Source organism: Podarcis raffonei, chromosome 13, assembly GCF_027172205.1.
Source record: "Podarcis raffonei isolate rPodRaf1 chromosome 13, rPodRaf1.pri, whole genome shotgun sequence".
Lineage (NCBI taxonomy): Eukaryota > Metazoa > Chordata > Lepidosauria > Squamata > Lacertidae > Podarcis > Podarcis raffonei.
In genome coordinates this window covers 47,631,127-47,772,664 of record NC_070614.1, presented here as the reverse complement: position 1 = coordinate 47,772,664, position 141,538 = coordinate 47,631,127, and the positions used below count along the sequence as shown (strand labels likewise).

The window sequence follows — 141,538 nt, the reverse complement described above, 5'->3', positions numbered from 1 at the left end:
GTGAGTTTCCAGATTGTCTCTTCCCAGAAGATCCCCCTGGAGGGATGCTTCCAGCCTTCCCAGCCCCTCAATTTGAAAGTCTTATAAGAAGATTCTGCAGGAGAAGGACTTTGAGGAACATCATGAGACAGGTCTTTCTAGGAGCATGTGAAACTCCTATTTTACTTTGTAAAGTTGTCTGTTGCTCATGAAACCTTGTTGTATTTATTGGACTCAGGTGCAGCTTTTTAGTATGTTTTTATACTTGCCATCATATTGTTTTATTATCCTGTTCTGGTATTATTTTTGTGATGTTTGATTTTAAAATGTGTCCATTTATCCTTTGTTTATGGCAATTTGCCCACCATTATAAAATCATAGCATTGTATGGTTGGAGGAGTCCCTCAGGGTCATCTGTTCCAACCCTTTAAATGATTGAACCTCAATTAAGCATCCATGACAGATGACTATTCGACCTCTGCTTAAAAACCTTCAATGAGGGAGAGTTCACCACCTTCTGCGGAAGTCTATTCCACTGTTGAACAGCACTTATAATCAGAAAATTGATCCTGATGTTTAGTTGGAATCTCTTTTCTAATAACTTGCATCCATTGGTTGGGGCTCTACCCTCTCAATAATGATAACGATGATGATGTTGATGATGATGATGGGTAATGGAAGCCCATGGTGCTCCAGGAGGGGAAGATAGTTTCCATTGAAAGTGATAATAAAATGGGTGCAGGGGGAGGGGAGCTTGGTTTTTGCTAGAGAAATTGCTTCCACCTCACTGATTAAGCCGCTTTGTAACTGTTCATTTAAAAGACCCATTGCCTTCTGAATCCCAGTGACAGACAGGTTGGTTGTCCCATCCACCTATCAAACTTTGTCCATCAAGGACTGGGAGAATGATCAATCTGGCCAAATGTGGGGAAATGTTACTGACTCCTGCTTTAGGACAAGAAACTTAATAATAAAAATGAACTTTTGTGGATAGAAAAGCAGTAGGGAAAGGCATTGAAAAGTGTGGAATTAATAGTAGCTTGATTTACTTTCTATTCACTTATAAAAATGTATTTCTTATATGGGACTGATTTACCTTATATTACTTTGTTCTGTAATACTGAATTATATTTCTTTCAGTAAAGAAACATGTTAACTGAAATTATCTGAGTGTCTTCCTTGAACCTTAAATGCTTTGCTTGGTAATATCGAGCGAGAATAAATACTCTCCTCAATGTGGTGGTGCTGTCTGGGATAATCTAAGATGGTACTGTAATTGCTGAACAATGTGTTCTTAGCACACCAAGGAAAAACCCTTCTGCCACTTTTTTCTTTCATCTAAGCAGCAGGATTGGGAGTAAAAAAAGTAAAAGTCTTACTCAGACTCTAAACTCTGAATAAGTAATTAATATTCCTATTCGGCAATTACTCAAATCACTGTAATTTCCTATCCAGGCCAAATCCCCAGTTGGCTTCCTGGAGGGAAGAAAAAAAAAATCAACAAGCAAGCCTAAAAGTGTTTAAAAAATAAGCTCATATGTTATGGAGAGCTAGTGTAGTGGGAGAGACAGACAGGGCTCTATGACTTCAATTTAGGACAATATAATTTCTGTTACTTCTCAAGGAATGTATTTGCAACCCGTTGATGAAATGTTTATCATAAACTAGGCTGTCAGGATGTTGCTGCTATTGGTGTTGCTGTTTTTAATAACTCCTGTTTCTATTACCTCTAATTCTATCCACTGCCCCGGGAATAATCCTTTTCCTGTTCCACACGAGTGGTACCAGCCAGGTGAAGTCCTCATTGGTGGAGTTCTTTCTCAGAGCTTTTACAATTTCTATGAAATTTTGTATAAGGAACAACCATCAAAGAACGTGTTTGATGTTTCATAGTAAGACTTTTCCATTCCTCTTCTGGATTGCCCTTTCCTTTCTTTAATGTCTTTAAGACAGGAATCCCAAAGAGGGATTCTTTTATTACTGACATTTTCAAGCTGAAATGGGACCCATAATTTGCCTGAATACTGGAATAATAAAAAACATTTTTTCTATTTATTTATTTATAAACCTAGCCAATGTAACAGTTTATTTGAAGGAAATCGTGTATTTACAATTGCTTTGAGTATACTTATTGTCAGGAGTGGGGAAGAGAAGGGTGAAAATGTAAACAAATATACAGTGGTGCCTCAGGTTACAGACGCTTCAGGTTACAGATGCTTCAGGTTACAAAATCTGCTAACCCAGAAATAGTACCTCAGGTTAAGAACTTTGCTTTAGGGTGAGAACAAAAATCGTGCAGCGGTGGCGGTGCAGCAGCAGCAGGAGGCCCCATTAACTAAAGTGGGGCTTCAGGTTAAGAAGAGTTTCAGGTTAAGAACTGACCTCCGGAACGAATTAAGTTCTTAACCCGAGGTACCATTGTACTACCACATATTCACAGTCAAGGTCCTTTAAAGTCTCGGTGTGTGCTGACTTGAATTGATTTCTTGGGTAAATTGTTACATCATGGTGAAAATTATCCTATATGGAGGGATATGGAAATTGATTGAATTGTTTTGAAGCGGACAGGGATTGCGACAGTTCAGGTTAGATACCACAAGGAAACCTGAGATTGTCAGAATGGGGCATTAGCCCAGAGAGGCTGACCTTGGGCTGGAAAACCTAAAGAAACAGGAGAATAATTTTGCCACCAGCTGCGTCTTCCAGTGTGAAGGTACGGTACGTCCATTGCCACCTGACTCCCCTTTCCATCTGATGCACCACAGGATCAATGACTGGCCTTAGCTACAGTAGCCTGCACACCTCAAACCTGTGGTTCTAACGTGCAAGCAACATTCCTACCCCAACCACAGCTGTATACTGAGAAAAAAGCTATCAGAATTCAGTGGGACTTTCATGTAAGTCTGTATAACATTGCAGCTTTCAGTTAAATGAAGTTGTTGTTTACTGAAGGAGAAACAGATTTGTTTTATTTTTTTTCTTGATCAACTGTGAGGGAAATGTACTGCAATAGAAGAACAGCAGGTACATGAAAGTATCATGCAAAACAGTAATGCCCTGATCATTAGACAGTATGGATTTTATTAGCATAGATGTGCAATTACAAATTACAAATGCAATCTTTTCATTTCAGTTTGAAACAGAAGATGTCTAATGTTGTAGTATATTCATATTTGTGATTAATTTGGTTTACTTGCAGTATGGTGCCTAAATTTTATCAGCATGTCCTAACATTGGCATTTGCTGTCAAAGAAGTCAATGAGAATCCCAACATCTTGCCCAATATCACACTTGGCTTCCACATCTATGACAGCTATTATGATGCAAGGATGACCTACCGTACGACTCTAGACCTCCTCTTCAAAATGAGGACATTTGTCCCCAACTACAAATGTGACACCCAGAAAACCCTCATATCCACCATTGGGGGACTTGGCCATGATACCACCTTCCATATGGCAGACACATTAGGTCTCTATAAGATTCCACAGGTAAGAGGTATGAAGGGGTCAAAGAGAATCTTTTCTTCCTGTCTCTATTGGTTGTTTTCATGTTTTTTTCTACATAGCAAACGTATTGGGAAGTATTCTAGTCAGTAATTTTACTCAGAGCAGACAGATCAAATTAATGGATCTACCACGATCAATAATGAAAAAATTAGTTTTATACAAGCCTGCATCTTTATCCCATATTCTTTGTAGATTGCTTTTTCTGTTTTATTTCTAGGGATGTGAGACTGATCTGGTCACAGTTCAAATCAAAATGTGCAATTAGAAAAAAGAAAGCTTAGAATTTGTTGGGGGTGGGGACCCAAAGTTACAGGATGAATGTTTTCCATATGATTTGAGATTATATTCACATTTTCTTTCAGTTTGCATATGGTTCATTTCCCCCAACGGAGAGTGATGCAAGTCAGGTTCCTTCCTTTTACCGCATGGTGCCCAATGAAGCCCACCAGTTTCTTGGGATTATCCGCTTGCTTAAGCATTTTGGATGGACGTGGATCGGACTCATTGCTCTGAACGATAACAGTGGAGAACATTTTTTGCAGACCCTGGAGCCATTGCTTTCTCAAAATGGAATTTGCTCAGCCTTCACACAAATAATTGCAATACAACTCCACTTTGATAATGTGGATGAAATGCATGATATAGCTTTAAATATGTATGTGAAAATAAGAGATAATAAAGTCACTACACTTATTGTTTATGGGGAATCTCTGGCAATTATAGCACTGAGACTTACTATATTTCTACCAGATCCTACAAATAAAGAAAACACATCATTTAAAAAGGTATGGATCTTTACAGCACAGTCTGATTTCATATCTATGGGTCTTCTTAAGGTTTGGAATGTTCTGCTCTTCCAGGGTTCCCTCTCCTTCACAATCCACTCACAAAATCTTCTAGCATTCAAGGAATTTCTTCAGAGCATAAAGCCTTCCCAGAGCCAGGGAGATGGTTTCATCAAAGGCTTCTGGGAGCAAGCATTTGACTGTATTCTCCCCAATTTCAATGCACCACTGGAGGTCTATGGTATGTGTACTGGAGAGGAGAGGTTGCAGAGTCTTCCAAGGTCTCTGTTTGAAATGAGCATGACTGGTCACAGCTACAGCATCTATAATGGTGTCTATGCTGTGGCTCATGCCTTGCATAACATTTACTCCCCTAGATCCAAGCAGAGAGCAATGGGAAAAAGTGAAAGATTAAAACTTCAGGATCTGGAGCCTTGGCAGGTAATGTTCTGAGAATGAATGGAAACAAATCTTACCATTATCTTACCAGAGTCATGTAACAGAAAACTTTATATACAATTGCGACTTAAAACATTATTGCTTGGTTATACAATAAAACTATTGCTATTTAGAAGTCATCTGAGGGCAGCCCTCAGATTTTTTTTTGTTTTTAATGTTTTTAATGTTTTTAATGTTTGATTACATTTTTATAAATGTTAGAAGACTCCCAGGGTGGATGGCACAACCCTGCCAGACGGCTGTGGTATAAATAATATATGATGATTATGATTATGATAATGATAAGATGGTATGCCAGAAAATAATCAAGAAATAATGTTCAACCTCATAACTGCTGCTGAGACTACAAAAGCTAATAATATCTGAATGGTTGGAGAAAATCTGGTGCATAGTAACTTTGATTACACCAACTTATACATATAAACCAGCCTAACAGCTCAATGCAAAAATTCATATTTTTTGTTATGTTTTGGAATAACAAGTTCAATTATAATGTCCAAATGTGTCCTGCTTTCAACCTGTCGTAATAGTATTTATTTTGGCTGTCTTTATTTTACTTATTTTTTAAAATCAGATTTTTTTACAAAAATAGGACTTTATTACATTAGGATCCAGAGGTGCTGTATAAATAGTATGGAAAATTGTATTCACTGAAAAAGACAAATATGTGCATTTTATGTACTTAATTCTGCCAAATATTATTTTGTTATAGTTTTTCATCATACTATAACAACTTCAAAAACTACATACAAAACAGGTAGAAATCGGAGTCCTCTCCCAGAGGCAATTCATAGCTCTCACCTGAGATCCCTACTTTTCCGTCTCTGCCTCTCACTCGGGGGGGGGGGCAAATACTTCCCTCTTTTGCACCTAGGGTCCGCCATGACCAAGCACCACCCCTATGAGTAGTTAATCCATGGACCTTAGCAAGGACCCCACATACAGGACTTCAAAGGAAACAAGAAACAAGAAGAAGAAAAGAGAGAGAAAGAATAACTAAAAGAGAAAATAAAGGGAAAGGAATATTAGAGATTAATAAAAAAGGCTTCCAATGCATAATAAAGACTCCATCTGTTGTGCCAAAATCACTGATATTTTGCACATGTTCTTTGTTAACTGAAGCTACGTTATTATAACTAAATAAGCTTCATGAAGAAATGTTTCTGTAAACCATGGCACTTTATTCAAAATCTCATTTATGCTATTTCCCATTCAACTCCATTTTCTCTTTCTATTAGCTGCACCCTGTTCTTCAGGACATTTCATTTAACAACTCAGCTGGAGAAACCGTGTCCTTTACTGATCAAAGAGAAGTGGGAGGGGGATTTGACATCATGAACATAGTCACGTTCCCAAACAGGTCCTTCCTTCGATTGAAGATTGGATGGGTTGATTCTGATGCACCTGATGGGAAAGAATTCCTCATTAACGAGGACATGATTATATGGCACAATGATTTTAACCAGGTCTGGAATTTAGGCAGGGGTGCCAACTTAAATAAAATACTGGGGCGGGTAACCCCCACACTGAATAATCAATTGCAAGACGTGGCTCATGAACACCTTTTGAATAGCAGTGCCCATCACCTCTGGGAGAGGGCAGGCCCCTTGATTATTTTATTGAGGGTGTATGTGAAGGGAACTTGGCCCCTAGAAATTGGCATGTGTTACTCTAGGGTTTACTTGTGGGCCCCACATTCTCGGATTTATGAGCACACTGATATACTCCTCCACTAAATTCTTGTTTAAAAGACTTGTACAATGGCCCCTTAAGCCTGTGGAGCAGAGTATGGATCACTTTTCAGGTTAACGTGTTTCATCCACTTTGAGTTTCGGGCCTTAAAGGAAGAATAAATAAATAAATAAAATCTTACCAAATACTGACAGGGTTAGGAGAGTGACATAAGTTTTGAATATCTGTCACACGTGGTCTTTCCACTATAAACTTTCTGATTTCTGAAATGGCCCTAGTTTTATCTGTATCTTATATTTTGCCTCTTTCATTCCTGTTTCTTAATACAAAGGGGCTGATGGTTGGACTATATATGAAGAAGCAGTCCTGTGCCAATGTTTATGGGATGAGAGATCACCTTTCTTATTTGAACTTTAGAAGCTGAAATTTTCCTTCAACGATTTCTCCCTTCTGAAATTATTTCCTGTTTATTGATAGGTGATGCCAATTTCTGTGTGCAATGACTACTGCCGCACGGGTAATCAGAAGAAAAGGAAGGAAGGGCAGAAATTTTGCTGCTATGATTGTGTTCCATGTCCAGAAGGGAAGATCTCAAACCAGAATGGTATGTGATAGTTTTCATTGTACAAGATTAGCAAATCTTTGATGAAATGAAGTTAAATTATTATTATTATTATTTTCATTTCTATACCACTTTATATTTTAAAGAAAAATCTCAAAGTGGTTTATAGCATATTAAAATATCAATAAAACAATCCAGAATCAAACATTTCCAAAGAAAGTCAAATACAAAGAATACAGTCAAAGCAACATAATTAACAGGAAATTAAAATATTTTCTTAAAGATTTCAAAATAGAACATTACAAAGGAGGTCAACTACAGAATACATATTTAAATACATACATACATACATACATACTATGCTGTGCACCACACTATCCTGCTTGGTGTGGTGTGAATATTTTATTGCTACTTTCAAGTAACATCTCATCAAAACCTACAAAAACCAAAGAGCCTGGTGAAATCTCATGTATGTGGATCTAAAAGTAATATTTCATTGTACACATAATTTAAGTGAAGCTGCCAAGTCAAGTAGTAAAATGGTACAGAACTTGCAGATTTGCAAATGATGTGTGTAGTCAGAATGAAACATTCTAGACATCATCATTAGGCCAGAACCTTATTCATTATACTTCAAGGAAGAGGAAATATCATGGCACTAATTCCAACCAGCATTTGCTATTTGCATGGCATTCCACTTGATGGTGTAGCTGCATTCAACATCCTTCAGAGCTGAACAAGGTTTGAGCTTTGTATTTGGGAAGGCAAGCAGCCAGGTTCCCAGTAGGGAACAGTATATGTATGGGAGTGGGAATAGACAACACTGGGCCCCATCAGACCTAGTGGCATGCCTTTCTCTTATCACTCTTTAGACCCTTTACAGTCCGCCTTATTGATGTTTCTGCCCATCATTTTGACAAAGGCTTCAGAATGCCTAGCAATGGCTACTGGCACTTACTGAGGGAAAGGCAAAAACATCCTAACCTGGAGACAATTAAATATGGGAGCAAAATAAATTTGGCCCCTCTCAGTTAACTGTCCACCCAAAAAAACCAAGGTTCCACTAACCCTGCCATCTTGGTGCCATTGGTCAAAGACCCCCGCCCTGCTGGGTGCACAGCATGGCTACTTAAAATGATTTAAACAAACCTATGTCAGATTCTGCAGGAAAGCAATGAGTAATTCAAATATACAACCAGCTATCTGCCATAAGGAAGGTTCAAAAGAGATCAGCAGGATCAGTAATGGCTTCGTAGTAGGCAAAAAACACAGATGATTTGCAAATGGAGTTTAACTTTCTTCTATTTGTCAGATATGGCTGACTGCTTCAGATGCCCTGAAGATCAGTATGCAAACAAGAAGAAAAATGGATGCAGCCCTAAAACTATCAACTTTCTTTCTTATGAAGAACCTTTAGGGATCAGCTTGGCCTCACTTGCTCTTTCTTTTTCCCTGATCACAACTTTGGTGCTTACAACATTTTTTCAGCAGAAAGACACTCCTATTGTCAAAGCCAACAACAGGGATCTCACCTACGCTCTCCTAATTGCCCTTCTACTTTGCTTCCTCTCATCTTTTCTGTTTATTGGACACCCTGGCAAAGTAACCTGCCTTCTTCGCCAACCAACTTTTGGCTTTGTCTTCTCTGTGGCTGTTTCCTGTGTGTTGGCCAAAACCATCACTGTAGTTGCAGCTTTCATGGCCACCAAGCCAGGCTCCAGTATGAGGAAGTGGGTAGGGAAAAAAATGACCAACTCCGTTGTCCTTTCCTGCTCCCTTGTTCAAGTGATTATTTGTACTGGGTGGTTGATGACCTCTCCACCATTTCCAGATCAAGACATGTACTCGGTCATGGAAGAAACCATTGTGCAATGTAATGAAGGCTCGGTGACCATGTTTTATTGTGTCTTGGGCTACATGGGCCTCCTGGCTATTGCCAGCTTCATTGTGGCATTTGCAGCTCGCAAATTGCCAGACAGTTTTAATGAAGCCAAGTTCATTACCTTCAGCATGTTGCTGTTCTGCAGTGTTTGGTTGTCTTTTGTCCCAACCTACCTGAGCAACAAAGGAAAATCCATGGTGGTGGTGGAGATCTTCTCCATCTTGTCCTCCAGTGCTGGGTTGTTGGTCTGCATCTTTGCCCCTAAATGCTACATCATTGTGCTGAGGCCTGAGCTGAACAACAGGGAGCAACTGATAAGGAGAAGGATGTAAATTCAACCTTCCTTCTTCTTTCTCTTCTATTGTTATACAGAAGGGATTTTAGTATAAAAATGGTTGCTTTGAGTACCTCCTCTGGTGTGATACTCTTTGGTGGGATCAATTTTGGAAAGTTTAGTGTTGTGAAATTATAGCAGATTAAAATGCTCTGTCACCTTAGCTCAGGAGCGAGGAACAACTTTCCGGGCACGGGGAGGGTGGTAGTTTCCATTAAAGTGGTAATAAAATGGATGCAGGGGGAGGGGAGCTTGGTTTTTGATAGAGAAACTGCTTCCACATCATTGATCAAGCCTCTTTGTAGCTGTCCATTTAAAAGACTCATTGCCTTCTGACACCCAGTGACAGACGGGTTGGTGGCCCCTTTCAAGTATCAAACATTGGCCCTCAAGGCCTGGGAAAATGATCAGTCTGGCCAACTGTGGGGAAATGTTACTGACTCGTGCCTTAAGGCAAGAAACTTATGAATAAAAATGGAGTTTTGTGGGTAGGGAAGCAATAGAGAAATGTATTGGAAAGTGTTGAATGAATGGTGCCTTTGATAACTTTTAATTACTTCCTGTTCTCTTATATGGGACTGATTTACCTTATATTACTCTGTTCTTTAATTCCAAATTATATTTTCTTAAATAAAGAAACATGTTAACTAAAATTAAAGTTCTGAGAGTCTTCCTTGAACCTCAAATACCTTGCTGACTAATATGGAACAGAACAGAACAAATCAACTGTTTGGATGGGCCCACAAAAAGAAAAAAAGTTTTCAGCAGGCATCTAAAAGAGTTAAAGTATTGTGAACACCTAAAGTTAATAGGAGTTCCAAAGGTGCTGCCACATTTATTTATGTATTTTTAAACTCTTTAAACATGCATAACAGACATTGCAGGGCACTGGAAGAAGCTTAAGTTCTTTACATGGAAGTTATTCGACTGGCACGTGTGAGGTAAAGCAATCCCTAAAGTAAACCCAATATATTAATGACTTCCTATATGAATGGATAAGAGTAAGTGCCTGATAAATGGTTTCAATACAATGGGAGAGAGGCGTCAGTTAAAGGCGCTCTATGCCCTCCAGATGTCTCTTCCAGGCCCTCAGAACTCTTCCCAAGTTGTATTCCTCACTGGCTCTGCTTCCAATCCTGAGGTTTTGCCAGCCTGGTATAGGTCCTTGAACTTTGAGAATAAGACTGCTTGGCCTGAATGGGAATAGAGAGGGGTCCATGTGTTTGAGTAGAAAGTAGACACTATACAGTAGTTAAACTTGCATTAGGTGCTCTGTCCAGTTTCACTTTTTGTCCCACCCACCACTGGCATATGGCTTTTGGAAGGTTACTCAGATCCTGGGGCTGAAACAGGTTCCCCACTTGTCCAATATAACTATACTCTCTGTTGGTTCATGCTAGTGAGTGAAGCTACATGTTTTAAAACTAGAGCTTAATTGTATAGAGAGATATTGATTCCCATTCCCTTGAAGGGAAATGGTACTGGAAAGTGGCCTAAAACCCTGATGAAGTAATTCACAACCTCTCAGGTTTAGCTTTGCTTCAGCACTCTGGATACACCAATGATCGTCTGGTTTGGGGGTTCCTGCAGTTATAACAGATCTCCACGCACATAATTTTTTACTCTTAACAGGTTAATTTATGCCACACAAAGATACAGCAAAAGAAATGGAAACAAATGTCCAGGTAACCCCACAAAATAGATAAGTTGTCAGCAAGCATATAAAACAGTACAGTGGTACCTTGGGTTAAGAACTTAATTCGTTCTGGAGGGCCGTTCTTAACCTGAAAACGTTCTTAACCTGAGGTACCATTTTAACTAATGGGGCCTCCCACTGCCACCGCGCCACCACCACATGGTTTCTGTTCTCATCCTGAAGTAAAGTTCTTAACCCGAGGTACTATTTCTGGATTGGCAGAGTCTGCAACTTGAAGCATCTGTAACCTGAAGTGTCTGTAACCCGAGGTACCACTGTACAGTGATCACGAATGCCTAATGTATCCTGTATCATTAGTTCACCAAGGAAAAGTTATTCAGTCAATTTTTCTGCCTATAAGGAGCAGAATGGCAATTTTTTAAAAAGAAAAAATACCACGCAGACACCAAACTCTGGAGAGGTAATTCATAATCCTACCCTGCAGTTACTCAGACCACTGCAATTGTTTCACCAGGTCAAAACTCCAGAGCAGATTTTTCCCCAGAAGCAACTAGAAAACAAGAAGCAAGTCTAAAAGTGGTTATAAGAAAATCTATCTATTCAATTCTTGATGCTGCATTCAAGGAATGCATATGTAACAATTTGATAATGAGCACTCACATTTTACACTGTGGGTGCACTTTACGGGATCGCGTGCAATGCTTCGGACCTCGGAGAACTCAACAGTTTGTATGGGCTGGCCTGCCTCTCAGTGTTAATCTTTGGAGGCTCATGCCCAGCCTCAGTAGTCAAGTTACACTGCTGGGAGGTGGGGCCAATCATATAAATAGGGGGTCGAGCCGGTAGCAGCCAGGCAGTCAGCTAAGGAGCTTCATGCACCCAATCCTCCCTTTGTTTAATGTTTCTTGTTTACAGGTTGACCTTTTTCTTCCTGTTTAGTGAGCATTGCTATGACGTTTTGACTGGTCGCTATTGAAGACCCGGGAAGAAATTTTCCTGCATTGGCAGGTTTTCTACTTCCCGTAGAAATTCATCACCTTTATACCTTTCATTACCTTTATACCTTTCATTACCTTTAACGTATAAAGGTAAAGGTAAAGGGACCCCTGACTGTTAGGTCTACTCTGGGACTTCCACTCTGGGGTTGCTCACCTCGCTTTATTGGCCGAGGGAGCTGGCGTACAGCTTCTGGGTCATGTGGCCAGCATGACTAAGCCGCTTCTTGGTCATGTGGCCAGCATGACTAAGCCACTTCTGGCGAACCAGAGCAGCACACGGAAACACTGTTTACTTTCCCACCGGAGAGGTACCTATTTATCTACTTGCACTTTGAGGTGCTTTCGAACTGCTAGGTTGGCAGGAGCAGGGACTGAGCAACGGGAGCTCACCCCGTCGCGGGGATTCGAACCGCCGACCTTCTGATCGGCAAGTCCTAGGCTCTGTGGTTTAACCCACAGAGCCACCTGCAGCTTGATCTTATTGAGAAGTGCTGAGTCCCATTTCCTTGAAGACAACTGGAGTAGAGAAGTGGTCCTAATCTCAAAATTTAGAACTGCTACTTTATATCCTGATGACAGTGTCTTCACTCAAGAGTTTCCTGTTGTTCTTAGCACACCAAGGAAAAACCCTTCTGCCACTTTTTTCTTTCATCTAAGCAGCAGGATGGGGAGTAAAAAAAGTTAAAGTCTTACTCAGACTCTAAACTCTGAATAAGTAATTAATATTCCTATTCTGCAATTACTCAAATCACTGCAATTTCTTCACCAAGCCAAATTCCCAGTTGGCTTCCTGAAGGGAAGAAAAAAATCAACAAGCAAGCCTAAAAGTGTTTTAAAAATAAGCTCATATGTTATGGAGAGCTAGTTTAGGGGGAGAGACAGACAGGGCTCTATGAGTTCAATTTAGGACAATATAATTTCTGTTACTTCTCAAGGAATGTATTTGCAACCCGTTGATGAAATGTTTATCATAAGCTAGGCTGTCAGGATGTTGCTGCTATTGGTGTGGCTGTTTCTAATAACTCCTGTTCCTATTACCTCTAATTCTATCCGCTGTCCCAGGAATAATCCTTTTCCTGTTCCACACGAGTGGTACCAGCCAGGTGAAGTCCTCATTGGTGGAGTTCTTTCTCAGAACGTTTACAATTTCTATGAAATTTTGTATAAGGAACAACCATCAAAGAATGTGTTTGATGTTTCATAGTAAGACTTTTCCATTCTCCCTTTGCATTGCCGTTTTCTTCCTTTCATGTCTTTCAGACAGGAATCCTAAAGAGGGATTCCTTTATCACTGACATTTTCAAGCTGAAATGGGAGCCATAATTTACCTCAATACTGGAATAAAAAAAAACCTTTCTTTCTATTTTTTTTAAAACCTAGCTACTGTCAGAGTTTATTTGAATCAAATTGTGTATTTACAATTGCTTTACAGTATACTTATTGTGAGGAGTGGGGAGGAGAAGGGTGAAAATGCAAACAAATATACTACCATCTATTCATATTCAAGGTCCTTTAAAGTTTCAGTGTGCTGACTTGAATTGATTTCTTGGGTAAATTGTTACATCATGGTGAAAGTTAACCTATATGTAGGGATATGGAAATTGGTTGAATTGTGTTGAGGCTGACAGGGATTGCGACAGTTCAGCTTAGATAGCACAGGGAAACCTGAGATTGTCAAAATGGGGCAGTAGACCAGAGAGGCTGACATTGGGCTAGAAAACCTAAAGAAATAGGAGACTAATTTTGCCACCAACTATGTCTTCCAGTGTGAAGGTAAGTCCATTGCCATCTGACTCCCCTTTCCATCTGATGCAATGCAGAATCAATGACTGTCCTTAGCTACAGTAGCCTGCACACCTCAAACCTGTGGTTCTAATGTGCAAGCAACATTCCTACCCCAACCACAGCTGTATACTGAGAAACAAAGCTATCTGAATTCAATGGGACTTTCATGTAAGTCTGTATAACTTTGCAGCTTTCGGTTAAATGAAGTTGTCGCCTACTTAAGGAGAAACAGATTTATTTCATTTTTTTTCTTGATCAACTGTTATGCAAATGTCAAGCAATAGAAGAACAGCAGGTGTGTGAAAGTATCATGTAAAGCAGTAATGCCCTGATCACTGGACAGTATCGATTTTATTAGCTGAGATGTGTTAATTACAAATACAATCTTTTCATTTTCATTTGAAACAGAAGATGTCCAATATTGTAGTATGTTCATATCTGTAACTAATTTACTTTATTTGCAGTATGGTGCCAAAATTTTATCAGCACGTCCTAACATTGGCATTTGCTGTGAAAGAAGTCAATGAGAATCCCAATATCTTGCCCAATATCACACTTGGCTTCCACATCTATGATAGCTATTATGATGCAAGGATGACCTACCGTACGACTCTAGACCTCCTCTTCAAAATGAAGACATTTGTTCCCAACTACAAATGTGACACCCAAAAAAGCCTCATATCCACCATTGGGGGACTTGGCCATGATACCACCTTCCATATGGCAGACACATTAGGTCTCTACAAGATTCCACAGGTAAGAGGTTTGAAGGGGCCAATGAGAATCTTTTCTTTCTGCCTCTATTGGTTGCTTCCATGTTTGTTCTCCACAGAGCAAACCTATTGGAAAATATTCTACTCAGCAGTTTTACTCAGAACAGACTCATCAAAATTATTGCCTCTATCTTAGTCATGATCCTTAATTTAAAATCTAGATCTATACAAGCCTGCATCTTTCTCCCATATTCCTTGTAGATTGCCTTTTTCTGTTTTATTTCTAGAGATGTGAGAGCTTAGAATTTGTGGAATAAAAAGCCAAATGGTACAGGATGAATGTTTTCCATATGATTTGAGATTATATTCACATTTTCTTTCAGTTTGCATATGGTTCATTTCCCCCAACGGAGAGTGATGCAAGACAGGTTCCTTCCTTTTACCGCATGGTGCCCAGTGAAGCCCACCAGTTTCTTGGGATTATCCGCTTGCTTAAGCATTTTGGATGGAAGTGGATTGGACTCATTGCTCTGAACGATAACAGTGGAGAACATTTCTTGCAGACCCTGGAGCCATTGCTATCTCAAAATGGAATTTGCTCAGCCTTTACACAAATAATTTCCATACAACCCCACTTTGATAATGTGGATGAAATGCATGATATAGCTTTAAATATGTATGTGAAAATAAGAGACAATAAAGTCACTATACTTATTGTTTATGGAGAATCTCGGGCAATAATATCATTGAGACTTATTATATTTCTACCAGATCCTACAAATAAAGAAAACACATCATATAAAAAGGTATGGATCTTTACAGCACAGACTGATTTCATATCTATGGGTCTTCTTAAGGTTTGGAATGTTCTGCTCTTCCAGGGTTCCCTTTCCTTCACAATTCATTCCCAAAAACTTCCAGCATTCAAGGAATTTCTTCAGAGTATAAAGCCTTCCCAGAGCCAGGGAGATGGTTTCATCAAAGGCTTCTGGGAGCAAGCATTTGACTGTATTCTTCCCAATTTCGATGCACCAATGGAGGTCTATGGTATGTGTACTGGGGAGGAGAGATTGCAGAGTCTTCCAAGGTCTCTGTTTGAAATGAGCATGACTGGTCACAGCTACAGTATCTATAATGGTGTCTATGCTGTGGCTCATGCCTTGCATAACATTCACTCACGTAGATCCAAGCAGAGAGCAATGGGAAAAAGTGAAAGATTAAAACTTCAGGATCTGGAGCCTTGGAAGGTAATGTTCTGAGAATGAAGAGAAAATTTTTTACCATTATTTGCATCACCAGAGTCATGTAACAGAAGGCTTTATATACAACTGGAAATCAAAATATTACTGCTTGGTTATCCAATAAAACTATTGTTATTTAGAAGTCATCTGAAGGCAGCTGTGTATCGTGAAGTTTTTAATGTTTGATTACATTTTTATAAGTGTTGGAAGACTCCCAGGGTGGATGGAGCAACCCTGCCAGATGGCTGTGGTATAAATGATATATGATGATTATGATTAAAAGGCTTCCAATGCATAAAGAAAAAGGGCTGCCAATGCATAATAAAGTCTCCATCTGTTGTGTCAAAATCATTGATATTTTGCACATGTTCTTTGTTAACTGAAACTACGTTACTATACCTAAATAAGCTTCATGAAGAAATGTTTCTGTAAACCATGGCACTTTATTCAAAATCTCATTTATGCTATTTCCCATTCAACTCCATTTTCTCTTTCTATTAGCTGCACCCTGTTCTTCAGGACATTTCATTTAACAACTCAGCTGGAGAAACTGTGTCCTTTACTGATCAAAGAGAAGTGGGAGGGGGATTTGACATCATGAACATAGTCACGTTCCCAAACAGGTCCTTCCTTCGATTGAAGATTGGATGGGTTGATTCTGATGCACCTGATGGAAAAGAATTCCTCATTAACGAGGACATGATTATATGGCACAATGATTTTAACCAGGTCTGGAATTTAGGCAGGGGTGCCAACTTAAATAAAATACTGGGGCGGGTAACCCCCACACTGAATAATCAATTGCAAGACGTGGCTCATGAACACCTTTTGAATAGCAGTGCCCATCACCTCTGGGAGAAGGCAGGCCCCTCGATTATTTTATTGAGGGTGTATGTGAAGGGAACTTGGCCCCTAGAAATTGGCATGTATTACTCTAGGGTTTACTTGTGGGCCCCACATTCTCAGATTTATGAGCATACTGATATATTCCTCCACTAAATTCTTGTTTAAAAGACTTGTACAATGGCCTCTTAAGCCTGTGGGGCAGAGTATGGATCACTTTTCAGGTTAACTTGTTTTATTCACTTTGAATTTGGGGCCTTAAAGGCAGAAATAATAATAATAATAATAATAATAATAATAATAATAATAATAATAATAAATTCTTACCAAATACTGACAGGGTTAGGAGAGTGACATAAGTTTTGAATATCTGTCACATATGGTCTTTCCACTATAAAGTTTCTGATTTCTGAAATGTTTTATCTGTATCTTGTATTTGCCTCTTTCATTCCAATTTCTTAATACAAAGGGGCTGATGGTTGGACTATATATGAAGAAGCGGTCCTGTGCCAATGTTTATGGGATGAGAGATCACCTTTCTTATTTGAACTTTAGAAGCTGAAATTTTCCTTCAAAGATTTCTCCCTTCTGAAATTATTTCCTGTTTATTGATAGGTGATGCCAATTTCTGTGTGCAATGACTACTGTCATGTGGGCTATCAGAAGAAAAGGAAGGAAGGGCAGAAATTTTGCTGCTATGATTGTACTCCATGTCCAGAAGGGAAGATTTCAAACCAGAATGGTATGTGACAGTTTTCATTGTACAAGATTAGCAGATCTCTGTGGAAAAAAGTTAAATTATTATTATTATTATTTTCATTTCTATACAGCTTTATATTTTTAAGAAAAATCTCAAAGTGGTTTACAGCATATTTAATAAAGCAATCCAGAATCAAACATTTCCAAAGAAAGTCAAATACAAAGTATATAGTCAAAACAGCATAATTAACAGGAAATTAAAATATTATCTTAAATATTTCAAAATAGAGCATTACAAAAGAGGTCAACTATAGATTACATATTTAATTACATACATACACACAGTGGTACCTCGGGTTAAGTACTTAATTCGTTCCGGAGGTCCATACTTAACCTGAAACTGTTCTTAACCTAAAGAACCACTTTAGCTAATGGGGCCTCCTGCTGCTGCCGCACTGCCGGATCACAGTTTCTGTTCTCATCCTGAAGCAAAGTTCTTACATGAAGCTCTATTTCTGGGTTAGCGGAGTATGTAACCTGAAGCGTATGTAACCCGAGGTGCCACTGTACATGCATACTGTATATACATACATACTATGCTGTGCACCACACTATCCGGCTTGGAGTGGTGTGAATAATTTATTGCTACTTTCCACTAACATCTCATCAAAGCCTACAAAAACCAAAGAGCCTGGTGAAATCCCATGCAGGTGGATCTAAAATTAAGATTTCATTGTACACATAATTTAAGTGAAGCTGTCAAGTCAAGTAGTAAAATGGTACAAAAGTTGCAGATTTGCAAATGTGTAGTCAGAATGAAACATGCAAGACATCATCATGGGTGAAATTAGGTCAGAACCTTATCCATTATGCTTCAGGGAAGAGGAAATATCATGGCACTAATTACAACCAGCATTTCCTGTTTGAATGGCATTCCACTTGATGATGTACTCAACATCCTTCAGAGTTGAACAAGGTTGAAACTTTGTATTTGGGAAGGCAAGCATCCAGATTCCAAGTAGGGAACTGCATATGTATGGGAGTGGGAATAGGCAACACTGGGTCCCATCAGACCTAGTGGCATGCCTTTCTCTTATCACTCTTTAGACCCTTTACAGTCCGCCTTATTGATGTGAGTTTCTGCCCATCATTTTGACAAAGGCTTCAGAATGCCTAGCAAAGGCTACTGGCACTTACTGAAGGAAAGGCAAAAAAATCCTAACCTGGAGACAATTAAATATGGGAGCAAAATAAATTTGGCCCCTCTCAGTTAACTGTCCACCCAAAAAAACCAAGGTTCCACTAACCCTGCCATCTTGGTGCCATTGGTCAAAGACCCCCGCCCTGCTGGGTGCACAGCATGGCTACTTAAAATGATTTAAACAAACCTATGTCAGATTCTGCAGGAAAGCAATGAGTAATTCAAATATACAACCAGCTATCTGCCATAAGGAAGGTTCAAAAGAGATCAGCAGGATCAATAATGGCTTCGTAGTAGGCAAAAAACACAGATGAATTGCAAATGGAGTTTAACTTTCTTTTATTTGTCAGATATGGCTGACTGCTTCAGATGCCCTGAAGATCAGTATGCAAACAAGAAGAAAAATGGATGCATCCCTAAAACTATCAACTTTCTTTCTTATGAAGAACCTTTAGGGATCAGCTTGGCCTCACTTGCTCTTTCTTTTTCCCTGATCACAACATTGGTGCTTGCAACGTTTATTCAGCACAAAGACACTCCCATTGTCAAAGCCAACAACAGGGGTCTCACCTACAGTCTCCTCATCACCCTCATATTCTGCTTCCTTTCATCTCTTCTATTCATTGGACACCCTGGCAAAATGACCTGCCTTCTTCGCCAAACAACTTTTGGCACCATCTTCTCTGTGGCAGTTTCCTGTGTGTTGGCCAAAACCATCACTGTAGTTGCAGCTTTCATGGCCACCAAGCCTGGGTCCAGTATGAGGAAGTGGATGGGGAAAAGACTGACCAATTCTGTTATCCTTTCCTGCTCCCTCGTTCAAGTGATTATTTGTACTGGGTGGTTGATGACCTCTCCACCATTCCCTGCTCTTGACATGCACTCGGTCATGGAAGAAACCATTGTGCAATGTAATGAAGGCTCGGTGACCATGTTTTACTGTGTCCTGGGCTACATGGGCCTCCTGGCTATTGCCAGCTTCATTGTGGCATTTGCAGCTCGCAAATTGCCAGACAGTTTTAATGAAGCCAAGTTCATTACCTTCAGCATGTTGCTGTTCTGCAGTGTTTGGTTGTCTTTTGTCCCAACCTACCTGAGCAACAAAGGGAAATCCATGGTGGTGGTGGAGATCTTCTCCATCTTGTCCTCCAGTGCTGGGTTGTTGGGCTGCATCTTTGCCCCAAAATGCTACATCATTATTCTGAAGCCAGAGCTGAACAACAGGGAGCAACTGATAAGGAGAAGAATGTAAATTCAATCTTCCTTCTTCTTTCTCTTCTATTGTTACACATAAGGGATTTTAGTATAAAAATGGTTGCTTTGAGTACCTCCTTTGGTGTGATACTCTTTGGTGGGATCAATTTTGGAAAGTTTAGTGTTGTGAAATTATAGCAGATTAAAATGCTCTGTCACCTTAGCTCAGGAGCTCAGGAGCGAGGAACAACTTTCCGGGCGGAGGGAGGGTGGTAGTTTCCATTAAAGTGCTAATAAAATGGATGCAGGGGGAGGGGAGCTTGGTTTTTGATAGAGAAACTGCTTCCACATCATTGATCAAGCCTCTTTGTAGCTGTCTGTTTAAAAGACTCATTGCCTTCTGACACCCAGTGACAGACGGGTTGATGGCCCCTTTCAAGTACCAAACATTGGCCCTCAAGGCATGGGAAAATGATCAGTCTGGCCAACTGTGGGGAAATGTTACTGACTCCTGCCTTAAAGCAAGAAACATATGAATAAAAATGGAGTTTTGTGGGTAGGGAAGCAATAGAGAAATGTATTGGAAAGTGTGGAATGAATGGTGGCTTTGATAACTTTGAATTACTTCCTATTCTCTTATATGGGACTGATTTACCTTATATTACTCTGTTCTTTAATTTCAAATTATATTTCCTTAAATAAAGAAACATGTTAACTAAAATTAAAGTTCTGAGAGTCTTCCTTGAACCTCAAATACCTTGCTGACTAATATGGAACAGAACAGAACAAATCAACTGTTTGGATGGGCCCACAAAAAGAAAAAAAAAAATCATCAGGCATCTAAAAGAGTTAAAGTATTGTGAACGCCTAAAGTTAATAGTAATAATAATAATAATAATAATTTATTATTTGTACCCCGCCCATCTGGCTGGGTTTCCCCAGCCACTCTGGGTGGCTTCCAACAAAGATGAAAAATACACTAAAATGTCACATATTAAAAACTTCCCTGAACAGGGCTGCCTTCAGATGTCTTCTGAATGTCAGGTAGTTGTTTATCGCTTTGACATCTGATGGGAGGGCGTTCCACAGGGCGGACGCCACTACCAAGAAGGCCCTCTGCCTGGTTCCCTGTAACTTGGCCTCTCGCAGTGAGGGAACTGCCAGAAGGCCCTCAGCGCAGGACCTCAGTGTCCGGGCAGAACGATGGGGGAGGAGACGCTCCTTCAGATATACTGGACCGAGGCCGTTTAGGGCTTTAAAGGTCAGCACCAACACTTTGAATTGCGCTCGGAAACGTACTGGGAGCCAATGTAGGTCTTTCAAGACCGGTGTTATATGGTCTCGGCGGCCGCTCCCAGTCACCAGTCTAGCTGCCGCATTCTGGATTAGTTGTAGTTTCCGGGTCACCTTCAAAGGTAGCCCCACGTAGAGCGCATTGCAGTAGTCCAAGCGGAAGATAACCAGAGCATGCACCACTCTGGCGAGACAGTCTGCAGGCAGATACGTACCAGATGGAGCTGGTAAACAGCTGCCCTGGATACAGATTTGACCTGTGCCTCCATGGACAGCTGTGAGTCCAAAATGACTCCCAGGCTGCGCACCTGGTCCTTCAGGGGCACAGTTACCCCATTCAGGACCAGGGAATCCTCCACACCTGCCCGCCTCCTGTCCCCCAAAAACAGTACTTCTGTCTTGTCAGGATTCAACCTCAATCTGTTAGCCGCCATCCATCCTCCAACCGCCTCCAGGCACTCACACAGGACCTTCACCGCCTTCACTGGTTCTGATTTAAAAGAGAGGTAGAGCTGGGTATCATCCGCATACTGATGAACACCCAGCCCAAACCTCCTGATGATCTCTCCCAGTGGCTGCATGTAAATGTTGAAAAGCATGGGGGAGAGGACAGAACCTGGAGGCACCCCACAAGTGAGAGTTCCAAAGGTGCTGCCACATTTATTTATGTATTTTAAAACTTTTTAAACATGCATAACAGACACCGCAGGCACTGGAAGAAGCTTAAGTTCTTTACATGGAAGTTATTGGACTGGCACGTGTGAGTTAAAGCAATCCCTAAAGTAAACCGGTCTCAATATATTAAGGACTTCTTATATGAATGTGTTAGTAGGTGCCTGATAAATGGTTTCAATACAATGGGAGAGAGGGAACTTCAGTCAAAGGGGCTCTATGCCCTCCGAATGTCTCTTCCAGGCCCTCAGAAGTCTTCCCAGGTTGTATTCCTCACTGGCTCTGCTTCATATCCTGAGGTTTTGCCTGCCTGGATTTTGTCCTTGAACTTTGATAATAATACTGCTTGGCCTGAATTAAAAAAAATATTGTGCCAGCTCACAATAAATCATTTAAATAATTGACAATAAATCATGTTTATTCACACCTGAGAGACTCAGTTTCGGTCACCTCCTGAGTCATCTTCTAGTAAGCTTGTAGACAGGAAAAATGGCTTATCTTCTTTATTAAAAATAAAATAAAAATGCTTTCTGTTTTCTAAAAGAGTACAGAAACAAACTTTTTATTTATGGTTTTCTTTGCACAAACTGTATTTGCAATTCCTCTGCATTAGAGAAATTGGGGAGGACAAAAGTGGAAATGAAGATGAATTTATTTTTTTTATCTAAGTAACATGGTGGATACTACCAATGCTGTGCCAAACTTTATCCTCCAATTTTTCCAAGCTTTCTTCTCCTGTGATTCAGTATTATATCTTACTACCTCATTTTCATGCTGCTTTGATGTTTCACTGGGGGTGGTAGACAGTTGAATTTAGCTCTGGGTTGTGAGATTGCTGACATTGGAAAGAGTGTTTTTCTTTTATCAAATATTTCTTCTGTGCCTCCTTATCACAATTTGATGCACCTCCCTGGACTTTAATGTAAGTTCAGGAAGCTTGTGACGCTGGCTCCTCATCGACTTGGATCAGTACACTTGCTAATTTTGTTTTTCAAGGAAGTTCATACTTTTACTTAAACAGATAAGCACATTTATACAGTGGTTAAGTACTTAATTCGATCTGGAGGTCTGTTCTTAACCTGAAACTGTTCTTAACCTGAAGCACCACTTTAGCTAATAGGGCCTCCCGCTGCCGCCGTGCCGCAGCTGTGTGATTTCAGTGCTCATCCTGAAGCACAGATCTTAACCCAAGGTACTATTTCTGGGTTGGCGGAGTCTGTAACCTGAAGCATATGTAACCTGAAGCATATGTAACCAGAGGTACCACTGTATATAAAAAAGAACATATGCCAGTAGTAGAGTTTGCAGCTTCCACTGATTTGCACACCTATAGAAATGTTAGTGGGGAATGTCATGACTCTTCAGGGAACTGGAACATCTGGAAAGGCTGAACATTGCAGATACATTTCCAGATTCACCCTCCATCCTCTATTCTCCATGTAATGGGGGATGGCAAAGAAGTGGACAGCTCAGCTCAAAGAGTAATTCACATAATGCTATACGTCTTGGGACATTTCCATTCTACCTTTAGTTACAGACGTGGGATTGTTACATGTCACATGTCTGTTTACATTCCAGCACTGTTTGCTGGCGTAAGTGGAACTTCCGCTGTGTTGTATTGCTTTTGCTTTTCTCTCTCTCTCGGAAGAGACGGCAAAGAGAGACGACATGTTTCTTTGTCCTGATTTATGTTTAATAAATCTGTAGTTTATAGTATGTCTCCACAAGCCTCAAGCCTCTTTCATTGCACAGTTTGCTTTGCTAAATAAACTGTGCCCATCTCAGCAGACTTGGGTCACTGATTTATGTCGCACCAGAGGTCAAAGGATCTTCTCAGCATGACATCTGGAAGGAGACGATCCAGCTGGGGGCTAGCCAGTTGGCCGTTTGACCCCCAGATGCCGACAACATGACCATATCTTTTTCAAATATGAATGACTGGACTCTTCTGGACAAGCCTTTTTTATTGTGTAGAGAAATATTAACTGCTTGGGTTGGGCTAAAAGTGTTGTATTAGGATTTGGTGCTTTGCTAGCCCAAAGAAAACAACTTCACTCTGATTGGCATTGACTCACATGGGAAAACTGAAAGCCAATTGGGATTGGTTGTGCCACAAAGGAGCAGAGGTAACAAACACCCAAAAGTGGCTCTCTGAGGAAGGGGAGAAAAGAACATCTAAGAAAGTTATTATCTCTCCCTGCAATCATCCAAATCACCATAATTAGTTCACATAATCAAAGCCAGAGAGGTTTTTAGTAGGCACTAACAAAGTCAAAAAGCAACTCTTTTATAAATTATGACATGTTCTATGGATAGCTGTGAATAGGGGCAAGAGACAGGAAACTCTTCATCAGTTTCATTTCTGACTCCCACCCCCATTTTATTGACCAGCCTTGAATTCAGATTGTTGACAATTTTATCTACTATGAAATACATTTGTTTGTAATTTTTGATTCTCAAAACCAGCTCACAGAACTATCTTCTAGAAAAGTGTTGCGAAATACAGGTATCACTCATAGTAGGTAGCTCAAGCCAGGAACCTGATAGTGACAGGCAGGTCTGCATTTCTAGTGAAGCAGGATGTTGTGGGTCTTGGTTTTTATGTTTCTGATGTCCCCTGTTGAGTGCAAAGAAATTACTTTGAGCTGCCCTCCAAGTGATCCTTTTCCTGTTCCACATGAGTGGTATCAGCCTGGTGGCCTCATCATTGGTGGAATTGCTTCTCAGCTGATTTATGTATTCTACGAAGTTTTCTTCAAAGAGCACCCTTCACAAAATCTGTTCCAGGTTCCACAGTAAGAGTATTTCCCTCTCTGCATCCTTTCTCTATGTGCCCTGCCTTTTAGAATTGAAACCTTAGAGAAGGGAGTGTCCCCTTTCTCATTTACTTCATGTATTCTATATTGTGATCCCTAGGTTTTGTTGCAAATATTAAATATTGCACAGTTTGAAGTGTCTGGAAGCATAAAAACTGACTACTGTGGAAATGATAAATTGTCCAGACCTTTGAACATGTTATTTAAACCTTTACTGGCAGAACTTTTTTACAACATATGAAATAATCCAAAGGTGTCTCTCTCTTTCCTCTCTTCTTTCCTGCTGGTTTGCTGTTTCTTGTTTTTAAAAAAGCATAGGCTAACTTTCATCTTAAACATAAAACAAAGCAATTTTCTGGTATCTTTATAGGGAATAAAGCAGAATGTAAATAAATAAATGTTAAGAATTCAATTCTCAGAAGACTTACCTGAGAGTTAAACCCACTGAACATTATAGGACAATATTCTGCATAGAAATGCGTAGGTCTTCCCTGGAAATTAAGTCAAATGAGTTCCCATTAAAATTAGTGGAACTTCTAAAGCCATTGTAATTACTCATCTCCTTGATTCCACTGTGACATAACTTTTAAGAAACTTTAAGGGTAGCCATAAAAATGAACATTAGACGCTGCCTTACACCCAGTCCCCCCAAATGTCCATATAGCTCAACATCATCAGTGTTGAATGCCAGGATTACACAAGGGTCTAAACCTTCCTGGAGATGCCAGGTATGGAAAGTGATCACCTACCTAAGGGGAAATATGTGAGGGATAGATTCACACAATTCTTAAATCAACTGAGATGAAAAGATCAAGGAAGAGTTAAGAGTGGGTGGGTGTGTCAAAATACTATGCAGCATGCAAATGTCCTGATGAATCCTACATTTTCCTGATCTGCATGCTATTTAGCTTGAAACCATTGATTAAGAATAAACAAATAGCATTTAAATCCCAAGCAGATTCAGGGAGAAATGCATAATATTTGGTATGTTGATTTCCTTCATTATAGAATTTTCCTTTGATACTATAAATTAATTAACTCCATTTGCAGTATGATGACAAAATGCTACCAGCACATACTTGCCTTGGCATTTGCTGTGAAAGAGATTAATGAGAACGCCAAGATCTTACCCAACATCACGCTGGGCTTCCACATCCATGACAGCTATCATGATGCAAGGATGACCTATCGAAGCACTATTGACCTACTCTTCAAATCCCATAGATTTGTCCCCAACTATAAATGTGACACCCAGAAAAACCTCATAGCCATCATCGGGGGAATTAGCTATGATACCTCCTTCCATATGAGAGACATCATAGGCCTTTATAAGATTCCACAGGTAGGATCCCCCCCCCCTTTTGCTTCGCTGATGTAGTCCATAGGAAAATAGATTTGGCACCTGCTTAGCTGCAGGCATTGCCAGAAGGAGGCGTACAAGGCAACATCCAACTGACTTACGGACTCTACTCTGGATTTGTGTATGGTTTACGGCTGAAGATTTTCTTCTCCTGAAATATCCCACAAGGTGGCAGAGATTTAGGATCAGAGTTTTTCCTTCTCCTAGATAGACTACCTTTCCAGGTGCTCAAACCCCTCATTTCCCACTACAGCATGTGCAGTAACTGCCTTCTTGACTTTTGGACCCACTCTTTGTCACATCCACTCAATCCACCGCATGCAGGGGAAGCCCATAACTCACCAAGGGTGTGAAATCCATTGACTGCCCTCCTCTGGTTTAGCCAGCTGGTCAAAGCTGTTTCCTAGGGTATGGTTGACAGTTTCTAGGAGCCAAAGGTGATATCTGAGTGCACAGTGGAGACCAAAAGTAGACAGACTTCCAAAAAAGGAGCACAATGTGACCTGCACCTGAGATTCTACCCCTCCACTGACAACCCGAAGATCCCATAGTAGTTCCACTCCTTTTAAGATTGCATATTAAACAGTTGTGTCCTTTCCAGGGACCGTTATGGCTTTGCTATTGCTGCAGTTTTGTTCTTCATCAAAAGTCAAAGGCAACTTCCCAGAAAGGCTGTAATATAATTGTTGGATTTTTAATGTAAAAAATATTTGCATAACTGTAAAGGTAAAGGGACCCCTGAGCATTAAGTCCAGTCACTGACGACTCTGGGGTTGCGGCGCTCAACTCGCTTTACTGGCCGAGGGAGTGGGAGTTTGTCCGCAGACAGTTTTTCTGGGTCATGTGGCCAGCATGGCTACGCCGCTTCTGGCAAAACCAGATCAGTGCACGGAAACGCCGCTTACCTTCCCGCCACAGTGGTACCTATTTATCTACTTGTACTTTGATGTGCTTTCGAACTGCTAGGTTGGCAGGAGCAGGGACCAAGCAATGGGAGCTCACCCTGTTGCAGAGATTCAAACCACCGACCTTCAGATCGGCAAGCCCTAGGCTCAGTGGTTTAGACCACAGTGCCACCCGCGTCCCAACCTGTGGAAATGTTTAATTGAAAAAGTTGTTGAATTGAACTTTAATGGAAATTACAAATTGCTTAAACATTTTGTTGGTGGTGATGTTTTAATGAAAGAGGCACATGTTCAGGAAGAAAGCTTCCAGTGTAGCTCTGTAATATCCTTGTAATTTCTTTCAGCTTGCATATGGTTCATTTTACACTGAGGAGGTAAGAGATACAAGTCGGATCCCTTCATTCTACCGAATGGTGCCAAATGAAGCCCAACAATACATAGGAATTGTCAGATTACTTAAGCATTTTGAATGGACATGGGTTGGTCTATTTACTATGGACGATGACAGTGGACAAAATTTCTTGCAGACCATGGAACCTCTGCTTTCCCAAAATGGAATCTGCTCAGCCTTCACACAAAGAATCCCACATCAAATCCATCTTGATAACCTGGATGAAACACATGACATAGCCTTAAATATGTATGTACTGGTCACAGATAATAAAGTCACTACATTTATCGTCTATGGAGAATCTCTCACAATCATATGGCTTAGAGCCATTCTATTTTTGCAAGATCCAACAAATAAGATAGACACATCATTAAAAAGGGTGTGGATCTTGACAGCACATACTGATTTCATAGCAATAGGACTTTTTAGATTCTGGGATTTTCAGGTCTTCCATGGTGCCATATCCTTCACAATTCATTCACAAAATCTTCTAAAGTTCAGTGAATTTCTTCAGAGGATCAAGCCTTCCTGGAGCCAGGGAGATGGCTTTTTCAAGGACTTCTGGGAGCAAGTATTTGACTGTATATTTCCAAATCCCCATGTGGTAGTGGAGCCCAAAGAACTGTGTACTGGAGAGGAGAGCTTGGACAGTCTTCCAGGGGCTCTGTTTGAAATGGAGATATCTGGCCATAGCTACAGTATCTACAATGCTGTTTACACTGTGGCTCATGCCTTGCATAACACTTACTCACCTAGATCCAAGCAGAGAACAATGGAGAGGAGTGAAAGATTAAAACTTCAGGATGTGCAGCCTTGGCAGGTAATGCTTTGCAAACAAAGAGCAACAAACATATGATTCTTTCACTGAAACACTAAGTACAAAAGTAGTAGTATTTTTTGCCACATACAAACAAAGCTTTATGCTTTCATATTTCCTTCATATATTTGGTGTGTGTGTGTGTGTGCATGCGCATAACAATTTTTGCATCAATTCTGCCAAGACAACTGATTTTTCACACTTGGTCTATGTACTGTAAAGCTACATAATTATAGCTAAATAATGCTGATAAAGAAAGTTGTTGTAAATAATGACATTTTGTTCAATATCTCCATTATGTAGTTTCCCCTTCATCTCTCTTTTCCCTTTCATTTAGTTACACCGTTTTCTTAATGAAATTTCATTCAACAACTCAGCTGGAGAAACAATGTTCTTTAATAATAAGAGAGAAATGGGAGGTGGATTTGACATCATGAACTTGGTCACCTTCCCAAACAAGTCTTTCCTTCGAGTGAAGATTGGATGGGTGGATCCCAACGCTCTCAACAGAAAAGAATTCACCATTCATGAGGACCTGATTATATGGAACAAAGCCTTTAACCAGGTATGGAAACTGGGCATTCCTTTGAGGCAAGGTACTCGCCAGATAAGCACCATTTTTCTCTGTTGTGATTGACTGTTGGGCTAAGTGACCTTTTCCACCTGTTTCATACACCTACCCAGCAGTGCCAAATAGGTGCAATTACACATTACTTGAATTGGCTTTCTGGTCACTTGGCAGGTGGGTGCAGAAAAGGAAAGAGGTTGGCAAAGATGTTGAGTTCCTTGTGAATTCTGATTCTAGAGACTTGTCACTGCGCTCTCTGAAACATGTGGCAGGGTAAGGGTGACTTTTGAAATTAACATGCGTTGCTAACTTAGAGCTGTGTGTCTCAAAGGCTGTGTGAATCAGAAAGACCTCGGTTAATCATGGCAGGTTTAGGAGCCTGATAGAAGATCTAAAGATTTCTTTATGCATGGGCTTTCCCCTTTGCCAGGCATAGGCAAACTCTGCCCTCCAGATGTTTTGGGGCTACAACTCCCACCATCCCTAGCTAACAGGATCAGTGGTCAGGGATGATGGGAATTGTAGTCTCAAAACATCTGGAGGGCAGAGTTTGCCTATGCCTGCCCTTTGCTATTTCTAAATTCTTAAACTTACAACTAATAAAGTGGTCCTAGCTTAGTCCATGTATTTTCTCTTGCCTCTTTTTCTGGTTTACTAACAAAGAATGGGCCAATGGCTGTGATTTATATGAAGCAGCTTCTAAGGCTTTGGGGGGGGGGAGGAGGGGGGTGGTTGGGAGAGGTTTACTTTCTTATTTGAAGTGCAGTGACTGAACATTTTTTAAGAAAGAAGCCTCCCTTATGAAATTATTTCCTGTGTATGGATAGATGACACCCATTTCTGTGTGTAATGACTACTGCCGGCCTGGTAATCAGAAGAACAGGAAGGAAGGGCAGAAATTTTGCTGCTACGATTGTACGCTATGTCCAGAAGGGAAGATGTCAAACCAGAATGGTAAAGGACACTTTATTGTGTCAGATCTATTTAAAATAATTTAATTACTACATTTTTGCATGTATCTGCACTATCCTACTTGGAGTGGTGTGTTCATATTTTTCTGCTGTTTTCCAGCAACCTCTGAAGAAAGCATTTAAAAACCAATAAGTCTGGTGCAATACAATGCACATAGATTTGAAAGTGTTCCCCACTCATTTCAAATGTATTGTTAAATGCATCTCTAGAAGTACAATCATCTGCAAGTTGCAAGTTTGTGACTTGTTAGTATGACTGGAATGTTAGTATGACAACTATGCTAGGTGAAATTTGGTCAGACATTTATTATGCCTCAGGTAAGCAGGTTTGGGAAAGGAGTAGGGTGAAGAGAAGGTTATCATTTCAGTGAGCACCTGCTATTCAAATTCCACTCAGTGGTTGAGATGCACCCATTACCCTTAGGAGTTGACCAGCATTGGAGAGTGGTGTGCCACGGGACAGGTATCACAGATCTCACTAATAATAATAATAATAATATAATACCTTTATTGTCATTGTACAACCTGTGTACAATGAAATTAAACAAGCCTCCCTCCCCACCCCCAAACACTCAGTCTCTTATTGAACGACACACCACCTCGCAAGTCAATTTTCCTTTGTTATTTCCTGCTCAACAGCCTAACAGCCCATGGATAGAAGCTATTTTTTAGCCTGTTGTTACGGCTGATTATACTTCTATATCTCCTGCCCGAGGGTAGAAGATTAAAGAGGTGATGACCGGGGTGTGAGTCATCCCTAAGAATTTTTCTCACTCTCCTAAGGCAATGATCCCTTGGGTTGTCATCTAACAGGCTCAAGGGACAGCCCATGATATCATGTGCTGTATTCACCACCCTCTGTAGAGACTTTCTGTCTGTGGCTGTCAGGCCAGCATACCACACTGTGATACAATATGAAAGCAACCATGGGCTGCTCTTAAGAAAGGGCAGCCTCATCTCAACTAGGGGCATGCTTTCATTCTGTGCTCTGTCATGTGCCTTGTCCCCTGACAGCAACAAAAAGCGCCAACTTGTGCCCAATTCTCTGCCCCACAACTGTATCAGTGGTGTAAGAGAAAGCCCGCCATGCATGGCAAAGCAGCTTAATATTGTTTAAACTCAAACAGGATAAATTCAGCAGATAACTCAAAGAGTAATTCACATTATGCTATATGACCATATGTTTCTCAGATATGGATGACTGCATCAGATGCCCAGCAAATCAGTATCCAAACCAGAAGAAAAATGGGTGCAACCAAAAAAGAATAAGCTTTCTTTCTTATGATGAATCTTTTGGGATCAGCTTGGCCTCCTTTGCTCTTTCTTTTTCCCTGATCACAACTTTGGTGATAGGGACTTTTATTAAATACAATGACACTCCCATTGTCAAAGCTAACAACAGGGATCTCACCTACACTCTCCTCATTGCCCTCCTACTCTGCTTCCTCTCATCATTTCTGTTCATCGGACACCCTGGGAAAGTGACCTGCCTTCTTCGCCAACCAATGTTTGGCATTGTCTTCTCATTGGCTGTTTCATGTGTGTTGGCAAAGACTGTCACTGTAGTTGTAGCTTTCATGGCTACTAAGCCAGGGTCTAGCATGAGGAAGTGGGTAGGAAAGCGGCTGGCCCAAGTTATTGTCCTTTCCTGCTCTCTTACTCAAGCTAGTATTTGTACTGTGTGGTTGATGACTTCTCCCCCATTCCCCCAACTAGACATGCACTCAGTAGCAGAAGAAACCATTGTGCAGTGCAATGAAGGCTCAGTAACCATGTTTTACTGTGTCCTTGGCTACATGGGCCTCCTGGCTATTGCCAGCTTCATTGTGGCATTTGCAGCTCGCAAATTACCAGACAGTTTTAATGAAGCCAAGTTCATTACCTTCAGCATGTTGCTGTTCTGCAGTGTTTGGATGTCCTTTCTTCCAACATATTTGAGCACCAAAGGAAAATCCATCGTGGTGTTGGAGATCTTCTCCATCTTGTCTTCAAGTGCTGGATTGTTGGGGTGCATCATTTCTCCTAAATGTTACATGATTTTTCTGAGGCCTGAGCTGAACAATAGGGATCACATAATGAGAAAGAACTGAGCTATACCTTTGTTTTCCTCTTACTGATTTATTATAAGATATATTTATTATAAATGTCTCCAGCATGCCACTGTTTTGTTGGGAAGGGGGATTTAGTTTAGATTTTTTTAAAAAAACAACTATATTAATATGCTCTGTCACCCTAGAAGAGGGATGGGGAACCTTCCCAATTTTTCCCTAGCAGGGGCCCCAGCTGACAGGCCATTCCAGACACAGCAAATCTACCAACACCACTCCTGACATTCTATGTGCCATCAAGTGTGGGGTGGGTACTGATAATGCTCCAGAAGAAGAATCATGAGCTGAAAGGGAGTTCTCAGTTTTTAGTTTGCTGGAGAAATGTGCTCTCCCAAGGTCAATAATGGAGGAACACCTCGCTCCAGCATCATATACAAAACGCACTATTAGAAAAGTTAACGAACAAACTTAAACTAGCATAGGGACAAGCAAGTGAGGACACGTTCACACTGTTGTGGCTCCCGTTTATCACATATACAGCACAAGACAATTCCTGGTTACACTCCTATCACGCCGATCATCAGGCCATTATTTTTTTCTGCACACCATTGGTCTTCAATTATTATCTAAAAGCCACAACCATTTGCAACTCATAGTGCCTGGCATAACCTGTCGTTCAGCTTCAAGCAAGAGGTCCTACCTCCAGAATGCCACCCCACTATACTCAAAGTGAAATTCAAGCCACATTTGTAAGTCAGTCTGAACATGATTCAACTTTATCCAGTCCCTGACCCTATCATCAGAAAAAGTGGTGCAAAAGTGCCTTTACCAGAGAGTTAAGCAATCACAATATTGATTAGAGTCTGATGCCTTACGTCCAGATTTGCATATGGCTGTGGAGCCTCTCGGACTTGCCCATAAGTCTGAAGTGGTTAAGCTTTTGGATACAGAAGTGGGACTGGGAGTGTGCACCAAGTAGGAAGAGGGTGGCTTGAAGAGATTGTGATGGATTAGAAACTGGAAACATGCTTCAACACAATAAGTTGTTACTGTACTGCTATTGGGTTAAGCATGTGTCTGTGTTTGACAGCAGGAAGGGTGACATAAGCCAAACTCTATTTGAAGGGTTTGGCTTCCCTTTGCAAGGCTTTGGGTGTCCCAAGGAGCAGTAGCTCTGCTCCAGAATGGCGTTGGATCCGGTGTGCTTTATCCCAGCCTTATTTACATTTACACCAGCTTCCAATACAACAATACCTGCATATAATTCATGCAATGAGACAAGTTGCCTGGTTTTAAATCACAGTTTAAAAATGGAGTTGAGAAGTGGCTTTAATCTAAATATATAACACTTCTGCTTTGTATCCAGAAACTAGTGCCTTTGCTCTTGAGTTTCCTGTTGTTGTTAGTTCACCAAGGAAAAGTTCTTCTGCGCCCCCACCCCCCATGTGGAGCAGAACTGGGCGTAAAAAATAGCAAAAGTGTCACTCAGACTCCAAACTCTGAACAAGTGATTAATACTCCTATACTACAATTACTCAAATGACTGCAATCTCTTCACCAGGTAAAGCCCCCAGATGGTTTCATGAGGTAAGTAGAAAACAATCAACAAGGAAGCCAGAAAGTATTTAAAAAATAAGCTCATATGCTATGGAGAGTCAGGCAGGTCGCAATTTATGAGAATATAATCTCTGTTACTGCTACAGAAATGTATTTGATTAAATGTATATCATAAGCTTGGCTGCCAGGATGCTGCTCCTCTTGATGTTGCTGTTTCTAATAATTCCTGTTTCTAATACCTCTGTCTGGTGCCCCAGGAATAATCCTTTTTCTGTTCCACATGAGTGGTACCAGCCAGGTGACCTCATCATTGGTGGGATTGTGTCTCAGAGCTATTACATTTTCTATGAAGTTTTATTCAAGGAACACCCATCACAGAACCTGTTTGATGTTTCATAGTAAGAAACTTCCATTCCCCCTCTAGACTGCCTTTCTCTTTTCTTATGTCTTTCAGAAAGGGATCTTAAGGGGAGGGAATATCTTATCACCAACATTTTCAAGCTGCAACCAGAGCCACATTTTGGCTGAATGGTGTTATTAAAAAGTTGTTTTAATAACAATAATAAAAGCCTATCAGCTCACAAAGAATGTTTAATAAAATAAAAGCAGTGTATTTGCAATTTCTCTGCAGTATATATATTAGGAGTGGGGAAGAGAAGGGTGAAAATGAAAATTAAGATTACATTGCACAGCAATTCAAAAAAATAAAATTAGAGTTCTACCATGCACTATCCTGCAAAATCTCCAAAGTTTCCTTGCCTTTTGAAAGAGCATTATATTTTACTACCTCTTACAGGTATCTAAAGTGATTTAAAGTTTCGGTGTGTGCTGAGTTGAAATGACTTCTTAGGTTAGGTGAGATGCGGCTGACATTTGTGAGGGCATTTGTCTTTCAATTAAACTTTTTTTATGTGGCTCCTGATCTGAAAATAAAGCTCCATGGGAGGAATAACATTGTGGTGAAACTCCCTGGGCTTTAATGTAAGTACTGTAAGTGGGTGTATTTGGAGGGATCCAGAGATTGGATGGGTTGTATTGCTGCAGACAGGGATTGCCAGCACTTCAGGTTGGATGGCACAGGGAGACCTGAGGTTGTCAGGCTGAGGCATTAGGCAAGCAAGAGAGGCAGGTATTGAGCTGGAAAACCAAGAAAAAATCTGAGACAAATTTTACAACTAGCCGTCTCTTCCAGTGAGAAAGTAAATCCATTCCCACTTGATTCCCCCTTCTCTCAGATGCCCCGCAGGCCTAATGACTGTGCTTAGCTACTGTGGACTGCACACCTCAAACCTGTGATTCAGATGTGCCTGACCCTACCCCAGCTGTGTGCTGAGAAACAAGCCCCACTGAATTCAATGCAACTTTCAGATAATGAAGTATAAGATTGTAGCTTTCATGGTCCAGAACATACTTCTTTGGTTAAATGAAGTTGTCACCAACTAAAGGATAAACAGACTTCTTTTATTTTTTTCTTCAGTAGCTAAGATGAAATGCCAAAGAGCAGCAAATGTGTGAAAGTATCATGCAAAACAGATACGACCTGTTCAATCATGGATTTTCTCTGGACAGTATGATTTTTATTCGCTTTGATGTATTAATCACAAATAAAATAATTTCAATTTGAAACAGAATGTGTCCAGTATTGTTATATATAGATATATCTATATATATCTATATATCATCTATATCTATATCTATATCTATATCTATATCTATATCTATATCTATATCTATATATCTATATCTCTATATCTCTATATCTATATCTATATCTATATCTATATCTATATCTATATCCATATATACAACATTTACTTTATTTTCAGTATGGTGACAAAATTCTATCAGCACGTTCTTGCATTGGCATTTGCTGTGAAAGAAGTCAATGAGAATCCCAATATCTTGCCCAATATCACACTTGGCTTCCACATCTATGACAGCTATTATGATGCAAGGATGACTTACCGTACGACTCTAGACCTCCTCTTCAAAATGAGGACATTTGTCCCGAACTACAAATGTGACACCCAGAAAACCCTCATATCCACCATTGGGGGACTTGGCCATGATACCACCTTCCATATGGCAGACACATTAGGTCTCTACAAGATTCCACAGGTAAGAGGTACAAAGGGGAGAATGGGAATATTTTCTTCCTCCTTCTTTGGGTTGCTTCCCTGTTTGTTCTGCACAGAGCAGACCTATTGGGAAGTATTCTACTCAGTAGTTTTACTCAGAACAGACTCATCAAAATTAATGCATCTATCTTAGTCCTGATCATTAATTTAAAATTTAGTTGTACACAAGCCTACATCTTTAACCCATATTCCTTTTCCGTTTTTCTGTTTTATTTCTAGGGATGTGAGACTGATCTGCTCACAGCTCAAATCAAAATGTGCAATTAGAAAAAATGAAAGCTTAGAATTTGTTGAATAAAAAGGAAAATGGTCATGAGCATTACTTTAAAATTTAGTACAATTCTACATCTTTATCCCATTTTCCCTGGACATTTTTCAACAGATAATTCAACAGACACTTGTTGAATAAAAAGCCAAATGGTACAGGATGAATTCTTTCAATATAACCTGAAAATATATGTGCATTTTCTTTTAGTTTGCATATGGTTCATTTCCTGCAGTGGAGAGTGATACAAGTCAGGTTCCTTCTTTTTACCGCATGGTGCCCAATGAAGCCCACCAGTTTCTTGGCATTATCCGCTTGCTTAAGCATTTTGGATGGACGTGGATTGGACTCCTTGCTCTGAATGATAACAGTGGAGAACATTTCTTGCAGACCCTGGAGCCATTGCTTTTTCAAAATGGAATTTGCTCAGCCTTCACACAAAAAATCCCAAAACAACTCCACATTGATAATGTGGATGAAATGCATGGTATAGCTTTAAATATGTACGTACAAATCAGAGATAATAAAGTCACTACATTTATTGTTTATGGAGAATCTCTAGCCATTATAGCCCTGAGAGCTATCATATTTGTGCCAGATCCTACAAATAAGAAAAACACATCATTTAAAAAGGTATGGATTTTTACAGCACAGACTGATTTCATATCTATGGGTCTTCTTAAGGTTTGGAATGTTCTGCTCTTCCAGGGTTCCCTTTCCTTCACAATCCATTCACAAAATCTTCCAGCATTCAAGGAATTTCTTCACAACATAAAGCCTTCCTGGACCCAGGGAGATGGTTTCATCAAAGTCTTCTGGGAGCAAGCATTTGACTGTGTATTTCCAAATCTTGATATGCCAATGGAGTTCAGTGGCATGTGTTCTGGGGAGGAGAGGTTGCAGAGTCTTCCAAGGTCTCTGTTTCAAATGGGCATGACTGGTCACAGCTACAGCATCTATAATGGTGTCTATGCTGTGGCTCATGCCTTGCAGAACATTCACTCCCCTAGATCCAAGCAGAGAGCAGTGGGGAAAAGTGAAAGATTAAAACTTCAGGACCTGGAGCCTTGGCAGGTAAAGTACTGAGAATGAAGAGAAACAAAAGTCATTTTCTGCATGACCAGAGCAGAAAGCTTTATATATCCTTGGATACTAAAACTTTTCTGCTTGGTTGTCCAAGAGAAGTTATTCCGGAAAATAATCCAGAAATAATTTTCAACCTTATAACTCCTACTAAGAATACAATAACTAAGAATATCTGAATGGATTCAGGAAAATTTGGTCCATAGTTACTTTCATTACACTAACATTTAAACCTTTATGGGGGAAAAAATGTATTTTTTGGTATGTTTTGGAATAACAAGTTCAATTATAATGTCCAAACTTGTCCTGCTTTCAGCCTGTTTTATTAGTATTTATTTGGGCTCCTTATTTTGAGTTTATTTTATTTACTAGAAAAAATTTTTTTTTTTAAAAAAAAGACTTTGTTGCATTATGATCCAGAGGTGCTTTTGAAATGCTATTGCAGATCATATACACTGAAAAGGATTGATGTTTTCCACAATACAATATAAAAACTACAAAAACAACAACTAGAATACCAAGAATTCTCAGCCCCCACCGCCTAGAGGATAGCAGTCCTTTCCAGCTCTCAACTGGCAAATCATGGCATTTTTTTTCAAAAACTCCAACAAGTTATTTTCTATTCTACTCTCTTTTCTCTCTTTATTAGCTCCACTCTATTCTTCATGGCATTTCATTTAACAACTCAGCTGGAGAAATTGTGTCCTTTACTGATCAAAGAGAAATGGGAGGTGGCTTTGAAATCATGAATACGTTCACATTCCCAAACAGGTCCTTCCTTCAAGTGAAGGTGGGATGGGTTGATTCTGATGCAGTTGATGGAAAAGAATTCATCATTCATGAGGACAAGATTATGTGGCACGATGATTTTAACCAGGTCTGAAATGTAGGGTTTTCTTGTGGGCTCCACATTCTCCAGATGTGTCATTCACATTCTCCAAATACCCCTCAATGTTTAATTGTATGGGTTCATTGAAACAGCTGAATCCTGATTTAAGAGACTTATACTATGGCCTCAAGCCTGTGGGGCAGAGAATGGATGCATTTCCAGGTTCACTTGTTTCACTCACTTGGAGTCTTATGCCTCAAACAGACCTTACTAAAAACTGACAGATTTAGGAAAGTGATAGAGGAATTGAATATTTGCCACGCATGGGCTTTTCCATATACAGTTTATAATTTCTTAAATATAGAGTTAATAAAATAGCCTTAGTTTAATGCATATATAAAGCAAATGGACCAATAGTTCAACTCGATATGAATCAACTTTCCTGTGAAAATGTTCATGAGAGGTCTACTTTCTTATTTAAAGTTTAGAGGCTGAAAGTTTCTTTCAAATATTCCTCCCTTGTTTCCTGTTCATAGGTGATGCCCGTTTCTGTATGCAATGACTGCTGCCTTCCAGGTAATCAGAAGAAAAGTAAGGAAGGACAGAAATTTTGCTGCTATGATTGTACTCCATGTCCAGATGGGAAGATTTCAAACCAGAATGGTAAATAACATTTTTCATTGTAAAAGATTAGCAAATATGTGTTGAAATGAATTTAAATACTATGTTGTGCAGGTGACCACACTATCTTCCTTGGAGCGGTGTGAATATTTTGATGCTACTTTCTCATCAAAACCTTAAAAAACTCATAAGCCTGGTAAAATCCCATGCATTCAGATCTGAAAATAGGCCCCAGAAAAAGACTTCATGGTACACATAATTTAAGTGAACTTGGCAAGTAGTAAAAGTTGCAGATTTGTGAATCATGTGTGTGGCTGGAATGAAATATCCATCTTGGGTGTTATTAGGTCAGAACTTTATTCATTATGCTTCAAGTCAGGGGGGATGGCATGCGACTATGGTGAATATAGGGTCCTGATTCCAATCAGCACTTGCTGTCTGAATTGCATTCCACTTGATGTTCAACACCCTTCAGAGTTGAACAATGTTGGACTTGTGTGTATGGCAAGACAAGCATCCAGGTTCCAAGCAGGCAACTGTGGGAGGGGTTAAGGCAAGCCTGGGCCTCATCTGACCTAGGGACATGCTTTGCTCCTACTCTTTGCTAGAAGCTTTATGATCCACTCATTTTGTTATGACTCTGCCTATTTGATTTTCTGCTTTAGAATGCCTAACACTGGGTACTACCACGTACAAAAGGAAAGGTGTAAACTTCCTAAACCAGAGAAATTAAATATGGGAGTAAAATACATTTTTGTCCCAATTTACTGTTGGTTCAAGAAATCAAGTTTCCACACATTCTGCCATTCTGGTGCAATCCTGGTGCAGCTTGGTTGCTTAAAATGGTTTAAATAAACCTGTCAGATTGAGCAGAAAACTCAAAGAGTAATTCAACTATACAACCAGCTCCCTAAAAATCAGAAGGTTCAGAACAACAGGAAAAATAATTGATAAATGGCAGGCAAAAAAACACACATGAATTGAAACTGGAGTTTGACCTTGTTCTACTTTTCAGACACGGCTGACTGTTTCAAATGCCCAGAAGATCAGTATCCAAACAAGAAGAAAAATAGATGCATCTCCAAAACAATAAGCTTTCTTTCTTATGAGGAACCTTTAGGGATTGGCTTGGCCTCCGTTGCTCTTCCTTTTTCCCTGATCACAGCTTTGGTGCTAGGAACTTTTATCCAACACAAAGACACTCCCATTGTCAAAGCCAACAACAGAGATCTCACCTACGCTCTCCTAATTGCCCTTCTACTCTGTTTCCTCTCATCTTTTCTGTTTATTGGACACCCTGGGAAAGTGACTTGCCTTCTTCGGCAACCAACTTTTGGCATCGTCTTCTCTGTGGCAGTTTCCTGTGTGTTGGCCAAAACCATCACTGTAGTTGCAGCTTTCATGGCCACCAAGCCAGGCTCCAGTATGAGGAAGTGGGTAGGGAAAAAAATGACCAACTCCGTTGTCCTTTCCTGCTCTCTTTTTCAAATGGTTATTTGTAGTAGCTGGCTGATGACCTCTCCCCCATTCCCTGCTTTAGACATGCACTCGGTAATGGAAGAAACCATTGTACAGTGCAATGAAGGCTCAGTGGCCATGTTTTACTGTGTCTTGGGCTACATGGGCCTCCTGGCCATTGCCAGCTTCATTGTGGCATTTGCAGCTCGCAAATTACCTGACAGTTTCAATGAAGCCAAGTTCATTACATTCAGCATGTTGCTGTTCTGCAGTGTTTGGCTTTCTTTTGTTCCAACCTATTTGAGCACCAAAGGAAAATACATGGTGGTGGTGGAGATCTTCTCCATCTTGTCCTCCAGTGCTGGATTGTTGGGCTGCATCTTTGCCCCTAAATGTTACATCATTGTTCTGAGGCCTGAGCTGAACAAAAAGGAGCAAATGATAAGGAAAAAGATGTAAATTGTTTCTTTTTTCTTTATCGTATTGCATTGCTATATATCAAGGGTTTTAGTATAAAAGTGGTGACTTTGGGTCCCTCCTCAATGGTGATAATCTATTGTGAGATCAATTTTGGAAAGTTTAGCTTTGTGAAATAAAAACAGAGGTGAGGAATGTTTGGCCAGTAGGCCCTATTTTGCCCAGCTGTGGTCCCAATTCCCAGGCCATTTCTGGCAAACCACACATCCCTTCTTCACAGCTGACATCATATATGTCTTCAAAGTAACAATTAGGAGCATAAAGTGAGTTCAGTTTTTCTCTTCTTGGAGGGTCTCCCTGGAGGGCTGCTTCCAGTTATCCCAGCCCCTGCTTTTGAAACTCTTTTAAGAAGGTTCTGCAGGAGAAGGACTGTGAGGAACATCATAAGAGAGGTCTTTCTAGGAGCATTTGAAACTACTATGTTCCTTGTTAAGTTTGCTGTTGCCAGGAGATTTTGAATCATGTAATCTTGTTGTATTTATAATCCTCAGACCTTGCTTTTTGGGATGTTTTTATATTTGCTATTTTGCTGTTTTGTTACTTTATTCTGAAATTATTCTATGACTGATTTTCAAATATATTCCTTTGTTCTTCAGTTGAGCCACTTTGTCCCCTTTTCATAGAACCATAGAATCATAGATTTGTATAGTTGGAAGGGTTCCTGGGGCCTACCACCTTCTGAAGGAGTCCATTCCTCTGTCAAACATCTCTTACCATCATAAAGTTATTTCCTTTTTAAAAAAATAATATTTATTAAAGTTTCAAAGAAATTACAAAAATAGAAAAAAGAAAAGAAAAAAAGAAAAAAGAACAAAAAATACAAAATACAGAAAAATAGAAAACAGTTAAAAACAAATCAGTCTTTCCATATCTTATCTTTCATTTACTTGTTTCCCTGACCTCCTCTCACCTCCCTTTTTTGTATTCTAATTCAATAGTTGTTTCAGCAAATCCTTACCCTTTTGGCTTTTATCTTAATATTTTATCTTAATATAATGTAACTTTACATTTTCACCTGTTAACAATTCCTCTTTACTTAATCCTTTTATCTTTCCTGCTAAAACCACACAGTTTAATTCCAACCTCTTTCTAACATTCCTTAATTTTACAATATTTCTGTAGATAGACTTTAAATTTCTTCCACTCTTCTTCCACCGACTCTTCTCCTTGGTCTCGGATTCTGCCAGTCATCTCAGCCAGTTCCATGTAGTCCATCACCTTCATCTGCCATTCTTCCCGGGTGGGTAGATTTGTGTTTTCCAGTACTTTGCGATAAAGACTCTCCTCCCTGGAAGAGAGGGGAGTGGTTGTGGGCGGGAGCCCGAGCTCCGCCCCTGGCCGGGGGCCTTAGCTGGCTGGCGCCCACGCCCACCTGGCTGGCGCCCACGCCCACCGGAGGCAGCCAACCAGGTGTCTCCGGGGGGCGTGTTTAGCAGCTTAATGCTGCGGCTCCAGCTCCGCCTCCTCCTCAGTCGTCATCATCCCGCAGCGAGTCACCCACCCTCCACTCCCATTTAGCTCAGGGTCTAGGTTTTTTGGCCTTGCTATGGACCTTAGGTTGGTCGCCCCGGTTGTCTGGGGGGCCTGGTAGGAATTTTTCCATTTGGCATTAGGCTTTTTGGTTTTTTCGCCTACCTCGTAGCAATCGTCACAACTTTTGTGGTATTGGTGGGTAGGTTAGGCATTGGATTCATGTGTGTCAAGGGCTAGGTGTGGCCATCGCCTATGCTATCTACCGTTAAAGGAATCTGGCGGTCGTGTATTCCGTCCGATGCCTGCTTGGCGGGAGGCCATGGCACGACCCTCGGTGACATCAGGGGTGAGCCTATAGTTGGATTAGCATCAACAGGCTCCACCTACTGTTGAATAAACCCACCTCCTATAGTCATCCAATGCCTAAGCCAATACCTTTTCACTGCTGTAATCAATAAAGTTGTGGCCTTTTCTTGCCCATTAACCTTATATCACGTGTCCTTGTGTGTTTATTTCACATAGCGGGGGTCGGGCCCTCGATCCACAAGTATTCTTGCTGCTGTTGTAGCATACATAAGGAAAGTTCTATCCTCCTTTAGCACCAACTGGCCGACCATGCCCAAGAGAAAGGCCTCTGGTTTCTTCTGGAAGGTATATTTAAATACCTTTTTCATTTCATTATAAATCATCTCCCAGAAGGTCTTAATCTTTGGGCACGTCCACCAAAGGTGAAAAAAGGTACCTTCACATTCTTTACATTTCCAACATTTATTATCGGGCAGGTGATAATTTTTTGCAAGCTTGACTGGAGTCATGTGCCACCTGTAAATCATTTTCATAATATTCTCTCTTAAGGCATTACATGCCGTAAACTTCATACCTGTGGTCCATAACTGTTCCCAGTCAGCAAACATAATGTTGTGTCCAACGTCCTGTGCCCATTTAATCATAACAGATTTAACCGTTTCATCCTGTGTATTCCATTTCAACAGCAAGTTATACATTCTTGACAGGTTCTTAGTTTTAGGTTCTAACAATTCTGTTTCCAATTTTGATTTTTCCACCTGGAAACCATTTTTTTTGTCCAAATTATATATCTCCCTTATTTGATAATAGTGAAGCCAGTCTCGTACTTTGTTTTTTAATTTATCAAAGCTCTGCAGTTTTAATCTGTCTCCTTCTTGTTCCAAAATTTCCCAATACTTCGGCCAATTTGCCTCCATATTGAGTTTTTTCAGAGCCTTAGCTTCCATTGGTGACAACCACCTTGGGGTTTTGTTTTCAAGCAAATCTTTATATCTTATCCACACATTAAATAGTGCTTTCCTGACAATATGGTTTTTAAACGATTTATGCGCTTTGACCTTGTCATACCACAAGTATGCATGCTACCCAAAAACATTATTAAAACCTTCCAAATCCAAAATGTCCGTGTTCTCAAGAAGCAGCCATTCTCTCAGCCAGCAAAAAGCGGCTGATTCATAGTAAAGCTTCAAGTCTGGCAGGGCAAATCCACCTCTTTCTTTAGCATCAGTTACAATCTTAAATTTTATTCGGGGTTTCTTGCCCTGCCAAACACCTTTGCATTTCCAACAGTTTTTACAATAACACAAATATCTGCATGGGTGAATAGATGTTTCTCTCTCGCTACTCACCTCCTCTCAATCTGAATTGTGATTGCAGAGGAAGCCACAAAGATGCACAAGCTCTCATCTTTCTCTCATTTTCACACCTCTCTCTCCCCTCTTCACGAGGGAAAGGGTCCCTGCGAAATCCACAGGAACTGGTTAAGGGCACACTGCAAACTCAGGGCTGACCTGAAGGGAGCTGGGCTGCAGGCTAAGTAAAAAATGGGCAAATTGGTAATTATGGTAAGTTATGGTGGAGCTCCATGCACCTCCCCAATACATTCCTATACAGTGGAGGCTAATAAACCAAGACAGCTGTGTTTTTATGCAGCTCCCGGCGCAAGTTTCTTTTTGAAGGCATTCCTACAGTTATAACAGACCTCCACACACATACAAACACACCAAGCAAGGTTAACCCCAAATTCTGATTTTTGCCCTGCCATCCTCCCATCCCAACCCGGCAGGCAAGCGTTCAACGAGGGGCAGTGAGGGATGGCAGCCCCCTCAGTAATGGGGAGGGGGTTCATCCCCTTGCCTTGAAATATGGAGGGAACTGAAGCCCCTTCTGCCCGCTATAGCTGGCACCCCTGATAACATTTTACGTAATATTAATGAACCACAACACTTTCTTGAACCCTTTGCTGGCTAATATGGAGGGTAAGTATATACTCCCCTGAATGGGGTGGCTCTTTCTGGGATAATCTAAGATGGCACTTTAATCACTGAACAAAAATTTTGATACATCATCAGCACTTTTAATTTTTTAACCTCAACAGGGTAATTTATGTCACACAAATTGAACAGCAAAAGAAATAGAAGCAAATTTCCAGGTAGGCCCACAAAATAGAAAAGTTTTCAGCAGGATCTAAGACAGTACTGTGGACACTTGGGTTGTGAATGTGATCTGTGTGGGATGCACATTCGCAACCTGCAGCATTCGCAACCCGCTTCTGTGAATCTGCGCACGTGCGGGTTGCATTCGGCACTTCTGTGCATGCGAAACGTGCGATTTAGTGCTTCTGCGCATGTGCGACCGCCGAAACCCGGAAGTAACCGATTCCGGTACTTCTGGGTTTCGGCGGTCCATAACCTGAAAAAACGCAATCTGAAGTGTCTCTAACACGAGTTATGACTGTACAGTGATAATGGATACCTAATGTATCCTGGTATCATTAGCTCAGCATGGAAAATTCATTCGGTCACTTCTTCTGCCTATAAGGAGCAGAATGGCGATTTTTTAAAAAGAAAAACTGCCACTCAGACACCAAACTCTGAAGAAGTAAATCATAATCCTACCCTGTAATTACCCAGATCACTGCAATTTCTTCACCTGCTCAAACCTCCAAATGGTTCCTGGAAGCAACTAGAAAACAATCAACAAGCAAGCCTGAAAGTGGTTATAATGAATCCTGTGTACTGAGAGCTGGGGCCAGAGGCACACAGGGCTATGCCAATTTAATTTCTGAATCTGTGATATCTGTTAGTATTCAAGAAATGCATTGTTTGTAGCACTCGGAGGCAGATCACACTCTATTATAGGGCTGAGAGAACAGAGCCATGCATCTTTCAATGTAGCCTTTTATTAGGAAAATAGCAAGAATGAAGACAGGAGAGTCTGCATTCAGAAAGAAGCTAGACTGCCAGAATGTTGCTGTTATTGGTTTTGCTGTTCCTAATACCTCCTCTTTCTGGTCCCTCTAATACCATGAGGTGCCCTGTGAATGATCCTATTCCTGTTCCACATGACTGGTACCAGCCAGGTGACTTCATCATTGGTGGAATAGCATCTCATATGTATTATTTTTTCTATGAGGTATTCTTCAAGGAACACCCAACACAGAACCTGTTCGATGTTTCATAGTAAGAATCTTCTATACGCCAAACATTCCTCCAAATCACATTTCCCTTTGTCCCATGTCATGTAGAAAAGAATCCTAAGGAAGGGAGGGCCTAATTGCTGACATTTGGAAGCTGAAATGGGAGGCTTTTGGGGGATGAATGGTGGAATATAAAATCTATCCTCAATTTCAATCACCCCCGGAGTCTTTTACAGTCTACTAAGCTGGCTAATAGGAAATATGACTTTTCCTATCTCATAAAAAAGCTTTCGGTTTTCTAAAGGGATACAGAAAGAGACTTTGTATTTTTTGTTTTCTTCACACAAATTTTATTTGCAATTATTCTGCAGTATACATATTGGGGAGGAGAATGGAGAAAATGGAAATAAATAAATTATTTTAAATGTGACATGGAGGAAAAATTCAAAACATACAACTAGAGCTCTGCCAATCCTGCCAATCCTGGTCCTCCAATATGCAATCCAAATGTATTTTCTAGACTGACTGGCATGCTCCCTTTTTAGGAAAATAAATCTAGAAAGCATTAGGACTACACTAGATTTGTTGGAATCATTGTTACTATTGTTTGTATTTGAAGGGATGTAGAGATTAGCTGAATTACAATGAGGCAATCAAGGATCACCAGAGTTCAGGTTGGATGCTGCAGAGACATCTGAGGCTGTCAAAATGGGACATCAGGCAGAAAAGAGAGTCAGGCATTGGGTGCAAAAACCTGAAGAAGGGCAAGACCATTTTGTCTTGCAGCTGTGTTTTCCTGGGAGAAGGTAAAACTAAGGCTAGCAGACTGCTCTTTCTATCAAATGCCAGGCAGGATAACTTTCTCTGCTTAATTAATGTGGAATGGACACATCAAATGGACACATGCGGTTCTTTACAAGCAAATTTCCTTACCTTTCCCAAATTTGTATTGAGAAGAAAGCCCCACAAGGTTCATCAGGACTTTCAGTGAAATGAATATAAGATTGTAGCTAGCAAAAGTGAAATGTTTAAGCAAGAGGTGAATGAATAACACCATTGCCATGAGCAATGATCAGTATTCATTGGACTGCATGGTGCTATTAAATTAAATGATTTAAATACAAATAAAACGATTTCTTTTCAATATTAACGTATTTCAAACAGAATGTTTCCAGTATTGTGGTACATCCATGTTTTGAATTCATTTACTTTGTTTGCAGTGTATTGACAAAATTCTACCAACATGTCCTTGCCTTGGCATTTGCTGTGAAAGAAATAAATGAGAATCCTAACATCTTGCCCAATGTTACACTGGGGTTCCACACCTATGATAGCTATTATGATGCAAGGATGACCTACCGTACTACATTAGACCTCCTCTTCAATATGTCTAGATTTGTCCCCAATTACAAATGTGACACCCAGAAAAACCTCATATCTATCATTGGAGGCCTTGGTTCTTATACGTCCTTCCTTATTGCAGATACATCAGGTCTCTACAAGCTTCCCCAGGTAGGATACATGGGAAATTATTTCTTCCTTCCTCAACTCAATTTTTGTTCTACTCAGAGAAAACCCATCAGGTAATATTAACTCTGTAATTTTACTCAGAGCAGCCTTACTGAAGTTGATTCATTTCAGTCAGACTTCTATCAATAAGATTTGGTTTGATAGAACTCTAAATATTTATCTATTCATCCCTGTAGACTCATTTTTCTATTTTATTTCTAAGGATATGAGACTGATCTGGTCAAATGTCAAATCAAAATGCAATTTTAAAGGAAGCATATAAAAAGCCTCTACTGGAAGAATCATTGGATGCAAACTTTAAATATTGGTAAAAATAAAAAGTTTTAGGATGCAGGATGAATTTTTTGCACATAACTTCATAACAGCTGTACATTTTTTAATTTTAATTTTAGTTTGCATATGGTTCATTTCCTCCAGAGGAGAGTGACAGAACTGAATTCCCATCCTTTTATCGCATGGTACCCAACGAATCCCATCAGTTTGTGGGGATTATCCGCTTGCTTAAGCATTTTGGATGGATGTGGGTTGGACTTTTTGCTCCTAAAGATAACAGTGGAGAATGTTTCATCAAGACCATGGAGCCACTGCTTTCTCAAAATGGAATTTGTTCAGCCTTTACACAAAGAATCCCACATCAAGTCCACTTCGATAACCTGGATGAAATGAATGATGAAGCTTTAAATGTATATATGCTATTCACAGGAAATAAAGTCACTACATTTATTGTCTATGGAGATTCTCTGACAATGCTAGCATTGAAAGGTGTTGTATTTTTGCGAGACCCAACCAATAAGGAAAATACAGGATTTAAAAAGGTATGGATCTTGACAGCCCAGATTGATTTTATATTACCGGGCCTTCTTAGGTTTTGGGATTTTCAGTTCTTCCAAGGTGCTATATCTTTCACAATTCATTCACAAAATCTTCTCGCATTCAAGGAATTTCTTCAGAGCATGAAGCCTTCCTGGACCCAGGGTGATGGTTTCTTCAAAGTCTTCTGGGAGCAAGCATTTGACTGTATATTTCCAAATCTCAGTGCACCAAAGGAGGTCAATGGCATGTGTACTGGGGAGGAGAGGTTGCAGAGTCTTCCAAGGTCTCTGTTTGAAATGGAACTATCTGGCCATAGCTACAGTATCTACAATGCTGTTTATGTTGTGGCTCATACTTTGCATGCCATTTACATGTCTAGATCCAAGCAGAGAGTAATGGGGAGCATTGGAAGATTAAAAATTCAAGATCAGCAGCCTTGGCAGGTAATGCTGTACAAGTGAAGAATATCAAAAGTACAATAATTTCATTGAAATAATAAGAGAAAGTAAGTTTCCATCACAATTTTCTTGCTCATGGCACTAACTGATAATTTTTTATGTTTTCATATTTGCTTCAGTTTTTGTTTTTGTTCACTGAATGCATAAAAACTTCCATCTGTTATGTCAAAAGAGCTGATTTTTACACTTGATCTATGTAAAATGAAACTACATAACTATATCTAAATAATGCTAATAGAAAGGTATTTGCAAACCAATGCATTTTGTTCAATAACCAGTTTATGTTCTTTCCCCCTTCATCCCTCTTTTCTCTTTCAATTAGCTGCATCATTTTCTCCCTGACATTTCCTTTAACAACTCAGCTGGAGAAAGAGTGTCCTTTACTAATAACAGAGAAATGGGAGGCAGTTTTGACATCACAAACATGGTCACCTTCCCAAACAAGTCCTTCCTTCGAGTGAAGGTTGGATGGGTGGATCCCAATGCTCCCGACAGAAAAGAATTCATTATTCATGAAGACATGATTATGTGGAACAAAGGCTTTAAGCAGGTCTGGAATCAGGGTATTCCTTTGAGCTGATTCACTCTCCAGATGGCCACCACTTTTCTATTTGATAGCTTCATGAGAAAGATCTGGAAACCTAGCTGGAGGCAAATATGAAGTTAGAAAATAAAACTATGTTCTTAGTTGAAAAAAAGTTTAATTATATTTGTTTTGCTTTGTTTACTGTATGTATGGCAAAGAATAGAGTTATTAAGATAAAATTTATTCATGGGGAAAATATGGGTATTTTCTGCTTCAGTTGGAAAGGATCCATGACCTATCAGAAGACCCCATATCAAATCATTTCCATGTCTAAATAGCGTTGACTAAACCCCAACTTTTGCTGTATTCCTAGTGAGTTAATGCTGCCTTCCAATCTGAATCCTGTCTGGGATAATAATAATAATAATAATAATAATAATAATAATAATAATAATAATTATTATTTATACCCCGCCCATCTGGCTGGGCCTCCCCAGCCACTCTGGGCGGCTTCCATAAAAACCAAAAATACAGTAAAATATCACACGTTAAAAACTTCCCTGAACAGGGCTGCCTTAAGATGTCTTCTGAATGTCAGGTAGTTGTTTATCTCTTTGGCATCTGCTGGAAGGGCGTTCCACAGGGTGGGCGCCACTACCGAGAAGGCCCTCTGCTTGGTTCCCTGTAGCTTTGCTTCTCGCAATGAGGGAACCGCCAGAAGGCCCTCGGCGCTGGACCTCAGCGTCTGGGCAGAATGATGGGGGTGGAGACGCTCCTTCAGGATGGGTCAAAACCTTTCAATTGGTTTCTTCTGGCTTTCTTTGTGGCTGTGTGATGCTGCCAGTTAGGAGCCAACAGCATACTCTCCAACATTTCATAATTCCAGGACTGTCCCTGGAAAATCTGGACACAGAGGATATACCGTATTTTTCGCACCATAGGACGCACTTTTTCCCCTCCAAAAATGAAGGGGAAATGTGTGTGTGTCCTATGGTGCGAATGCAGGCTTTCGCTGAAGCCTGGAGAGCGAGAGGCATCGGTGCGCACCGACCCCTCTCACTCTCCAGGCTTCAGGAAGCTATCCGCAAGCCTTGCAAGCCCGGCAGGAGTTCCCGTGGGCTCACAAGGCTTGCGGGCAGCAGCCTGCAGCCCCGGCGAGTGTCCTCAAGCCTTGCGCGCCCGGCAGGAGTGCGCGAGGCTTGGCGCGGCAACCTGTCGCCCGAAGCACGGGGAGCCCTCCGGAGGGCTCCCCGTGCTTTGGGCGAGTGTCCGCAAGCCTTGCGCGCCCGGCGGGAGGTCCCGCCGAGCGCGTGAGGCTTGGGGCAGCAGCCTGTCACCCGAAGCACGCGGAGCCCTCCGGAGGGCTCCCCGTGCTTCGGGCGAGTGTCTGCAAGCCTTGTGCGCCCAGTGGGAGGTCCCGACGGGCGCGCAAGGCTTGGGGCGGCAGCCTGCTGCCCGAAGCATGCGGAGCCCTCCGGAGGGCTCTCCGTGCTTCGGGCGAGTGTCTGCAAGCCTTGTGCGCCCGGCGGGAGGTCCCGACGGGCGCGCGAGGCTTGGGGCGGCAGCCTGTCACCCGAAGCACGGGGAGCCCTCCGGAGGGCTCTCCGTGCTTCGGGCGAGTGTCTGCAAGCCTTGCGCGCCCGGCGGGAGCTCCCGCCGGGCGCGCAAGACTTGGGGCGGCAGCCTGCAGCCCGAAGCATGCAGAGCCCTCCGGAGGGTGCCCCGTGCTTCGGGCAGGTGTGCGCAAGGCTTGGGGCGGCAGCTGCGGCTGCGGGGGGAATAATTTTTTTTATTCATTCCCCCCCCCCCAAAAAAAAGGTGCGTCCTATGGGCCGGTGCGCCCTATAGAACGAAAAATACGGTAAAGTGTTGTGAAGACTCCATAAAAGATGTGGCCAGATTGGGTTTAGGCTTGGTGCCACCCAGCGGTCAATAGGCAACATTGCAAGCTTGCAAAAATAATTGTGTTGTCTCCTCCCTGCTTTATATGGCATGCATTTAATTATGTGAACTGGCTTTCTTGCCACTTGGCAAGTGGGTGAACTAAAGGAAACAGGTTGAGGTTTACCTTGGGCGAATTCTGATTCCAGAGACTTGCCACAGGACTTGGTGAAACTTTTTGGGGGAGGGGATGAGCAGTTCATTTTCTGATTTGAAGTGCAGCGACTGATTCACAGGATCTATCCTGTTTACGGATAGATGATGCCCATTTCTGTTTGCAATGACTACTGCCGGCCTGGTAATCAGAAGAAAAGTAAGGAAGGACAGAAATTTTGCTGCTATGATTGTACTCCATGTCCAGAAGGGAAGATTTCCAACCAAAATGGTAAATAACACTTTTCATTGTAAAATATTAGCAAATATCTGTTGAAAAGAATGTAAATATATGTTGTGCACGTAACCAGCCAGTCCAGTTTAACAGTGCACAGGAAATATTAGAAACAAGAATGGTACATGACATTTTTCATCAAACTCAATTAAGCAATGATTATTGAGTCACATTGATTTAAATGAATTTAAATACTATGTTGTGCACGTAACAACACTATCCTTCTTCAAGTAGTATGGGTAATTGCCTTCCTGTAACTTCTGAAGGAAACATTCAAAAACTAATAACCCTGGTGCAATACTATGCACATAGTATGAAAGTGTTCCCCAGTCATTCCAAAGGTCTTTTTCTTGTACAGTGGTACCTCAGGTTAAGTACTTAATTCGTTCCGGAGGTCCATACTTAACCTGAAACTGTTCTTAACCTGAAGCACCACTTTAGCTAATGGGGCCTGCTGCTGCTGCTGCTCCGCCGGAGCCCGATTGCTGTTCTCATCCTGAAGCAAAGCTCTTAACCTGAAGCACTATTTCTGAGTTAGCAGAGTCTGTAACCTGAAGCGTATGTAACCTGAGGGACCACTGTACACATATCAAGAAGTGCAGATTTGTGCCTTGTGTGTATGACTGGAATGAAACACACTAGGCATCCATACTGGTTGAAATTAGGCCAGACTTATTTTCATGACTGCAGGTTGCCAAAACTGTAGCAAAAAAGAAAGTTATCATTTCAATGAGCACCTGCTGTTCAAATTCCACTCAATGGCTGAGATGCACCCAATATTCTTGGGAGTTGACCAGCACTGGGCACTATTATGCCACAGGACAAGAACCAAAGATTCTACTAAGCTATTATGGGATGAGTTTAGGTAAATCCAGCATCACTTGAGCTAGGGACGTGCTAGGATTCTGTGTCCCTGCCAGCAACAAAAAGAGTGTATCAGTGCAACTGGAGTAAGACCCCCATGTTCAGGGTGCAAGGAGCAGCAGCTTAATATTGTTTGTGGGATAAATTCAGCCGACTACTCAAATAGTAATTCACATACTGTTATATGATCACCTGCTCCCTAAAAATCAGAAGGTTAAGATCAACAGGAAGCAATTGCACACATGAATTGCCAATGGAATTTGACCCTATCCTCTTTTTCAGATATGGATGACTGCGTCAGATGCCCAGCAGATCAATATCCAAACAAGAACAAGAATGGTTGCATCCACAAAATAATAAACTTTCTTTCTTATGATGAATCTTTTGGCATCAGCTTGGCCTCCCTTGCTCTTTCTTTTTCACTAGTCACAAGTTTGGTGATAGGAACTTTTATTAAATACAAAGACACTCCCATTGTCAAAGCCAACAACCAGGATCTCACTTACATTCTCCTCATTTCCCTACTGCTCTGCTTCCTCTCATCTTTGCTATTCATTGGGAAACCTGGGGAAGTGACCTGCATTCTTCGCCAACCAACGTTTGGCATCGTCTTCTCACTGGCTGTTTCATGTGTGTTGGCAAAGACTGTCACTGTAGTTGTAGCTTTCATGGCCACAAAGCCAGGGTCTAGCATGAGGAAGTGGGTAGGAAAGCGTCTGGCCTATGCCATTGTCCTTTCCTGCTCTCTTACTCAAGCAAGCATTTGTACTGTGTGGTTGATGACTTCTCCCCCATTTCCCCATCTAGACATGCACTTGGTAAAAGAAGAAACCATTGTGCAATGTAATGAAGGCTCGGTGACTCTATTTTACTGTGTCCTGGGCTACATGGGCCTCCTGGCCATTGCCAGCTTCATTGTGGCATTTGCAGCTCGCAAATTACCTGACAGTTTCAATGAAGCCAAGTTCATTACCTTCAGCATGTTGCTGTTCTGCAGTGTTTGGCTGTCTTTTGTCCCAACGTATCTGAGCACCAAAGGAAAATCCATGGTGGTGGTGGAGATCTTCTCTATCTTAGCCTCTAGTGCTGGGTTATTGGGATGCATCTTTGCCCCAAAATGTTATACTATCATGCTGAGGCCAGAGCTGAACAATAGGGAGCAAATAATGAGAAAGAACTGAGCAATACCTTTGTTTTTATTTTATTGTTTTGTTGTGTATCAAGGCTTTTAGTGTAGCTGACAGATGCAATAAGAGATATACCTAAAAAGATGGTGAAAGAAGAATGGGAATGTTTAAATAATTATCTAGGGGATAAGGGTTCATCAAGAAAGACCTGGTTATGTTTAGAATGATACTGCATGGGGAAATGTTCCCTGATACCAAGATGAGGGATTCTATGAAATGCAGATAGAGAAAATTGATAAGAATAATGATCTGTTGTGACCTTGACGGAAGCATACAATAGGTGAGCCTTCTTGTGTTTTGGTTCATCTTCCTCTTTTTTTTCTTCTTCTTTTTCTCCCCCCCCCTTCCCCCCTTTTTCCTTTCTTTCTTTTTTCTTTTCCATAATGGCTTATATTCTATGCCGTGCACTTTTGATATTTTTTGTAGTTATTTTTAGCTTTTTCCATTATTATTATTATTATTATTATTATTAAGGATTTTTCTTTTGTAATTTTGGTTGTTTATATTTATCTGTAGTTGTTTAAAGCAAAAGAAAAGTATTTTTTTTAAAAAAGGCTTTTAGTGTAGAGGTGGTTAACAGTGATGTCTCCAGAGTGTCACTGTTTTGTTGGAGGGATTCAAACACACCGTTAGAAGTTAAGATTTTTTAAAAAGTAAGTGCTCTGTCACCATAGTGCAGGGATGGGGAGCTTACTCAAATTTTGCCCATCAGACTGTTGTCAGGCTGCTCCCCACAGAGCACACCCACCTGCCCCACACCTGACAAGTATGGGGTGGGTACTGATATGGCTTTAGAAGAAGAACCAAGAGCTTAAAGGGAGTTCCCAGTTGTTAGCTTTTGGGAGGAATTTATCCACTCCCCCCATGCTGGAACAGCTGATGGGTAATGAAGGCACAGGAGCATCAATAGCCACCACTGAACTTGCTACCAAAATAGTGAGAAAAAAGAAAAGTGGTTTCACTACAGTTGGGGGTTGGGGAAAGGACTTCAGGCCCAGTGGCCCTCCAAACCTCTTTATCATGCCATCAGGACTGTCTCTGGGTTATACTGCTGTTTCATAACCTGAGTGTTTTTGCCTCCCTGGAATGTATCCTTGAACTCTGATAATGTCTCTTGATAGTCTCAATGCTGTATAGCAAGGGGTGTGTACATGCTATATACACTGTACGTCGGTAAAGGTTACATGAATTGCTCTGCCCATAATCAACTCTGGCCCCACTCAATACTGGCCTTGAAAAGTTAGTGGGAAGGGAATTCTGTCCCCAGGTTGCAAAAAGATTCCCCATGAGTATAGCAGTGTATTCATTTGTTTTGTACAGGAGAGTCAAGCAACTTGTTTTAAAACTATAGTTTAAAGGTACAGAGAAATATTGACTCCCATCACTTTGAAGAAAACTGGAGTTAGGAAGTGGCTGTAATCTCAAAATGTTGCCCTGCTGCTTTGTACCCTAAAGCTAATGACATCACTCTGAGTTTCCTGTTTGTGTTTGCTAAGCTTGTAAAACTCAATCTGACACTGTTTTTCTAGTAAGGAGCAGTAGAGACTTGTGGTATGAATTGGGATTTTAAAAAAAGAGCAAAAGTGCCACTCAGCAATTATTCAAATCACTGTAATTTCTTCACCAGGTCAAAACTTCAGGGGCTTTCTAGAAGGAACCAGAAAACAATCAGTTAGCAAGCCTGAAAGTGGGTACAAATAATCCCATGTGCTTTGGAGAGCTGGGGCAGGGCTAAGAGGCAGGGTTTTGTCCTTTCATGGTGAGATGTTATAATCTCTGTTATGTATTCATGGGATTTATTTGTAGCACTTTGATTAAACACAGTTCAGCTTCTCTCTTCTAGAGATGTATTGACTGAGCCATGCACCATTCAATGTAGTGTCTTCAAATACAGCTACTATGGACGGACGGACACAACAGAGTGTGCATACCTTGAGAAACCTGGCTGCCAGGTTCTTGTGGCTATTGGTGTTGCTGTTTCTAATTCCTCCTGCTGTGTTCAAAGCAGATATTACAAAGTGTCCCTGGGGTGATCCTTTTCCTGTTCCACATGAGTGGTACCAGCCAGGTGACCTCATCATTGGTGGGATTGCTTCTCAGATCTGTTATATTTTCTATGAAGTTTCATTCAAGGAACACCCATCACAAAAACTATTTGATGTTCCATAGTAAGAGTCTCCCCACCCACATCAATCTTCCACGTAACTTTTCTTAAATTTTATTTTTACCTTTTTCTCTTGTTTAAAGGTAGGGCTTGTCATTTCACTGACATTTGTAACTTGCACCGAGAGCTTTTGGGGGCAAACAGTGGGCTTAAAAATTCTTCTCATTTTCAATCCCTTTCTGAACCTTTTGCAGTCTGCTAAAACTACCAGAAGGAGGGATGTTTTCTATTTTGTAAAAGAATGAGGAAAGTGACTGTGATTTTGGTTTTATATGCACCAGGTGTGATTGCAATACAGATATTGAGGAGCATAAGGCTGAAAATGAAAATAAATAATTGAAAAAAAAATAAGGTAACCCAGGGATGAAATTCAAAATAATAATAAAAACCAACCTGTGCTAAATCCTTTCCTCCATTTCCCCCAAAGCTTCCTTCCCACTTTTAGGGTGCTTTCAATTTTCAGTGTGCGGGGAGTTGAGATTAACTTTTGGGTTTGAAGTGGCTAACATTGTTGAGGGTGGTTATCTTTCTATTAGTCATTTCATCTACGCCACCTGATTTGAAAGAAAAAGTTCTGTTGTGAAATATCCTGGGCTTTAATTGGGAAGTTGGCTTCTAACCACATGCAGTCAACACTTGCTGATTTTCCTTTTAAAGAAAGTCCTTCCTTCTAAGTACACAAATGTATAAAATATTTCCACATGGGAAGGAATCATTTTTTAAAGAAAATCCACACTTTTCAGGAGCACTTTGTCCAGCGCCTGAACATTCCCACACTTTGTCCTGAGCCCAATCAGCCAAGGAAGGCAGACATCAGATAGTTAATTCTTTATTAACAAAAGTGTGCACTTCCAGCAGCAAATAAAGCACCTGGATACAAACGAACATATATGATATAAGCATGATGCCCTATGCCCTATGAAGCAGTTGCAGCAACCATGGGACTATCCACCCCAGCTTATGTATCTTCCTCTGATGGGGTGTATGCATGGGACCTGAGGCTTCTTCTACATGGAGATTGTCACTGCTCTTCCCTCTTCCAGGACACAAATTTGCCTGGACAGCCTCTTCTTCCTGTACCTGCCCTTTTACCTCTGACTGCTTTGACCTGTCCTCTTTCCCCTTCCCTGGCTCCTGCCTCAAGAGAGACACCAAATCCCATAAATCAGTGGTCCCCTCTCCCAGGTTTTCTGCTGACCCCTCTGCACCCACCATACACTCATGAGTAAACAAACAAATCCCTGTGTTGCAAAATATGAGTCAGCAATATCAAAAGCAACATGATGGCCAGAAACAATTACAATATGAAAAACTTTATGGAATAATTCAAAACATCAAAACTAACAAACTGAAGCCTCTGAAAGTCTTTGAAAGTCCTTAAATGAATCACGGTGCCAGACTTTATCCGGCGGAGAACAAGCTGTGAAGCTTTGTATAACCAGCAAATGTCCAATTCTGATGTCCAACTCTGAACTCTGCTGAACAGTGTTTCCAGATAACAACTACTGTTTCATTGAATTCTTCATCAGCCAATTAGTTCAACATTTGTAAGTAGAAAGATATTCATTAACCAATCTTTTTTTCTAATAGAACAGTGACTACATAATCGCATGAGCACTGTTCCAGAGTACTTTTCATTCTCATGTATATTATATTTATTAAAAAAAAGATTGGTAAAGTATGGCACCATGATTCCTTTAAGGAATTTCAGAGATTTTCAGATACTTCAGTTTGTTAGTTTTGATGTTTGGAATTATTCCATAAAGTTTTTCATATTGTAATTGTTTCTGGCCATTGTGTTGCTTTTGATATTGCTGACCCACCATACACTCAAAAGAGTTCTGCCAATCCCAGAGACACTTATAAGAAAGTCAGGAAGGTGAACCACCAAAGAAGGTTGCAGTATGCATACCACAAGAAAGATTACTTGTGGACAGAAATAAAGGTCAGTCATAAAGAAACACTGTCTACTTAGGAAGTAAGTAATTACCCCCCGCCCGCCCCCAAAAACCCTCACATCCCATGCATGGTAATTTAATAGAAAATTCCTCTAAACACATAATTTAATTCCTTTCCTTTGGAAATAGGAGGAATTTGTATGAAGCCTAAGGTGTTACCAAGCATTTCTTGTGGAAGCTGAGGATTAAACTGGGGACTTCCTGTATGTAAAATTTGTTTGTTTGTTTTATTTATTAAATGTGTATACTGCCATATACTCTACACCCTAGATCTCTGGGTGATTTCAATTATAAACTATCATAGCTCTGCATGACTGCTGTTGTGGTGCAGAGCAATGGCCTTTCCCCAACTGTCTACTGAGAAGAAAGCCCTACTGAATCCATACTTTAAGTTAAGTGAATAAATGATTACAACCTTCATGGTCCAGAGCATAGTTCTGAGATATGTGAAGGTCATATGCTTAGCGAGAAACAGGGTAATTTTTTTTTGTATTTTGTACACTGAGATGAAAAGCCCAAAGACAGGATGAACCCAATAGATGTGTAAAAATACTATGGAAAGCAGGAGTGCCCTAATCAACCATTAATTTTCTGTAGAGATATTTATTACCTTTGATTAACGGCAAATAAATAAATAAATTTCAATCTAAATCAGTTTCAGGCAGAAAATGTTTGCGATTGTGGAGCATTGATCTTGGAAATAATTAACTTTATTTGCAGCATAGTGACAAAATTCTACCAACATGTTCTTGCCTTGGCGTTTGCTGTGAAAGAAATAAATGAGAATCCTAACATCTTGCCCAACTTCACTCTTGGCTTCCACATCTATGATAGCTATTATGATGCAAGGATGACCTACCGTACTCCCCTAGACCTGCTCTTCAAAATGCACAAATTTGTCCCCAACTACAAATGTGACTTTCAGAAAAACCTCATATCCATCATTGGGGGACTCGGGGCTGGTACCTCCTTTCTTATGGCAGACATATTAGGTCTCTACAAGATTCCACAGGTAGGATGTATGAATGGGAGCCTGGTGTGTTTTGTTTTGTTTTGTTTTTGCTCCCTTTATGTGTCCTCAGAGTAGACACATCAGGTAGCATTTAAGATTGTTATGAGTTTGCTTGAATAGGCTTCCCTTCTAATTCTTGGAGGTGAATTTAACAAAGTGCTAAAATAAAGGCCAAACCATTTTCCCATGTCCAGGAAACCACCTGACAGAGGAACCATCAAAGAAAACAAAGAATGGTAATGGCTGAGTTGGTAAGCAAACAAAGGGTTGGAAGTGGGGCCATTTAAAAAGCTGAGATTTGGCAAGTGGGGGAAGCCCCTCTCTGAGCCCAATGAGTCGAAAGACAAAACCTTGGAAGGAGAGGAGAGAGGTGGGAGGGGTGTTTCGGGGGGTGTAGAGGAGTTTTGCTTGATGTAACCAAGAGTCAAAAGTTGTGTTTTGAAAGCAATTTGCAAGCTGGAAAAAAAGCAACCAAAGCAATGTGGGCTGGGAGTTTTGAATCCAAGGTGACCACTTTGAAAGAAACAAGACCCTCTTGGAGTGCAATGTTCAGGTTGTACAGGGTGAGTCTTTTAAAAGAGGCCCCATGGAACATGTGTATTCTGTATCCACGGGGCCTCTTTTAAAGGACTCAGCCTGTATATATGTGTAAATAAACCATATATCATAAAGACACCACGGTCTCTGGTGTGCCTCATTTCCAAAGGAAACACAAACCCTCCATAAGTGCCTTGACCCCTGCAGTCTCACACTGCTATGGAGATTGGGCTGGTGTATAAAAGTATCATGACTAAGTCAGGTCCTTTAATTTCTATGGGTGTATTCTTTATTCTGTTTTTCCTACATCTTTATTTAATTTTTCCTGTCCATGTCATTCTCTTTGTTTTATTTTTAGGGATGTGCAACTGATCTGTTCAAATCTCAAATCAAAATGGGGAATGGGGAAAGAAACTTATAATAAACCCCAAATGGATAAATCCTTAGCTTTAACCTGTGGATTACTCCAAAAATATCTATTGAATAAGAAATCATGTTGTATAGGATGAGTGCTCTTGACATAACTAGATAATATGTGTACATTTCCTTTCAGCTCACATATGGTTCATTTCCCCCAGAGGAGAGTGATTTAAAACAGGTTTCTGCATTTTACCGAATGGTACCCAATGAACTCCATCAGTACATAGGGATTATTAGCTTGCTTAAGCATTTTAGATGGACATGGGTTGGACTCTTTGCTCCAGATGATGCCAAAGGAGAATATTTCATCAACCTCCTGGAGCCACTGCTTTCTCAAAATGGAATTTGTTCAGCCTTCACACAAAGAGTCCCACAACTAGTCCACTACGATGACTTGGATGAAATTGCTGCTATAGCCTTAAATATGTATGTACCATTCACAGATAATAAAACCACTACATTCATCATCTATGGAGAATCTTTGATGATTATATGGCTGAGAGCTATCATATTTTTGCGAGATCCTACAGATAAGGAAGACATTTCATTTAGAAAGGTGTGGATCTTGACAGCCCAGGTTGATTTCATATTAATGGGGTTTCCTAAGACTTGGGGACTCCAGCTCTTCCATGGTGCCATTTCATTCACAATTCACTCACAAAATCTTCTAAAGTTCACCAAATTTCTTCAGAGCATTAAGCATTCCCAGAGCCAGGGAGATGGTTTTTTCAAAGACTTCTGGGAGCAAGCATTTGACTGTTTCTTACCAAATCCCAATGTGCCAATGAAGGCCAATGACATATGCACTGGGGAAGAGAGGTTGCAGAGTCTTCCAGGGCCTCTTTTTGAAATGTGCATGACTGGCCACAGCTACAGTATCTACAAAGCTGTCAATATTGTGGCTCATGCCTTGCATGACTTTTATTCATCTAGATCCAGGCAGCAAACAATGGGAGGAAGTCAAATATTAGAACTTCGGGATCTGCAGCCTTGGCAGGTAATGCTGTACAAATGAAGTGAAACAAAAGACATTATTATTTAAATCAACAATTTATTACACGATTAAGACAAGTAACTGCTGAAATGATGTTCCACATCCTACTGACTGCCAATGTTTTATGTTTCCATATTAATCTCTCTACATTTTGCCTGAAAATGTTTTTTTGTGTGTTCCATCAATCCATAAAGTGCCCACATCCAATGTAAAAACAAAATAGAACGGATTTTTAACACTTGCTCTTTGTTAGTTGATGTTGAATAAATATACATAAAAAGGATACTGGTAAGGCATGTCATTGTCGCCAATATTTTCATAACATTCTTTCCCCCTCATGTCTCTTTTCTCCTTCAATTAGCTTCACCCCATTTTTCATAGCATTTCATTTAACAACTCAGCTGGAGAAACAGTATCATTTACTGATAACAGAGAAATGCGAGGTGGATTTGACATAATGAACATGGTCACATTTCCAAACAAGTCCTTCATTCGAATGAAAATAGGATGGGTGAATCCTAATGCTCTTGATGGAAAAGAATTCATCCTTCATGAGGACATGATCATTTGGCACAATGGTTTTAACCAGGTTGGGTTCTGGGGTATTCTTGTGGGCTCCTGACTTTCCACATCAGTCCTTCAGATGCTCAGAATAACCACCATTCTTCTCTTGGAGAAGTTCATAGAAATAATATGTATATTTTCTAACAATATTTGGATATGAACTTCTAATAATATTTACTATGCCTCATATATAGGTGACAGAGCTCAGGATGATCCAAATGAAAATTATTCATGAAGCAAAAATGGGTTGATTCAGTTTTAATGGAAACAGGGGCATAGCTCAGTTGAAGTTCCATATTATATTCTTTTCAGGTCTAGGTAGGGCTGAACCACCCAATCTCATCTGCATTCCTATAGAGCTGATATTGCTTCCCCGTCATCCTCAAAGCATCAAACATATTTGTGAGAGTTGCCAGAAGCCTGGAAAGAGTAATCCACTTCTGGTTTATATTGGGGATGCATAAACAGAGACTATATAACACTTTCCCACCTGCTTCCTTCTCTTGCTCCTGGCATGCTGTGTGAGATATGCTGGTTGCCACAGTTGGGGCCAGGTAAAATATTTTGTTCTCTTCTTTCTTTGTCTGGCTCAGGTTGGAGGTATTTTTCCTTCTACTTCATATGCCTAACCAGAAGCTCCAGATAACTGCAGTTACTTGTGGGAGTCAGATAATTGGTTGAATTTGCTTTCTGGTCACTTGACATGTATATACAGGAGAGGGAAAGGGTTGCCAAAACTGGTTTGTATGCTGTTGTCAGGGACCATGCTGAGGAGGGCTGTACTGAGGAGGAATGGTGGGAGCCTCCCTCTGCTCCAGATCCTGAATCTTCCCAGAAGCAGGAGGACAGTGTAGATTTGGAACAGTGATTTGCAGAGGGACATCATTCAGAAGGCAGAAGCTGGGAAATACTGGATGGGAAACAGCTAGGAGAAGAAACACTGGAAGAGAGAGGGTTAACAGATTCACAGTCTCTGGACAGCATTCACACACACACCCTTCTCCAAAGTCATGGAGAGCTCAGAAAGTGGCAGAAGAGAAAGCACAGAGGGTACAAGCTCAGATTACATGACGTAAGAGTGACATAGATTAATAGGGACGAAAGGGGATGTGGTCCTTAATTGGGAGCACTGCCTTTTCCAGGAGATGTGTTCTTTATTCTCTTGCTGTGATTATTAAAGTTTCTAACTGGTGAGAAGACTCCTTTTCTGCTTGTTCTGCTTATCTACTGCCCCGGGGGGGGGGGACAATTCCTTGAAGCCTGACAGCTGTGGCCTCTATGGCCTGTTCAACAGGGTATGTTCACTTGACATATTAATCAATGTGGACCTTAGATGGGGTGTGAATCAGGAAGATCTCACCCAATCAAGAAAGGCTTAGAAGAGTGCTAGAGGTTTGCCACACCTGGTCTTCTCCCTATATAGTTTACAATTCCTTAGCATTAATAAAATGGTCCTAATTTAATATATATATTGTGTTTTGCATCTTTACTTCTGATTTCCTAAGACAAACATTTAACTTCATATAACATACATTTTCTGTAAAAACGTTTAAGGGATGAGTGGTCCACTTTCTTATTCGAAGCTCAACAACTTAAAATTTCTTTCAAGTATTTCTCCCTTTGGAAATTATTTCTGGTTTATTGATAGGTGATCCCTATTTCTGTGTGTAATGACTACTGCTGCCCTGGTAATCAGAAGAAAAAGAAGGAAGGCGAGAAATTTTGCTGCTATGATTGTTTTCCATGTCCAGAAGGGAAGATTTCAAACAGAAATGGTATATGACAATGATCCCCTACTTACTGTGTGGCATAATGGTTAGAGTGTCAGACTATGACCTGGGAGACCATGGTTCAAAACCCCACAGGGTTCAAATGAAGCCCACTGGATTGCCTTGGGCTACTCATAATAAAAATAATTTTATCATTTATTCCCTGTCCATTTGCCTGGGTTCCCCCAGCCACTCCAGGCAGCTTAGAGCACATATAAAATCACAGAAAACCTCAACCATTAAAAACTTCCCTATTCAAGTCTTCCTTCAGATGTCTTCTAAAACTCATGTAGTTGTTTATCTTTTACATCTGATGGGAGGGCATTCCACAAGGAAGGCACCACTGCCAAGAAGGTCCTCTGCCTGGTTTTAACCAGGAGACCCTTGGAGGAGGAGCTCAGTTTCTGGACTGAATGATGGAGGTGGAGATGCTACATCAGGTATACTGGGCCAAGGCTATTTAAGGCTTTAAAGGTCACCATCTCTTGACCTAACCTACCTCACAGGGTGGTTGTGAGGTTGAAATGGGGAGGCAGAGAACCATGTATACTACCCTGAGCTCCATGGAAGAAAATGGAGGTATATAATTGTATAATGATGACAACAATGATGATGATACTGTCAGAGAGTATTGGCTTCAGAACCAATTTTTACTTTTGTTTTTGAATAAAGAGGGCATCGGGTGAGGACACTGATGTAGAAATAAATCCCCCTATTTTCATCAAAGGAATGCTGGAGGGTATGGAATTGGCATGGCAGCATTGTTTCACTTGGATCTGCCATCCTGAAATCACCAGATAAAGCCTACTGACCTCCACCTGCAGGGTGAATGGAGTGGCAGCTTAAACTGTTTTAAGCAAACTTTGATAATTTCAGTCAACATCTGTAACAACAATTCAAATCATTCCACATCAAATCATACTCATTCAGAATAAGAAGGTTCAGATCAACAGCATCAACAACTGTTACACAGGAGGCAAAAAAATAGACATGCATTGCCACTAAAATTTTATCCTCTTCTGTTTTATTCAGATATGGAAAACTGCTTCCGATGCCCAGAAGATCAATATCCAAACCAGAACAAAAATGGATGCATCCCCAAAATAATAAGCTTTCTTTCTTATGAGGAACCATTAGGGATCAGCTTAGCCTCAGTTGCTCTTACTTTTTCCCTAATCACAATATTGGTGCTAGGAATGTTTATTCAACAAAAAAACACTCCCATAGTGAAAGCCAACAACTGGGACCTCACATGCGCTCTCCTAGTCTCCCTCCTGCTCTGCTTCCTCTCATCTTTGCTGTTCCTAGGAAAACCTGGGAAAGTGACCTGCCTTCTTCGCCAACCAACTTTTGGCATTGTCTTCTCAGTAGCTATTTCTTGTGTGTTAGCCAAAACCATCACCGTAGTTGTAGCTTTCATGGCCACAAAACCAGGCTCCAGTATGAGGAAGTGGGTGGGGAAAAGGCTGACCAATGTCATTGTTCTCCCCTGCTCTCTTACTCAAGCAAGCATCTGTACTGTGTGGTTGATGACTTCTCCCCCATTCTCCAACCCAGACATGCACTCAGTAATGAATGAAATCCTTCTGCAGTGCAATGAAGGGTCAACTACCTTGTTTTACTGTGTCTTGGGCTACATGGGCCTCCTGGCCATTGCCAGCTTCATTGTGGCATTCAAAGCTCGCAAATTACCTGGCAGTTTTAATGAAGCCAAGTTCATCACCTTCAGCATGTTGCTGTTTTGCAGTGTTTGGCTGGCCTTTGTTCCAACCTATCTGAGCACCAAAGGGAAATCCATGGTGTTGGTGGAGATCTTCTCCATCTTGTCTTCCAGTACTGGATTGTTGGGATGCATCTTTGCCCCGAAATGTTACATCATTGTGCTGAAGCCAGAGCTGAATAGCAGAGAGCAACTAATAAGGAGAAAGAAGTGAACAATATGTTTGTTTTTATCCTATTTTATTGTTATATGCCAGGCATGTCCAACTCCCAAGAGACTGAGATCTACTCCCACTATGAAAAAACTGGCAGTGATCTACCTATTGGATTGACCAAACTTGTTGGGTTGATCAAAGTTGTTGAGCTTTTTGGGAGGGACAAAGAACCAAAGTTGTTGGACATGCCTGTTATATACTAAGGGGTTTAGTATGTAAGTGGTTACTATGAATGTCCACTGAATCCCATGCTTTTGAGGAAGCTATTTCAAATTAATGCCACTTCCCAGCTTCGTTTTTTCCCCAGGGGAAGGCAGTCAGCATTTCTCTGTAGTTTAAAAACAAGTGTCTTTACTCACCTGCATGAACAAACAAAAGTTTTCGCTGTACTTGATTGGATGGAAACCCTTTTCAGACTGAGGACTAAATTCCCCTCTGAGGACTATATTCCAATGGCTGGTGGCTCGAGAGATGAAAGTAGACAGAGCACCTAATGACATTATCAGATTTCAAGGGCACTTCCAGCCACACAAAAAACACATGGGTGTTTGTGAAGAGGAGTCAGTGAAGGCTATAACCTGGGGAGAGTTCAGAGGGCCAGAGAGGGAAGTTTGGGGCTGACTTACAGCTTCTGAGATCCACCCTCCCCTGACTGAAACCACATGCCAGATGCCTGTTCTCAACCATCCCACAGTATAGGTCTCCTCTCTTCAGTCTGCTCTTTCTATTTTGTTCTCTTTCTTTCCCCTAAGCACTGAGTTATTCTCAGCCTATCCTGTATTAGCTTGTAATGAACCTCACTGTAATAAAAAGGAATACTGAAGAAAAAGCAAGCTCAGACTGTGTTCTTACCCAGTGCCAGTTAGCTCATCTTAATTCTCAAAGCACTGATTAAATCCCAGCACCCAGGAATCTAGAGGGAGTCAGGGCACCCACAAACCCATGATACTTTATATTTACTGCGTGTAATCTTAAAAAAAAATTGCAAAGGGATCTGGTGTTTGAAGAGAACTAAAAAGATTTTTTTATCAGTTATTTAAATGATTCCATGTGAACCAGTTGATCTATTTACTTGAAGCATTACTTTTCTCTCACTCTTCAACCAAAAAGGTCTCCCACAACAGTTTTTGCCAGTGATAGCCTGGCGTCAACACTGGAGTTCATAACCTAAAATGGGAAAGGGGATTTGGAGGAATGTAGATGCCAGGGAATAAATTTAAAGGTTTTCTGCTGCTGCTGCTACTAATTGCCAGCATATCTAATGCTTCTAATAATACAAATACTGATAATATGACTGAGAAAGAGGAAGGGCCAAGGTGAAACAAGACAGATCCTTGAGGACTCATATATTTATTTAGTCAAGCATTTCTTTGCCCCTCTCTTCACAAAAACAAATCTGCCACATCAGTGGATAAATATCAACAATGTGATGCTACCTTGTCTGAGGCTTGCAATCTAAAAGGCATGACACAAAAGGAAAGGAAACTGACAGAGATGTAGAGAGGGAAACATTCTTACTGTGGAACCTCAAACTGATTCTGTGAAGGAGGCTCTTTGAAGAAAACTTCATAAAATACATAATAGAGCTGAGAAGCTATCCCACCATTGATGAGACCACCTGGATGGTACCACTCATGTGGAACAGGAAATGGATAATTCACAGGGCACCTCAAAGTATCTTCTTTGCAGTCGACAGGGAACTGCAGAGTCAAAAATACCAAGAGCCCCAACATCCTGGCCTCCTAGCTTCTCTAAAAATACAGACCCTCCTGTGCCCATCAGTATCAAGTTATCGTCTTGAGCATGATACTATGAGTGATGCTTGGCCTTGCCAACTCAGTTCTAAAACAGAGTTCTGTGAGCTGTTTCTGATAATCAAAAGATTGCATATGAAACAGTAGATGAGATTGCCAACACTCTGATTTTAGGTGTGGCAAAAAAAATAATCAGAAATTAAACTGATGAAGTATTGTCCATCTTTTGCCCCTATTCCCAGTTCTCCATGGCACCTGGTATAATTTATAATGGTATCCAGGCTTGTATTTTTGACATCCATAGGGCCAATGGTTGAATGTAGTGTTTAAGAGTGGTGGACTCGTAATCTGATGAACCGGGTTCACTTCCCCGCACCTCCACATGCAGCTGCTGGGTGACCTTGGGCTAGTCATACTTCTCTGAAGTTGCTCAGCCTCACTTACCTCACAGAGTGTTTGTTGTAGGGGAGGAAGGGAAAGGAGATTGTTAGCCGCTTTGAGACTCCTTAAGGGGAGTGAAAGGCGGGGTATCAAGTCCTAACTACTACTACTACTACTACTACTACTACTACTACTACTACTGCTACTCCTCCTCCTCCTCCTCCTCCCCTTCTTCTTCTTCTTCTTCTTCTTCTTCTTCTTCTTCTTCTTCCTCTTCCTCTTCCTCTTCCTCTTCCTCTTCCTCTTCTTCCTCTTCCTTCCTTCTAAGAAACCTCTCTGGCTGTCAGGCTTCAGGGAATTGGCTTCCTCCCACCGTGGTGGCAGTAGATAAGCAGAACAAAGGAAAGGAGTCTTCTTACCAGTTAGAAACTTTAATAATCACAGCGAGAGAACAAAGAACAAACTTCCTAGAAATTAAGTTCACCAACTCTCCCATCCCTTATTAATCTACATCTTGTAATCTGAGTTTGGAACTGCTGTGTTTTCTATTCTGCCACTTTCTGAGCTCTCTAGGACTTTGGGGAAGGGGGGTGGATACTCTCCAGAAACTGTAAATCTCTTAACCCTCTCTCTTCCAGTGTTTCTTCTCCTAGTTGTTCCCCATCCAATATTTCCCAGCTTCTGCCTTCTGAACTATATCCTTCTGCAAACCACTGTTCCAAATCTATACTGTCCTCCTCTCCTGTGAAGATTCAGGATCTGGATCAGGAGCTCCTGTGAAGATTCAGGATCCAGATCAGGAGGGGGAGGCTCCCACCATTCCTCCTCAGTGCAGCCCTCCTCAGATCGGTCCCTGACACTGCATTTGATTATGTGAACAAATCATGGTGATTTGGATGATTGCAGGGAGAGATAATAACTTTCACAGATGTTTAGCTCAGAGTGGCACTTTTGGCAACCAAGATGCTGGTGCTTGTGTGTTTACTCTAAGTCTGAACACATCTCTGCTCCCTTGTGGCACAAAAAAAAAATGTCAATTGGTTTTCTGTTTTCCCATGTGAGTCAATGCCAATCAAAGTGAAGCCATTTTCTTTGGAGTTGCAAAATGCAGCAAATCCAAATACAATGGAATCAGTTTAAGACAAAGGTATCACTCAGTTTTTCTCATTATTTGCTCCCTATTGTCCAGCTCAGGCCTCAGCACAATGATGTAATACTTCGGGGCAAAGACATTCCCTCTGTCAAAAGAGTGCCACTCTGGAGACATTCTTAGTAATGGACTGTATACTAAAACCCTTAATATATAACAAATCAATAAGATAAAAACAAAGGTATTACTCAGTTCTTTCTCATTATTAGCTCCCTATTGTTCAGCTCAGGCCTCAGCACAATGATGTAGCATTTAGGGGCAAAAATGCAGCCCAACAATCCAGCACTGGAGGACAAGATGGAGAAGATCTCTACCGCCACCATGGATTTCCCTTTGGTGCTTAGATACGTCGGGATAAAGGACAACCAAACACTGCAAAACAGCAACATGCTGAAGGTAATAAACTTGGCTTCATTAAAACTGTCTGGTAATTTGCGAGCTGCAAATGCTACAATGAAGCTGGCAGTGGCCAGGAGGCCCATGTAGCCCAAGACACAGTAAAACAGGGTCACAGACCCTTCATTGCACTGCACAATGGTCTCTTCTGCTACAGAGTCCATGTCTAGATCAGGGAATGGGGGAGAAGTCATCAACCACACAGTACAAATACTTGCTTGAGTAAGAGAGCAGGAAAAGACTATGGCATTGGCCAACCGTTTTCCTACCCACTTCCTTGTGCTAGATCCTGGTTTTGTGGCCATGAAAGCTACAACTACAGTGACAGTTTTTGCCAACACACATGAAACGGCCAGTGAGAAAACAATGCCAAACATTGGTTGGCGAAGAACACAGGTCACTTTCCCAGGTTTCCCAACGAATAGCAAAGATGAGAGGAAGCAGAGCAGTAGCGAGATGAGGAGAATGTAAGTGAGATCCCGGTTGTTGGCTTTGACAATGGGAGTATCTTTGTATTTAATAAAAGTTCCTATCACCAAACTTGTGAGCAGTGAAAAAGAAAAAGCGAGTGAGGCCAAGCTGATCCCAAAGGATTCATTGTAAGAAAGAAAGCTTATTATTTTGGGAATGCATCCAGTTTTGTTCTTGTTTGGATACTGATCTCCTGGGCATATGATGCACTCATCCATATCTGAAAAGTAGAATAAGGTCAAATTCCAGTAGCTATTCATTTGTGCTCTTTACGTCTTTTTTATCTTATCCTTCTGATTTTAAGGGATTGATACAGTATGTGAAATACCGTATTTTTCGCCCCATAGGACGTACTTTTTCCCCTCCAAAAATGAAGGGGAAATGTGTGTGCGTCCTATGGGGCGAATGCAGGCTTTCGCTAAAACCTGGAGAGCGAGAGGCATCGGTGTGCACCGACCCCTCTCGCTCTCCAGGCTTCAGGAAGCTATCCGCAAGCCTTGCAAGCCCGGCGGGAGGTCCCGCCGGGCACGTGAGGCTTGGGGCGGCAGCCTCCGGAGGGCTCCGCGTGCTTCGGGCAAGTGTCCGCAAGCCTTGCGCGCCCGGTGGGAGGTCCCACCGGGCGCGCAAGGCTTGGGGCGGCAGCCTGCCGCCCGAAGCACGCAGAGCCCTCCGGAGGGTGCCCCGTGCTTCGGGCAGGTGTGCGCAAGGCTTGGGGCGGCAGCTGCTGCTGGGGGAGGAAATATTTTTTTTTTATTCATTCCCCCCCCCAAAAAAAACGAGGTGCGTCCTATGGGCCGGTGCACCCTATAGGACGAAAAATACGGTACTTTTTTGAGTATTCTGCTGAATGTATGATGTTTGAATTTAAACAATATTAAGCTGCTGCTCCATGCACCCTGCACATCACGGCTTGTTCCAACTACACTTATAGGGGGGGGGCATCAGGCACCGGTGGGCTCTTGTGTTGCTTGGGAGGGCACAAGGGGCCTGGTAGAGCATAGAATGAGAGCATGCCCCTAGATCAGGTGAGACTGGCCTTATATAACTCATTCCATGGTTGCCTTCTGGGATCCATGATACTTGTCTTGTGACACACCAGTGTCCAATGCTGGTCAACTCCCAAGGGTATTGATTGGGTGCATTTCAACCATCAAGTGGAATTTGAACTGTACGTGCTCATTGAAATGATAACCCTTATGCTTTTGCCAGCCCTGCTTGCCTGTGCAGTAATGAATACAAATCTGGCCTAATTGCAACTCCTAGGCAATTATAGCTCAAACATAATTTTGTTTATTTGGCAATCAGTACTATGATCTATTTGGCGATCAGTACTATGAACGCTGGTGGTGCTGTGGGGGATGCGGGTGGCACTGTGGTCTAAACCACAGAGCCTAGGGCTTGCCGATCAGAAGGTCGGCGGTTTGAATCCCCGCGATGGGATGAGCTCCCATTGCTCAGTCCCTGCTCCTGCCAACCTAGCAGTTCGAAAGCACGTCAAAGTGCAAGTAGATAAATAGGTACCGCTCCGGCGAGAAGGCAAATGGCATTTCTATGCGCTGCTCTGGTTCACCAGAAGCGGCTTAGTCATGCTGGCCACATGACCTGGAAACTGTATGCTGGCTCCCACGGCCAGTAAAACGAGATGAGCGTCGCAACCCCAGAGTCATCCGCAACTGGACCTAATGGTCAGGGGTCCCTTTACCTTCACCTTTAGGCAATTATAGTACTTGATATGTGTTTAACAAAATACATTTGAGTGAAGTGGGGAGCACTTCCGTATCTAGGTTCACAGTATTGCACCAGGTTTATTTGTTTTTGAATATTTCCTTCAAATGTTACTGGAAAAAATGCAAAAAAAAAAAAAAAGCACACAACTCTAAGCAGGATAGTCTGGTTGCATGTAAAAATGTAGCATTTAAATAGATTTGACACAATAATCTTTACTAATATTGAACAATGAAAAATGTCATGTACCATTTTGGTTGGAAATCTTCCCTTCTGGACATGGAGTACAATCATAGCAGCAAAATTTCTGCCCTTCCTTCCTTTTCTTCTGACTACCAGGGCGGCAGTAGTCATTACACAGAGAAATGGGCATCACCTTTCCAGAAACAAGAAATAATTTCATAAGGGAGAAACTGAACATCTTATCCAAAGTGCTTCATATCAAGTGCAGCAAATATCCCCTATTTTGTTAGGGAACCAGAAAAAAGAAGCAAGACACAAGACCAGAAAAAATGCAAGATACATGAAATAAGCTAGGGCCATTTTATCAGCTGTAACTTTAGGAATAGCAAAGGACATGTGTGGAAAATGCTTAAATCTATCAGGCTCCTAAACTGGCACTAATTGGGTGAGGTCTTCATGATTCATAACACCTTTAAAATCTTGCAGTTTCTTACACAGAACCCTGTGACAAGTCTCTAGAATTAGAATCCACAAGGGGCTCAGTTTTTTTGCCAATCTCTTTCCTTTCCCACACCCACCTGCCAAGTGACCAGAAACCAATTCAAGTAATGTGTATCCCACCTGTAGTTGCACCTGTTTGACACTCCTGGTGGAAGTATCAAAGTAGGTGGAAGGAAGGTAGGTGGAAAAGCTCAACCACCCCATTTTGACCAGTCAATCATAGGAAGGAACATAAATTCCTGCTTGACACCAACTATGATGACAAGCTTATCTCATACTGCATATTGGGAGGGAAAGCTTGGTGCAACCTCTCCTAAGAAGGGTGGGCGGAGGTAGGTGGAAATGACTTTATATCCTTTGTGATTTACTAACTAGCAGTAGCTCAAAACCACACATGAAGCCAGAAAATGAGTTTTGGGCCTTCTAAGATGGGGTTCAGATTATGAAGTGATATTAGTTCTCTAGGAATATTGCAAATGTTGGTTTTTTGTCAGTCCAATTGTCATGAAATTAATTTGATATGGGATCTGCAACTGAGCCATGGACCCTTTTCAAATTAAGCAGTAACCACCCATATCTGCCCCATGACTAAATTTTATCTGAATCTTTCTAAGCTCTGTCATACAAAATGAAACCCAATGAATATTGTTAAAACTTCATTTCAACTAAGAACATATAAATTAAAGCTCCTTTTCACAGTTGCATCCAGCTAGGTTTTCAGATTTTTCTCATGAAGCAATAAAAAAGAAAAGTGGTGCTTATCAAGAGAGTGCATTGGGTCAAAGAAATACCCAAATTCCAGACCTGGTTAAAGCCTTTGTTCCACATAATCATGTCCTCATGAATGATTATCTCATTTCTATTGACAGCAAGGGGATCCACCCATCCAACCTTCACTCGAATGAAAGACTTGTTTGGGAAGGTGACCATGTTTGTGATGTCAAATCTACCTCCCATTTCTCTTTTATTAGCAAAGGACACTCTTTCTCCAGCTGAGTTGTTAAATGAAACGTCAGGAAGAAAATGGTGCAACTAATTGAAAGAGAAAAGAAAGATTAAGGCAAAAGAACATAATAGAGATATTGAAGAAAATGGCTTGATGTATAAATGAGCACCATTTACATATAATTATGTTTGCTCACTTTACTTGACAAAGCAGATGAAAAAATTGTTATGCATACAGTGAAAAAAAATTCAGCCAAATGTACAGGATTTAATATGAAAATATAAAGCTTTGCCAGTTAGTGACATGAGGAATACCATTGCAGCATTACTTCTGCATGAAAATTGTGACGAAATCTTAAATTGTATATTTGCTGCTTTTCATTTGTAAAGCATTACCTGCCAAGGCTGCAGATCTTGAAGTTTTAATTTTCCACTGCTACCCAATGTTCTCTGCTTGGATGTAGACAAGCAAATAGCATGCAAAGTGTGAGCCACAACAAAAACAGCATTGTAGATACTGTAACTATGGCCAGATAGCTCCATTGCAAAAAGAGAGCCTGGAAGACTATCCAAACTCTCCTCTCCAGTACACAGTTCTTTGGGCTCCACTGTCAGATGGGGATTTGGAACTATACAGTCAAATGCTTGCTCCCAGAAGTCCTTGAGAAAGTGATCTCCCTGACTCCAGGAAGGCTTGATGGTCAGAAGAAAATCTTTGAAATTTAGAAGATTTTGTGAATGAATTGTGAGGGATATGGTGCCTTGAAAGAGTTGAAAATCCCAAGAACTAACAAGCCCCGTTGCAATGAAATCAGTATGCGCTGTCAGAATCCACACCTTTTTAATTGCTAAGTTTTCCTTATTGGTTGGATCTCGCAAAAATATAATAGCTCTCAGTGCTATAATTGTCAGAGATTCTCCATAGACAATAAATGTAGTGACTTTATTATCTGTGAGTAATGCATACAAATTTAAGGCGACCTCATGCATTTCATCCAGCTTATCAAGATGAAGTTGACGTGGTATTCTTTGTGTAAAGGCTGAACAAATTCCATTTTGAGAAAGCAGTGGCTCCAGGGTCTTGATGAAATATTCTCCAGTGTTATCATTTGGAGCAAAGAGTCCAACCCAGATCCATCCAAAATGCTTAAGCAAGCTAATAACCCCCCAAAATTGATGGGCTTCATTGGGCACCATTCGATAAAAGGACGGGGACTGACTTGTGTCACCCTCTGGAGGAAATGAACCATACGCAAGCTATATATATATATAAAAAAATCACATGAAGTTATGTGAAAAGAATTCATAATGTGCAATGTGAAATTTCATTTAACAAATATTTGTTTAAACAATGTATAGGTTAAATCCAATATGGTCAGTAGGAATACAAAAATCCCTATGCACCCCTTCATACATCTTACCTGGGGAATTTTGTAGAGACTTAATATATCAGCCATATGTAAGGAGGTATCAGAGCCAAGTCCTCCAATGATGGATATGAGGGTTTTCTTGGTGTCACATTTGTAGTTGGAAATAAATCTACCCATTTTGAAGAGGAGGTCTAACGTAGTGCGGTAGGTCATCCTTGCATCATAGTAGCTATCATAGATGTGGAACCCCAGTGTGACATTGTGCAAAATGTTGGGATTCTCATTTATTTCTTTCACAGCAAATGCCAAGGCAAGGACATGTTGGTAGAATTTTGTCACCACACTGCAAATAAAGTAAAGGAATTACAGAAATGAATAAACCACAATACTGGACACATTCCTCATCAAATTAATCGAAACCAAAAAGAAATTATTGGAAACCAAGCATTATGCGGAGCGATTGAAAGAGCTGGGTATGTAGATCCCGGAAAAGAGGAGACTCAGAAGAGATATGATAGCCGTCTTCCAATATCTCAAGGGCTGTCACATGGAAGATGGAGCAAGCTTGTTTTCTTCTGCTTTGGAGGGTAGGACTCAAGACAATGGCTTCAAGTTATAATTAATGAGGTTCTGGGTAAACATCAGGAAGAACTTTCTACAAGAGCACTCTGACTGTAAGACTTGTTCACCAATGCAACTGTCTTACTCTCCCTCACTTTTTCTTTCTTCTGCCCCAACCTTACTCTGTATACAATGTCTCACATCAAATGTAACTGTTCTGTAGAAAGAACTCTACAGCCTGAAAAAAGAGATGATGCACATATTTTTGTAAACGAAGAAAATATTTAATAAAAATTATTTAAAGAAAACAGTAGGTGACTGAAATGAGGAGTCCCTCAAGGGTGGAAAAACAGAAATTTTTGTCAATTATTTAAATCATTCCTTGTGAGCTAGTAAGTTACTGTTTAAATTGAAATATGTATCTTTCTATATTCCACCATTCAGCCAAAAAAAAAATGTTTCACATTATAGCTTACAGACATCAGTGATAAGACAGTCCCTCCCCTTAGTATGCTTGTTTAAAATACATGAGGCAAAAGGAAATGTGATTTGGAGGAATGTTAGGGGCATGGAAGATTCTTACTATGAAACATCAAAAAGGTTCTGTGTTGGGTTTTCCTTGAAGAAAATTTCATAGAAAATATAACAGATATGTGAAGCTATTCCACCAATGATGAGATCACCTGGCTGGTACCACTCATGTGGAACAGGAATAGGAACATTCACAGTGCACCTGATAGCATTATCGGTATTAGAAACAGAAGGCATTAGAAAAAGCAACACCAATAGCATCAACCTCCTGGTAGTCAAGCTTCCTTCTGAACACAGACTCTATTGTATTTGTGCCTACTAGCTGCCTAAGAAACGGCTACATTTGATGATGCATGACTCCTTTTACCCACACATATAATAAAAATTATGAGCTGCATTCAGAGATTACAGCATCAGAAATTGAGGCTGCTCCTGGCCCCTACCCCAGTTCTCAGTACACTGGGTTAGTTATAACCACTTTCAGGCTTGCTTGTTGTTTTCTAGCTGGTTCTGGGAAGCATCTGGAGGTTTGTCCTTGTGAATAAATTGCCATGATTTGGGTAATTGCAGGGTAGGATTACGAATTACTTCTTCAGGCTTTTCATTCTGAGTGGCTCTTTTGCTATTTTTGCTCATAGTTCTGCTCCTTTACAGGCATAAAAAGTGATTGAATGACTTTTCCATGGCATAAAAAGTGACTGAATGACATATCAATAAATTCAGAGTGAAGTCATTGGGTAAATAACAAGGCTAAATTTTGAGATAACGGCCACTTCCAAATGCCATTTCACTTCAAGGGAATGGGAATAAAGACCTCTCTATACAGTGTGTGTGTGTGTGTGTGTGTGTGTGTGTAGCTTGACTGTCTTGCATGAATGAAGAGAAGGTGTTTGGAGGAGTGGGGAATCTTTTTCAGCCTGAGGATTGAATTCCCATCTGAGTAATCTTCCAAAAGTCATATGACCGTGGTGGGTAGGACAAGATGTGAAAATGGACTGAGCAAATTTTACTAATGCATAGTGTCTACTTTTTACTCTAACACATACACTCCTCTCTATTCCCATTCAGGTCACCAGGAGGCATTGTCAGAGTTCAAGGACGTATTCCAGGGAGGCAACAACTCAGAATATGAAGTGGAGTCACTGAGCAATACATCCTAGGGAGAGCTCTGAGGTTCAGAAAAATACATTTTGAGGGCCACATGCAGCCGGTTGGCCAGGAGTTTCCTCTCCCCCACTGAATTAAAACTGCTTACCATAAACCAACCCACAGTAATGATTTCCTCAGCTCAAAATGCCACTGTGATCTGTTCTCTTTTCCCCTTAATATTGCTTTGTACAAATCCTTTGTCAGCCTTTCCTATATTATATTGTAATGAACCTCAATCCAATAAAAGAGAACACCACACCGAGTTTCCAGATTTGCTCACTTAAATTCCAGAAACCATTGTGGGATGCAAGTCTGGTTGTAGGCAGCTGCTTCAGACACTTGCACACCCTCCAATATTCCTCAGATGAAAATAATGACATTTTATTCTACATCAGTATCACTGCTTGACTCTTGGTCAAGTATAAACATTATTAGAGGAAACACACAAAACTCCAGTATTTTAACATAGATGAAGAATCTTCATTACAAACAGTCATTTAACCAAAGAATCAATTGCTCTCCATTGCTATTGCTTCCATTTCCAACTGGATTTTTTAAACAACAGAAGTCCCTACAAAACCTTTAGGGGACATCTATGCTACTACTGAATTCCAGAACATGAGCACAGTCAATCCACATTTCAGCTTTCCTGAGAAGTTTACTCTTTTCTTCACATCAAGCCTCCGTATGTCACAGATTTTGCTTTGTGGATCAGCAGTCCACAAAGTCCAGTGGTTGGTCAGCAGTCTGTGCATTGGAAACTCTTAAATAGATTGATTTTGCTGCTACAACAGCACAGAGACTTTTTCTTATCCCTGTGTGGTCTGCATAGCCTCTGGGATGAAGCATTTCTTCTGACTTTCCTAAAGAGCTTCAAATCTCACTTGTGTTTTGTTTTTTTATCATGCTAAAAATGCCTTCACAAAAAACCATTGCAGTGTGGGAAAAGGAAGTCATATTTGGCTAATTGAGAGAAAAACTTAAAGTGTGGTTTCCCAATTGTCCGCATTCAATCAATCAACATTTGTAACAAAAATAACTTACTAACCTGAGACCTGCATAACAGTGCTAGGAGGTGCTATCTGGTGAAACTAAGGTGAAACTTAACTGTCAGACCCAACGTCTCCTACATATATTTTTTGTCTGTCTCAAGAGAATGGCGTGCATCTCTGGGGTGAAGCCAAACTCCTGTGTCAGCAGCCTTGCTGATGTGGTCCAAAGGAAAGCAGAGCTGTTATTGAACTTTGTTAAATAATTTTTATTAATTTTCAATTACTAAACAACAAAAAACAAAGGAAAAAAGTGCAATACATTTAACATCAGTTTGGCTGTGGAAGTTACAGGAAGGCATAAAAGGCGTAACAATCTTAGGGGCTCCACTCCAGTTTCATATAAGTTTTACTCCTTAGCCTTTTCTTCTTCTGAAGATATCTCACAAGGAAGCAGAGGTTAAGGATCAGCATTTTTCTTCTCCCCAGGTTGACAAGCCCTATCTGCCTCTCACTTTCCTCTACAACATGTGTATAAACGGCCATCTTGACCATTGGAAACACCATTTGTCTTTTCCACTCAATCTGCTGGAGCCTGTCTTCTCAAGCAGTTGAAGTCCCTAACTCACAGAGGGTTTGAGACCCATCAGCCACACTCACCTCATTTAGCCAGCCAGTTGAAGTCGTTCCCAGGCTATGGTGGCTGTCGCATGGTGACAGCTGATAAGAGCCACAGGTTAGAAATGAGTGCAGGGTGGAGACCAAAGGTTGACTAACAACCAAAGAAGGAGAATGATGTGTCCCCCAACAGAGGTACAACTCCTCCCCAAACACAGAGATATCTGCCCTCTCAGCAGAACAGATGTGACACCATCCGTCAATCAAAACCTACAAGCAAGGCATGGTGGCATCCGCCTATTTCTAAACCTAAAGTAACAGTTCACCAACACACCCAAAAGGAAGACATGGAGGTCAATTGAAATGGGAGCAGAAGAACAGATTTTATTAGATTGACACCTTGTGCTCCTAGTCAAAGGCTAATGGCAGCAGAGTTGTTGCAAGTGAAATTCCTGATCTTGTGCAGAGAAGAAATTAATAAGCTCTCCACCACAATAAAGAGCCTCAAATGTTTCAATGCAAACTGTCTTAAACTAGTTACAAAATAAGTAACCCTGGGTTCCACAATCTAAAATACACGAGTAAAATGAGAAAGGGGATTTGGAGGGATGTATATTCCAGGGACTATGTGGCTGTTGTTGTTTGCTGCTTTGAAGAATGTACAATACAGTACTAAGAATGTGACTGAGATAGAGAAGTGCCCTGGTTAAATCAAGTTGGTTATTTGAGGACTCATAGATTTATTTAGTCAAGCATTTCTTTGCCCCTCTCTTCACAAAAACAAATCTGCCACATCAGTGGATAAATATCAACAATGTGATGCTACCTTGTCTGAGGCTTGCAATCTAAAAGGCATGACACAAAAGGAAAGGAAATTGAGAGAGATGTAGAGAGGGAAACAGTCTTACTGTGGAACCTCAAACAGATTCTGTGAAGGAGGCTCTTTGAAGAAAACTTCATAAAATACATAATAGAACTGAGAAGCTATCCCACCAATGATGAGGCCACCTGGCTGGTACCACTCGTGTGGAACAGGAAATGGATCATTCACAGGGCATGCCAAAGTATCTTCTTTGCATGCAACAGGCGATTGCAGAAACAGAAATACCAAGAGCCACAACATCCTGCCGCTAAAAACACAGAGCTTCCTGTGCCCATCAGTACCAGGTTCCTGTCTTGAAATGGCTACTGTGAATGATGCCTGGCTTTGCCAATGCAGTTCTACAAGAGAGCTCTGTGAGCTGTTTTTGAGAATCAGTTTCTTGGAAACAGGTGCCTTTAATAGATTGTCAACACTCTGATTTCAAGTCTGGCAATTAATATGGGGTGGGAGAGTCAGAAAGGCAACTGATGAAGTATTGCCTATATTTTGCCCCTATTCCCAGCTCTCGATGGCACATGTTAATAATTTTCAGTCTTGCTTTTCGACTTTTTTAGTGCCTTCTTAAAAACCTATCTGGCTTTGATTATGTGAGGAAATTATAATGATTTGGATTATTGCAGGTTGAAATAATAAGTTGCTCAGGGTGGTTCCCCCCCCCAGCGGCACTTTTGGCAACAAGAGGCTGGTATTTGTGTGTTTCCCCAAGTCTCATCACAAGCTGCCTATGCTCCTTTGTGGCACACAAATAGATGGTAATTGCCTTTCCATTTTCCAATGTGAGTCAATGCCAGAGTGGAGCCATTTTCTTCATGGCTGCAAAGCAGAAATTCCCAAACTATGATCACAGCCCAACTGAAGTTGCATCCACACAGAGAATATTCCTCTACACAATTTTTTTTTTAAGTGTAGTCTAGAAAAAGACAGTTACAGGCCAATCCTACACATGAAAGTCTGGTTTAAATGTAAATTAAGCTGGGGAGAAGTACACTAGATTGAAAGACCATTCTGGAGCAGGGCTACTGCTGGCTGAGAAACCCAAACCTTGTATAAGGAAAAGATAGCTTGAAAATAGAGTTTGAATCCTTCCTGCAAAAAAGGGACACTCTGAGGACATTTTTAGTAACCACCTACGTACTAAAACCCCTAATATATAACAAATCAATAAGACAAAAACAAAGGTATTTCTCAGTTCTTTCTCATTATTTGCTCCCTATGGTTCAGCTCAGGCTTCAGCAAAATGGTATAGCATTTTGGGGCAAAGATGCAGCCCAATAGTCCAGCACTGGAAGATAAGATGGAGAAGATCTCCACCAGCACCATGGATTTCCCTTTGGTGCTCAGGTATGTTGGGACAAAGGACAGCCAAACACTGCAAAACAGCAACATGCTGAAGGTGATGAACTTGGCTTCATTAAAACTGTCTGGTAATTTGCGAGCTGCAAATGCCACAATGAAGCTGGCAATGGCCAGGAGTCCCATGTAGCCCAGGACACAGTAAAACAGGGTCACTGAGCCTTCATTGCACTGCACAATGGTTTCTTCCATTACTGAGTGCATGTCTAGAGCAGGAAATGGGGGAGAAATAATCAACCACACAGTACAAGTAATCACTTGAATGAGGGAGCAGGAAAGGACAATGGAGTTGGTCAGTCTTTTTCCTACCCACTTTCTCATACTGGAGCCTGGCTTAGTGGCCATGAAAGCTGCAACTACAGTGATGGTTTTGGCTAACACACAGGAAACAGCCAGTGAGAAGACGATGCCAAAAGTGGGTTGACGAAGAAGGCAGGTCACTTTCCCAGGTTTTCCTAGGAACAGCAAAGATGAGAGGAAGCAGAGCAAGAGGGCGATGAGGAGAATGTAGGTGAGATCCCTGTTGTTGGCTTTGACAATGGGTGTGTCTTTGTGTTGAATAAAAGTTCCTAGCACCAAAGCTGTGTTCAGGGAAAAAGAAAGAGCAACTAAGGCTAAGCTGACACCTAAAGGTTCCTCATAAGAAAGAAAGCTTATAGTTTTGGGGATGCATCCATTTTTGTTCTGGTTTGGATACTGATCTTCTGGGCATCTGAAGCAGTCATCCATATCTGAAAAACAGAATAAAGTCAAACTCACGTAGCAATTCATGTGTGCCTTTTGTCTACTGTATACCATTTCTGCTGAATCTTACATAGTTTTTTAAAAAGTATTTTAAGGAGCCATGCTGTGCACCTAGCAGGGTGGTGGCCTTTTTCCAATGTCACCCAGATGGCAGAGTGAGTGGGACCTTGGTTTTTTGCGTTGACAGTTAACTGAGAAAAAAATGTATTCTGCTCCCGTATTTAATTATATCCAGGCTAGAATACAATTTGCCTTTTATTTGGTGCCGTAGCCATTTTTAGGCATTCTAAAGCCTTTGTGGGCAGAAAAGCCATTAGGCAGAACCACATCAATAGGGATGTACCATAAAGGCTTTATAAAATGATAGGAGCAAGGAATGTCCAATCTTGCCTATCTCTCTCTCTCTTTGACACGCACCCACACACATGCAGTTACCTACTGGGAATCTGGAAGCTTATCTTACCAAACACAGAGGTCCAACCTTGTCCAACTCTGAAGGGTGCAGAGTGCATCCACAACATCAAGTAGAATGGCACTCAAGCAACAAGTGCTGCTTGGAATAATGACACTATATTCACCTTAGTACCATGCCATCCCCTCTTAAAAAGGTAAAGGACCCCTGAAAGTTAAGTCCAGTTGCAAACGACTCTGGGGTTTCCACCTCTCATCTTGCTTTACTGGCCGAGGGAGCCGACGTTTGTCCACAGACAGTTTTTCCGGGTCATGTGGCCAGCATGTCTAAACCACTTGATCAGAGCAGTGCACGGAAATGCTGTCTACCTTCCCGCCGAAGTGCTACTTATTTATCTACTTGCACTTTTTCGGCATGCTTTCTCTTACCTGAAGCATAATGACTAAAATTCTGGCCTAATTTCACCCAGGATGGACGTCTAGATTGTCCCAGCCACCACATAATTCTCAAATATGCAATTTTTTCTACAATTGTACTTGTCAGTTTCTCTTAAATTATGTCTAGAATGAAATCATTTGGGGGGGGGGGCTTAATTTCAGATCCACATGCATGGGATTTCACCAGCCTTCTACATTTTTGAAGTTTTTGATGTGAAGTTACTGGAAAGTAGCAACAAAATATTAATACTACTATGGGCAGGATATTGTGGTTATATGCACAACATATTATTTAAATTCTTTTCAACAGATATTTGCTGATCTTGTACAATGAAACCTGTCTACCATTCTGGTTTGAAATCTTCCCTTCTGGACATGGAACACAATCATAGCAGCAAAATTTCTGCCCTTCCTTCCTTTTCTTCTGATTACCAGGGCGGCAGTAGTCATTGCACACAGAAATAGGCATAGCCTGTCAATAAACAGGAAATCATTTCAGAAGGGAGAAAAATTTGAAAGTAATGTTCAGCCTCTGAACTTCAGATAAGAAAGCGGATCTCTCTTCACATAAATATCTACATAGGATGACTGCTTTGTATAAAGAACAGGTATTGGCTTATTTTTGTTAGGAAACCAGAAAAAAGAGACAATACATTTGGCATGGATTAAACTAGGGCCCCTATCACTCTCCTAAACCTGTCAGGATTTGGTAAGCCCTTTTTGATTCACACTGCCTTTGAGTCATAAAACTCCATGAAAGTGAAACAAGTCAACCTGAAAAGACAACCTTCTCTTCCCCACCGGCTTAAGAGGCCCATTGTAGAAGCCTCTTAAATCAGAATTCAGCTGAGGAGCATATCACAATATCTTCTTACCTTTAATATACACAGCTGTCAAGTGATGAGAAAGGCAATCCTCAAAATTATGTGGTTCCCACCAGTAATGTGGGAAAGTGTGCCAACCCTACCTCTGACCCCTTTTCTATTGAAACAGAGACCACCCTTTCTTCTCTCATGAATCATTTTTATCTGGATCATCCTGAGCACTATCGTACACAGTAAATATTATTTTAAAATTTATTTCAACTGGGAACATAGATTTGTTTGGCATGTTCATAATTTCATCTACCGCTATCCAGAATATTTCAATGGAAATAGTAATGGTTATTTTGGATAATCTAAATGACCCATATGGAGAATGTGGGGCCCAGAAAAAAAACCTACTCTCCAGACCTGATTAAAACCATTGTGCCACATGATCTTGTCCTTGTGAATGATGAATTCTTTTCCATCAACTGCATCAGAATCAACCCATCCAACCTTCACTCGAAGAAAGGACCTGTTTGGGAATGTGACTGTATTCATGATGTCAAATCCACCTCCCATTTCTCTTTGATCAGTAAAGGATACAATTTCTCCAGCTGAGTTGTTAAATGAAATGTCATGAAGAACAGGGTGGAGCTAATAAAAAGAGAAAAGAGAGTAGAATTGAAAATAATATAATGTAGATTTTGAGCAAAACACCATGATTTACAGAAAGCCTTCTTTATTAATCTTATTTAGGTATAGTAAAATAGCTTCAGTTAACAAAGAACACGTGTGAAAAATCTGTGATTTTGATACAACAGGTGGATACTTTATTATGTATTCAATGAATACATAATATTATTTCTATCAATATGCACGCTATTTAAAATGCACACATTAATCTTTTTTCAGTGAATGAGATTTGCAATAACATTTCAACAGCACTTCTGGATCAAAATGTAATAGAGTAATAATAAATAAATTGTATTTCAACAGGCTGAAAGGAGCATAGTGTAAGACATTATAATTGAACTTGTTATTCCAAAACATAAACAAAAAAAATACAATTTTCCCGTAAATGTGTTAGGCTGGTCTATATGTATTCTTTTATAAGTTACTGTAATCATAGCTACTATGCACCAAATTTTCTCAATCAATTCAGATATAATAGGAGAAATGCTATTTTCCCCCATTTTTAGCAATATTACTCTCCACAAAATAATAAAATTGCATACTATTACTTTATCATTTTCTGGAATAACATATTTTAGACAATGAAGCAGAAATGTTTTAGGTTCCAAGGGTATGTAAAATCTTCTGTTGTACTACTACTACTACTACTAATAATAATAATCTATTATTTATACCCCGCCCATCTGGCTGAGTTTCCCCAGCCACTCTGGGCAGCTCCCAATCAAGTGCTAAAAACAGTACAGCATTAAATATTAAAAAGTTCCCTGAACAGGGCTGCCTTCAGATGTCTTTTAAAGATAGGGTAGCTGCTTATTTCCTTCACATCTGAAGGGAGGGTGTTCCACAGGACGGGCGCCACTACCGAGAAGGCCCTCTGTCTGGTTCCCTGTAACCTCACTTCTCGCAATGAGGGAGCCACCAGAAGGCCCTCGGCACTGGATCTCAGTGTCCGGGCTGAACGATGGGGGTGGAGACACTCCTTCAGGTATACAGGTATATATATAATGCAGATATAATAACTTTTTTCTCTTCAGAAGTTAAAAATGCATTGAATAAGGTATGCAATGCCATTTAACAGCACTTCCGGATGAAAATTATAATTAAGTCTGCTTCAGTGCCAATTTTCTAGAAAAAGAGGTGCTGGAACTCACCACGAACGCCTCCCTCTTTCTCTTAGAAATGGGAATGGCACCCATCTGAGAGGTGCTGAAACTCACCTGACATGTTCCTGAACCCACCTGAGACTAGCCGGAACTGAGCTCTGGTGGGAACCCCCAAAAAGCCGTGGTCTGCTTTCCTTAACTATCAGTCAGCGAGTGGGCAGCTCGGTTCAGGGTCAGCTCACGGGCTGGTTAAACGACCCCCGTGGGCCGCTTGTGGCCCATGGACCTTAGATTGCTGACCCCTGCCATCATCTGTCAGGCATTGCTGCTTGGTCACAGTCCCACATCTTGTACTAATTTATTCATGAAAACAATATATTTTGTTTCTCTTTATTTTGAAAACATTACCTGCCAAGGTTTCAGATCTTGAAGTTTTAATCGTTTGCTTCTACTCATTGCTCTCTGCTTGGATCTAGTTGAGTAAATGTTCTGCAAAGCATGAGCCACAGTATAGACACCATTGTAAATGCTGTAGCTGTGACCAGTCATGGACATTTCAAATAGAGACCTTGGAAGGTTCTGCAACCTCTCTTCCCCAGTACACATGTCACTGACCTCCATTGGCACATCAAGATTTGGAAATACACAGTCAAATGCTTGCTTCCAGAATTTCTTGAAAAAACCATCTCTTTCGGTCCAAGGAGGCTTTATGCTCTGAAGAAATTCTTGGAATGCTAGAAGATTTTGTGAGTGGATTGTGAAGGAAATGGCACCTTGGAAGAGCAGAACATTCCAAAACTTAAGAAAACCCATGGATACAAAATCAGTCTGGGCTGTAAAGATCCATACCTTTATAAATGATGTGTTTTTCTTATTTGTAGGATCTGACAGAAATATAATAGTTCTCAGTGCTGTAATTGCTAGAGATTCTCCATAAACAATAAAGGTAGTGACTTTATTATCTCTGATTCGTACATACATATTTAAAGCTATATGATGCATTTCATCCACATTATCAATGTGGAGTTGTTTTGGGATTCTTTGTGTGAAGGCTGAGCAAATGCCATTTTCAGAAAGCAATGGCTCCAGAATCTGCAAGAAATGTTCTCCACTGTTATCATTCAGAGCAAGGAGTCCGATCCATGTCCATCCAAAATGCTTAAGCAAGCGGATAATCCCAAGAAACTGGTGGGCTTCATTGGGCACCATGCGGTAAAAAGAAGGAACCTGACTTGCATCACTCTCCGCTGGGGGAAATGAACCATATGCAAACTAAAAGAAAATGTGAATATAATCTCAAATTATATGGAAAACATTATCTCTGTACCATTTGGCTTTTTATTCCACAAATTCTAAGCTTTCTTTTTTCTAATTGCACATTTTGATTTGAGCTGTGACTAGATCAGTCTCACATCCCTAGAAATAAAACAGAAAAAGAAATGTACAAGGAATATGGGATAAAGATGTAGCCTTTTATATAACTAAATTTTAAATTATTGATCCTGACTAAAACAGATCCATTAATTTTGTTGAGTTTGCTCTGAGTAAAACCACTGAATAGAATACTTCCCAATACATCTGCTCTGTGCAGAACAAACATGGAAGTAACCCATAGAAAGAGGAAGAAAAAATTCATTTTGGCCCCTTCATACCTCTTACCTGTGGAATCTTGTAGAGACCTAATGTGTCTGCCATATGGAAGGTGGTATCATGGCCAAGTCCCCCAATGGTGGATATGAGGGTTTTCTGGGTGTCACATTTATAGTTGGGGACAAATGTCCTCATTTTGAAGAGGAGGTCTAGAGTCGTACGGTAAGTCATCCTTGCATCATAATAGCTGTCATAGATGTGGAAGCCAAGTGTGATATTGGGCAGGATATTGGGATTCTCATTGACTTCTTTCACAGCAAATGCCAATGCAAGAACGTGCTGATAGAATTTTGTCACCACACTGCAAATAAAGTAAATATATACTGCAATACTGGACACATTCTGTTTCAAATTGAAATTATTTTATTTGTGATTAATACATCAAATAATACATCTACTTCTGCTTCATTGACTATGCAAAAGCCTTTGACTGTGTTGACCACAGCAAACTATGGCAAGTTCTTAAAGAAATGGGAGTGCCATGCTCTCCAAAGAAAATCCATGATTGATCAGGGCATTACTACTTTGTATGGCACTCTCTCACACCTGCTGTTCTTCTATTCCTTAACATTTCCATCTCGGTCGATCAAGGAAACAAAAACCTAATCTGTATCTCCTTAAGTAAGTGAGAACTTCATTTAACTGAAGAAATATGTTCTGTACCGTCAAAGTGGCAATGTAATAAACATTTATATGAAAGTATAATTGAATTCAATGAAGCTTGCTCCTCAGCAGAGAGTTGGGGTAAAGTGAGGAAAATTGCTTGCACATCAGAACCACAGAATTGATGTGTGCAGTCCACAGTAGCTAAACACAGTCATTGAGCCATTGGGTGTCAGACCCAAAGGGGAGTCAGGTGGCATTGGATTTATCTTCTTACTGACGGTAAAATTTGCCTACTGTCTCTCTTCCTGCCTAATGCCCTGTCCTTACAAACTTGTGCCATCTAACCTGACTCAATGCAATTCAACCAATCTCCAGAACCCTCCAAATACACCCGCTTACTGAACTTGCATTAAAGCCCAGGGAGTTTCACCATGGAGTTTTTCAGATCAGGAAAGAAGAAATGTTTTTTCTGACATTTTCCTAATATTTAATGGAAATAAAACAATTCCCTCAAGTAATTAAAACCCAGCACACATTGAAACTTTAAAACACCTAGAATATGAGGGTAGTAAAACATAATACTCTTTTAAACAACAAGGAAGCTTTGGGGATATTGAAGGAAAGTGTATGGTAGAGCTCTAGTTTTTTAATTTCTCTGCAATGTAACCTTATCTATTTATTTTACATTTTCATCCTTCTCTTCCCCACAAATACCCTTGGAGTAAATGTAATAAAAAAATATGAAGACTCTTTCCTCATCCCTTTACAAAATAGAAATCATGTTTTACTATGGGAGAACAAAAGCCATATTTGCTGTATGCAAACATAGTAGACTGTGGAAGACTCAGGAGGTGACTGAATGAGTCTCTCTGGAGTACATAAAGTTTCTTGTCAATCATTCAAACCATTTTTGAGCTGTGAGGAAATATTGTTTTAGTAACTTTTTTATTCCACCATACAGTCAAAATGTGGCTCCCACTGCAGCTTTGAAACATCATTGATAAGACAAGCCCTCCCTTTAGGATTCCTGCCTGAAAGACATGAGACAAAGGAAAAGGCAACCCAGAAGGGGAATGGAAAATTCTTACGATGAAACATCAAACAGATTCTGTGATGGGTGTTCCTTGAAGGAAACATCAAAGAAAACGTAACAGTTCTGAGACACAATCCCACCAATGATGAGGTCACCTGGCTGGTACCACTCATGCGGAACGGGAAAAGGATTATTCCTGGGGCACTGGGTAGAATTAGAGCTATTAAAAACAGGAGTGATTTGAAATAGCATCACCAGTAGCTGCAACATCCTAGCAGCCTAGCTTGTCTCAGAGTTTTATTCTGCTGTGTGCATCCCTAGCAGCTACCTTTAAAGAGGCTACATTCAATTATGCCTGGCTCAGTCAATGCAGCTCTATGAGGGACATTATGAGCTGTATTTAATCAAAGTGATACAAATGCATTCCTTAAGTGATAACAGAGATTATATTGTCGTAAATTGAACTGATAAAGCCCTGCCTGACATTAGCCCCTCCATTCTCTCTCCATAGGTCATGGGCTTATTTTTTATCATGTTCAGGCTTGCTTGTTGATTGTTTCCTTGTTCTTTCGGGAAACCATCTGGAGGTTTAACCTGGTGGGAGAAAGATGCAACAATTTAAGTAATTGCAGAATAGGAGTATTAATTACTTGTTCAGAGTTTGGAGTCTGAGTGACACTTTCCCTTTTTTGCTCCTAAAAGCATATTCCCTTGGTGAGCTAACAGCAAAAGGAAGCTCAGAGTGAAGACACTGGTTCTGGGAAACAAAGCAGCAGTGCTATATTTTTAGTTTTCTTTTTTTTTTCTTTTATAAATTTTTATTCATATTTACACATATATCCAGGAAAAACATAAACAAAAAATCCACCACATACCTTATACAAATTATATCCACTTCACAAATCATAAATAAAATACATAACTGAGTTAGTCTCAACTGAGCCTTGGACTTCCCTCCACTCCTTTGGCAAGTATCGAATAAATTATATAGTCGCGTACTTTTTAACTCTTTTACATAGGCCTTTCCCGCTGTTAGAGTTATTTCAACCCCGCCAGTGTCACCTGAGATTTAGATTCCATATACATTAAATATTTCTTCCAATTATCATGAAATTTCTGTTCGTCTTGGTCCCTTAATCTTCCTGATATTCTATCAAGCTCAGCATAATTTATCATTTTAACCTGCCAATCACTTATGTTGGGTATTACTTCTAATTTCCAATTTTGTGCTAACATAATTCTTGCAGCTGTCGTAGCATATAGAAACAAGATCTTGTCTTCTTTTTTAATTTCTTTACCGACCATTCCTAACAAAAAAGCTTCTGGCTTTTTGGGAAATGTATATTTCAAGATTTTTTTAAGTTCATTATAAACCAATTCCCAAAAGCCTCTCACTTTGCAACATGACCACCACATATGGTAGAGGTCACCTTCTACCTCTCTACATTTCCAGCATCTTTTATCCTTCAACTTATAAATCTTCGCTAATTTCACTGGTGTGTGATACCACCTGTAGATCATTTTCCACAGGTTTTCCTTTAGTGCCGTGCATGCCGTAAATCTCATATTCTTGTTCCATAGTTACAACCACCTCTCAAAGTCGATGTTATATCCAATATCTATCGCCCACTTAGTCATAGCCTCCTTCACCTCCTCATCTTTTGTATACCACTCCAGCAAAATATCATACATCCTTGACAGTGTTTTGTTCTTACCTTCTATAACTTCTACATTAAATTTAGATTTTTTATCTTCAAATCCTACTTTCTTTTTGTCTTCTTTTAGCAGATCATTTACTTGGTGGTATTGCAACCACCCTGTAAATAAATTTTTGATCTCTTCATATGGTCTAAGTTTAATCCCTTGATCTGTCTTCCAAGTTAGTTCTTCATAGGTGGCATTCTTCCCTTCCATGTTTATTTTTTTTATAGTTAACACCTCTATTGGTGAAATCCACCAAGGTGTCTTCCTTTCCAATATATTTTTATTTCTTTCCCATACTTGGAATAGTGGTCCCCTAAAAATATGATTTAGAAAGCCTCTATGAACTTTCACCTTTTCGTACCACAGGTGCGAGTACCACCCTTACCTGTTATCGAAACCTTCCAAGTCCAAGATGTCCCTATTTTCCAATCTTATCCAATCCTTCAGCCACAATAAACACGCCGCTTCATAATATAAACTTAGATCCGGTAGAGAGAATCCCCCTCTTTCTTTTTTGTCCACCAATATTTTCATTTTTATTCGTGGTCTTTTGCCTTGCCAGATGTATCTCGCTAAGGCTCTTTGCCACTCTTTACACTGCTTTAGGCCTTTTAGTACCGGAATGGTTTGGAACAAAAATAACATTCTGGGGAGAACGTTCATTTTGATAACTGCTATCCTCCCCAGAAAAGATAACCTCAATCTCTCCCAGATTTCAAGATCTTTCTTAATATTCTTCCAAGTGACTTCATAATTATCCTTATATAGGTTAATATTTTTCGCTGATATCCACACTCCAAGATATTTCACTTTCTTTGCTGTCATAATTCCCATCTTTTGTTCTAGTTCTACAATATCTTCCTTAGTTAGATTTTTAGTCAACATTTTAGTCTTATTTTTATTAATCTTGAGGCCTGACACCGCTCCAAACTCTTCAAATTTTTGCAAGGCTTCTTTCATACTATTTTTTGGGTCTTCTAGAGTTAATACAATATCATCCGCGAAAGCTTTTATCTTATGTTCTTTAGTCCCTACCTTAATCCCTTTCACTTCCGCTGCCTCTCTCAGTCTCTTAGTAAGTACTTCAAGTACTGTTATAAATAACAGACAGGGGGCAGCCTTGTCTAGTCCCTTTAGATATGTCAAAAAATTCTGATGTCGAGTTATTTATTATTAGCTTAGCTTTTTGTTCATTATAGATAGCTTCTATACCTTTTCTAAATCTTTCACCCAGCCCCATCGTTTTTAGATTTTCTGTCAGGAAGCACCAAGAAACGTTATCAAAGGCCTTTTCGGCATCAATGAAAATCAAAGCTGCTTGTTTGTCTATTCTGGTTTCCAAATATTCAATGATATCGATCACATTTCTTACGTTGTCCTTCAATTGTCTCCCTGGAAGGAAGCCCGTTTGATCTTTATGGATTCTGTTATTTAATACTTTTTAAAATCTTTCTGCCATTACATCCGCAAAGACTCTCCTCCCTGAAAGAGAGGGGAGTGGTTGTGGGCGGGAGCCCGAGCACCGCCCAGCAGGGGGCGTTGCCCCCTGCCTCCAGCTCACCTGGCTGGCACTCACGCCCCCCCGATGGCCACCCAACCAGGTGCCGTGGAGGGGGCGTGTTCAGCAGCCTTTTGCTGCAGTGCCAGCCTCTCCCTGGCCTCATCCGGATTGGCGACCAAGCTTTATACCGGAATGACGGTGTCCACCTATCGGATTTGGGGAACGACATTTAGTTAGCTAGTGTCATCAAAAGTATCTGGGATTGGTTTCAGCTTTGAGGGTATTGGCGGCGAGCCTTTGGCTCGGGTGGCGGTTAGGCATTGGAATAATGTGTTGTGTGTCGAAGTGCTAGGTGTGGCCATCGCCTATGCCTTCAATTTTTAGGGGTATTCCGTTAAAGGAATCTGGCGGTCGTGTATTCTGTCCGATGCCTGCTTGGCGGGAGGCCATGGCACGACCCTCGGTGACAGCAGGGGTGAGCCTATAGTTGGATTAGCATCAACAGGCTCCACCTACTGGTGAATAAACCCACTTGTTTCGATCCAATGCCTAAGCCAATACCTTTTCATTGCTGTAATCAATAAAGTTGTGGCCTTTTCTAGCCCATCAACCTTATATCACTTGTCCTTGTGTCTTCATTTCACTTCGCGGGGGTCGGGTCCTCGAACCACAAAGACTCTCCTCCCTGAAAGAGAGGGGAGTGGTTGTGGGCGGGAGCCCGAGCACCGTCCAGCAGGGGGCGTTGCCCCCTGCCTCCAGCTCACCTGGCTGGCACTCACACCCCCCCGATGGCCACCCAACCAGGTGCCGTGGAGGGGGCGTGTTCAGCAGCCTTTTGCTGCAGTGCCAGCCTCTCCCTGGCCTCATTCCTCATCAGCGTCCCATCGCAAGTCACCCACCCTCCACTCCCTTTTAGTTAGGGCTTAGGTCATTGGCCTTGCTATGGACCTTAGGTTGGTCGCCCTGGTTGCCCGGGGGGCCTGGTAGGAGTTTTTCCATTTGGCATTAGGCTTTTTGGTTTTTTCGCCTACCTCGTAGCAATCGTCACAACTTTTGTGGTATTGGTGGGTAGGTTAGGCATTGGAATAATGTGTTGTGTGTCGAAGTGCTAGGTGTGGCCATCGCCTATGCCTTCAATTTTTAGGGGTATTCCGTTAAAGGAATCTGGCGGTCGTGTATTCTGTCCGATGCCTGCTTGGCGGGAGGCCATGGCACGACCCTCGGTGACAGCAGGGGTGAGCCTATAGTTGGATTAGCATCAACAGGCTCCACCTACTGGTGAATAAACCCACTTGTTTCGATCCAATGCCTAAGCCAATACCTTTTCATTGCTGTAATCAATAAAGTTGTGGCCTTTTCTAGCCCATCAACCTTATATCACTTGTCCTTGTGTCTTCATTTCACTTCGCGGGGGTCGGGTCCTCGAACCACAAACAGTTTATAGTAGTTATTTAATAATGAAATTGGCCTATAGTTTTTCACCTCTAAGGCATCCACATCTTTTTTAGGAATTAATGTAATATAGGCTTCCTTCCAGGTATTCGGGGTCTTCCCTTCTTTTAAAATATTGTTCATCACTTCACATAGGGTTGGGCTTATTTGATCACTTAATACTTTACAATATTTGGCTGACAGACCATCTGGCCCCGGCGCTTTACCGATTTTCATCTTTGATATTGCCTTCCTTACCTCCTCCTCTGTAATTAGCTGATTTAATAATTCTTTTTCTTCGGTTGATATCTGTTGTAAATGATGTTCTTTCAGATAGCGTTCTATATCATAGCCTGTCTCCTTACCTCTTTTATATAAATCCTTATAGTATTTCTGAAACAACCTTTTTATTTCATTTGGGTCTTCCACTATCTTATCTCCATCCCTTATCCTACAGATCATATTTTGTTTTTTCCTTTCTCTTAGTTGCCAGGCCAAATACTTCCCTATTTTATTAGCAGATTCAAAACTCTTCTGTTTCAACATTTTAACTTTCCACTCAATCTCCTGGTTTACTATCATAGAAAATTGGGCTTGTAATAACTTTATTTTTTGTTTTATAGTCTCATCACCTGGCTTAATAGTTAATTGTCTTTCATTCTCCATTAACTGTACTAAAATCTCCTCCTTCTTTTTCTCTTTTTCTTTTCTTTGATGGCTGTTTTTCTGAATTAGAAAGCCCCTCATGACGGCTTTCCCTGCATCCCAAACCGTTTCTAAAGCTGTCCCTTTATTTAAATTCCACTTGAAGTACTCTTCAATTGTTTCTTTTGCCTTAATCACTATCTTTTGATCATTAAATAGAGATTCGTTCATTCTCCATCTAAGTACTCTAGCCTCTTTACCCTTTAACTCTAAATATACTGGGTTATGATCAGATATAGTCTGTGGGAGAATTTCAGATTTGATTAAGTTCTGTATCAATTCCTTAGTGATCCAAATACCATCTATTCTCCCCCAACTCTGGTTAGGATTTGAGAAAAAAGTATATTGTTTTACAGTAGGGTTTTTGAATCTCCACGCGTCAATTAGTCCCATATTATCAACCAAATCAAAAAAAGTCCGTGGTAACTTGCCTTCCTTAATCTCTTGTTTTCTTGTTGATTTATCCAGATTTGGTGACACCACCCCATTAAAGTCACCCATCACTATCATTTTTTGATCCATCCACTCTGTTAACTTAATACCTAATTCAGAGAAAAAGACTGCTTTTCTGTCATTAGGTGCGTATAGTCCGACGACAATAATCTTTACTCCTTGAAACATAATCTGTACTACAATCATTCTCCCTTGTTCATCTTTATACAGTAATTTTGGATCAAGTTTTTCCTTTATATATAGAACCACTCCTCGTTTCTTAACTCTATCTGAAGCCATAAAATCCAATCCTAATCTCTTATTGCTTAAAATTTTCTTATGCTTTCTTATTACGTGAGTCTCTTGTAGGCAGATTAAGTCGAGGTTCTTTTTTAGTAAAATATGCGCAATCTGGTTCCTTTTATTTTTATTGTTGAGTCCGTTCACGTTCCAGGTCAGAACTTTTAGAGCCATCACTTATATGCAAATAATAAGATAACAAGTCTAGATTAAATCTACTGTTTTTTATCGTCTATCTCTTCTCCTTCCCTCTCTTGTCCTGAATTTGTCTCCCTCTCTCCTTCTCCACTCTCTCCGCCTCCGTCCCCACTCCCCGATCGTTCACCCTCCTCCTCCCCCCCCACCATCTTTCCGAGTTCTTTCTCATATCTTCTTGCAAATTTTTCTAATTCTGAAGGGTTGGACAGTTTGAATCTTTTTTCCTTAAAATAGAATGAAATTCCTTCCGGAAATTCCCATCTATATAGGATCCCATTTTTCTTCAGTTGGTTAGTTAATTTTTTGTAGGCATCCCTCCTTCGAAGAAATCTCGAAGGAATCTCTTTGTATATGATAATTGGATTTCTTCCAATATATAACCTTTTGTTATAATTCTGTTTCAGTATTTCGTTTCTCATATCCATCGAATTGAACATAACTAATACATCTCCTGGCAATCTTTTCCCCCTGGCTTTAGCTGATTTTGTTTTTATCCGAAAAATATTTGCCAACGAGTAGCTTATCTCTTCTTCCTTTCTATCTAACCAGCTTGCCAGCTCTTTCACCATTTTAAATCTTATGTTCTCATTTGTCTCCTCTGGGAACCCTCTAAATTTCAGGTTTGCTTGATTCTGTCTCATCTGGGTCATTGCCATACTATCCAACAATTCTTCCTGTACTTTACCTATCTCCTTAACTTCTACTTTAATCCTGTCCAAATCCCTCTTATTATCCTTCGTGTCTTTTTGCACCCTTTTCATTGAGTCCTCAAGCACCTTGGCTCTTACCGATAGATCTTTAACTTTTCCTGTTAATTCTCCCACCACCCCCTCCAATCTTTTGTCCAACGTATCTTGTACTTCCAGTAGTTTTCTTTCAATATATTGCTCATTATGCTTAAATTCTTTCCTTATCTCAACCATTAAACTGTCATAGTCCTTGATTTCCCTCCCCTCCTTCCCATCTTCTTGTCTAGATGGCCTCCTTTCTGATGGCGTTCCCACCCCCTTTTTCATATTGAAAACTCTCCCTCCCCTGGCAGTCACTGAAACCCCCTGCTTGCTTTCTCTGTTCTTCCCGTAGATTCCTTCCGAAGTAGTCCCCTCCGCTCTCACACGGTGGCGCCTTGTAGACTTTCCAAGTCCTAGATCTATTATCTTCCATAGGGTCTCACGGCCAGTTGTCTCTCTCCCCACGCCACACGACAACTGTTCTCCTAAGTTACTGATTATCCGCCATTGGGGGGGCTAAGAATAAGGAGGTACCGTACCAAAGAAAAAGAAGAAACCTATTGGGAGGATAGGGAAAAGCGATCAAGATAAAGAAAGTAATCAAACAATGGGGAGAGGAAGAGGGTGGCCAAAATATCAACAAGTGGCACAGAGCAAAAAAAAAAAGAACTTGCAAAGTTCATAGAAGGGTTATATAAGAGACACAAAAATAACCGCCAAAATTGCTGAGACCATTGGCTTGATTCCCAGCGACCAATAGTCCCCTGGAACTTAAGCAGAGTGTGGGGTGAGTCTTAATCCAAAAGCAGGCATATGGGTGTGGGGCAGGACCAAATTAAGACGTCTCCTGAGGGGAGAAACTTTTATATATAGCAAAAAGTCCTGACCCACCGTCCTGATTACGCTTTCCACCTTTCCAAAAGTTCTCAGTCTCTTTCTGCTGTAGCAGTGAATTAATCTAGAAAGTAAACCCCCTCTTCTCCAGCCAGAATATTAGGTTATAACTCTTTATGTCGGGGAGAAGAACAAGAAATGAGGTGTTGGTACGGAAGCTCGCTGCTTTCTCCAGACAAACAAATCTCTTTTTCCTCCCAAACGTCACTGGAAGGGCGCTGCCTCTCCGCGTCTTCCCTCCTCCTGCTGCCAATCTGTTTTTCACTCTTTTAACTGGCCCGAGTAAAATAGCAGTTTTTATCCTTTGTTCCAATATGAGAGGTGTGAGTAACAAAGAGGTGTAAGTAATAAAAATATCTAAGCATATGCTGCTTGACTCAGACCATGTTCACAAACGGCATGCAAAGGGGTTAATTGCCAAGAAACCGCCCCTGCAATCTCCTCCCGGTCGTTAGCGCTGCTATCTCGCCAAGTTGAACAGAAAAATTCCTTTCACTTCTTTCTAGTCCCTTAAGATATTTTCATTTGTTACTTTGCCTCAGAGTCCTTATGCTTTGTATCTGAGGTCTCTCTTCTACAACCACTTAGCGGCAGCTTTTTTTTATTTTTCCCTCTCTCAGCCTTACGTTGTACTCCATTTTCTCTTACCGCCGGTAGTGGATTCCTTCGCCTTTTACCTCTTGTAATCCTTTTACGCTGGGTTCTTTAGTTAATCTTTCTATCAGCTTAGTTGGTTTGCTTTTTCCCAGTTTTATGACTGTTGTTGGAGGTTCACCGCTTTCACACGGAGCCTGAGGCTTCACAACACGGAGTCTGTTACATCCCCTTCATGCTGCAGCTCAAACCCTGCTAAATGCCGACAATACAGGGGAACTTGAGCAGCGTCGCTGGGTACCTTGACCCTCAGGATAATCCTCCTGGGGTTACGAGGTTCACGGAGCCTTCGTGACCCCTCTAGACCTCCGTGTTGCTCGAGACTCCCCCGAAGGGCAGGCTCGCGCTCCTTCCCGTGGCTGCGGCATTCCAGAAGCCCTCCTCCTATATTTTTAGTTTTCAACTCCACTTCTCTTGCAGGATATTGGACTAAATTCTCCATAAGATTAAGGTATATTTAAAAACAACAACAACACACAATGTGCATGAGCAAGTTGCATTGGTTTTAAGTTCATGTCAGCTTAATTCTAATGTTCTTTGTTAATGGGCTGTAGCTTACTTTGTATCAGTCAGTGGGACACTCCAAAACATGCACACCCCTCAACTTTCCCAATTAAATTAGGAAAGCATTTTGCTGGCATGCTCTCATATGAAAGCACAGCACCAAAACCACACAAGACCATGGCATCTCAAAATGTGTGTTTTGGAGTGCCGTGCTCTTGAATGGGTCACATAAATCTCACGGAAGCATGGCCCCAGAAGATGTGCATTCTGGTTTTGGTTAGCCTTTTAAGGTGCCAAATGACTCCATGCTGATCTTATTGTAATATGTCGTTTTTGTTAATTATATCATTTAATTTTAAGCTTGTTAAAGGCTAAGGAGTAAACCCTACACAAATCCAAACTGGAGTCCCCAAGATGGTTGGATGGTGCCTTGTATGCCTCCTTCTTGCATCTTCTGCAGTCAAGCTGGTGCCAAACGTATTGCTCTGCTTTCCTTTGAGCCACATAAGTGAAGCTGAGAGGGAGGGGTTCTTGTCTTCTGGCAAGCCCAGGACCTCCACATACCCTGCCCAGGCTTGTGCCCCATGGAGGTAATTTTTGGTTCTGCTAGCACAGTGGTTTGACTTCACCTCTGGAAGTGCACTCCATTGTCTCTTGAGACAGATGGATGCCAACAATATCTTAAAGGTAAAGGTAAAGGTACCCCTGCCCGTATGGGCCAGTCTTGACAGACTCTAGGGTTGTGCGCTCATCTGACTCTAGAGGCCGGGAGCTGGCGCCGTCTGCAGACACTTCTGGGTCACGTGGCCAGCATGACATTGCTGCTGTGGCGAGCCTGCACCAGCGCAGCACACGGAACGCCGTTTACCTTCCCGCTATTAAGCGGTACCTATTTATCTACTTGCACTTTAAGGGTGCTTTCGAACTGCTAGGTGGGCAGGAGCTGGGACCGAAAGACGGAAGCTCACCCCGCCACGGGGATTCGAACCGCCGACCATGCGATCGGCAAGTCCTAGGCACTGTTGTTTTACCCACAGCGCCACCCGCGTCCCACCTAACAATATCTTAGCCTGATTTATATGTATTCTTTTGTAAAATTAGTTTAATCATAGTTACTAAGGACCATATTTTCTCAATCCATTCAGTTACAGCAGGAGATATGCCCATCTAGATTTTTAGCTATTATAATAATAGCAGCAGCAGTAGTTATAACTGGAACCTTTTGTAACATTTTTGTAAGATTCAAAGTTATTGTGAATGCCTAACGTTGATAGGCAGAGCCCAGGGTGGGGGAATGAGATGGTTCATCACCCTTTTTAAGCAGGTGTGATAACACAGAGTGCTCCAGTAAAGGGGTCTGGATGGAAGATTCTGTCATGAATCCCAGCTGGGGAGCTGATGGGCCATAGAACTTTAAATGGTGAATGGGGGGGGCAGCTTAGTAGATCAGTCTCTTGACTCTAACCCAGGCATGACCCTGTTCAACATCAACCTTCAACCAGGAGGCTGACTCAGGACGCATAGACAATACCTAAGTCTACCTATATTCATAATCAAAAAAGTTGTGGCCATTTTCAACTCTAGAACATTGTTTATTTTTTCTCCATCTGTCTCCAGGGAACACTGTGCATTATCAAATGTCAAAAGGTAGGGAGTGGTTTAAAAACAGCAGGGGAGAGCAGGCACCATCTCACCCTCAGGATTGTGGGTGCCCGCCGCCACACATGGGCGTGCAACATCATGCAGCCAGTGAGTCACCCTTTTCTCCATGGAGGGACTGGACCTCAGAGGCAGGGAGACTAACTTCACGCCAGAGCCCTACTCCCAGGGAAAGGATGCCTTGCTGGTTAGCTGTGATGTGCAGACCTGAACTCCTTCTCTCACTTTCTTCATTGATTTTGTGGATGCCTGGCCCCCACAATTATATTATTTTGGGTGTTCAAACACCCACAGCTCCCTGGAGTTGGCTCCTATGGGGGAGGGAGAACTGTGTGCAGTGCTTAAAGTTTGTGTCTGGCCCACAGCACTGTCTCACTGTTTCATTGTTAGTTTCTGTTTGCCACTGAGCAGCTGCTTAGGGTCACAAGACTCTGTTTACATTCCAGACACCTTCCATACTGTTGGAAGTCTCACCGGATGGGAGATGGATGTGACGTTAGTGGTTTCCTGTTCCTTTGTTCCTCTGTAAGAACCTTTCTGATATCCTAGAAAGATACCATGCAAACCACCTTTGCCTTATTTTGGAGCTTTGTGGTGTATGAAACCACATGTCAGAACCAAAAATTCTCATGCGCTTGATGAATGGTTTCTTGCCAAACATCTTTTCATAGGGGGTACAACCAATCGGTGATGATAATCTGTGATTAAAAGTATAAACAAAACAGCTTCTTTTGCCCTTCTTCTTTGACAAATACACATGGATCAGCTTTACCTGGCTGAAAACCTAGACAAAAAAACACTTCAGTGAGTTTAGAGTGCCAGCATCGTGCACTTTGTTTGAGACCATATAGGGACTTTTGGTGGAGAATGTGTTTTTGCCTGCCTGGACTATATCATTGAACAGTGATGATGTCTCCTGATGGTTTGAATGGGAATAGGGAGGAGTGTGTGTGAGAGAGGGTAAAAAATAGACACTATAAATTAGTAAAAATTGCTTTCGGTATTCTGCCCATTTTTACCTCTGGTTCCACCCACCCCAGCAATTGGCCTTCAGATGGTTACTCAGAAGGGAATTCAGACCTCATGCTGAAAGGTTTGCCATCCATCCAGTTCAGCAAGTGAGTCAAGCTACTTAAAAAAATAACATCTTAACTGTATAGAGTAGTCTTGATTCCCATTCGCTTGGAGAGAAGCAGAGTTGGAAAATGGCCTTTATCTCAAAATTTAGCAATGACTTTCTGTCATCCGTTTGCCATGGAAAAGTCATTCGCTCAACTTTTCTGCTTCTAAGGAGGAGAACTGTGAGTAAAATAGCCAAAGAGCCACTCAGAATCCGAACTCTGAAAAGTCATTCATAATTGTCCCCAGCAATTACCCAAATCACAGCAATTTCTTCACCAGGTCAAACTTCCAGATGCTTCCCAGAAGCAGCTAGAAAACAACAAGCAAGGGTGAAAGTGGTTATAACTAACCCTGTGTACTGAGACATGGGGTAGGGGCCAGAGGCAGTCAGGGCTCTAGAAATTAAATTTCTGATTTTGAAATCACTGATTGTATTCAAAGAATGCATCTGTTACACTTTGATTAAATGCAGCACACACTCTCTATTATAGGGCCGGCTTAAGTGAGCCATATATCATCAAATGTAGCCTTTTCTAAGGAAGCTAGGATGGGTGAACACAAAAGAGTCTTTGTTCAGAAGGAAGCATGGCTGCCAGGATGCTGCTGCTATTGTTGTTGCTGTTTCTGAAACCTCATGTTTCTAATCCTTCTAATACTTTCAGGTGTCCTGTGAATGATCCCATTCCTGTTCCACATGAGTGGTACCAGCCAGGGGACCTCATCATTGGTGGAATTGTTTCTCATATCTATTATGTTTCCCATGAAATTTTGTTCAACGATCACCCAACACAGAACCTGTTCGATATTTCAGCGTAAGAATCTTCCATGCCCCTAACATTCCTTCAAAACGCATTTCCTTTTCTCTCATATCTATTAGTCAAGAATACTAAGGAGAGGAGTATCTTATAACTGACATTTGTAACAGCAATGCCTTGATGAATCATCAATGTTCATTGATCTGCATGGTGTTTATTAGCTTAGATGCATTGATAAGAAATAAAAAAACTCTTTTCAGTATCAATTAATTTGAAAAAAGAAAGCTGTAAAGTATCGTAGTATTTTAATTTTTGTAATTCCTTTACTTTATTTGCAGTGTGGTGACCAAATTCTACCAACATGTCCTTGCCTTGGCATTTGCTGTGAAAGAAATAAATGAGAATCCGAACATTTTGCAGAATGTCACACTTGGCTTCCACATCTACGACAGCTATTATGATGCAAGGATGACCTACCGTACTACTTTAGACCTCCTCTTCAAAATGTGCAAATTTATCCCCAACTACAAATGTGATACCCGGAAAAACCTCATAGCCATCATTGGAGGACTTGGCTCTGATACGTCCTTCCATATGGCAGATTCATTAGGTCTCTACAAGATTCCCCAGGTAAGATATTTGGGATTTGTCTTTTTTCCCTTTCTGAGCTGTATGCAATGGGGTTTTTTCTACTTAGAAAAAAAAAGTTGTGCTTTGAGTGAAACTTTAGAGTAAATATTACCTGATGTGTCTACTCTGAGTAGAAAAATGAGTCTACTTGCAATACAATTTAGTTGGGTACAACCTTACACCTTTATCCCCTTTTTGCTGTACGTTTCTTTTTTACTGATCTGCTCAAATCACAAATCAAAATGCCATTTTCACAGAAGCTTAGAAAAAGCCATCAAAGGAAGAATCATTCAATTAAACCTATAAATGGCTTGAAATAATATTTGTTGAATAAAGAGTTACCTTGAACAGAAGAAATTAATTTCACGTAACTACAAAACATATTTACATTTTCTTATAGCTTTCATATGGTTCCTTTCCTCCAGAGGAGAGTGACACAATTCAGTCCCCATCCTTTTATCACATGGTGCCCAATGAAGCCCACCAGTACATTGGGATTATCAGCTTGCTTAAGCATTTTGGATGGAAGTGGGTTGGACTTTTTGCTCCTAATGATTACAGTGGAGAAAATTTCATCAAGAACCTGGAGCCACTGCTTTCTCAAAATGGAATTTGTTCAGCCTTTACTCAAAGAATCCCACAACAAGTCCGTCTTGACCACCTGGATGAAATGCGTGATGCGGCCATAAACATGAATGTACCCTTCACAGAAAAGGAAGTCACTACATTTATTGTCTATGGAGACCCTCTAACAATTATAGTGCTGAGAGGTATTATATTTTTGCGAGACCCTTCAAACAGGGAAAACACAGGATTCAAAAAGCTGTGGATCTTCACAGCCCAGACTGATTTCATATTAACAGAACTCTGTAGATTTTTGGATTTTCAGCTGTTCCAAGGTGCCATATCCTTCACAATTCATTCACAAAATCTTCTAGCGTTCAAGGAATTTCTTCAAATCATAAACCCTTCCTGGACCCAGAGAGGTTTCTTCAAAGTCTTCTGGGAACAAGCTTTTGACTGTATATTTCCAAATCCCAGTGTTCCAATGGACACCAATGAAGTGTGTACTGGGGAGGAGAGCCTGGGCAGTCTTCCAAGGTCTCTGTTTGAAATGGAGTTAGCTGGCCACAGTTACAGTATCTACAATGCTGTTTATGTGGTGGCCCATGCTTTGAATGCCATTTACTTGTCTAGATGCAAGAAGAGACCAATGAAGAGTAGTGGAAGATTAAAACTTCAAAATATTCAGGCTTGGCAGGTAATGCTTTACACATGAAGAGCAGCAAGAAATATGATTCTTTCATGGAATTATTAAGTACAATCTAAGATTTCATGCAAAACTAATGTGTAATTGCATAGCCCAATTACGATAGTGACAAAGATTTATGTTTTGACATTTGCTCTTGTTTATTTTGCTTAAAAAAAATATTTTCCCACTGAATGCATAATGAATTTTCCATCTATTTGGGCCATCTATCTTTTCCCCCATCCTTACATTCATGATGTTTTCCACAAACAATTACCTGCTGCCTTATGGTCAATACTTCTTCTACTATATATTTCTTTATTTACCTCATTCTTACTATAAAATAAAAAGGGCTTCTGAATTTCTGTTTGTCAGTAACATCAAAAACATTATTGACAATATTCACTGAAGAATGGTCTACTTTCTCTTAGGCAATATTTCACTAATCTTCCAACAGAAATGTCTCAGATAAATTCTCCCAGAAAGTAGCTCACACACCAGTTGTAAATTTGCACTGGCACTCAGGGAAACTTCCCTCAGTCATATAACCACCTCAGACATAGAGAAACACAGCCTTCTGCAGACTGATTCCCCATTCAGGCTCTTACACAGCTTTTGAGCAATATATTGGTTCATCTGCTCTTATGTCACTCACCCCTCTCTTGGTTCACAGGAGCAGATAGGTTCTCAGTCTCCCAGTATAGAAAATGACATTTTCAGAGGATCAAATGTTCATCCCCTGTTAGATATTCAGTCCGCCATCTACTGTGTCAAAGCAGATTATTTTTAAAGCTTGCTCTATGGAAAGTGAAGCTACAGAACTGTATCTAAATAATGCTCATAAAGAAAGGTGATTGTAAATCATGGTAGTTAGTTCAACACCTCCATTATGTTTCCACCCCTTATCTCACTTTTCCCCTTTCAATTAGCTGCACCATTTTCTTCCTGAAATTTCATTTAACAACTCAGCTGGAGAAAGAGTGTCCTTTACTAATAAAAGAGAAATGGGAGGTAGATTTGACATCACGAACATGCTCACCTTCCCAAACAAGTCTTTCCTTCGAGTGAAGGTTGGATGGGTCGATCCCTATGCTCCCGACAGAAAAGAATTCACTATTCATGAAGACATGATTATATGGAACAATGCTTTTAACCAGGTAGAGAATCTGGGTATTCCTTTGATGCGATGCACTTTTGAGATAGCCACCACTTTTATCTTTGATAGATTCATGGGAAAACAATGTTTTAATAATATTTATTACATTTCATTTATGAGTGGCAGAGCTTAGAATGATTCAGGTAAAAATTATTTATTCATGTGCAGAATATGGTTTGTCTCTACTTCAACGGGAAACTGTCCATGACTCAGCTGAAGATCATGTCAAAATTGGGCTAACAATCCCCAATCTTCTATGTATTCCTAGAGAGTTAATATTGGTTCCCAACCTGAACCGCATCTAGAAGGGGCCAAAAGGCTGTCAGCTAGCTTCTTCTGACTTCATTTGTTGCTATATTCTGCTGCTGGTTAGGAGACCATGGAGGATGAGTGACTGCTACCTGCTTCCCCCCTCCTACTTTGCCTACTGTGAACTAAATCTTCCCTTCTAGTATGCAGCATGAGATTAGCTTAGCATCATAGTTTGGGCCCATTAGGAATTTCTGATATGTCTTGTGATTGACTGCTTAGAGTGGGCTAGGTGACCTATTCCAATTTATCCACCTACCCACTAGTGCATGGTAAGTACAGCTACACTTCAGGTGAATTCTGGTTCTCACCACTTTTCATAGGGCTCTGTGAACCATGTCGGTGACTTTTTGAGATAAACATGTGTCATAGTGGGTTTAACAGCCTGATAGAAGATTTAAACATGTCCCATACATGTTCTATGCTATTTATAAATTCCTAAAGTTACTGCTAATAAAGTGTATCTTGTGTCTTGCCTTTTTTTTTCTTGGTTTCCTAACAAAAAAATAGGCCGATGGCTCTGCTTTGTATGAAGCAGCTTTCTAATGCTTTTTGCTTTATGTTCACATTTTTATTTGCAGTGCAGTGACTGAATATTTTTTTAAAATAAATATCTCTCCTTTATGAAATTATTTCCAATTTCTGGACAGGTGGTGCCCATTTCTGTATGTAATGACCACTGCCATCCTGGTTGTCAGAAGAAAAGGAAGGAAGGGAAGAAATTTTGCTGCTACGATTGTACTCTATGTCCAGAAGGGAAGATTTCAGAAAAGAATGGTATATTACATTTTAGTTGTTCAACACTCCTAATGATTATTGCATAAGATCCTTGGAAAAGAATTAATGACTATACTTTGCATTTGCCTGTACAGGCGCATAATGACTGACACAGGAGACTGGTATTGGGTTGAACTTGGCCACAACTTTATTGATTACTGGAATGTTTGGTTAAGGTACTGGGCACGTATGCAGCATCAGGTGGCCCACCTGCTACTTGGTAGGAACCTGGTGGGTTGAACTTGTGCTAGGGAGTTGTCAACTTTTCCCTTTTCTTGCGAGAAATCCTATTCGGAATAAGGGAATTTCCCTTAAAGAAAGGGAAACGTTTATAGCTATGCTTCCCCCCTGGGCGGGCCATAAATATAGGTGGGTGGAAAACCACAAAACAATTGGCCAAGAGGGCAGGTTGAACCTGGCCACCCCTTAAATCAGCTAGAGGAGGGCTGGTAGTAGCCCCCAAGCCACTGCCTCTGATTGGCTAAGTGGGAACTGACTGCCCTTACCTGAAAGCCCAAAGCGACTGGATGTCGACAGCTCCAGGGGACCGTCACCTCCCATAGCCGGATGATGGTGGCCTCACTGGACCCACACTATCCTGCTTAGAGTGGTGTACTAATCAATAAGGACAATTATCTGGGATTTGCAGATTTCTGATAGATTCAACAGAATGCTCAAAGGGTAATTCACATAATGACCATCAGCTCAGAAAAAATCAGAAGGTTGAGATCAACAGGCAGCAAAGGGCGCACATGAATAGTCACTGAAATTTGACCCTATCCTATATTTCAGATATGGATGACTGTGTCAGATGCCCAGCAGATCAATATCCAAACAAGAACAAAAATGGATGCATCCCCAAAACAATCAGCTTTCTTTCTTATGATGAATCTTTTGGGATCGGCTTGGCCTCCCTTGCTCTTTCTTTTTCACTGCTCACAACTTTCGTGATAGGAACTTTTATTAAATACAAAGACACTCCCATTGTCAAAGCTAACAACAGGGATCTCACCTACACTCTCCTCATTGCGCTCCTGCTCTGCTTCCTCTCATCATTTCTGTTCATCGGACACCCTGGGAAAGTGACCTGCCTCCTTCGCCAACCAATGTTTGGCATCGTCTTCTCACTGGCTGTTTCATGTGTGTTGGCAAAGACTGTCACTGTAGTTGTAGCTTTCATGGCCACCAAGCCAGGGTCCAGTATGAGGAAGTGGGTAGGGAAAAAACTGTCCAACTCTGTTGTCCTTTCCTGCTCCCTCGTTCAAGCAATTATTTGTACTGGATGGTTGATGACCTCTCCACCATTTCCAGATCAAGACATGTTCTCGGTAATGGAAGAAACCATTGTGCAATGTAATGAAGGCTCAGTGACCATGTTTTACTGTGTCTTGGGCTACATGGGCCTCCTGGCCATTGCCAGCTTCATTGTGGCATTTGCAGCTCGCAAATTACCTGACTGTTTTAATGAAGCCAAGTTTATTACCTTCAGCATGTTGCTGTTTTGCAGTGTTTGGCTTTCTTTTGTCCCAACCTACCTGAGCACCAAAGGGAAATTCATGGTGGCAGTGGAGATTTTCTCCATCTTATCCTCAAGTGCTGGGTTATTGGGCTGCATCTTTGCACCTAAATGCTACATCATTGTGCTCAGGCCTGAGCTGAACAACAGGGAGCAACTTATAAGGAGAAAGATGTAAACTGTAACTTTTTGAAAATATATATATATTGTATTTATGTCTATTAAATGTTTTAGTGTAAAAATGCTTGGTCACCTTAGATCAGGGATCAGGAACATCTGGCCAGTGGGCCTAATTTTGCGCAGCCGAGGCCCCAATTCTTAGGCCATTCCTGACCAATCACACCTACCATCCTCACAGCTGACATTTTATGTGGCTTCCAAGAAACAATCTGGAGCCTAAGGAGAGTTTCCAGTTTTTCTCTTCCTGGGGTCCCTCTGGAGGGGTCTTTAAAACAAATTTAGCCCCTGCAAGTCTTATTAGAAGTTGCTGAAGGAAAAAGAGTGTGAGGAACATAATGAGATCGATCTTTCTAGGAGCAGGCGAAACTGCTAAGTGTGCCTGTTAAATTTGCTGTAATGCTGAATATGCACACTTGTATTTATGCTACTCAGATGTTGCTTTTCACATGTTTTTATTTTTGCTATTTTGTTGTTTTGCTTTTTTATTCTGAATTTTTTTTTTTTGCAATGATTGATTTTCAAATGCAATCTTTTAAAAGGGCATAGGATGTCAATCAAATCAACCAAAGTCCTGATTATAAAGGAACATTTTCCCCTGGCATCCAAAGATGTAAAATGAATGTGCCAGGTGAATTTCCCCAAGGAGAGCATTCCACAAACAGGGAGCCACTGAGAATAACAATTTTTTGTGTTGCCACCCTCTGGACCTCTTGAGGAGGAGGCACACGAAGGAAGGCCTCAGGTGATGATCTCAGGGTCTGGGTAGGTTCATATGGAAAGGGGCAGTCCTTGAGGTAATGCAGTCCTGAGCCATTTAAGGCTTTATTGGTCAAAACCAGCACTTTTAATTGAGCCTGTAAACAAATTGGTAGCCAGTACAGTTGGACCAGGATTGGTGTAATATGCTCAAACCATCTTGCTCCAGTGAGCAATCTGGCCGCTCAATTCTGCACCAGCTGAAGTTTCCGAACCATCTTCAGAGACAGCCCTACGTATAACGCATTGCATTTATCTAACCATGAGGTTACCGGTGAATAGACAACAGTAGTTAGGCTATCCCTTTCCAAATTGGGGCGTAGCTGGCCCACCAGCAGAAGTTGATGGAAGGCACTCCGGGCAACTGAGGCCACCTGAGTCTTGAGCAACAGCAAAGGATCCAAAAATACTCCCAAGCTACGAACCTGATCCTTCAGAAGAAGTGCAGCCCAATTGAGAGCAGGCGATCTCCCACCCATCTGGTCTAGGGAACTCAGTCTTATCTGGATTGAGTTTCAGTTTGTCAGCTCTCATCCAGTCCATTACCAAGACAAGGTGCTGGTCCAGCACTTCCACTGCCTCATGTGTGGATGTAAAGAAGAAATAGAGCTGAGTGTCAACATACTTCTGACAATGTACTCCAAACCTCCAGATAATCCCACCCAGAGGTTTCATGTAGATGTTAAACCAGGTGTGGGATAGGATTGAGCCTTGCGGAACCCCACATTGAAGGTTCCTCTGGGAACGACCATCCAAGTAGGCCTGGAACTACCACAAAGTGGTGCCACCCACCCTTAGTTCAGAAGAGTCGTTCCAGAAGGATAGCATGGTTGATGGTATTGAAAGCTGCTGAGAGGTTGAGCAGAATTAACAGGGGCATGTTTACTTTATCTCTCTCCCAACAGAGGTCAGCATACAGAGCGACCAAAGCAGTTTGCCCTGTACATTTTCTAATGTATACTTTTATTCTTCATTTAAGCAACTTTCCCCACTAAAATCTAAGAGTCCTAGAATTGGGAAGAATTCTGTGCATCATCTAGTCCAACCCCCTGCGATGCAGGAAGCTCAACTAAAGTATCCATGACTGATGACCACCCAAACTTTCATTAAAATGCTTCAGTGAAATACTTTGCCTCTCTTGGGAATCTGTTCCACTTTCAAACAGCTCTAACGGTCAGAAAGCTCTACCTGATATTTAGTTTAGGGTTCTCATGCCTATTCTTTTGGTGCTCCTCCATGTCCATCCAGGGAGATTTTACATTTTAAAGCAAATGTCTTGGATTTTGGGTTTAAAATATAAAAAATTATGCTCAAGTTGCTCTGGTTCTGCTCTGGCTCTGACTCAGGCTCAGACGTGGGTGGCTCAGACTCAGTGGCGGTGGAGTGGCTATCTGGTGATTGCCCTAAGAAAGCTGAACTTTTTGTGTCTGGAATGGGTCGAGGGGGAAGTGGCAATCATACGATGATCATGATCATTATGATGAGGAACAAAAGATTGTTAAGAATAAGTGTTGATGTATAAAGATTGAGGTTTTTAAGTTAAAATGGGTTAATTAAATTGATGGGGTGAATTTAGGAAAAGTATTTTAAGAATAAGTTTTGAAATATAAAGATTGAGGTTTATAAGTTAAAATTGGTTAAGTAAAATGAATCAGAGGAAACAAGGTAAAGTGTGGGGACAAAAATTTGCTGAGCTAAAAATTGGAATTGGAATACAAGAAGGGCAGGTGTGGGGAAGTCAAGGAAATTGGGTATGGAAAGTAAGTAATGCAAACTTTTTCAACTGTTGCTTTTTCTTTTTCTTTCTTCTCTCTTTTTTCTTTTCTGTTTTTCTTTTATATTTTTTTTGAAAATTTCAATAAATATATTTTTTAAAAAAATGATGAGGAACAGTCCTTGCTTAAGTTCCACTGTAACTGCTAAGAAAATTTAATTTTTTTAAAAAATGCAAAATGTAAAATTTCCCCATTTCTCCAGCATGGTAATAGATTGGTGGGTTCCTGCAACTGAGTCAAGACAGCTGTTTTTAAACTAGAGCATTGCTGTATAGAGAGGAGTTGGTTCCTATTCCCTTGGAAAGAAATGGAGTTGGGATATGTCCTTTATCTCAAAATTCAGCACTGCTATTTACCCAATAACTTCACTCTGAATATCCTGTTGTCAGATTACCATGGAAAATCATTTGATCACTTTTTTCTGCCTCTAAGGAGCAGAACTGTGAGTAAAAAAAAAGACAAATAGCAGCTCAGGCTCCAAACCCAGATGAAGTCATTCATAATCATACCCATCAATTACCCAAATGACGGCAATTTCTTCACCAGGTCAAACCTCCAGATGCATCCCAGAAGCAGCTAGAAAACAACAAGCAAGCCTGAAAGTGGTTATAACTAACCCTGTGCACTGAGACCTGGGGTAGGGGCCAGAGGCAGGCAGGATTCTAGCAATTAAATTTCTGATTTTGAAATCTCTGATTGTATTCAAAGAATACATTTGTTACACATTGATTAAATGCAGCACACACTCTCTGTTATAGGGCTGAGTTAAGTGAGCCATGTTTCATCCAATGTAGCCTTTTCTAAGGCAGCTAGGATGGATGAACACAAGAGAGTCTGAGTTCAGAAGGAAGCCTGAGTGCCAGGATGCTGCTGTTGGTGTTGCTGTTTCTAATACCTCCTCTTTCTAATACCTCTAATACTTTCAGGTGTCCTGTGAATGATCCTATTCCTGTTCCGCATGAGTGGTACCAGCCAGGTGACCTCATCATTGGTGGCATAGTTACTCATATTTATTATGTTTTCTATGAGGTTTTCTTCAAGGAACACCAAACACAGAACCTGTTCGATGTTCCACAGTAAGAATCTTCAGTGGCCTTAACAGTCCTCTCTAACACATTTCCTATTTTTTCCCCAATGGGGTACAGAAAGAGACTTCATATTTTTTGTTTTGTTTACACAAACTAAATTTACAATCCTCTGCAGTACAGATATTGCAGAGGAGAATGGCAAAAATGAAAATAATAGTTAAGTATATAAGGTAACATATATATATATAATATAAATAGATAAGTATTTAAGGTACCGGTAACTTATATATAAGTATGTAAATAGTGAAGTGTATATGGCAAAATATATTAGGAGATATGCAAAACATATATTAGGAGATGTGCAAAACATACAACTAGAGGTTTGCCAGTGATGTTCTCCAATTTCACCAAAGTTCTCTTCCCCTATAATTGAGTATTATATATTACTAACTAATTTTCACTGTACTTTAATGTTTCACTGTGGGCAGGGTGTTGAGTTGTTTATTACCATTATTATTAATAACGCCCTGATCGATCATCAGTGTTCAATAATCACTGGACTGTGTGGTGTTTATCAGCTTAGATGCATCAATTGCAAATAAAGTAATTTCATTTCAGTATGAATCAATTTGAAACAGAATGTGTTCAGTATTACACTATATTCATTTTCATAAATCATTTGCTTTATTTTCAGTGTGGTGACAAAGCTCTACCAACATGTTCTAGCTTTGGCATTTGCTGTGAAAGAAGTAAATGAAAATCCCAACATCTTGCACAATGTCACACTTGGCTTCCACATCCATGACAGCTATTTTGATGCAAGGATGACCTACCGCACTACACTCGACCTCCTCTTCAAAATGGGTAGATTCATCCCCAACTACAAATGTGACACACAGAAAACCCTCACATCCATCATTGGGGGACTTGGCTCTGATACCTCCTTCCATATGTTAGACATATTAGATCTCTACAAGATTCCACAAGTAAGCTATGTGTAGGGTTGATGGGGTTTTTTATTCTTCCATTCTCTATGGGTTATATCCAAGGCTTGTTCTACTCAGAGTAGATCCATCAGGTAATATTTACTCTGCAATTTTACTCAAAGCAGACCTATTAATATTAATGATCAATTTCAATGGGTCTTCACTGAATAAGTTTTAGTTTGATCCAACACTAAATCTTTATTCCACCTTCCCCTTTTCTTTGTTATTTCCTAGGCATGTGCGTCCCCCTTCTGGGACGCAGGTGGCCCTGTGGTCTAAACCATAGAGCCTAGGGCTTGCCAATCAGAAGGTTGGTGGTTCAAATCTCCGTGACAGGGTGAGCTCCCATTGCTTGGTCCCTGCTCCTGCCAACCTAGCAGTTTGAAAGCACATCAAACTGCAAGTAGATAAATAGGAACCGCTCCGGCGGGAAGGTAAACAGCATTTCCGTGCGCTGCTCTGGTTCGCCTGAAGCGGCTTAGTCATGCTGGCCACATGACCCGGAAGCTGTACGTCGGCTCCCTCGGCCAGTAAAGCGAGATGAGTGCCGCAACTCCAGAGTCGTCCGTGACAAGACTTAACAGTCAGGTTTCCCTTTACTGTTACCTAGGCATATGAGACCGATAGGGTCAAATTGCAAATCAGAATGCTATTTTAAATGAAGGTTAGATAATTATTTTAACATTACTGCATAACTTCTGTACAATTTCTTATAGCTGGCATATGGTTCCTTTCCTCCAGAGGAGAGTGACACAACTCAATTCCCATCCTTTTATCGCATGGTGCCCAATGAAGCCCACCAGTACACAGGGATTATCAGTTTGCTTAAGCATTTTGGTTGGACATGGGTTGGGCTCTTTGTTCCTAATGATAATAGTGGAGAATATTTCATCAATAAATTCCAGCCATTGCTTTCTCAAAATGGAATTTGTTCAGCCTTTACACAAAGAATCCTAAATAAAGCTCATCTTGATAACCTGGATGAGATGGATGATGTAGCCGTCAATATATATATGCCATTCACAGATAATAAAGTCACTACATATATTGTCTATGGAGAATCCCTGACAATTTTAGCACTGAGACTTATTATATTTTTGCGAGACCCAACCAATAAGGAAAACACAGGATTCAAAAAGGTGTGGATCTTGACAGCCCAGACTGATTTCATATTAGCAGGAATTTGTAGGTTTCTGGATTTTCAGCTCTTCCAAGGTGCCATATCCTTCACAATTCATTCACAAAATCTTCTAGTATTCAAGGAATTTCTTCAAAGCGTAAACCCTTCCTGGACCCAGAGAGGTTTCTTCAAAGTCTTCTGGGAGCAAGCATTTGACTGTATATTTCCAAATCTTGATGCGCCAATGAACACCATTGAAGTGTGTACTGGGGAGGAGAGCTTGGACAGTCTTCCAAGGTCTCTGTTTGCAATGGAAATATCTGGCCATAGTTACAGTATCTACAATGCTGTTTATGTTGTGGCTCACACTTTGAATGCCATTCATTTGTCTACATCAAAGCAGAGAACAAAGGGGAGCCCTGGAAGATTAAAACTTCAAAATCTGCAGCCTTGGCAGGTAATATTCTAGAAACGAAGACCAAGAAAACTGATAATTTCACTGAAACTATAGGTACAACTTAACATTTCATAACAATTCAAATGCAGAAGTCATGCTACAGCAGTATTGGTCATTTTTTTACAAGATTTAATTTCATCTTTAATATTTTTGTTTTATCTTTGATACAATTTTGTTAAAGGTTTTTTAATAATAAAATAGGATGAAATAAGCTAATCTTGAGAGAGAGAGAGAGAGAGAGAGAGAGAGAGAAGAAGAAGAAGAAGAAGAAGAAGAAGAAGAAGAAGAAGAAAACAAAACACCAAAGGAAAACTAAAAATAGAACAAAATAATAAAAGATTTTCTGTCTCTTACATAATAGAAATTATTGAAAATATTCACTCAAGGATGACATCCACCTGATCTACTTTATGTTAGGCAATATTTTCCCAATCTCCTAACACAAATGTCTTAGATTAATTTACTTCTTAAAGCTAGAAAGTGGTTTACACATCTTTCGGAAATTAGCACTGGGTGACAAAGGAACCTCTACTACTATGACGTACCGTGTGAATGATCCTATTCCTGTTCCACATGAGTGGTACCAGCCAGGTGACCTCATCATTGGTGGCATTGTTACTCATATTTATTACATTTTCTATGAAGTTTTCTTCAAGGAACACCAGCACAGATCCTGTTCAAGGTTCCATAACCATCTTACATGCTCTTAAAACTCCTCTGTATCACATTTCTGTTTTGTTTCATATTTTTTGACTTCATATTTTTTGTTTTCTACACACAAACTGAATTTACAATCCTCTGCAGTACAAATATTGCAGAGGAGAATGGTGAAAATGAAAATAATAGTTAAGTGTATAAGGTAACACACATATATAAGTTTATAAATAGATAAGTATTTAAGATAACATATATAGGTATATGTTATATAGGAGACACTTGGTCCACCATCTTCCTTCCCCAGAAATCCCCATCTGCTGTGTTAAAACAGGTGATTTTTTTATACTTGGTCTATGTAAAGTGAAGCTCCATAATTAATGCTCATAAAGAAAGGTCTTTGTAAATCGTGGCATTTTGCTCAATACCTACATTATGTTCTCTCCCCTTCATTTTTCTTTTCAATTAGCTGCACCATTTTCTTCCTGACATTTCATTTAACAACTCAGCTGGAGAAACAGTGTCCTTTACTAATAAAAGAGAAATGGGAAGTGGATTTGACATCACAAACATGCTCACCTTCCCAAACAAGTCTTTCCTTCGAGTGAAAGTTGGATGGGTGGATCCCTATGCTCCCAATAGAAAAGAATTCATCATTCATGAGGACCTGATTATATGGAACAAAGGTTTTAACCAGGTTTGAAATCTAGGAATGCTTTGAGTTGATGCACACTCCAGATAACCACTTTTATCTTTGATAGCTTCTTTTTTATGTCTAAAATAGGGCTAACAAAACCACAAACTTCCCTGTATTCCAAGAGAGCTAATATTGCTTCAAAATTTGAACCCAAGGCTGTCAATTAGTTTCTTCTGGCATCATTTGCGGATATGCACTTTAGGATATGGGCAGGTTCCTAAAGTTGCAGCTAATAAAGTGGCCCTAGCTTAATCCATGTCCTGTGCCTTGTCCTTTTTTCTGGTTTCCAATAGCTGTGCTTTATTTGGAACAGCTTTCATTTTTCTTTTTTCTTTCTTTTTGTTTGTTTTGGAGGGGACGAGCAGTTCACTTTCTTATTTGAAGTGACTGAATTTTTAAAGCAATATCACTCCTTTATGAAATTATTTCCAATTTCTGGACAGGTGGTGCCCATTTCTGTATGTAATGACCACTGCCGTCCTGGTTATCAGAAGAAAAGGAAGGAAGGGAAGAAATTTTGCTGCTACGATTGCACTCTGTGTCCAGAAGGGAAGATTTCAGAACAGAATGGTATATGGCATTTTACTTGTTCAATACTACTAATGATGATTGTGTCAGATCTTTGTAAAAGAAATAATGACTACATTCTGCATTTGCCAGTACAGATGTATAATGAATGCCACAGGATACTGGTATTGGGTTGAACCAGGCCACACCTTTATTGATTACAGGGAAGAGTAAGTTTGGCTAAGGCACTGGGCATGTAAACAGCATCAGGCGGCCCACTGTTATTTGGAGGTGCCTCCAACATGGATTGGATGTGAAGACCTCCATTGGGAAAATTGTATTGGTACATTGGTCCCCTTCTGGACTCCTGGAAAACATCACCCCTCCTGGATCCCTCTTATGCGGTACCCCTGTGATTAAGCATCCAGCTCAATGCCTTAGCCACCAAAGTTGTGAGGGTTGCTATGAGGTAGACAAAGAGGCTACAGATGGCCAATGCTCTGCCCCCACAACTGTATTAGTTCTGCTGAAATAAGCCCTCCATGTGCTTAGAGTGTCAGTTTGAATTGTTTAAAGAAAAATATGGCAAATTCAGCCAAATACTCAAAGGGTAATTCACATAATATTACATGTCCAGCAGCCGAATACAAATCAGAAAGTTAAGATCAACATGAAGCAAAGAGCATGAATGAATTGCCACTGAAATTTGACCATATTCTCTATTTCAGATATGGATGACTGTGTCAGATGCCCAGCAGATCAATATCCAAACAAGAACAAAAATGAATGCATCCCGAAAACAATCAGCTTTCTTTCTTATGATGAATCTTTTGGGATCGGCTTGGCCTCCCTTGCTCTTTTTTTTTCACTGCTCACAACTTTGGCGATAGGAACTTTTATTAAATACAAAGACACTCCCATTGTCAAAGCCAACAATCGGGATCTCACCTATGCTCTCCTCATTGCGCTCCTGCTATGCTTCCTCTCATCATTTCTGTTCATCGGACACCCTGGGAAAGTGACCTGCCTCCTTCGCCAACCAATGTTTGGCATCGTCTTCTCACTGGCTGTTTCATGTGTGCTTGCAAAGACTGTCACTGTAGTTGTAGCTTTCATGGCCACTAAGCCAGGGTCGAGCATGAGGAAGTGGGTAGGGAAACGGCTGGCCCATGCCATTGTCCTTTCCTGCTCTCTTACTCAAGCAAGTATTTGTACTGTGTGGTTGATGACTTCACCCCCATTCCCCGCTCTAGACACGGACTCGGTAGCAGAAGAAACCATTGTGCAATGTAATGAAGGGTCTGTGTCCCTGTTTTATTGTGTCCTGGGCTACATGGGCCTCCTGGCCATTGCCAGCTTCATTGTGGCATTTGCAGCTCGCAAATTGCCAGACAGTTTCAATGAAGCCAAGTTCATTACCTTCAGCATGTTGCTATTCTGCAGTGTTTGGCTTTCTTTTGTTCCCACGTACCTGAGCACCAAAGGAAAATCCATGGTGGTGGTGGAGATCTTCTCCATCTTGGCCTCCAGTGCTGGATTGTTGGGCTGCATCTTTGCCCCAAAATGCTACATCATTGTGTTGAGGCCTGAGCTGAACAACAGGGAGCAACTTATAAGGAGAAAGATGTAAACTGTATCTTTTTTCTTTAATGTATTGTATTGCTGTATATCAAGGAAACCTCCTCCAGGGTGATACTTTTCTGTGGGAAGGATTTTGGAATGTTTAGGAATGTGAAATTAAAGCAGATAAAAAAGCTCTGTCATCTTAGCTCATGGATCAGGAACTTCTGGCCAGTGGATCCAATTTAGCGCAACAAGCCATTGTCTGGCCATTCCTGACAAACTGCACCCGCATGCCTCACAGCTGACATTGCCTATGACTTCAAAGAAACAATTAGGAGCCAATGAAGCATTTCCAGTTTTTCTCTTCCTAGGGTCCCTCTGGGGAGGTCTTTCCAACAATCCCAGCCCCTGCATTTGAAAGTCTTATTAGAAGCTGCTGCAGGAAAAGGACTTTGAGGAACATCATGAGATAGGTTCTCTTGTTACCAGGAGAAGTAATGTGGATTTTGCAATCTTTTTACATTTATAGTACTCAGAGTTTGCTTTTGGCATGTTTTTATATTTGCTATTTTATTGTTCTGCTTTTTTATTCTTAAATTATTTTGGGGGTGGTTGATTTTCAAATATGTTCCTTTATTTTTCAGTTAAGTCATTTTGCCCTCTTTTTATAGAATAAAATAATCCTAGAATCCTGTGGGTCATCTAGTCGAACTCTCGGCAATACAGGTATCTCATCTAAAGCATCCATGACAGATGACCATCCACCTTTTTTTTGAAATTCTCCAATGAAGTAGAGTCCACCACCTCTCGTGGAGGTCTGCTCCACTGTCAAACAGCTCTTACTGCCAGAAAGTTCTTCCTGATGTTTAGTTGGAATCTTCTTTCTTAAAATCCATGGGCTCAGGCCCTACCCTCTGGAACAGGGTAGTATGTTTGGAGAAAGTGCAATCAAATGATGATGGTGATGAGTATTGGGAACCCACCTTTCTCCAAGTCGGCAAGGCAATTTCCATTGCAACTGCTATGAAAATGGATGGTGGGGACTCCACCTTAGCAGGAGAAACTACTTCTACCTACCACCTAGTAAGAACAAGGTGCTGGAGGGATCTAGGACTCTGCCAGAGCCTCATACCTCCTTCCCAAAACCCACCTTGCTTACCTAGCTTTGAGAAGGCGGCAAAAGGGCTGCATGGGGGCATGCTGAAAGCTGTCCTGCTGTAGTATGTGTAAGCATTTTCTCCTGCTAAATGAAGCCCCCACATCCATTTCAGTAGCAGTTACAATGGAAGTTGCCTCGCCCTCTTGGAGCAAGGTGGAGTCCCATTACCTATCATCATCATCATTTTAGTGACACGTCCCCACTCTCGCCACACACACTACCCCGCTCTGGAAGGTAGGACCCCAACCAATCTGTTGCCATCTGTTTGTCTAGGGAGGCAATGGAGAAGTGTGTCATTGACAAGGCAGCATGAGGGCTGGGGGGGTTTCAAACTGGTTAGCTAAATTTAAGGGATTGAAACATTTCCGTGCCCCCCCTCCAATTATTATAAATCTTTCTAAATTTCCAATCTCAGTTGCATATCTTGTCCAGAGAGTGCCTCCTAGTTTTATCCAATTAGCCAAATTAAAGGAAGAATGTTACCACTCTTCTGGATTGTTTTCGGAGGCTCGTTTTTGGCAGAGGACTTGTACCCAGCGTTACCCTATTTCTGCCTTGCAGGAAGGCAGTCAAGAAGTCAGATGATGCTTTAGTTTCCTTGATTCTTCCTGAGGAGGTCTGGGAGAAGCCATGTCTCAATCTGTCCCTCCCCTCTGTCTGAACTTCTTCACAACCCCCAGAAGAGCTGGGGAAACCCAGCCAGATGGGTGGGGTATAAATAAATAAATAAATAAATAAATAAATATTATCATTATTAAATAACACCCACCATTAGATGTGGGTGTGGCAGGAAGCCTAGGCATGACAAGAATAATCTGACATGGGATAATCCAATATGGTACTTTAATCATTGAACAAAGTTTTTGGTACATCAAAGGCACTCTTAATATTTTACCCCAGCAGGGCAATGTATGTCACACAAAATCAAGAACAGAAAGGAACATATCATATGTCTGGATAGGCCCACAAGACAGATAAGATTTCATCAGGCACATAAAATAGCACACTTACTGTGAAAGTGTAATGTCAATATGCTTGGGACAGGGTTGGGGTGGGGGGGTGAGATGGTGCATCACCCCTTTGAGCAGGTGTGATATCTCATGGTACCAAAGTAAAGGAATCTGTGTGGAAGATTCTGTCCTGAAGACCCACTGGGAAGTGGATAGGTCACAGAACTTTCAATGGCAGCAAGGGAGGGAGCAGCTTAGTACACATGTGTCTTGAGATGATGCTAGCCCAGGCATGACCCTGTTTAACATCAGCCTTCAACCAGAAGGCTGAGTCAGGATACATACATAATGCCTAGGCCAAAGACGACCTACACCTGTTATCAATAAAGTTGTGGCCATTTTCAACTCCAGAATACTATTGTGTCTCCCCCCCCCACTTGCCCCAGGGTATACTGCACCTGCACCTACAATACTGAATGTCAATAGGTAGGGAGTTCCAAAGAACAGACTGTGTAGCACTAAAGGAACAACTCCTTAAAGATGCATAACAGAAACTGCACAGCACTTGAAAACAGACACTGCAGCACTTCTGCTCATGGAAGTTATTGAACTCGCACATGTGAAGGAAGGCAATTCCTTAAGTAAACTAGTGCCAATATGTTAAGGGCTTCCTTTGTGATTAATAACACTTTGACCATAGCCTGGAATCAAACTGGCAGTCAGGGCATATCTTTGAGCTCAGGCTTAATGTTCTGGCCATTCCTCCAACACAGCAATACCTTCTGTTGGTTCATGCAAGTGAGTCAAGACATCTGTTTTAAAACTACAGCTTTACTGCATAAAGATGTGTTGGTTCCATTTGGCTAGGAAAGAAATGGAGTTGGGATATGTCCTTTATCTCAAAACTTAGCGCTGCTATTTAACCTATGACTTCACTCTGAGTTTCCTGTTGTCATTAGCTCACCAAGGAAAAGCCTTTCGCTCACTTTTTCTGCCTCTAAGGATCAGAACTGAGGGGGGAGGGGAGGAAAAGTGCCACTCAGACTCAAGACTCTGAAGAAGTAATTCATAAACCTACCCTGCAATCATCCCTATCACAGCAATTTCTTCACCTCCAGATGCTTCCTGCAAGCAACTAGAAAACAAGCAGCAAGCCTGAAAGTGGTTATAAGTAAATCCACATACTGAGAGATGGCGTAGGGGCCGGAGGCAGACAGGGCGCTTCCAATTCAATTCCTGATGCTGTAACCTCGGTGTTCAAATAATGCGTTTGTAACACTTTGATTAAATTATTCTCTCTATTATAAGGCTGGGTGAACAGAGCCATGCATCATCCAATGTAGCCTTTTCTTAGGCAGCTAGTATGGATGAATAAAAGAAAATCTGTATTCAGAAGGAAGCTTGGTTGCCAGGATGTTGCTGCGATTGATGTTGCTGTTTCTAACACCTCCAGTTTATGATACCTCTAATACCATGAGGTGCCCTGTGAGTGATCCTATTCCTGTTCCACATGACTGGTACCAGCCAGGTGACTTCATCATTGGTGGAATTACTTCTCATATCTATTACATTTTCTATGAAGCTTTCTTCAAAGAACACCCCAAACAGAACCTGTTCGATATTTCATAGTAAGAATCTTCCATGCCCCAAACATTCTTCCGTATCACATTTCCTTTTGCCTCATCTCTTTTAAATAAGAATCCTAGGGAGAGGGTCTGTCTTATTTGTAAGCTACAATGGGAGACATTTTTTGTCTGAATGGTGGAATATTAAAAAGATATCTCGATTTTAAAAGTATCTTACCAGCTCACAAGGAATGATTGAAATAATTAACAAAAAATCCTGTTTATCTACCCCTGAGGGACTCCTCAGTTTCAGTCACCTCCTGAATATTTTAAAGTACTAAGCTGGCAGACAGGAAATACTAATTTTCTTCTCTCATTAAAAAAAATGCTTTCTGTTTTCTAAAGGGGTACAGAAGGATACTTTGTATTTTCAATTTTCTTCACACAAATTTTATTTTCAATCCCTCTACAGTGCATATATTTTCATGGTGCTTTAATGTTTCACTCTGAAAACTGTACTCTTCAGCAGTACAGATATTGGGGAGGAGAATGGTGAAAATGAAAGTCACTAGATAATTAAATAAGTTAATATGGAGGACAAATTCAAACATACAACTAAATTTCTCCCCAACCTGTTCCACCAATTTCTCCCCTGTGATTGATTATTATATCTCCTGTTCATGGTGCTTTGATGTTTAACTGTGGGTGGAGTTTTGAGTTTAACTCTTGAGTATGAGCATGGTGACATTAAAGCGGGTGTTTTTCTTTCTGTTGAACATTTCTTCCATGCCTCCTTATCTGGAAAGGCTCCATGGGAGACGTTACACTTTGATGAAACTCCCTGGACTTTAATGTAAGTTCTGGAAAGGTTTGAGAGACTATCTCATAACTACCTGGAATCACTGTACTTGCTCACTTTATTTTTTCCACGGAAGGCCTTACTTTTACTTTAACAGATAAATACATAAAATTATTCTGCATTAGGTTACTTCAACACAAAAAAACCCCTTCTCTTTTCCTAAAAATAAAAATGAATATTTGTCGGCAGTAGAGAGTGCAGTTTCCACAGATTCCCAACCTACAGAAAAGTCAGTGGAGAATATCATGGCCATTCACGTCACTGAAAAATCTGGAAAGACTGAGCAATGCAGATACATTTCCAGATTCACCCATTATCCTCTATTCTCAGTGGGTAGGAAGAGAGCCAAGCAGTGGAGAGCTCAGTCCAGTGTGAGTGTGGCAAGACCCTTTGCTTAGTAACTTTACTCTGCTCTCTATGCCATAGCCCACCAACCCTTCCTCACAGAAAACAAATGATGCTCAGTTTTGGGAAGGCAGGAGAATGTTACCTCCCCTTACATCAAGTAGAGCACCAGTTTTTATTCTGTTCACATTCCTGTTTTGCCTAATTTCCATGTCCCCTATTGCTCACCTCTGTCCTTTTCTGACAGTCGTCGTTCTCTCTGCTTCATCACATGTTATAATCATTGTTCAACACTGATTTATCCCTGAAATTAATTTGAAACGGAATGTGTTCAATGTCCAATGCTAGATTCATTTTTGTAATACTTTTACTTTATTTGCAGTGCGGTGACCAAATTCTACCAACATGTCCTTGCCTTGGCATTTGCTGTGAAAGAAATAAATGAGAATCCCAACATTTTGCACAATGTCACACTTGGCTTCCACATCTATGACAGCTATTTTGATGCAAGGATGACCTACCGCACTACATTAGACCTCCTCTTCAAAATGGGTAGATTCATCCCCAACTATAAATGTGACACACAGAAAAACCTCATATCCATCATTGGGGGACTTGGCTCTGATACTTCCTTCCATATGGCAGATACATTAGGCCTCTACTACATTCCCCAGGTAAATATATGAAGGGATGCAAAGGTATTCCGCCCCCCCTTCATTCCTCTATAGGTTGTATTCAATGTTTGTTCTACTCAGAGCAGACTCATTGATATTAATGATCATTTTTAATAGGTCATCTTGGAATAAGATTTAGTTTGATAAATCTTTCCATCTTTATCCCAACGTCCCTATACATTTATTTTTCTCTGTTTTTTCTAGGGATTTTAGACTGACCTGGTCAAATCACAGATTAAAATACAATACATTAGATTTACTGCTGAATAAGTGTTTAATTGTTAGTGTCTTTTTTATTTATTTAAAAACCAATAAAAACATGATAAAAAGATGAGAAGAAAAAAGGGGGGAAGGAGAAAAAATATTGGATTTAACATGGTTGAAAAATTGTTGAATGTAGAACAGAATGAATTGTTTTCAAATAGGTTCATAACATCTGTACATATTTTTTTTCAGCTGACATATGGTTCCTTTCCTCCAGAGAAGAGTGACACAACGCAATTCCTGTCCTTTTATCGCATGGTGCCCAATGAAGGCTATCAGTTTGTGGGGATTATTCGCTTGCTTAAGCATTTTGGATGGACGTGGGTTGGACTTTTTGCTCCTAATGATAACAGTGGAGAAAATTTTATCAAAACCCTGGAGCCATTGCTTTCTCAAAATGGAATTTGTTCAGCTTTTACACAAAGAATCACACAACAAATCCATCTTGATAACCTGGATGAGATGGATGATGTAGCCGTCAATATATATATGCCATTCACAGATAGTAAAGTCACTACATATATTGTCTATGGAGATTCCCTGACAATTTTAGCACTGAGACTTATTATATTTTTGCGAGACCCAACCAATAAGGAAAACACAGGATTCAAAAAGGTGTGGATCTTGACAGCCCAGACTGATTTCATAGCAACAGGAATTTGTAGGTTTCTGGATTTTCAGCTTTTCCAAGGTGCCATATTGTTCACAGTTCATTCACAAAATCTAGTAGTATTCAGGGAATTTCTTCAGAACATAAACCCTTCCTGGACACAGGCAGAAGGTTTCTTCAAAGTCTTCTGGGAGCAAGCATTTGACTGTATATTTCCAAATCTTGATGTGCCAATGAACACCAATGAAGTGTGTACCGGGGAGGAGAGCCTGGACAGTCTTCCAAGGTCTCTGTTTGAAATGGCGCTATCTGGCCATAGTTACAGTATCTACAATGCTGTTTATGTGGTGGCTCATGCTTTGAATGCCATTTACTTGTCTGGATCCAAGCAGAGAGTAATGAGGAGCAGTGAAAGATCAAAACTTCGAGATCTACAGCCTTGGCAGGTAATACTCTAGAAACTAAGACCAAGAAAAATATGATTATTTAATGGAAACTAAAAGATTTCATCACAATTTTATTGCAAAAGTAATACTGCAATGGTATTGCTCATGTCACAGAGTGACAAAGCTTTATGTTTTAACATTTACTTCCATACATTTCACTGATTTTAGTTTTTACTGAATGCATAACACATCTTCTATTGTGTCTTTTTTCTTTTTATCTTTTTATTATGATTCTATTAATGTTTTTAATACTGAAATAAAATGAGATAAATTAATCTAAATAAAAACAATAACAGAGAAAGAGAAAACACCAAAGGAAAACCAAAAAAAGGAGAGAAGAAAAGAAAAGAAAATAGGAAAATAGATTAAAAATGGAAGGACTTCTGATTTTTTTGTCAGTAACATAAAATAGAAATTTCAAAATATTCATTCAAGAAAGATGTCCAGTTTATCTACTTTCTGTTAGGCAATACTTTGCCAATCTTTGAGCACAAATGTATCAGATTAATTCACTTCTTAAAGCCAGGAAGTAGCTCATACAACAGATGTAAACTTCCATCAGTAGACAAGCTTCTCTTAGTCATAAATTATAACCATCTCAGAGAAAGGGAGCCTTTTGCAGGCCCTATGCCCATGAGGGATCTTACTTGACTTTTTGGCAGTACATTTTGTAATCTGCTCTTAAGTCTCTCAGTCTTGTCTGGAATTCCAGCAGCTGAAAACTTCTCAGCCTCCTGATGTAGAAAACGGCGTTTCCAGAGCTTAAATGTTTAACTCCCTGTGAATTTTATAGCTGAGTTTTATCTCTTAGGTAGGATCAGTCACTAGGTAAATGTCTCTGTCAGCAACTTTCCAACAGCAGACATTCAGTCCGCCATCTTCCTTCCCCAGAAGTCCCCATTTGCTGTGTCAAAACAGGTGATTTTTAAAATATTTGGTCTATGTAAAGTGAAGGGACGCGGGTGGCGCTGTGGGTTAAACCACAGAGCCTAGGACTTGCCAATCAGAAGTCAGTGGTTCGAATCCCCGTGAGCTCCCATTGCTCGGTCCCTGCTCCTGCCAACCTAGCAGTTCGAAAGCACTGCTTTCGAAAGCACTTCCGGCGGGAAGGTAAACGGCGTTTCTGTGCGTTGCTCTGGTTTGCTAGAAGTGGCTTAGTCATGCTGGCCACATGACCCGGAAGCTGTGCGCCAGCTCCCTCGGCCAATAAAGTGAGATGAGCGCTGCAACCCCAGAGTCAGCCACGAGCGGACCTAATGGTCAGGGGTCCCTTTACCTTTACTTTTATGTAAAGTGAAGCTCCATAATTAATGCTCATAAAGGTCTTTGTAAATCATGGCATTTTGCTCAATACCTACATTATGTTCTTTCCCCGTCATTTTTCTTTTTCAATTAGCTGCACCAATTTCTTCATGACATTTCATTTAACAACTCAGCTGGAGAAACAGTGTCCTTTACTATTAAAAGAGAAATGGGAAGTGGTTTTGACATCATGAACATGGTCACCTTCCCAAACAAGTCTTTCCTTCGTGTGAAGGTTGGATGGGTGGATCCTGGTGCTCCCAGTAGAAAAGAATTTATCATTCATGAGGACCTGATTATATGGAACAAAGGTTTTAACCAGGTTTGAAATCTAGGAATGCTTTGAGTTGATGCACACTCCAGATAACCACTTTTATCTTTGATAGCTTCTTTTTTATGTCTAAAATAGGGCTAACAAAACTACAAACTTCCCTGTATTCCAAGAGAGCTAATATTGCTTCAAAATCTGAACCCAAGGCTGTCAATTAGTTTCTTCTGGCATCATTTGCGGATATGCACTTTAGGATATGGGCAGGTTCCTAAAGTTGCAGCTAATAAAGTGGCCCTAGCTTAATCCATGTCCTGTGCCTTGTCCTTTTTTTCTGGTTTCCAATAGCTGTGCTTTATTTGGAACAGCTTTCATTTTTCTTTTTTCTTTCTTTTTGTTTGTTTTGGAGGGGATGAGCAGTTCACTTTCTTATTTGAAGTGACTGAATTTTTAAAGCAATATCACTCCTTTATGAAATTATTTCCAATTTCTGGACAGGTGGTGCCCGTTTCTGTATGTAATGACCACTGCCGTCCAGGTTATCAGAAGAAAAGGAAGGAAGGGAAGAAATTTTGCTGCTACGATTGCACTCTGTGTCCAGAAGGGAAGATTTCAGAACAGAATGGTATATGGCATTTTACTTGTTCAATACTACTAATGATTACTGTGTCAGATCTTTGTAAAAGAAATAATGACTACATTCTGCATTTGCCAGTACAGATGTATAATGAATGACACAGGATACTGGTATTGGGTTGAACCAGGCCACAACTTTATTGATTACAGGGAAGAGTAAGTTTGGCTAAGGCACTGGGCATGTAAACAGCATCAGGCGGCCCACTGTTATTTGGAGGTGCCTCCAACATGGATTGGATGTGAAGACCTCCATTGGGAAAATTGTATTGGTACATTGGTCCCCTTCTGGACTCCTGGAAAACATCACCCCTCCTGGATCTCTCTTATGCGGTACCCCTGTGATTAAACATCCAGCTCAATGCCTTAGCCACCAAAGTTGTGAGGGTTGCTATGAGGTAGACAAAGAGGCTACAGATGGTCAATGCTCTGCCCCCACAACTGTATTAGTTCTGCTGAAATAAGCCCTCCATGTGCTTAGAGTATCAGTTTGAATTGTTTAAAGAAAAATATGGCAAATTCAGCCAAATACTCAAAGGGTAATTCACATAATATTACATGTCCAGCAGCCGAATACAAATCAGAAAGTTAAGATCAACATGAAGCAAAGAGCATGAATGAATTGCCACTGAAATTTGACCATATTCTCTATTTCAGATATGGATGACTGTGTCAGATGCCCAGCAGATCAATATCCAAACAAGAACAAAAATGAATGCATCCCGAAAACAATCAGCTTTCTTTCTTATGATGAATCTTTTGGGATCGGCTTGGCCTCCCTTGCTCTTTTTTTTTCACTGCTCACAACTTTGGCGATAGGAACTTTTATTAAATACAAAGACACTCCCATTGTCAAAGCCAACAATCGGGATCTCACCTATGCTCTCCTCATTGCGCTCCTGCTATGCTTCCTCTCATCATTTCTGTTCATCGGACACCCTGGGAAAGTGACCTGCCTCCTTCGTCAACCAATGTTTGGCATCGTCTTCTCACTGGCTGTTTCATGTGTGCTTGCAAAGACTGTCACTGTAGTTGTAGCTTTCATGGCCACTAAGCCAGGGTCGAGCATGAGGAAGTGGGTAGGGAAACGGCTGGCCCATGCCATTGTCCTTTCCTGCTCTCTTACTCAAGCAAGTATTTGTACTGTGTGGTTGATGACTTCACCCCCATTCCCCGCTCTAGACACGGACTCGGTAGCAGAAGAAACCATTGTGCAATGTAATGAAGGGTCTGTGTCCCTGTTTTATTGTGTCCTGGGCTACATGGGCCTCCTGGCCATTGCCAGCTTCATTGTGGCATTTGCAGCTCGCAAATTGCCAGACAGTTTCAATGAAGCCAAGTTCATTACCTTCAGCATGTTGCTGTTCTGCAGTGTTTGGCTGTCTTTTTTCCCAACCTACCTGAGCACCAAAGGAAAATCCATGGTGGTGGTGGAGATCTTCTCCATCTTGTCCTCCAGTGCTGGATTGTTGGGCTGCATCTTTGCCCCAAAATGCTACATCATTGTGTTGAGGCCTGAGCTGAACAACAGGGAGCAACTTATAAGGAGAAAGATGTAAACTGTATCTTTTTTCTTTAATGTATTGTATTGCTGTATATCAAGGAAACCTCCTCCAGGGTGATACTTTTCTGTGGGAAGGATTTTGGAATGTTTAGGAATGTGAAATTAAAGCAGATAAAAAAGCTCTGTCATCTTAGCTCATGGATCAGGAACTTCTGGCCAGTGGATCCAATTTAGCGCAACAAGCCATTGTCTGGCCATTCCTGACAAACTGCACCCGCATGCCTCACAGCTGACATTGCCTATGACTCCAAAGAAACAATTAGGAGCCAATGAAGCATTTCCAGTTTTTCTCTTCCTAGGGTCCCTCTGGGGAGGTCTTTCCAACAATCCCAGCCCCTGCATTTGAAAGTCTTATTAGAAGCTGCTGCAGGAAAAGGACTTTGAGGAACATCATGAGATAGGTTCTCTTGTTACCAGGAGAAGTAATGTGGATTTTGCAATCTTTTTACATTTATAGTACTCAGAGTTTGCTTTTGGCATGTTTTTATATTTGCTATTTTATTGTTCTGCTTTTTTATTCTTAAATTATTTTGGGGGTGGTTGATTTTCAAATATGTTCCTTTATTTTTCAGTTAAGTCATTTTGCCCTCTTTTTATAGAATAAAATAATCCTAGAATCCTGTGGGTCATCTAGTCAAACCCTCGGCAATACAGGTATCTCATCTAAAGCATCCATGACAGATGACCATCCACCTTTTTTTTGAAATTCTCCAATGAAGTAGAGTCCACCACCTCTCGTGGGAGTCTGCTCCACTATCAAACAGCTCTTACTGCCAGAAAGTTCTTCCTGATGTTTAGTTGGAATCTTCTTTCTTAAAATCCATGGGCTCAGGCCCTTCCCTCTGGAACAGGGTAGTATGTTTGGAGAAAGTGCAATCAAATGATGATGGTGATGAGTATTGGGAACCCACCTTTCTCCAAGTCGGCAAGGCAATTTCCATTGCAACTGCTATGAAAATGGATGGTGGGGACTCCACCTTAGCAGGAGAAACTACTTCTACCTACCACCTAGTAAGAACAAGGTGCTGGAGGGATCTAGGACTCTGCCAGAGCCTCATACCTCCTTCCCAAAACCCACCTTGCTTACCTAGCTTTGAGAAGGCGGCAAAAGGGCTGCATGGGGGCATGCTGAAAGCTGTCCTGCTGTAGTATGTGTAAGCATTTTCTCCTGCTAAATGAAGCCCCCACATCCATTTCAGTAGCAGTTACAATGGAAGTTGCCTCACCCTCTTGGAGCAAGGTGGAGTCCCATTACCTATCATCATCATCATTTTAGTGACACGTCCCCACTCTTGCCACACACACTACCCCGCTCTGGAAGGTAGGACCCCAACCAATCTGTTGCCATCTGTTTGTCTAGGGAGGCAATGGAGAAGTGTGTCATTGACAAGGCAGCATGAGGGCTGGGGGGGGGGGTTCAAACTGGTTAGCTAAATTTAAGGGATTGAAACTCTTCCCTGCCCCCCCTCCAATTATTATAAATCTTTCTAAATTTCCAATCTCAGTTGCATATCTTGTCCAGAGAGTGCCTCCTAGTTTTATCCAATTAGCCAAATTAAAGGAAGAATGTTCTCACTCTTCTGGATTGTTTTCGGAGGCTCGTTTTTGGCAGAGGACTTGTACCCAGCGTTACCCTATTTCTGCCTTGCAGGAAGGCAGTCAAGAAGTCAGATGATGCTTTAGTCTCCTTGATTCTTCCTGAGGAGGTCTGGGAGAGGCCATGTCTCAATCTGTCCCTCCCCTCTGTCTGAACTTCTTCACAACCCCCAGAAGAGCTGAGGAAACCCAGCCAGATGGGTGGGGTATAAATAAATAAATAAATAAATAATGATGATAATAATAATAATAATAATAATAATAATAATAATAATAATAATTAAATAACACCCACCATTAGATGTGGGTGTGGCAGGAAGCCTAGACATGACAAGAATAATCTGACATGGGATAATCCAATATGGTACTTTAATCATTGAACAAAGTTTTTGGTACATCAAAGGCACTCTTAAAATTTTACCCCAGCAGGGCAATGTATGTCACACAAAATCAAGAACAGAAAGGAACAAATCATATGTCTGGATAGGCCCACAAGACAGATAAGATTTCATCAGGCACATAAAATAGCACACTTACTGTGAAAGTGTAATGTCAATATGCTTGGGACAGGGTTGGGGTGGGGGGGTGAGATGGTGCATCACCCCTTTGAGCAGGTGTGATATCTCATGGTACCAAAGTAAAGGAATCTGTGTGGAAGATTCTGTCCTGAAGACCCACTGGGAAGTGGATAGGTCACAGAACTTTCAATGGCAGCAAGGGAGGGAGCAGCTTAGTACACATGTGTCTTGAGATGATGCTAGCCCAGGCATGACCCTGTTTAACATCAGCCTTCAACCAGAAGGCTGAGTCAGGATACATACATAATGCCTAGGCCAAAGACGACCTACACCTGTTATCAATAAAGTTGTGGCCATTTTCAACTCCAGAATACTATTGTGTCCCCCCCCCACTTGCCCCAGGGTATACTGCACCTGCACCTACAATACTGAATGTCAATAGGTAGGGAGTTCCAAAGTACAGACTGTGTAGCACTAAAGGAACAACTCCCTAAAGATGCATAACAGAAACTGCACAGCACTTGAAAACAGACACTGCAGCACTTCTGCTCATGGAAGTTATTGAACTCGCACATGTGAAGGAAGGCAATTCCTTAAGTAAACTAGTGCCAATATGTTAAGGGCTTCCTTTGTGATTAATAACACTTTGACCATAGCCTGGAATCAAACTGGCAGTCAGGGCATATCTTTGAGCTCAGGCTTAATGTTCTGGCCATTCCTCCATCACAGCAATACCTTCTGTTGGTTCATGCAAGTGAGTCAAGACATCTGTTTTAAAACTACAGCTTTACTGTATAAAGATGTGTTGGTTCCATTTGGCTAGGAAAGAAATGGAGTTGGGATATGTCCTTTATCTCAAAACTTAGCGCTGCTATTTAGCCAATGACTTCACTCTGAGTTTCCTGTTGTCATTAGCTCACCAAGGAAAAGCCTTTCGCTCACTTTTTCTGCCTCTAAGGATCAGAACTGAGGGGGGAGGGGAGGAAAAGTGCCACTCAGACTCAAGGCTCTGAAGAAGTAATTCATAAACCTACCCTGCAATCATCCCTATCACAGCAATTTCTTCACCTCCAGATGCTTCCTGCAAGCAACTAGAAAACAAGCAGCAAGCCTGAAAGTGGTTATAAGTAAATCCACATACTGAGAGATGGCGTAGGAGCCGGAGGCAGACAGGGCTCTTCCAATTCAATTCCTGATGCTGTAACCTCGGTGTTCAAATAATGCGTTTGTAACACTTTGATTAAATTACTCTCTCTATTATAAGGCTGGGTGAACAGAGCCATGCATCATCCAATGTAGCCTTTTCTTAGGCAGCTAGTATGGATGAATAAAAGAAAATCTGTATTCAGAAGGAAGCTTGGTTGCCAGGATGTTGCTGCGATTGATGTTGCTGTTTCTAACACCTCCAGTTTATGATACCTCTAATACCATGAGGTGCCCTGTGAGTGATCCTATTCCTGTTCCACATGACTGGTACCAGCCAGGTGACTTCATCATTGGTGGAATTACTTCTCATATCTATTACATTTTCTATGAAGCTTTCTTCAAAGAACACCCCAAACAGAATCTGTTCGATATTTCATAGTAAGAATCTTCCATGCCCCAAACATTCTTCCGTATCACATTTCCTTTTGCCTCATCTCTTTTAAATAAGAATCCTAGGGAGAGGGCCTTTCTTATTTGTAAGCTGCAATGGGAGACATTTTTTGTCTGAATGGTGGAATATTAAAAAGATATCTCGATTTTAAAAGTAACTTACCAGCTCACAAGGAATGATTGAAATAATTAACAAAAAATCCTGTTTATCAACCCCTGAGGGACCCCTCAGTTTCAGTCACCTCCTGAATATTTTAAAGTACTAAGCTGGCAGACAGGAAATACTAATTTTCTTCTCTCGTAAAAAAAAATGCTTTCTGTTTTCTAAAGGGGTACAGAAGGATACTTTGTATTTTCAATTTTCTTCACACAAATTTTATTTTCAATCCCTCTACAGTGCATATATTTTCATGGTGCTTTAATGTTTCACTCTGAAAACTGTACTCTTCAGCAGTACAGATATTGGGGAGGAGAATGGTGAAAACGAAAGTCACTAGATAATTAAATAAGTTAATATGGAGGACAAATTCAAACATACAACTAAATTTCTCCCCAACCTGTTCCACCAATTTCTCCCCTGTGATTGATTATTATATCTCCTGTTCATGGTGCTTTGATGTTTAACTGTGGGTGGAGTTTTGAGTTTAACTCTTGAGTATGAGCATGGTGACATTAAAGCGGGTGTTTTTCTTTCCGTTGAACATTTCTTCCATGCCTCCTTATCTGGAAAGGCTTCATGGGAGACGTTACACTTTGATGAAACTCCCTGGACTTTAATGTAAGTTCTGGAAAGGTTTGAGTGACTATCTCATAACTACCTGGAATCACTGTACTTGCTCACTTTATTTTTTCCACGGAAGGCCTTACTTTTACTTTAACAGATAAATACATAAAATTATTCTGCATTAGGTTACTTCAACACAAAAAAACCCTTCTCTTTTCCTAAAAATAAAAATGAATATTTGTCGGCAGTAGAGAGTGCAGTTTCCACAGATTCCCAACCTACAGAAAAGTCAGTGCCGAATATCATGGCCATTCACGGCACTGAAAAATCTGGAAAGACTGAGCAATGCAGATACATTTCCAGATTCACCCATTATCCTCTATTCTCAGTGGGTAGGAAGAGAGCCAAGCAGTGGAGAGTTCAGTTCAGTGTGAGTGTGGCAAGACCCTTTGCTTAGTAACTTTACTCTGCTCTCTATGCCATAGCCCACCAACCCTTCCTCACAGAAAACAAATGATGCTCAGTTTTGGGAAGGCAGGAGAATGTTACCTCCCCTTACATCAAGTAGAGCACCAGTTTTTATTCTGTTCACATTCCTGTTTTGCCTAATTTCCATGTCCCCTATTGCTCACCTCTGTCCTTTTCTGACAGTCGTTGTTCTCTCTGCTTCATCACATGTTATAATCATTGTTCAACACTGATTTATCCCTGAAATTAATTTGAAACGGAATGTGTTCAATGTCCAATGCTAGATTCATTTTTGGAATACTTTTACTTTATTTGCAGTGTGGTGACCAAATTCTACCAACATGTCCTTGCCTTGGCATTTGCTGTGAAAGAAATAAATGAGAATCCCAACATGTTGCACAATGTCACACTTGGCTTCCACATCTATGACAGCTATTTTGATGCAAGGATGACCTACCGCACTACATTAGACCTCCTCTTCAAAATGGGTAGATTCATCCCCAACTATAAATGTGACACACAGAAAAACCTCATATCCATCATTGGGGGACTTGGCTCTGATACGTCCTTCCATATGGCAGATACATTAGGCCTCTACTACATTCCCCAGGTAAATATATGAAGGGATGCAAAGGGATTCCCCCCCTCATTCCTCTATGGGTTGTATTCAATGTTTGTTCTACTCAGAGCAGACTCATTGATATTAATGATCATTTTTAATAGGTCATCTTGGAATAAGATTTAGTTTGATAAATCTTTCCATCTTTATCCCAACGTCCCTATACATTTATTTTTCTCTGTTTTTTCTAGGGATTTTAGACTGACCTGGTCAAATCACAGATTAAAATACAATACATTAGATTTACTGCTGAATAAGTGTTTAATTGTTAGTGTCTTTTTTATTTATTTAAAAACCAATAAAAATATGATAAAAAGATGAGAAGAAAAAAGGGGGGAAGGAGAAAAAATATTGGATTTAACATGGTTGAAAAATTATTTGTTGAATGTAGAACAAAATGAATTGTTTTCAAATAGGTTCATAACATCTGTACATATTTTTTTTCAGCTGACATATGGTTCCTTTCCTCCAGAGAAGAGTGACACAACGCAATTCCTGTCCTTTTATCACATGGTGCCCAATGAAGGCCATCAGTTTGTGGGGATTATTCGCTTGCTTAAGCATTTTGGATGGACGTGGGTTGGACTTTTTGCTCCTAATGATAACAGTGGAGAAAATTTTATCAAAACCCTGGAGCCATTGCTTTCTCAAAATGGAATTTGTTCAGCTTTTACACAAAGAATCACACAACAAATCCATCTTGATAACCTGGATGAGATGGATGATGTAGCTGTCAATATATATATGCCATTCACAGATAGTAAAGTCACTACATATATTGTCTATGGAGATTCCCTGACAATTTTAGCACTGAGACTTATTATATTTTTGCGAGACCCAACCAATAAGGAAAACACAGGATTCAAAAAGGTGTGGATCTTGACAGCCCAGACTGATTTCATAGCAACAGGAATTTGTAGGTTTCTGGATTTTCAGCTTTTCCAAGGTGCCATATTGTTCACAGTTCATTCACAAAATCTAGTAGTATTCAGGGAATTTCTTCAGAACATAAACCCTTCCTGGACACAGGCAGAAGGTTTCTTCAAAGTCTTCTGGGAGCAAGCATTTGACTGTATATTTCCAAATCTTGATGTGCCAATGAACACCAATGAAGTGTGTACCGGGGAGGAGAGCCTGGACAGTCTTCCAAGGTCTCTGTTTGAAATGGCGCTATCTGGCCATAGTTACAGTATCTACAATGCTGTTTATGTGGTGGCTCATGCTTTGAATGCCATTTACTTGTCTGGATCCAAGCAGAGAGTAATGAGGAGCAGTGAAAGATCAAAACTTCGAGATCTACAGCCTTGGCAGGTAATACTCTAGAAACTAAGACCAAGAAAAATATGATTATTTAATGGAAACTAAAAGATTTCATCACAATTTTATTGCAAAAGTAATACTGCAATGGTATTGCTCATGTCACAGAGTGACAAAGCTTTATGTTTTAACATTTACTTCCATACATTTCACTGATTTTAGTTTTTACTGAATGCATAACACATCTTCTATTGTGTCTTTTTTCTTTTTATCTTTTTATTATGATTCTATTAATGTTTTTAATACTGAAATAAAATGAGATAAATTAATCTAAATAAAAACAATAACAGAGAAAGAGAAAACACCAAAGGAAAACCAAAAAAAGGAGAGAAGAAAATAAAATAAAATAGGAAAATAGATTAAAAATGGAAGGACTTCTGATTTTTTTGTCAGTAACATAAAATAGAAATTTCAAAATATTCATTTAAGAAAGATATCCAGCTTATCTACTTTCTGTTAGGCAATACTTTGCCAATCTTTGAGCACAAATGTATCAGATTAATTCACTTCTTAAAGCCAGGAAGTAGCTCATACAACAGATGTAAACTTCCATCAGTAGACAAGCTTCTCTTAGTCATAAATTATAACCATCTCAGAGAAAGGGAGCCTTTTGCAGGCCCTATGCCCATGAGGGATCTTACTTGACTTTTTGGCAGTACATTTTGTAATCTGCTCTTAAGTCTCTCAGTCTTGTCTGGAATTCCAGCAGCTGAAAACTTCTCAGCCTCCTGATGTAGAAAACGGCGTTTCCAGAGCTTAAATGTTTAACTCCCTGTGAATTTTATAGCTGAGTTTTATCTCTTAGGTAGGATCAGTCACTAGGTAAATGTCTCTGTCAGCAACTTTCCAACAGCAGACATTCAGTCCGCCATCTTCCTTCCCCAGAAGTCCCCATTTGCTGTGTCAAAACAGGTGATTTTTTAAACATTTGGTCTATGTAAAGTGAAGGGACGCTGGTGGCGCTGTGGGTTAAACCACAGAGCCTAGGACTTGCCAATCAGAAGTCAGTGGTTCGAATCCCCGTGACCAGGTGAGCTCCCATTGCTCGGTCGCTGCTCCTGCCAACCTAGCAATTCGAAAGCACTGCTTTCGAAAGCACTTCTGGCGGGAAGGTAAACAGCGTTTCTGTGCGTTGCTCTGGTTTGCTAGAAGTGGCTTAGTCATGCTGGCCACATGACCCGGAAGCTGTGCGCCAGCTCGCTAGGCCAATAAAGTGAGATGAGCGCCGCAACCCCAGAGTCAGCCACGACCGGACCTAATGGTCAGGGGTCCCTTTACCTTTACTTTTATGTAAAGTGAAGCTCCATAATTAATGCTCATAAAGGTCTTTGTAAATCATGGCATTTTGCTCAATACCTACATTATGTTCTTTCCCCGTCATTTTTCTTTTTCAATTAGCTGCACCAATTTCTTCATGACATTTCATTTAACAACTCAGCTGGAGAAACAGTGTCCTTTACTAATAAAAGAGAAATGGGAAGTGGTTTTGACATCATGAACATGGTCACCTTCCCAAACAAGTCTTTCCTTCGTGTGAAGGTTGGATGGGTGGATCCCAGTGCTCCCAGTAGAAAAGAATTTATCATTCATGAGGACATGATTATATGGAACAAAGGTTTTAACCAGGTTTGAAATCTAGGAATGCTTTGAGTTGATGCACACTCCAGATAACCACTTTTATCTTTGATAGCTTCATGGGTAAAATTTGGAAAGCTAGCTGGAAACCCCATCTTCTCAGTTGAAATGAAGTTTTAATAATATTTATTACAGTTCATGTTTGTATGGCAGAGCTTAGAATGGTTCAGATTTACATATGTAAAGTCTCCATGTCTCAGTTGAAGATCCAAGATCTATTAATTTTTGTGTTTAAATTGGGCTATCAAAACCCCAAACTTTCCTGCATTCCTAGAGAGCTAATATTGTTTCAAAATATGAACCCATCTGGGAGGTGTAAAGGCTGTCAATTAGTTTTTTTCTGGCTTCATTTGCAGATATGTGCTTTAGGATATGGGCTGGTTCCTCAATAATAATAATAAGAAATTTTATTTGTATCCCGCCCTCCCCGGCCAAAGCCGGACTCAGAGAGGCTAACGTCATGTAAATAAGACAATATACATAATACAATATACAATATGCAAATAAAATAACATTATTCAACATTCATTAAAATAATATAGAATATTAAATATCATCATTTCAAGGTTAAACAGAAATCCACTCCTAACAGTTACAATAAGTGATTTCTAAACTCCAATCAATAAAACATCAGCAAGCCACAGTGCACAACATAATACAATACAAAATGAGAAGCAGAGATTGGAGGGTGGGGCAAAGCAGGTGGAAACAGGCCTTGCCTGATGGAGTCTCTCCCCTCAGTGGTTACAGCTAATAAAGTGGCCATATCTTAATCCATGTCTTGTGTCCTGCCATTTTTCTGGTTTCCTGACCAAAAAATGGACCAGTGGCTGTGCTTTATTTGAAACAGCTTTCTAATGTTTATTGTTTTCATTGTTTTTTGTTTTTTAATGGGATGTGTAGTGGCCCAATTTTTTAAAAGCAATATCACTCCTTTATGAAATTATTTCCAATTTCCGGACAGGTGCTGCCCATTTCTGTGTGCAATGACTACTGCCGCCCTGGTAATCAAAAGAAGAGGAAAGAAGGGCAAAAATTCTGTTGCTACGATTGTGCTCTATGTCCAGAAGGGAAGATTTCAGACCAGAATGGTACCTGACATTTGTCATTGTTCAATATTTATAAAGATTATTGTGTTGGATCTATTTAAAACAATATAATTACTACATTTTGCATAGATCTACACTATTCTGCTTGGAGTGGTGTGTTAATATTTTTCTGCTGTCTTCCAGTAACTTCTGAAGGAAATATTCAAAAACAAATAAGTCTGGTGCAATACAATGTACATAGATTTGAAAGTGCTCCCCACACATCTCAAATGAGTGGGGCTTGGGTGTATGACTGCAATTAAACAGAGCAGACATACATGTTGGGTGAAATTAGGCCAGACTTTATTCATTATTGCACAGATAAGCAGGGGTGGCAAATGAATAAGAATCTACAGAGGGTTATTATTCGAATAAGCACCTGCTGTTCCAATTGAACTGAAAGAGCGAGATGCACACAATATGCTTAGGAGTTAACCAGGGATGGACACTGGTGTGTCTTAGGAAAAGTGTGAAGAATCTCACTTAGCAACCATGATACTGGTTTATTAAGGCAGCCTCATTTGAGTTCTGGGCATGCTTTCATTCTGTGCTCTACCAGGCCCATTCTGGTCTCCCCAGCAACACAAAGAGCCCACTGATGCCCAGTGCTCTGTCCCCACCATTGTATTGGTTCTGCTGGAATAAGACCTACATGTGCAGGGTGCATGGAGTGGCAGTTTAAATGGCTTAAACACAAATATGATAAATACCACAGAATACTCAAAGGATAATTCACACAATGTTATATGACCATCAGCACCCTTAAAATTATAATGTTCCAATCAATGAAAGCATAGAGCACACATGAATTACTACTGAAATCAGACCCTATCCTCTTTTTTAGATATGGATGACTGTAGCAGATGCCCAGCAGATCAATATCCAAACAAGAACAAAAATGAATGCATCCCGAAAACAATCAGCTTTCTTTCTTATGATGAATCTTTTGGGATCGGCTTGGCCTCCCTTGCTCTCTTTTTTTCACTGCTCACAACTTTGGCGATAGGAACTTTTATTAAATACAAAGACACTCCCATTGTCAAAGCCAACAATCGGGATCTCACCTATGCTCTCCTCATTGCGCTCCTGCTATGCTTCCTCTCATCATTTCTGTTCATCGGACACCCTGGGAAAGTGACCTGCCTCCTTCGCCAACCAATGTTTGGCACCGTCTTCTCATTGGCTGTTTCATGTGTGTTGGCAAAGACTGTCACTGTAGTTGTAGCTTTCATGGCCACAAAGCCAGGGTCTAGCATGAGGAAGTGGGTAGGAAAAAGGCTGGCCTATGCCATTGTTCTTTCCTGCTCCCTTATTCAAGCAAATATTTGTATCCTGTGGTTGACAACTTCTCCCCCATTCCCTGCTCTAGATATGGACTCAGTAGTAGAAGAAACCATTGTGCAATGTAATGAAGGGTCCGTGACCCTGTTTTATTGTGTCCTGGGCTACATGGGCCTCCTGGCCATTGCCAGCTTCATTGTGGCATTTGCAGCTCGCAAATTACCAGACAGCTTTAATGAAGCCAAATTCATTACCTTCAGCATGTTGCTGTTTTGCAGTGTTTGGCTGTCTTTTGTCCCAACCTATCTGAGCACCAAAGGAAAATCCATGGTGGTGGTGGAGATCTTCTCCATCTTGTCCTCCAGTGCTGGATTGTTGGGCTGCATCTTTGCCCCTAAATTTTACATCATTGTCCTGCGGCCTGAGCTGAACAATAGGGAGCAAATAATGAGAAAGAACTGAACAATAGCTTTGATTTTATTTTGGTTTTTTATTTTTTTTTGCTTTATGATAGAGGTAGTTACTATGATTGAGTCCACAGTGTCACTCTTTTGAGGAATCTATTCAAACATGTACATTTAGATTTTTTTTACTGTTAAAGTGCTCTGTCACACTAGCACATGGGTGAGGAACCTTCCCAAATTTTTCCCAGCAGGTGCTCCAATTTTCAGGACATCCCACACAAACCACATCCACTTGCACCACACTTGACATCGTATGTGACATCAAGTGTAGGACAAGAACCAATGTGTCACCTGCAGAAGAATCAGGATCTTAAAGTAAGTTCCCAGTTGTTAGTTTTCTGGAGAAAAATTCCCCCACCAAGTAGTTGGTGGCTAATGGCAGCACTGTTTTCTTCATGTAGCATTAAAACCGGAATACATTTAAGGATCCTGCAAAGAAGAGCAAATGTTTCAGAAAGAGCAGGCAAAGTCTAATTTTTGTGCATTTGACCCAATTCAGAATTTGCCCTACAACCTATGGAGAGTAATGATAATTGACCTAGTAGAAGGGACTGGTGGACTTTAGCACTCTCATCCCTGCCTGTTTGCTTGCACACATCCATTGCAATGGGAGTGCGGAACCTTTGGCCTTCCACATGTTGCTGAACTACAACTCCCATCAGCCATAGCAAATATGGCCAGTGACTTGGATAATGGTAAGTCATGGTTCAGAAAAATCTGGAGGGCCAAAGGTTCTACATTCATGAATTTGCACATAAGCAACATCTGGAAAACAGATGAAAGACTCCACAGATGAGCAAACAAATCAACTCTTCCCTCCAGCCTCAGCTTAACTAATTACATATTACATTTTATTAATTTTGCAATAACCATCTCTGTCTTTCTGGACAATTTTCCATGGACATATGTGCTGAATTTAATCTCAAGAGGGTTCAACATTGTTTCATTTTATTTATTTGGTTATTCATTAATTTAAATTGTATTATATGTGCTGCCCCTTAATAAAGAGTACTCAGGTAGCCACAAATCAAAACAACAACAGTTAAATAATGCAACACTGTCCCATCTCATACCAAATCCTAGGCACTGTTTTGAATTAGATTAAGGATCACTTCTCCTCTAATACTATATTCTACTCAAAAATTTAGCTACAGTTGCATTGTATGGATAAATGTTTAGGAACCTACAAAAACTGGAGTTCAGTTGTAGCCTTTTTTCAAGCGTTGGCTCTCATGCTTTGCTTCCCCAAAGGCAGGGGTCTCCTCCTGCTGTTTGCTTACCATGAATAACTTTTTCTGTCACAAAACATCATAAGAGACTTGTGGTCTGATGTGGAGGGGCGGGGAGCAAAATTGCTACTCAGAGCCAAAGCTCAGATGAAGTAATTATCTTCCCTTGCAATTATCCCAAGCCCTGTAATTAGTTCACCTGGCCAAAAGATCTAAACATTTTCTAGGTGCCACCATAAGCAAGCCTGGAAGTGCTTACAAATATCCCTCTTGGACTTTAGAAAGTTGAGAGTAGAGGAAAGAGGCAGGAGGGACTTGGATTTCAGACCCACACAGCCATTTAATATCATTGGAGACAACTGAAATTGAAATGTTGGAAAAACGCAGCTAGTATTCAAGGCATTTATTTGCTAACCTTTGATTTTAAAAATATGTATTGCAGATGCCTTTTCTGGGGTTGTTTTGACAGAGCCAGGCAACATCCACTGCAGGCTGCTTTAGCCAAGTAGCTATTATGGATGGACACAGGAGAGTTTGCATTTAGAGAGAACTAGCCTTGATGCTAGGATGTTATGGCCATTACCGTTGCTGCTTCTCCTAACTCCTGTTGTGTCTAAAGCAAATACTCTCAGGTGCCCCACTTATTTCTAAGACAACTAATTTTATAGGAAGTAAATGTGGATCTTGTTGTGCAACAATGACAATTCTTTTTATTTTGGAAAGCAACATATGGATATGGAGCAAGATATGTTCTCTCTTCCCAGAACACTAACCTCAGGTTACCCAAATCACTGAAACCTGGCTTAGAGGATTCCCTGCATTATGGTATAATGTTCTGGGGACATATGGCTTGCTTACTGCTATACTGCTTTACAGAAATAAGATGTACAGTGGTACTTCAGGTTACATATGCTTCAGGTTACAGACTCCGCTAACCCATAAATAGTATCTTGGGTTAAGAACTTTGCTTCAGGATGAGAACAGAAATTGTGCTCCGGTGGCACAGCAGCAGTGGGAGACCCCATTAGCTAAAGTGGTGCTTCAGGTTAAGAACATTTTCAGGTTAAGAACGGACCTCCGGAACGAATTAAGTACTTAACCTGAGGTAGCACTGTATGTCTGAGGAGCTTAGTTCAGGTGTTCCCCAACTGTGGCTACACATCCATGCTCTAAGTTGAACTATAAAATAAATATTACCTAATGGGTCTACTCTAAGTAGAAGAAAACATTGTATACAGCTCAGAAAAGAAGAAAAACATTCCTATATGCCATATATCTTACCTGGGGAATCTTGTAGAGATTTAATGTATCTACCATTGTTCTCTGAAATATCTGTACTGCAGAGGAATTGTAAATAAAGTTTATGTGAACAAAACAAATCAAAACAAAAAATATGAAGTCTCTTTCTATACCCCATTAGAAAACGAAAAGGAAATGTGATATGGAGGAATGTTAAGGGCATAGAAGATTCTTACTGTGGAACATCGAACAGGTTCTGTGTTGGGTGTTCCTTGAAGAAAAGTTCATAGAAAATGTAATAAATATGAGTAACACTGCCACCAATGATGAAGTCACCTGGCTGGTACCACTCATGTGGAACAGGGATAGGATCATTCACAGGGCACCTCATAGTGTTAGAGCTATCAGAAATGGGAAGTATTACCCCAAGATGGTTGTCACCAATGGAAGCGAAGGCTCAGAAAAAACTCAATATGGAGGCCAAATGGCCGAAATATTGGGAAATTCTGGAACAAGATGGAGACAGAATAAAACTGCAGAGCTTTGAAAAATTAAAAAATAGAGTGCGAGACTGGCTCCATTACTACCAAATAATGGAGGCATATAATTTGGACAAAAAACTTGGCTTCCAGGTGGAAAAATCAAAATTGGAAACAGAATTGCTAGATCCCAAAACAAAGATACTTTCAAGAATGTATAACTTGCTGTTAAAATGGAACACTCAGGATGAAACGGTTAAATCTGCTATGATTAAATGGGCACAAGATGTTGGACATAACATTATGTTTGCTGACTGGGAACAGTTGTGGACCACAGGTAATGCCTTAAGAGAAAATTTAATGAAAATGATTTACAGGTGGTACATGACACCAGTCACGCTCGCAAAAATTTATAATTTACCTGACAATAAATGTTGGAAATGTAATGAGACTGAAGGTACATTCTTTCACCTTTGGTGGACGTGCCCAAGGATTAAGACATTCTGGGAGATGATTTATAATGAAATGAAAAAGGTATTTAAATATACTTTCCTGAAGAAACCGGAGGCCTTTCTCCTGGGCATGGTCGGCCAATTGGTGCCAAAGAAGGATAGAATTTTCTTTATGTATGCAACAGCAGCAAGAATACTCATCACAAAGTATTGGAAGACACAAGATTTACCCACCCAGGAAGAATGGCAGATGAAGTTGATGGACTACATGGAACTGGCGGAAATGACTGGCAGAATCTGAGACCAGGGAGAAGAGTCGGTGGAAGAAGATTGGAACAAACACCAACACCAACAGAAGCAACATCCTGGCTGCCAAGATTCCTTCTGAATGCAGACTATCTTGTGTTCCTCCATCTTAGCTGTCTTAGAAATGTCTAGATTGGATGATACATGCCCTGTTAACAGGGGAGTAGGAAGGTGGGTGCGGTGGGAGCGTGGCGCCCCGGGTGTCATACAAGAGAGGGGTGACAAAATGCCCCCCCCCCCGGGTGGATAGTGCCATGCTGGCGTGATCCTCCTGGCGGGAGTCAGATCGGCCCCCCGCTGGGAGGATTGTTCAGCAGTGCCGTGATTGGCCTATTAACCCAGCCCTACAATAGAGAATGTGTGCTGCATTTAATCAACATGTAAAAAATGCATTCTTTGAATACAATCAGAGATTTCAACACCAGAAATTTAATTGCTAGAGCCCTGACTGCCTCTGGCCCCATCCCCGGTCTCAATACACAGGACTAGTTATAACCACTTTCAGACTTGCTTGTTGTTTTCTTTCTGCTTCTAGGAAGCATCTGGAGGTTTGATCCCGGGAAGAAATTGCCCTGATTTGGGAAATTGCTGGGTACGATTATGAATGACTTTGTCATTGTTTTCATTCTGAGCGGCTCTTTTGCTTTTTTTTACTCATAGTTCTGATCCTTAGAGGCATAAAAAGAAAATGACATTTCCATGCTAAACTGATGACAGGAAACTCAGAGCGAAGTCATTGCTAAATTTTTAGATAAAGGCCATTTCCCAACACTGTTTCTCTCCAACCGATTGGGAATCAAGGCTACTCTATACAGGTGTTTTTGGTTTTGTTTAGTAGTTTGACTCACTTGCATGAACCAACAGAAGGTATTGCTGAACTGGAGGGATGGCAAACCTTTCAGTGTGGGGACTGAATTCCCTTCTGAAGGCCAATTGCCAGCGTGGGTGGAATCAGAGGTGAAACTGGTCAGAATACTTAAAGCAATTTTTACTAATCTATAGTGCCTAATTTCTACCCTCTCACTCACACACTCCTCTCTCTTCCCATTCAGACCATCAGGAGACATCATCACAGTTCAAGGATATATTCCATGCAGGCAAAAACTCGGGATATGAATTGGGGGGACAGTTCTGAGGGCCAGACAGAAATTTTAAGCACTGCACACAGCCTTGTGACTTGAAGTTATCCCCCCATGCAGAAAAGGGTGACTCATTGGCTGTGTGACGTTGCATGCCCATGTGGCTGCAGGCACCCACAATCCTGAGGGCGAGATGGTGCCTGCCCTCCCCTGCTGTATTTAAACCACTCCCTACCTATTGGCATTAGGTATTGCACAGAGTGGAGATATATGGGAAAACATAAACAATATCCTGGAGTTGAAAATGGCCACAACTTTATTGATTATGAATATAGGTAGACGTAGGCATTGTCTATGCGTCTTCTGGTTGAAAGTTGATGTTGAACAGGGTCATGCCTGGGTTAGAGTCAAGCTGCCCCCCATCCACCATTTAAAGTTCTATGACCAAACTGCTTCCCAGTTGGGGTTCAGGACAGAATCTTCCATCCAGACCCCTTTACTGGAGCACTCTGTGTTATCACACCTGCTTAAAAAGGGTGACGAACCATCTCATTCCCCCACCCCTGGGTTCTGCCTGTCAATGTTAGGCATTCACAATAACTGTGAATCTTACAAAAATGTTATGAAAGGCTCCAG

At 40.7% G+C, this 141,538-nt stretch overlaps 5 protein-coding genes across 5 annotated transcripts; 3 read left to right on the top strand and 2 right to left on the bottom strand.

Moving 5' to 3' along the window:
* The first annotated feature begins 3,179 nt into the window (after nucleotides 1–3,179).
* On the top strand, nucleotides 3,180–9,210 carry LOC128399176 (vomeronasal type-2 receptor 26-like). The gene is made up of 5 exons (XM_053360424.1): nucleotides 3,180–3,470; nucleotides 3,851–4,714; nucleotides 5,971–6,198; nucleotides 6,902–7,028; nucleotides 8,299–9,210. The coding sequence occupies exons 1-5, from the start codon at nucleotides 3,180–3,182 to the stop codon at nucleotides 9,198–9,200; spliced, it is 2,412 nt and encodes an 803-aa protein (XP_053216399.1). The 3' UTR covers nucleotides 9,201–9,210.
* Nucleotides 9,211–12,845: 3,635 nt separating this feature from the next.
* On the top strand, nucleotides 12,846–19,594 carry LOC128399175 (vomeronasal type-2 receptor 26-like). The gene is made up of 6 exons (XM_053360423.1): nucleotides 12,846–13,060; nucleotides 14,107–14,398; nucleotides 14,739–15,602; nucleotides 16,098–16,325; nucleotides 17,055–17,181; nucleotides 18,690–19,594. Exons 1-6 carry the CDS (start codon nucleotides 12,846–12,848, stop codon nucleotides 19,589–19,591), a joined length of 2,628 nt encoding a protein of 875 aa, XP_053216398.1. The 3' UTR covers nucleotides 19,592–19,594.
* Nucleotides 19,595–44,608: 25,014 nt separating this feature from the next.
* LOC128399174 (vomeronasal type-2 receptor 26-like) lies at nucleotides 44,609–52,421 on the top strand. The gene is made up of 6 exons (XM_053360421.1): nucleotides 44,609–44,763; nucleotides 45,941–46,232; nucleotides 46,643–47,506; nucleotides 47,844–48,071; nucleotides 50,247–50,373; nucleotides 51,523–52,421. The coding sequence occupies exons 1-6, from the start codon at nucleotides 44,609–44,611 to the stop codon at nucleotides 52,419–52,421; spliced, it is 2,565 nt and encodes an 854-aa protein (XP_053216396.1).
* Nucleotides 52,422–67,252: 14,831 nt separating this feature from the next.
* LOC128399173 (vomeronasal type-2 receptor 26-like) lies at nucleotides 67,253–77,626 on the bottom strand. Its single transcript, XM_053360420.1, has 7 exons — nucleotides 77,412–77,626; nucleotides 73,800–73,949; nucleotides 72,707–72,998; nucleotides 71,682–72,542; nucleotides 71,145–71,372; nucleotides 69,906–70,032; nucleotides 67,253–68,151 (listed from the first exon to the last, which is right to left on the bottom strand). The coding sequence occupies exons 1-7, from the start codon at nucleotides 77,624–77,626 to the stop codon at nucleotides 67,253–67,255; spliced, it is 2,772 nt and encodes a 923-aa protein (XP_053216395.1).
* A 945-nt stretch (nucleotides 77,627–78,571) lies between these two features.
* LOC128399172 (vomeronasal type-2 receptor 26-like) lies at nucleotides 78,572–93,255 on the bottom strand. Its single transcript, XM_053360419.1, has 6 exons — nucleotides 92,876–93,255; nucleotides 84,594–84,885; nucleotides 83,343–84,206; nucleotides 81,556–81,792; nucleotides 80,678–80,804; nucleotides 78,572–79,470 (listed from the first exon to the last, which is right to left on the bottom strand). Exons 1-6 carry the CDS (start codon nucleotides 93,253–93,255, stop codon nucleotides 78,572–78,574), a joined length of 2,799 nt encoding a protein of 932 aa, XP_053216394.1.
* Between the last annotated feature and the right edge of the window lie 48,283 nt (nucleotides 93,256–141,538).

What these genes read in the sequence shown, in the direction of transcription:
- LOC128399176 (XM_053360424.1), top strand. Translation starts at nt 3,180, where the DNA reads ATGGTGCCTAAATTTTATCAGCATGTCCTAACATTGGCATTTGCTGTC. An exon ending in GGCACAATGATTTTAACCAG is followed by an intron (nt 6,199 to 6,901) that starts GTCTGGAATTTA and finishes GTTTATTGATAG; the next exon opens with GTGATGCCAATTTCTGTGTG. An exon ending in GAAGATCTCAAACCAGAATG is followed by an intron (nt 7,029 to 8,298) that starts GTATGTGATAGT and finishes TCTATTTGTCAG; the next exon opens with ATATGGCTGACTGCTTCAGA.
- LOC128399175 (XM_053360423.1), top strand. Translation starts at nt 12,846, where the DNA reads ATGTTGCTGCTATTGGTGTGGCTGTTTCTAATAACTCCTGTTCCTATT. An exon ending in AATGTGTTTGATGTTTCATA is followed by an intron (nt 13,061 to 14,106) that starts GTAAGACTTTTC and finishes CTTTATTTGCAG; the next exon opens with TATGGTGCCAAAATTTTATC. An exon ending in GGCACAATGATTTTAACCAG is followed by an intron (nt 16,326 to 17,054) that starts GTCTGGAATTTA and finishes GTTTATTGATAG; the next exon opens with GTGATGCCAATTTCTGTGTG.
- LOC128399174 (XM_053360421.1), top strand. Translation starts at nt 44,609, where the DNA reads ATGAGGTGCCCTGTGAATGATCCTATTCCTGTTCCACATGACTGGTAC. An exon ending in AAGATCAGCAGCCTTGGCAG is followed by an intron (nt 47,507 to 47,843) that starts GTAATGCTGTAC and finishes TCTTTCAATTAG; the next exon opens with CTGCATCATTTTCTCCCTGA. An exon ending in GGAACAAAGGCTTTAAGCAG is followed by an intron (nt 48,072 to 50,246) that starts GTCTGGAATCAG and finishes GTTTACGGATAG; the next exon opens with ATGATGCCCATTTCTGTTTG.
- LOC128399173 (XM_053360420.1), bottom strand. Translation starts at nt 77,626, where the DNA reads ATGTTGTGGCTCTTGGTATTTCTGTTTCTGCAATCGCCTGTTGCATGC. An exon ending in AACCTTTTTGATGTTTCATA is followed by an intron (nt 72,999 to 73,799) that starts GTAAGAATCTTC and finishes CTTTATTTGCAG; the next exon opens with TGTGGTGACAAAATTCTACC. An exon ending in GGAACAAAGGCTTTAACCAG is followed by an intron (nt 70,033 to 71,144) that starts GTCTGGAATTTG and finishes GTTTCTGGAAAG; the next exon opens with GTGATGCCCATTTCTCTGTG.
- LOC128399172 (XM_053360419.1), bottom strand. Translation starts at nt 93,255, where the DNA reads ATGAAAAGGGTGCAAAAAGACACGAAGGATAATAAGAGGGATTTGGAC. An exon ending in AAACAGAATTATAACAAAAG is followed by an intron (nt 84,886 to 92,875) that starts GTTATATATTGG and finishes CTTTATTTGCAG; the next exon opens with TGTGGTGACAAAATTCTATC. An exon ending in GTTTTAATCAGGTCTGGAGA is followed by an intron (nt 80,805 to 81,555) that starts GTAGGTTTTTTT and finishes GTTTATTGACAG; the next exon opens with GCTATGCCTATTTCTGTGTG.